This window comes from Cervus elaphus, chromosome 5 (assembly GCF_910594005.1).
Source record: "Cervus elaphus chromosome 5, mCerEla1.1, whole genome shotgun sequence".
NCBI classification, from domain to species: domain Eukaryota; kingdom Metazoa; phylum Chordata; class Mammalia; order Artiodactyla; family Cervidae; genus Cervus; species Cervus elaphus.
The window spans coordinates 3946289-4067607 of NC_057819.1; the positions used below are offsets into that span (position 1 = coordinate 3946289).

The 121319-nt window shown below is 43.9% G+C and overlaps 1 protein-coding gene across 1 annotated transcript; it reads right to left on the reverse strand.

Moving 5' to 3' along the window:
* Positions 1–35765: 35765 nt before the first annotated feature.
* Positions 35766–96777, reverse strand: HORMAD2 (HORMA domain containing 2). Its single transcript, XM_043901383.1, has 11 exons — positions 96668–96777; positions 88739–88826; positions 83333–83474; positions 81427–81490; positions 80843–80879; positions 77937–77957; positions 77176–77202; positions 70756–70823; positions 67660–67811; positions 67238–67491; positions 35766–36587 (listed from the first exon to the last, which is right to left on the reverse strand). Exons 2-11 carry the CDS (start codon positions 88787–88789, stop codon positions 36483–36485), a joined length of 921 nt encoding a protein of 306 aa, XP_043757318.1. The 5' UTR covers positions 88790–88826; positions 96668–96777; the 3' UTR covers positions 35766–36482.
* Positions 96778–121319: the final 24542 nt, after the last annotated feature.

Sequence of the window (121319 nt, forward strand, 5' to 3'; positions counted from 1 at the left end):
TGTTCCAGGGCTTGAGGAGGACCAGTCAGTGAGCAAGACCACAGGAGCCCTACCCCAGGGAAGCCAGAAATTAAAGGATTACTATGAAGTGAGCAAATGTTCTGTAAATCCGGCGGCCCCAGCCTTTTTGGCACCAGGGACCGGTTTCGTGGAAGACAATTTGTACTCGGGGTGGGGGGAAGGACGGTTTCGGGATGATTCAGGTACATTACATTTACCGCGCACTTTATTTCTGTTGTCATGACATCAGCCCCACCCCAGTTCATCCTGGAGGCTGGGGACCCCTGCTATAAACGATCACTCTGCTCGTAGCCCTTCTCTGTCTGCAGTAAAATCTAATGGCTCACGGGGGAAGTACCTCCTGCTTTGCCTCCATCTAGTGATGCGATCTGGGCACATCCCTCAACTGTGAAAGCCTCTGAGTCTTCATTTATGAACTGGGTTTTGAGGAGGGCATGAACGACCCCTTCCTCACCACCCTGGTGGAAGAATGAAGTGAGTTCATGCGTGTGAGGGTTTAAGCACCACGGGAGACACAGCTGAGCTCTCGCCGGAGGGAGGTTATCGACCTTGCCACCTGGCCCTGGGCCGGCACCTGGGGTTAGTGAGATGCGTGTATCCTTCAAAGGGAGAGAGACCAGGAGTGTGGTGGGCGCCCTTCCCATCACAGACTGACTTTTGTTAAACTGACATCCATGATTGTACAGGAACAGAAGTAGGTCTGAAATATTCCAGAGGCTGGGGTGAGGACGTTTGCCTTTTACTTTAAAAACATTTTTAAAAAATTTTAATTCATTTACTTATTTGGCTGAGCCAGGTCTTAGTTTCAGCACTCAGGATCTTCAGTCTCTGTTGTAGCAGGCAGACTTCTAGTTGCAGCATGTGGGATCTAGTTCCCTGACGAGGGATCGAACCCAGGCCTCCTGCACTGGGAGCTCGGAGTCTTAGCCAACAGGGAAGTCTCTACTTTTTTTACTTTTCTGTATCGTTTGAATAATAGATTATTTTTGCTTTTGTGACAAAATATACAAAATATAAACTTTTATGGTTTTAGTCATTTTTAAGTGTGTGTTCACTTAAAAATGAACATACACAGTATCAGTACATCAGATTTGTTTTGCAACCATCAATACCATCCATCTCCAGAACACTTTCCACCTTACCTAACTCAAACTCTGCACCTTTAAAGCACAAAGTCTGGTGCCTTCTCTTCTTGATCCCATCAACCTTTACTCTAACTTCTGTCCTGAAGATTTTGACTATTCTAGGAACCTCACATACATGGACTCATAGAATTTGTCCTTTCGCAGCCGGCTTATTCATTTAGCATAGTGCCCTAAAGGTTCATCCCTGCTGTAGCATAGGTCAGTATTTCATTCCCTTTTAAGGCTGAATAACAGTCAATAGATTACTTTTGCAATTGGAAAAATAAAGATCGACCCAAAACAACAATAAGAAAAAGAATGACTGTATGAAAGACTGAAGAAGGGATGGTAGGTGAATATGCTGGGGGCCTCGGACTAGGGGGGCAGCAGGGTGATAAGCTGGTGAGTCAGCCCTGGGTGTCCCTTCTCCTAAGAGGAGGGAGTTGGACCCCGCTGTCCCCTGGCCGAGAGGACAATGAAGGTACTCAGCCCGCCAGCCAAGGGCTGTGACTCATAGGCTGTGAGGCAGGGCCCCCACGCGCGTGGCCCCCCGATGCTGGGGCCATTCAACCGGGGCAGTGAGCAGCTTGGAGTTCCCGGTCCCCTTCTGATACCGGCCCTGCTCCCGGTCTCTGGGGACAGCCCAATTGGCCTGGTGAGTAAGGAGGCTCTGGACAATTCCTCCTTTCATAAACCTCCACCGCTGACTAATGCCTCCCAGTCACGCTGGGCCCTGCCACCCCAAAGCCAGTCCCTGCCCCAGAGCCGGCCCTGTGGGGTTTGGAGGGAGCCTCCCTCATCCCCACCGGTGCTCCCTCATGCCCTGTCCTGCCAGCCTCTGGGCGCCCCCAGTCAGCCTTTTCTCCCCCAGGCCACTTCCCCTGCCCCTCCAAGCCCTTGCCCCTGGGGCCCAGGTTGGTCCTACCATGATCAAACCTTTGTATATCCTCTCTCTGCCCATCCCTGGCCTTTCCTGCTAAAAAGGCTGGGGTCAGCAGCGGATGACTCCAGTGGGGGGGTTTCAGGCAAGCCAGAGGGAACTACTTCTGAGCACGGGAAGAGCGTCTTGAGATGCCTCCAGCTCCTTTGGGGCACATGGAGGGGTGCTACAGAAAGAGATGGGCTTGAGTGTCAGACCAGAGTTCAAATTCTGACTCTGCTCCTCACTAGCTGAGTGACCATGGGCAGGTAACTTAACCTCTCTGAGCCTGGATTTCCACATCTATTAAAAAAAAAAATGGGGAGGGGGAGTTCCCTGGTGGTCCAGTGGTCAGTGCTTTCACTGCCAAGGGCCCAGGTTTGACCCCTGGTAGGGGAACTAAGGGGCTTCCCAGGTGGCGCTAGTGGTAAAGAATCCACCTGCCAATGCAGGAGACGCAAGGAATGGGAGTTCCATCCCGAGTGGGAAGAGTCCCTGGAGGAGGGCATAGCAACTCACTCCAGTATTCCTGCCTGGAGAATCCCATGGACAGAGGAGCCCAGCAGGCAATGGTCCGTAGGGTCGCAGAGTTGACTGACTGAAGCAACTCCGCCTGCAAGCAGGGGACGAAGATCCCATAAACCATGTAGCGCCAGTCAGTTCAGTCGCTCAGTCGTGTCCGACTCTTTGCGACCCCACCGACTGCAGCACGCCAGGCCTCCCTGTCCATCACCAACTCCTGGAGCCTACTCAAACTCACGTCCATCGAGCTGGTGATGCCATCCAACCATCTCATCCTCTGTTGTCCCCTTCTCCTCCCGCCTTCAATTTTTCCCAGCATCAGGGTCTTTCCCAAGGAGTCAGTTATTCACATCAGGTGGCCAAAGTATTGGAGTTTCAGCTTTAGCATCAGTGTCTTTCCCAAGGAGTCAGTTATTCACATCAGGTGGCCAAAGTATTGGAGTTTCAGCTTTAGCATCAGTCCTTCCAATGAATATTCAGGACCGATTTCCTCTAGGACTGACTGGTTGGATCTCCTTGCAGTCCAAGGGACTCTCAAGAGCCTTCTCCAACACCACAGTTCAAAAGTATCAATTCTTCGGCGCTCAGCTTTCTTTATAGTCCAACTCTCATATCCGTACATGACTACTGGAAGTGTGGCCGTAAATAAAAAAAGGACTGGAGGTAGGAATAATCCTCCCTTCCAGAATGGATCTGGCTCACCTTCCAGAGAGACTCTCGGCTTGGGTGGAGGTGAGCGGCCAGGAAATGGGGTTGGGACTCCTTGGGGAGCACCTGCCTTCCAAGGAGAGGCCTTGGCCAAGGAGCACACAGCTTGTAAGAGCCGAGCACAGTCTCTCTGATGTCTTGGCCCTCAAGGTGGCTTGATTCCCAGCTGAGAAACGGCCTCCTATGCTCAAGGTTGGCAGGAGGGTGAATTCTTTTATGACACCATGTGAGGTCAAGGAGCTGCAGCCCTGGAGTGCAGCCTGGCACGGGCACTCCCAGACATCAGATGACAAGCAAAACCATCCTGGCTCTGTTCTGGAAGAGCATCTCCTTCCTTTTTCGAGAGGTGGTGGGAGGGGAATGAGAAAGGACCACAGCCAGCTTTTCTTACTAATGAGGCCTAAACCAGGCCAGCGTGGGAACGACTTGGCGGGATCCGAGAGGCAGCTTGGAGAACCGGGAAAAGCTCTGGCCTGGGAAGGGAGAGCTGCGCTCCCAGCTGCCCAGCCCCCACCCCCACCCCGCACGCCGTGTGGCCTTGAGTGAGTCACGGCCTCTCAAGTGACACGGCTCTTATCTGCGAAAGAAGGAGGTGAGATGTGAGGTCTCTCAGACCCTTTCCAGCTCTGAGATTCTCTAGCCTTGCAGCCATCTCTTTAAAGACGAGAAGCAGAGATGTTGAGCTGAAACAGATGTGGAGGATAAAGCCAAGATAATCAGCCTAGCGGTTTCTCTCTCTCCAGTACCCTGCGTCAGCAAGGGCCTGGGTGAATTCTGGCATTTGTTCCTTGCGATAGGTAATCGAGGCAACATCCGTGGGCCCGAACTTCCGGAGGAGAGGCTGATCAGTCAGATTTTTTGCCCTCAACCCTTCCTCTCTCCTAACCAGCCTGTGTGTGTGATGTGGCCTTTCTGAGTCCAGTGGGGCTCCCGGGCTGACTTCCGGCATGGAGGGTTTCCTGAACATGGTTTCTTTGCTCACAGCCCCTCTTCCTCCTGTCCTTCCTACAGTCAGCTGGAGCGTGGGGGTGCCCATCCTCTAAAGAATTATTCTTTATGTGTCTCCCCAGTGCCTGGCTTCGAAATCAAAGGGATCTGGGCCTCGTGTGTTAGACGGAATTCCCATGAGTCTCGAGTGTGCGATACAACCAGGCTTCCTGGCCCCCGAGGGGCTCACCAGGCAGGCAGAGAGTTCAGCAGGTGACCCAGGATCCACCGGCAAAGTGACAGGCAGGTCACAAGGGCTCTGGGTGGCTGACATGAGTTAAGGCCTCAGACACACGTGACAAATGTAGGCAGCCCGCAGCCCTGGAGGGTTAGATTTCATTTTAAAGGAGCCGCCTGCCCATTTGCACCCTGCACCTGGTTTGTCTCCTTCTTCACCTGATCCCATTCTGTAATTACACGCTCACACGTTTCTTCTCCCAACCTTCCTCTAGAAAGCAAGCTGGAGAGGGAAGGGCTGCGGCCGCCTTCTCCCCCACCTTAACGCGCGCCGAGAAGGTGCTGAAAAGCCCGCGTCAAGGCCTGTGAGCAGGTAGGCGACAAACTCCAAGTCGTATATTTGGGGACGGTGGCGTTGAAGGGCCGAGTCAGACTTGGGCAGAGCTCGAACATTCAGTCTTTCGAGAAGCCGGGATGTGTTGGGTTTTTTTTTTTTTACTTTTTGCTTCCTAATCAGTGGCTTCTTGCCCTTCGCCGGAGCCCGGGGCGCGGAGCATCCGGGCCTGGAACGCGGACGTGCGTGGGAGGGACGTGAAACTGTGGTTGCAGCCCCGCGGGACAGAATCGGTCTTTGCCCTCCTGTTCGCGTGCACCTGTTGTCCCAAGCCCTTGACAAACACTGTGTCATTCACCTTCCCAACCTGGGGGCGGGGCGGGGCGGGGCGGGGGCACGCGGGAGCCCAGGGAGCCGCATTCCGCGCATTCCAGCCCCCTGACAGCTCCTGGTACCGCGGCTGTGAGCCCGGGGTGTCCAAAAATTCCAGCTGACTCATCCGTGGGTGAGCGAGGCCAACACGAGGGGACGGGGGGAATCTCCTGGGGTCTGCCTCTGACCAGCTCCGCCCCCCCAATTCAGAAGGGAAAGTGGGCCGGGGGTGGGGATGGGGAGAGGTGATGGCCCGGATTCAGGCGTTTTTTTTTTTTTTTTGGCTTAAGGGATGCTCAGGTGTCCCTCCAGGCGCCAGGAAATAGTGAAACAGGTGCAGCGCGATGTCGTGGCCGGGAACGTGGGCCGGGACCTCGGCTACCTCAGGATTTGAGTTCTGGCTCCATCGTTATCACTTTGGGAGACCTCATCAAACCTCTCTGGGTCTCAGCGTCCTGGAGTGGGAATGGGATGGGGGTGGGAGGGCAGTGCTGGTTCCACCTCCACCGCCTGGTGGTGAGGATGAAGCAAGAATGTGGGTAAGACGCTGATCACAGTCGCGGCACGGAATTGCTTAACAATGGTGACTTGTGCTAGGATCACCCCCCTCCCCCACCTTCGAGGCAATGACGTGAGATTGTTTCCAGGCGAGCAGGCAAGTGTGTAAGGCGGCCCGGCTTGGTCCTCCAGGACAAAGGCTGCGAGACAGGTGGGGAGAGTGTCCCTGCCTGGCCTGGGATCATGGGTAGGGCCACCACTCTCTGACTCTCCCCGGCCCCTGCAGAGCCTCTGGGAGCAGAGGGCTGTGCAGACACTCAGGAATGAGCCCACACCGGCCCCGCAGAGGCTTTTCTGGTACTCACGTCGGCCTCCAGATGGCTTCTAACCAGATCCTGCCAAATTCCTCTTACCTCCACCCCCCAGGACTTGTCTGACGCCAGAGCATTTCTCAAAAGGGGGAAGCAGTCCCATCCTCACCACCTCATCACCACACCATTACAGCCCTGGCGCCCCTGCCTTCCAGCTGTCTTCCCCAGGGATGTCTCTGAAGGTTTTTCCCCAGCTCCTTCTGGGGGCTGCTGGGGAGAGTGAAGTCCGGGAATGAGGATGGGATGCGCAGGACGAGACCTTGGGCCAGTCCCTGGCCCTTTCCACTTTCCCCATTGTCTGTGAAACAAGGAGGCTGGCTGAGGTCATCCATTTCCGGTGGCTCAGTCCCAGGGTTTCCTGGCTCCTGTGGGCGGGGGAGAGCTGGCCAGATGAACACTTGTTCCTCTTTGGCAGGAGAACATGGAGGTTAGGTGACAAGTGGCTCACCCTGTCCCCCGCCAGCTCTGTGATCTTTGGCAAGGTGGACACCCTCTCTGAGCAGTTAGCCTACCTGTAAAAATGGGCATACTAACAACCACCAGATGACGCGTGTGTATAACACAGCGAGGTGCCTGGCGCTCACGACATTACAGTTTTTTCCCCAGAAGTAAGGGCTTGGTTGCCGTCCCTGAGCTTCTCGCCTTAGAGACTGAGACCCTGAGGCCAGGTGGTGTTGGTTGGTGGGAAGAGAATTCAGAGCACGTTTCGGTGTTTCAGCCTCTGCACCCAGGCCGGCTTCAGAGAGGAGCTCCAGCTCCCGGGGCGGCTCTTGGCGCCCCTGCCAGGAGGTGGCTTGGCGCTGGGCTGTCTTCCTCATGCCCGTTCCCGTATTTCCAGATGCTTCAGGCAGCAGCCGTGGAGCTCTTTCAGGTTCCGTTCCTTTGGACCCTCTTTCCTGCAGCTTCTCTTTCCTCCAACTGGCCAGACTTCACAAAGGGAGGGCCCCCGGTGGTATAGCCAGATTCCTCATAAAATGCCCCCTTTTACCAGCAACAACATGACCTGCTTTCAGTACCAGGATTTCATTGGTTCTCCCCTGGATGTGCTGGAGGCCCGGGGAAGCAGCAGCAAAGGATGGGTGTGTGCACATGAGGGTGAGTGTGCGTCCAGGTGTGAAGGTGTGTTTTCTTTGTTTTTGTTAACTTGTTTCATGCTTTATTAGTTTCTTCTTCCTTTTTCTTTTTAAACTTTTTATTCTGTATTGGAGAATAGCGGATTAACAGGCTTCCCAGGTTGCTCAGTGGTAAAGAATCCACCTGCCAATGCAGGAGACATGGATATGATCCTTGGATAGGAAAGATCCCCTGGAGAAGGGCATGGCAACCCACTCCAGTATTCTTGCCTGGGAAGTCCCATGGACAGAGGAGCCTGGTGGGCTACAGTCCATAGGGTCACAAAGTGGCACAGGGGTGAGTGACTGAGCATGCGTGCATAATTAACCGCATTGTGATCGTTTCAGGTGCACCACAGAGGGACTCAGCCATACATACCCATGTGTCCATTCCTCCCCAAACTCCCCTCCCATCCAGCTGCCTCGTGACGTTGAGCAGAGTTCTCTGTGCTGTACATTAGAGGATGTGTGTTTATATTGGGGGGGGATGCGCATATGGGTGCGCACCTTTGCTGCGTGTGAGGACACGTTGTGGTATGAAAATGTGTACCCCCATGTGTGATTCTGTGTAAAGGTGCACTTATGTGGGAGTGTGTGTGCACATACAAGCATGCATACATGCATGAGGGTGGAGGGCCTGTGTATGTGTGTGCACACTGGATGTTTGTGGATGCAGGTATGTGTGAGAATACACCGCATGGTGAGGCCACGTGGGCCTTGTGTTCAAAGGTGTGCGTGCACACGTTTGTATATGACGGTGCACATGTGTGTCCTGTGTGAGGGTGGGTGTGTGTACACGGGTGTGGGTGTATATGCATCTCTGTGTGAAGGCATGCGTCTGTATGTGTGAGGAGGTGTGTGGGGAATGTGTGTGGCAGGTGAAACAGGGTGAATGCTGGCGCGGTGGTGTGTGCGCCCCTGTGTACGCATGCATACACGTGAGGACGTCTGCGCGTGCGTGGAAAGCTGGGCGCGGATGGACAGTGTGGGGCGGAGCGCTGTAATGGCGACCAGATGGTTTCCTTGTTTTGCGTGACCTCCTTGGTGTTTTGTACCAGGCGCTTCCTAGCACCGAGGACAGATCTTTTTTTTTTTCTTCTCCTTTTTTAAAAAAAATGTATTTATCTTCTCACGTGGTCAAAAGGCAGCATTCAGGCAAAGAGGGGGTTTCTCTTCCTGGAGGGCTGGGCCCGCCCACCCTGGGCATCGCAGAGGAAGGTTTACCTTGGCCAGCGGCTGGACTCTGTGGGCCCAGCTTCCTGGGCCCGCCATGCCCGGGCCGGGGCTCCCGCTCCACCCCGGGCGTGGCTCTCCTATCTTAGCGCAGATTAACTTCCCTGGCACCGGCTTTGTTTAGGCTTATTATGGAGGAGCAGCCGTAGAGAGTGCAGGCCTCTCCCTTCCACCCCGGGGCCCTGGTTTTGCTGAAAAACACTTGATTTAGAGCTTCTCGCTCTACTCCTCGGGTCTGGGAGTCCCGGCAGGAGGGGAAGCAGCCAGGGCCCGGGCTGTTTTGTCTGCTGAGAGTGGGGAGACGGTTCCGTTTCCCCGCCGCGGAGCTCTGGCAGCCCTGGTGGCTTTGAGCTGTTTGTTGAGTGTCTGTCTGCTCTTTAGGGTCGGTGGGGAGAGGAGCCTCCGGCTTGTCAGATAAAAGCCCTCCTCTGCCTGATGGTGTGAGGGAACCTGCTTCTCTGCACGTGTTCCACCAGGGAAAACCACTCTGGGCTCATTGAAACCCTTTAAAATGTTTCCTTCAATCATTCTGCCCCTGCGCTCCAGGCTCCAAACCTCCAATTTCCTCTCTATTTCGCCTCTCAGGGATCATAAAGACTGCAGTGCCTTAGCTCTGAGGGGATGCGGTGGTCCACACCCTCTCTACAGAGAACGTCCTGGGTAACACCCTCAGCATCTGCCCACCCAGGTGGCCTGGACCGTTTTGGAGTTGCTGGTCGGTAAGCCTACTGAGAGCAAGACCTGTCGCTGCCCCTGACGTCTGGCCAGGAGCCTGCTGCCTGGCTGCATACTGGGCCTTGGTACACGTTTATCGGGTGAGTGAAGGATATGGTAACCCACGGCTGGGTAGACAGCCCTTGGTAGATGGCCTTCATCCAGAGATCATTGGGATATTTGAGTAAAATTCTATTAAGCCAAAATGTGTTTCCCTCTGAATCAGTACAGATTAGGTGTACCACAAAAGCCATAGCTAAGTGAAGACAAACATACTGTTGTTGAGTTGCTGAGTCCGGCTCTTTGTGACCCCATGGACTGCAGCACACCAGGCTCCTCTGTCCTCCACTGTCTCCTGGAGCTTGCTCAAACTCAAGTCCACTGAGTCGGTGATGCCAGCCGACCATCTCATCCTCTGTGGCCCTCTTTTCCTTTTGCGTTCAATCTTCCCCAGCATCAGGGTCTTTCCAGTGAGTCGGCTCTTTGCATCAGGTGGCCAGAGTATTGGAGTTTCAGCTTCGATCCTTCCAGTGAATATTCAGGGTTGATTTCTTTTAGGATTGATTGGTTTGATCCCAAACATTTACTCTTTTATTTTTTTTTTTTTAAATTTTTGTTGGAGTGCAGTTGATTTATAATGTTAGTTTCAAGTGTTCAGCAAAGTGAATCAGTTATACGTGTACATATATACACTCTTTTTAACATTCTTTTCCCATATAGTCATTAGAGAGTGTTGGGTAGAGTTCCCTGTGTTATATAGTAGGTTCTTACAACTTACCTACTATATCGGTAGTAGTAATCCCAATTTCCCAATTTATTCCCCCCCCCACCTGTTACCCTTTGGCAACCATAAATTTTCTACATCTGTAATTCTATCTGTTCTTTAGATAAGTTCATTTCTACTGTTTTAAAAAATCACACATATAAGCAATATCATATGATATTTGTCTTTGACTTAGTGTGATAATTTCTAGGTCCATCCATGTTGCTGCTAATGGCATTAATCATTCTTTTCATGACTGTGTAATATTCCATTATATACCACATATTCTGTATCCATTCCTCTGTCAATGGACATTTAGGTTACTTTCATGTCCTGGCTATTGTAAATAATGCTGCAATGAACATTGGGGTGCCTATATCTTTTCAAATTATGGTTTTCTAGACATGTACTCTTCTTAATGCTTCCTGGATCTAAACTGAATATAGATCCCATGACTGCTCCTCATATCACACAAATGTAAGCAGTTTTTACACTGGACATCTTAAAATATGGCTCATGAGCTGGACCCAGATCTAGGTGTAGCCTGATCAGAGACCAGCACGCTGGATGTTGTGGGAGGTTAAAGTCCTAACCCCTGGCACTAAGTGTGACCTTGTAGGGGTTTTGCAGATGTCATCCAGTCAAGATGACCATGTTGGAGTAGTGTTAGTCACTCAGTTGGGTCCAACTCTTTGTGACCCCATGGACTGTAGCCCACCACGCTCCTCTGTCCATGGGATTCTCCAGGCAAGAATACTGGGGTGGGTTGCCATGCCCTTCTCCAGGGGATCTTCCCAACCCAGGGATTGAACCTGGGTCTCCTGCATTGCAAGTGAATTCTTTACTGTCTGAGCCACCAGGGAAGCCCATACTGGGGTAGGGTGGGCCCCAGATTCAGTGACTGGCAGACTTACAAAGAGATTTGGAGATGTGCAGATGCACTCATGGGGAAGAAGGCCTTGTGAAGACAGGAGAGGCTCTTCCTCCCCCCGCCCCCCACCCCCCCGAAAGAGCTGGAAAGGGGGAGAGGCAGGGAGGGTGAAATCTATGCATATCTGCTGACCATTGCTGCATTTCCTTGGCTAGTTCTATCCCTCACTGTGTTCTCAGAGATGGGGTTTTGTAATCACCAGGACATCTTTTTCTCAACCCAGTTGTTTGAATTTCCAGACCTAAATTAGGTTGGGGAAGCACCCAGAATCTGCAGACTCAGTTGTCTCTGTTTCATCAGAAGTTTGCTGAGCCTCTTTGATGTGCCAGGCCCTGAGCATGGAAGGTTGGCAGCAGATCATGATGTATGCCTTACATGGGATGGAGTCTCACTGCCCACTGAGGAAGCTGGGGCGTGGACTCGCCAAGGAAGGATGCAGCCAGGCAGCCAAGTGCCACCGAACATAGCTTGGTGTTTCCCACCTCATCATGTAAGAATGACCAGATGTGTTACAAACACAGTCGTTTTTATTGAGTGTGAAGGAGTAACTTCGAATGTGAAATTATGCTCGCGGGCATTTCCAGAAGAACTTTTTTTTTTTTTTTTGCCATGGTTGATGGTCACAGGGGATGCCAGATCCCCGATGGGGTGAAGCCAGGGTGAGGACCACAGAAGCGCCAGTGCCTGAGTAAGAGGGAAGTTGTGCAAGGCGTGTGGCTGACTGTGGGCCCGTGCAGGGAGGCCGCGCGGGGGCTGGTCGCGGTCAGTGGATGGTCAACCTGGATGCACCTTACAGTGACCTGGGGAGCTTAAAAAAAAAAAATCTGCCTCCAGATCCCAGCACTGCCTGATTAAATCAGAGTCTCCAGGGGAGACGCTCAGGCTCTGCAGGCGACACCAAGGTGAAAGCCAGTGAGGGAACAGACCTGGGCCAGGAGGGAGGTGGCTCCTTCTTGCTTAATTGCACTTGACGTGGTACAGTGAAAACACACCCACATACAAGTATATAGACATGTGAAAATCCTGTCATTTTGAACAAACAAAATCTAGGAAATATGTTGTCAGGTAGCATTGTGACTCTTGGGAACATGCTGATGAAGTTGGGGGGCAGAAGACAATTACAATGGAATGGCAACCTTAGGCTATTCCCTAGGGCGTATGCCCATAGCCTGTGAGTTTTTTCTTTTTTCTTTTTCTCTCTCCCTTCTTTCCTCCCTCCCTCCTTCCCATGAACAATTTCTTTTTGGATGTATAGGGGAAAAAAAGATTCTGGAAATACAGAACCAAGTAAATTAGGGCTTTGGGTCAGCGTTCCTACCAATCACCCATCATGATCCTGATCTGGTTTCCTTTGAAAGTAGTGAACCCTTTCTTTCTTTGAGGGTCTCTCTTGGCCGGTCTCTTGGTCAGGGGGCATCAGCAGAAGGTTAAGAGGGTTCCTTTAATGCTCTTTGGAGAATTTGCCTAGAGAGTGTGCAGAGATGGGGAACCCCCAAAGGCTTTTTCTAGAAGTTTCTATCTTAGGGATTTGCTCCAGTGGAAGATGGGATCATGGTTCTGAATGAGGCATCTTCTTGTGAATGCCAGAGTCCTAGCCCCATGACCCCAGTGTGAGCTGGTCACCAGGTGGTGTAGCTTAAGACAAAAAAACAAACCTAAAAAGGTTTGGGGATGCGGCTTCCCTCTCTCTGTGTAGAAGAAGCCAACCGAGGTTGAGATCAGGATTAAAGAAACTGAAAAGAAAAAAAAAAGAAACTGAAAAGAGAAAAATCCAGCCCTTTTCAGAAGACCCCACCCTTCTGCGTTCTCGGTGGGCCCTTGGCCCATCTCCCAGTGTCCCCTTCACGGAGAAGCCTGCCTCAAACTGGTCCTCTGGTCCTAAGAAAACCCGACTCTGAGAAGGAACTTGGGTGCAGCTGCTCCCATGGAAGGAGCGAGGGATGACAAGACAGGCCTCTGTGAAAATCTTCCAAGGAGGTAAGGAGAAAAAAAAAGATTCTTCATTTGCATCAAGAGTAAACTTCCTGTCCCATTAAACAATGAGGCATTCAAACTCCGCCTGAGTAAAAGTCCCCTGATGCAATGCGAGGGTGAGCAATTTCATGTCAGGCTGTTGTTATGGGATTTATACATGTCCTAGCTAGGGCTTGAGGTGAACATCGGAGCCAAAAACAATAGCCCTAAACCCCACATGCACAGAAACCTCATTCCAGCGGAGTTTCCTTAAGAGAGGCGCACAGCAGACTTTTCACAAACAAAGTGACTTCAAAGGCAGGCTTGCATCACCAGCCTCCCTCCCTCTCCTGACACTTCCCTTTAGGCCAGACCTGGCCCTTCTGTTCTTGGCTTACTTTATGAGGCTCTCTCTCTCACACACACACACACATCGCAAAGCAATTATCCGAGCTCACAGGCCAACAGGAAAGTAATTGTAACTGAGTATTTCCTTTGCCACTGCAGTGGGGATGGGACCCAGTGACTGGGCAGCAGCTGCTCCCGAGGCTCCCAGACTGGACTCCCCCCCACCTCCCCCGGGGAGGAGGATGCCAGGGGGATGGGGGAATGGGGGGGAATTTTCTTACATCACTTGACGCGCTTGCTTTCACTACCCAAACCCTGAGTCACGACTGAAGCCGGATTGCCTCGGGTCTCTCTGGCTGAAACCAGAGGTTCTAGATTTGGAAACCTGACTCCCATCAGCTGACTCTTGTTCAGTTCATCAGAGGAAACGTGTCTTGTCTTACTTGCCCCCTCTTCGAGCTGAAGTGCCTTCTCATAAGGGGATTACATGAGGAAAAGGCGCTGTGTAGTGGCTTAGTAAGCCAATGCTGGGCGAGTGAACAATATTTGACGTTGGGTGAGTTTACAAAGAGGGCAGTCTCTCTGTTTGTTTAAACCGAGATTAAGCGAAAGGAAAAGTTTTTCTTTCCCATCCCGGGACAAATGGGAAACATATGTTTTGCCTTTGGACTTTGTAGTACAAGGCACAAATGGTGCTCCCCGCCCCCCTCCGCTGTGAGTCTTCGAGCATTGCAGAATGTTTCCTCTCTTTGGTGGCCAAAGCCAATATGAGCCTTTAGATTCCCAGACAGCGGAGCTAATGGTGATGACCCAGTTGATTCCAGGTAATTGTGTAGGGGGGTGTAACCAGGCCATTTATGAGTAGGCAGGATGTGATCCTGGGCGCTGAGTTTAAGTCCTAGCTCTGCCTTGGTCCAGGTGACCTCACGTAAGCCTCAGTTTCCTCACCTGCAAAATGAGATTGATTGAACTTGAAATGTCTCAGGTCGTTTCCAACTCTGGAAAAACTGTTGGTTTAGGTTGGTTCCTCCTGTCTGTGGGAGACTTTCCTAGCTGAGGGTCCCCTCCGCGTGGGCTCGGGGCAGTGTGGGAGACCTCGGGTGATGAGCCTGCCCTACCACCGTGCCCGTGACTCACCATGGCCTTGGACAACTCACTGGCCCTCTTTGTGAGTCCTTCTCCTTATCTGAGAGAGGGGGTTTGATGGTCTTGCCCCTGACACAGCAGCTCAGATATGTGACAAGCCTGAATGAGACAAGTGTGTAAAGTACTTTGAGTTCCTTGGGCTTAATGGATCATTCATCTCTGAAGATAAGTTAAAAAAAAAAAATGCTAGTCCCAAATATTTTTTGGATTATCTCAAGAATAAAGTCATGAAAATCTGAATTCTTCACCCTTGGCTTTCCTTAAATGGTTACTGGTTCAGCGAGTGCAAGCATCAAGTGACCAGTGTGGGTTGTGAAATTCAGTGATGCCAGAATCAGTCCTGTAAACACCTCCTCACAGGTGGGCAGCCGGTCCCTGCTGGGACACAGTGGCAGGAGAAACCTCGGATCCTGAAGCCATCTGGCCTTTCCCGAATCATCCCTGATCATTAGGAACGTCTCCCCTCCGTTGATTCAGAATCTGCCTCGTCGAGTAAATCCAAACCGCCCATCGCCCCTGTAGGAGTTACACCATTTCAGCTTCATTCCTCTTTCACAGTGCTTGAAGACGTGCCACCCCTGAGAAACCTCTTTTCCAAACTAAACAACTGTGGCATCTTAAAAAGGTTTTCGTTGACTTGCCTTTTGGACTCCTAAATGTTGTTGTGCTTTACGTGCTTCAGATGGTCAGTGTCTCTTAAGGGAAAAAAGTGAGACTTTGAACCAAATGCAGTGTTCTAAATGTGTACCTCCTATGTTTCTGTAATAGGTCAGGTCAGAGACGTGACAGTAACTCAGTGACTTAAAGAATATAGGATGTTTTTTCTCTGTCTGGGTGAGGTGAGTGATCCAGGTTATCGGCAAGTGGCCCGGTTCTCTGCAGTCATTCAGGGACCCAGGCCCCTTCCAGCTGGGGCGCCGCTGTTCCATGGGGTCCAGGCTGCCTGGCTACCAGGTCCCAGATGCAACCAGGAAGAAACGCAGAGAGTGAGGAGGTGTGTCCACCTCTTAAGGGCCCCGGCTCCCAACATAGACCACCTCTTAGCATCTCACTGCTGAGAACTCAGCCCAAGGTCCTCAGCTGCAAGGGAGGCTGGGAAAGGTGGTACCATCACCATGGAGGAATGGGAGAATGGACGTTGGCAGACACGCATATGGACAAGCCTCACCGGGCTTTCAGTCTGGGAAGACAGCAGGCTCCTTCCGTGGTCACGGCCAGTGCACTCCTTGTCCTGCCCGGAATGTTCCGTCTCCCTGTCTGCTCTTCCCCTCCATATGGTCTTGGCCTCACTGCCACCTTCCCAGAGAGGCCTGGCCTGGCCACCCCAGGAAAAGTACATCCCTCATCACACTCTTTCCAACCCTCGTTTGTGTCCTCCTAGGCCCCGTCACAAGTTTCAGCAAATCTGTGTGTGTGTGTTTGCTTCTTTGCCCGAGAAGACTGCAGGCCATTCGAGGGTAGGCACTCCACCTTTCTGGTTATCTGGCGTATTCACTGCCCAACTCAGCGCCTGAGACACAGACTGCATGGCTACGTGAGGATTTGCTGAGTCAGAGAATATAGACACTGCGTGCTTAGTCGTTCAGTGGTGTCCGACTCTTGGCAACCCTTTGGACTGTAGCCCACCAGGCTCCTCTGTCCTTGGGAGTTTTCAGGCAAGAATATTGAATGCCTTGCCCATTTCCTCCTCCAGGGGGTCTGCCCCATGCAGGGATCGAACCCGCATCTCATGTGTGTCCTGCATTGCAGACAGATTCTTTACCAGCCGCGCCATCAGGGTAGCCCCATGTAGACACTGGATGCTTCCTGAATATAGTCTTTTCTTCCAAGCACATCACACTGGTTTCACTTGCCGTGAACTAAAAGCCCCATGTCTCTTTTTGCAGCAACTCTTCCTAAGACATTTCTCCATCTGCTTCTTAAGAAGTTGACTTTTTGGCCACAGATCCAGCATTTTATGCTGAATACCTATTGTATTTCTGCTGCTTGTTTTAGACATTGCTCTAGTCCCCAAAGACCTTTCTTTGATATATCAGTGAATACATTTATTTTTCCTGATAGATCAGCCTGTGTATTTCTTTATTGCCATTGGCAGACATTGATGGAGATGGGGGTAAAGGGTCAAGTGTGAAGCTGCTGTTCACACTGCAGCCTGGCCTCCATCCAGCCATCAGTCCGGCACCAGCTGCCTTTGGGAATGAATGTTTTCTCATGCAAACCCCACTCTTGATAAGCATCTCACTCAGCCCGGCTGTCAGGTGCCCTGCTGAAATGAGATACACATTAGAACTCTGGGCCTCCTGTTCCACTCCTGCCCGGGACGATAGAAACTTCCAGCCAATGGCAAGAATTCCCTTGACAACACCCTCTAGTTTACCAGTCTGGTAATCCTATAAAAAACAGGAAATGACTCGTTCTTAGTGAATCCATGCTTAGTGATTCCTAACAATTACTGTTCTCTCATAAGTGTTTGCAAACCTTTACTTCTTAATTTCTTCTGTAACGTTTCCAGGATCTAACCTTCCTGGAAACCCTGCCACATGGATCCATTATCTGTCCTCGCGTGTAACACCTCTATCCTCACACCTCTGTAGGAAAGGTTTTTCTTGTCCGGCTCCGAGTGTCTAAACCCTGACCTCCTTTCCAGATCTAACTGGAAAGGGGCCCCCTCTGCATTCCAGGTCTCTCTATGCTCTGGGTCCTCATGGAATTCGTTAACCACATCCCTCCTTGGGGCTTGTTGCTGCCACCTGGGCAGACTTTCGGATCTTCCTCTCATGACGCTCAGCCTGGCCTCACACCAAGCCCTCTCACAACAAGGCGTATGGGTTGAGTTGACCACTGAAAACCAGCTTCCACTTATGCCCACCAGTTAGCCCTTTATTGGAACTTCAGCCTAAGCTGTGTTCTAGAGCCAGGTGGTGTGGTCTTCCAGGGCATTTGAAAAAAAAAATTTTTTTAGAATAAAAATGTAGTATCTTGTAAAATCCCAAGGAAGCTATAGATTTACTGGATCATCAACTAAGGGAAACCAACCTGGTTGATGTAACAGTCTGGGAAATCAAGATTAGGTCGTGACAGATGGTCCAAATACAACACTTACAACATTCTGAATGTTGCACAGGCAAAGGAGATGAATCAAAAATCAGAGCCACATGCGAAATATTTTCCGCCTTTCAGAAACAGATTTACAAAAAGATTTCCAGTAGGGTTTCTTGAACTACCTTTGTAGATCTAAAACAATTTAATTTCCATATAACTTTGGAAGAAAAAGCCGGTGTTATAAAATGAAATCCTCCTGTTTAACCTGCACCCCGCCCCCAGCCCCCTGCAGCAGCAGCATCAGAGGGGAACCTCCCGGGTGGTCCAGTGGCTAAGAGTCTGTGTTCCCAACACAGGGGCCCAGGTTTGATCCGTGGTTGGGGAACTAGATCCCACATGCCTCAACCAAGAGTTTGCATCGTGCAGCTAAGACGCCACACAGCCAAATAGATAGAAATAAATAATAAAAAAAGAATCTGGTGAAGCTGCTGATGCCACATCACACCATATTTGGGGACTAGGTTGGGATGAGGGGGAGTTAGATGTTTTAGATCTTTGAGTCCACTCCCTCTCAACTGCAGTGGAACACCTTGTGCCCTTCAGGGGAGGGGGCTTAGAAGGGAGCAATCCTGCCCCTCAAGTCACAAAAGGAGCCCTCCCTTGTCCCAGTCCCTTGAGACAGCCAACTCCCTCAGACCAGAGAAAAATTTTCCTTTCTATCGAAATGAGGACTCTGATTATCAAACCCTTTCTGCTGCTTGCTTTCTGACCTTAATAAATCTGGGATTAGTATGAAAACCACCCAGGCACTGACTCCACATTTCCCAACCGGCTGTCTGGAGGTGGCTTCTCCTTCATGAGTAACTTCCCCAAATATTTGGGACATTGCCTGAGGCTTACGACCACCATGTGAACTCCGGGCAGAGAGAGAAAACTCACCCCAGGGTCAGCCCCGACCTCTCCCCTCTTTCCCCCTCCTACCTCGCTCTCTTTTCTTGCTCAAGGCAATTTACATCCCTTTTTTCCACTAAGAATGGAATTTGGGTTCCCAGCTATCAACAAGGACTTATGTGGATATCCAGCTTTGCCCACCCACCCTCCCTTAAAAGAATTTTATTTATTTATTTTAGCTGTGTTGGGTCTTCATTGCTGCATGGGCTTTTCTGTAGTTGTGCACAGGCTTTTCCTCGCGGTGACTTCTCTTGTTGCAGAGCGTGGGCTCTGGGGTGCGTGGGCTCAGGAGTTGGGGCTCCCGGGCCCCAGGCGTACAGGCTTATGAGCTGTGACTCATGGGCTTAGTTGCTCCACAGCACGTGGGATCTTCCCCAGTCAGGGATCGAACCCGTGTCTCCTGCAGAGCTGGGCAGATTCTTTTACCGCTGAGCCATCAAGGAAGACCTGGCCTTTCTTACAACTTCTCTGTGATTGGAACTTCCGAGATCAGGAGGAAGCCGTGTTCAGGGATCTTCACTCCTGGCTTCACCGTCTTCATCCATATTCCTAGGACACTGCAATGCCACAGCAGTTCTCAGCGAAAGGACCCACTTAGTTTCCCATCTTGATGCTTTTCCCTGGCTTATCGCTTCGTGTGAGTTCAAGACCACTGTCACCATTTCTGGAGTTTTTTTCCAGCCTCCACTCTTCCCTTCCTTGTTTCACAAGATCCTGTGAGCCTTCAGGACCCCAGGGCCGTTACTGCCCCCTGAGCAGGTGTTAGGCTGAGGCGAGGGCTGGTGCCAACGCAGAGCTTCATGGCAGCATCCAGAGTCGGCAGCGTGAGAGGGGACCGCTCTGGGGGTAGCTGAAGGCACAGTTAAAGCAGTTGGGTGACCTTCAATCCAGAACCTATATCCAGGAGCCAGCTGATTTTTTTTTTTTGCCCTTAATCAAAACTTTATTGAAAACCTGATACCAAAATAGGAGAACGTTGTTGCATGCCATATAGAATGAAAGATAATTACATTGTCTTGGTAGATTAACTGGAATTACTGAACTGATAAGGCTTTCTGTGATAGAACGTACATTCAGGAAGCTGTGTGGATCGTCAGTGTTGCTTCTTTCTAACGAACAGCCTTCTATGAGTCTGGCCTTTCCTCCTGTTGGCCCAGAAGCCAGCTGACTTGTCAATGTGTGTCTCCCCATCCACAAAATGTAACGTCTTACAGAAAAATGAGAATGAACTTTTGGGCTCACCCAAAAGTGAAATCTGCTTGCAGGACAGAGAAAATTTTGATTCCTTTTTTTTTTTTTTTTTAAATTGTGGTAAAATTGTACAGAACCTTAAATTTTACTCTCTTGACCATTTTTGAGAATACGGTTCTGTGGCAGTAAGTACATTCACAACTGTCACGTGGCCAACACCAGCTCCCATCTCCAGAACTTTTCTTCCCCAACTGAAACCATACCCAGTAAAGCAATGACTTCCATCCTCTCTCCCGCAGCCCCTGAAAATTACCATCTGCCTCTAATTACTTTCTGCCTCTATGGTTTTTACAGCCCTGAGTACCTCGTGTGAATGGAATCATACAGTGTACATCCTTTTGTGATTGACTTATTTCACTTAGCATAGTGTTCTTAAGGTTTGTCCCTGCTGTAGCGCATGTCAGAATTTCTTTCCTTCTTAAGGCTGAATGATACTCCGCTGTATGTATAGACCACATTTTGTTTAGCCCTTCATTGTCATTGATTCTGTTTTTTTTAAAGTAGTGAGGTTTGTTATTTTTAACAAATGAAGAGTTGAAGTGGCATGTGGTGGGGAAAGCCGTGACCTGGACGTCAGGGAACCTGGGTCTCCGTTCCGGCCCTGCAGCTAGTGACCCGGGCCCAGTGGCTCCTGCGAAAGGGTGTTGGAGGAGCTCCTGTGTCAGAACTGGCTGGGCTTCCTGGGAAGATCTCAGACTCCTTGCATCTGGTCTCTGGGAGTGGAGCCTGAGAATTCCTTCCCAAGCTCTGTCTGTAAGCCTGGGGTTCCACCCCTGCACAAATAAAACAAACTCTCCTCCTTTTTTCCCTTCTTCTTTCTTTTTTTTTCTTATTTGCTTAAGCAAACTGAGGATGGTTTCTGCCACTTGCAGTTGCAGAATGATAACTAAAATATCCTGTAACAGATGAATCCAATCCACAGGAGTTTTTAAAGAATAAACTGAGATATTTGTGTGAATACGCCATAGAAGTGCGTACTCAGTCACTCAGTTGTATCTGACTCTCTGCGACCCCATGGACTGTAGCCTGCCAGGCTTTTCTGTCCATGGGATTTTCTAGGCAAGAACACTGGCGTGGGCTGCCATCTCCTACTTCAGGGGATCTTCCTGACCCAAGGATTGAACCTGCGTCTCCTGCGTCGGCAGGCAGATTCTTTACCACTGCACCACTCCTATGAAGCTCACGCATAGAAGTATTAATCCTAATTTACCTTACGATATTGTTATTATATGAGGCCCCCCCTCCCTTTAGAATAAAAGTACTATATTCACTGACTAGACTTAATATTCCAAAGCTACTCTTTTATGTGGCATAAGGCATTGAAGGCTGAGGGCGTTCAAAGGAAAGGGTGGGCATTTTGAAATGCAAATATTTTCAAGAAAGAGTAGAATACTTTTAAAAGAAATCGCATGCTTCAGGAAAGTTTCCAGGATGAATATCCTTCACTGCTCTCTTGTTTGTTCTGGGTCAGGAGAAGGGCTGGGGGCCCCCCAGACACCTAAGAGCAAGCAAGGGGTGAGCAGCCAGGCGGTGACAGTGTGTTCCAGATGCCGGGATGGGGAGACAGACAGGACGAGAGGGGAGGTATCAGAGTCCACTCAGGGAGACTTCCTCGAGGAAATGATGCTTAAACTAAAAAAGGATTAGGAATGAGAGAGGCCACGGGGAGAGTGTCGTAGGCCAACAGCCTGCTCAGAGCCCTGGAGGCAGAGGAGCGCATGGTACCTGCTGGGCGCTGAGCACGGGATGCTGGTGAGGGGAACACGGGCCAAGGCTGCAGGCGCGTGGGCCGAGCTGGGAGCCCGGACTTGACTCTCGGGCCCTGGGGTGCCGCTGGGGGTTTTCGGAAGGGTAAATCTGTTCATACTTATTCTCTGGCAGGATTGCCTCAGCCAGGGTGGAGAATGCGTGGTGGGGCCTTGTCTGGAAGCGGAGAGACAGGTCAGAGGACGCCTACAGTGATCTGGGTGAGAGAGGGCGGTGCTCTGAGATTCGCTTTAGGAGGGAAAGATGGGTTGAGGGTAAGAGAAGGAATTCCATTGACTCGTGATTTCACTCGATCCTCAGTTGTAAAGAACGAGTATCTCCATTTTGCAGGTGACATCCGGGGGGAAGGGGGTGCCCGTTGAGTTGCTGGTCTGAGCACACACAGCCAGCAGGGGTTTGGGGCATCAGAATGTTTCTTTTTAGTTGGGATACAGTTGCCTTGCAATGCTCGATTAGTCTCTGCTATACAACAAAGTGAATCAGCCGTATGTGTACATGTGTCCCCTCCCTCTTGGACCACGCCAGCCCTCTAGGTCATCACAGAGTACCGAGCTGAGCTCCCCACGCTATAGAGACGCTTCTCGCTAGCTACCTGTTTTACACATGTAGTGTATATTTGTCAGTCCCAACCTCCCAGTGGGGTGTTAAGACGTTATAGTCTCTTAGCACAGGTTGCCCCCTTCATGGGACTTGGAGAGATGAGACTCAGAGTGAGTGGGTTTAATCATGGGAGAAAGCTGATGGCCCAAGTGGTTGTCCATGATGGGGGTCCATCTGACCAAGCAGACAGAGGGTGGGGGGAGCAAGGCCAGTGCAGGCCCCGCAGCCCCCAGACCCAGGTCCTGGGTGAATGCTGTGATCCAGGCCAGCCAACACAACCTCTCCAGGCTGCAGGCGATGTCATTCCCCACCCCGAGATAGTTCACGGAACTTCGAAGAACCAGTGTATGTTAGAGGTACTCTGTAAATCCTATGAGAAGGCACGTTCTGTGTGGTCCTGAGCTGTGGTTTGGTTATTTTATCTGCCCAGGTCCTCTCCAGGGACAGGTTGTTAGTCTGGTCCTCACCTCTCACTTCTCCCAGATCAACCCCTTCCTGAAGGAGGCTCTATGGAATCCGGGAGAAGTGGGAACCCTCCATCCTTCCCAGGCTGATGGTTAGAAGAGTTGGTTAGTTTCCTGTCCCAGTGCCTTGTCATTCCCCTGGGATGGGAAGACTCAGACCGAGAGAAGTAGAACTAGTTTTCAAAACACTTGCAACGGAGAGGAAGAGGAAACAGATCTGACCTGAATTTTAAGGTCAAAGAAAAATTTCATTTTCTCCCTTTGGCTGCTTGGTATTGCACCTTACATTTCAGACAGCTCCTGCCTTTTTAGCTCCAGGCGGACCTAGGACCAATGACTATGGGTAAAATGTCTTTTAAAAGAAAGACAGGGCAGTGGATTTAGGGGCCCAAGTTCGTGAGATCTAGTTTCCAGAAAAAGTCAAGTTTAACCTAGCCGTCGAGATGCTTACCTGATTTTCTGGTTGCACAACTCAAGTTAGAACATTGGACAGGAAGCTCCGAAGTGTTTAACTCCTTTGTGTGCAAGCTCCAGAAGGTGCTTATTGGGGAAATTTATGTGCATGCGAGAGTAATTCCCAGCGAGGGCCCTCTGAAAATCCTGGCCCCGGCCCCCCGCCCCTCCCCCGCTCTCAGCGGCCTCATCTGTAGGTGGGTAAATCAGCTCAGGCAAAGAGCGAGGGTGGGTGCCGCTGCGTTCCTAACGACTCCGTGACTCGGCTTTTTCAGAAACAGGGGTCATTCTTTGACTTCCCCTTTAGAATATTGTTTTCTGTTTCTGCCGTTGTAATTAGAGCTAGAAATTCAATTAACGAGGGGGAAAAAGAGAAACGGTCTTTTCAAGCCAGTTTCCGTGTGCTCCCGAGAGGTTTTGAGGTTAGGTCAGCCCCGTCGCTGTGCTGTTTACTTCTCTGGCTGTTGACGGGCTGGCACGTGACTTGGCCAAACGCTGGCACCGTGTCCTAGGAGTGACCACGACCGCCTTGGCTTCCGAGGCTGCCCTTCAGTGTCTTGGTATATGATGCCAGTTTTTAATAACAGCTCTGTTTACCAGGCAAATGGTTCTTTCGAGCATTTATTATTATTTTTGCAACACCTGTCAAAGAAAAGAGAAAGCTGCCAGGCCGGGCTGTGATCAGAGGCCGCTGTGCTGTACTGGGGACTTCGGGTTTCCTGTTGACTAGCCTACATTTTTCTGTGCACCCAGGCTCTCTCCCCCTGCCCCGCCCCTGAGGAAACTGAACAATGTGAAGTGGACACAACACGAAACGCTTTGAAGGGGAAAGTCACGCTATGTTTCCAGACACAACACCTTTTTTTTTTTTTTTTTTCAGGTCACTTAAAACGAACCACGCTGAGTCCATTTTCAGAGAAGTTCTTTTGGTTTGGGGAAACAAGGCCTCTTCTAAACCAGCTGCCCCCGACCTCCCCCTCCCCTAGTCATATGTGTGGGTGCGCTCCGTTGCTCAGTCTTGTCCGTCTCTTTGCGACTCCCTGGACTGTAGCCCGCCAGGCTCCTCTGTCCATAGAATTTTGCAGGCAAGGATACTGGAGTGCCATCGCCTTCTCCAGGCGATCTTCCTGACCCAGGGATCAAACCCTCTTCTCTTGCATCTCCTGCCTTGGCAGGTGGATTCTTCACCACTAGTGCCAGTGGGTAGCTCCCCGCCCCCCACCCACCTCCAAACATAAGTGCTTCCAAAGTTGACTGGGTGGGTATTTACAAAGTAGACTCAGGAAATTGAATGTTCAATCAAATTAATATCTTTCCATGGGAGAAAATATTCATAAGATACAGAAAATTGTAAGAGGAGAGTTGATGAGAAATTCCACTAAGTTAAATGCTTTTGTACACACACACACACACACACACAGGAAATACTCTAAAATGGGTGGTGAGACTAGGAGTAATTGTTCTCTTCTTCATGTTTTTCTTATCTTTCTAAACTCTTTACAGTAAGCAGGGATTTATACCCATAGCAGAGCATGGTGAGTGAAAGCACAGACTTTGGAGCCAGACTGTCTGGTTTGAGTCCTGGCCCTCCCACTTCCTGTGGTGATGGTCAGTGAATTACTTGATTTCTCTGTGCCTCATTTTCCTCATCTGTAAAGTGGGGGTAAGGATTGTACCTATTATATAAGGTGGTTATAGGAATTAAAGAGTTTATGTGTGTAAAGTGCTTAGAACATGTCTAGCATGTTCGATGAAGAAAATAACTTTTACTTTCTTTTAAATTTTAATTGGCGTATGACTGCTTTACAATGTTGCGTTCGCTTCTGCCGTACAACAGCGTGAATCCGCCGTAATACATGCATGGACCCACTCCCTCCTGAGCCTCCCTCCCTCCCCACGCTCCCCTCCTAGGTCATCGCAGAGCATCGGGCTGAGCTCCCCGCGGTGCAGAGCGGCTTCGCGCTGGCCATCTGTTCCACACGTGGTACTGTGTTTATACCCTCCCTACGCGGCCCACCGTCTCCACCCCCCGTCTGTTCTCTATGTCTGCGTCTCCATCGCTGCCCTCAAATAGGTGCATCAGTGTTTTCATCAGTACCGTTTTTCTAATTTATCGAATGGTGGCTGATGTTCTCTGGAATGCTCTCGGCCATGGGGTTCATGCTTTATGACGCGCACTGCTGGAGAGAGGGTGCATGGACCCCTAGGCCCGTGTCTGCCCTCAACTAACACAGTCAGGGCGGGCACGTGGCGTTGGCTGGGTGGCTAAAACTCTCAAAGCTTTCTGCCAGGTCGTGACAAAGAGCAGGGATTTCCCAAGGGTATACTGTGACCTCCGCCCGCTCCCCACCACGGCCGCCCCTTTGGTCAGAGCCGAGTGACGGCAAGCCTAATTGTCCCCCAAACCGCAGGTTATACTATCACAGTTCGGCTGGTGACGTCCGCAGAGCTGGAAGGATCCTTGCCCTTTGGTAAACGGCGCCCCCTCGCCCAGATTGAAATGCCCTGGGCCAACCTGTGTGTGCAGCGGTACGTGCTTCACTTCCTCACGTAGGCCTGGGAGGAGCAGAGGGAAATGGGAGCCGGCTTTGTGGCAGATAGTCAAGTAATTGTGAAACTGTTCATGAACTGATAGGAGAAGGTGAAGGAGCTAATGACGAGGCAGAATGAGCTCGGGAGATCTTTTCCCAGCACTCAGAAGAGGATCCACCCAAAAGTACATCTGTGACCATTCACTTGTTTTGCAGACCACGGACTTGAGTGGTGGAGCTCATTTTTCATTTCTTCATAATAATAATAATAATATATGTGTGTGTATGTTTGTGAACTGTAGCCTAAGAATTGACAGAAAGAAAGAAAAAAAAAAAAAAAAGGAAATCCATGAAACAGGGGAATCCTCCTGCTCGGAGGATGGGGACAGGATGGCACTAAAAACCACACTGAAGCTGTTTCCTTTCAGCCAAGGGGAAAATATTCTAGAAAAAGGAAACTCCAAAATGCTTGTTTACCCAGCTGTCTGTACAAAGTGAATTATTCATGATTAAATGTGAATAATAAACCTATGCAAATATTTGTTATATTCTCAGTTTTGAGGAGGTTGGGGGAGCAGCAGGAAATGAAGTCACTTTAAGGTGATTTTGTTAACTATTTTCTTTAGAAATATATAAAGAATATAGATTTTGATTTTTATTTATATACAGTCTTCTAAAAAAAAAAACAAACCCATCAGGTTGTGTTTTCTGTAGGAGGTTGTGTCCTATTGGAAATGACAATTTAAAACTTTTCCTCTTAGTTATTATGACTTTTATATAATTTCCTTAGAAACTAATTGTGAAAGTTTTTTTTTTTTTCCCTCTGACATTAGAGGGTTAAAAAGCTTACAGCAGAATCTCTTCTCTAATGGGAAATCTTAACTGACAAGTTTCCAAGTACCTGCTGCTTACTGTAAATTCTTACCTATAAATTTCAGTTATAGGTTTTTGATAAAGGGAATATTACAATAATACTGATACCTGGCAGTTTGAAGCTGTTTGTCTTTTTTTGCAGAACTGGTTTAACAGTTTCCATCAGAACTGTTAGACTTTTAGCTGGAACTTGGTTAGGTTTTATGTAGCTTGCCCATTCTAAGAAACACTTAAAAATCCAAGCAATTGCCAGACAGTGTTTAATCATCTTGTAACTTTTCAAAGTCACTTAACACAGTGTGTAACCATGATCTGCTAAAGAGTTTAAAGCATGCAAATGACCATTCTCTGTGTTGTAACTGTAAATGAGTTTCATTCATAATAATAATTAAAAAAAAACCACCCTTTCCCCTGGGCTCCATCGTTATGGCTGAGTTCATTCCAAGTAAAGCCTATGTTGCAGCTGACCATAGACTGGGTTCAGATAAATCTCACTTTGCTCAACAGTAACCTCAGTCTGTTACTAGGAGGGGCCAGAGGACTGGTGTGGTCCCTTCTGACTCGTGAGGATCAGGCTTTCTCTAGTTGTTGTTCAGTCGCCAAGTCGTGTCCAACTCTGCGACCCCATGGACGGCAGCACACCAGGCTTCTCTGTCCTTCACTATCTCCTGGAGTTTGCTCAGACTTATGTCCATTGAGTAGATGATGCCATCCAACCATCTCGTCCTCTGCCTCCCTCTTCTCCTGATGCCCGCAATCCTTCGGGCTGGGCTCCCGAGAGAGCTCGCCTCCCTTCCCCGCAAACTACCCCAGAGCCCGACTGAGGACTTCCATCCAGGCCCCAGGCTGCATTGAGAGTGGACTGTTGCCACCCCTTGCTCCTGCCTCTTGGTGGCTCAAATCCCCGGGTGGTCGCTGTCTGCTTTTTGCTGCGAATGGAACATAAAAAGAGAGGAAATAAAGGCCTTGTCCAGAAATAAAGGGAGAACCAAGGTTACGACTAAAACCGACTTTGACAGGATCTCTAGTCAATTCTGCACATCATGCTTCCCTGCCCCTGCCCCCCCCCCCCCAGTTTACCTAGAAACCAACCAGTTTGTGGCTCATCAGTACCTATAGTTAACCTGCCGTTATCTCTTTCTTCTGCTGTTGTCATTTCTGGAGATTTGGACTGTGTGACACAGGCCACACAGAGGAATCAGAGACCAGAAAGTCATCTAATCTACTCCCCAGGCTTTAGGCTGCATTGAAACCAATCTAGACTTCCAGAGAGGGTAATTCTACCACTTTCTCTTGAGTTTGAATGAAACATAATCCATCCTAAGTCCCTTATTTTTCTTTTTTTAAATTAAACTTTTTATTTTGCATTGGAGCATAGCTGAATATCAATGTTGTGATAGTTTCAGGTGGACAGCCAAGGGACTCAGCCGTACATACACATGCATCCATTCTCCCAATCCTAGGTCCACTATCACTTATTCTATGTTAAGTGGAGAAAACTGAGTTTTTAAAAAATATTTATTTTTAGTTATTTGGCTGTGCCGGGTCTTAGTCACAGCATGTGGGATCTAGTTCCCTGACCAGGGATTGAACCTGTGTCCCCTGAATTGGGAGTGGGTAACCCTAGCCGCTAAACCACCCGAGGAGTCCCAAGAACTATTTTCCTATTAAAAAGAAAACACATTAAAATTGCATTGTAAGGTTAATTGGCAATATTCATAAGTGGCAAACACAGGTCTCAAATAAGAGGAGGTAATAAAGAACTAGAAATTTTTAGAAAAATATGATCTATATTTAATGAAACCCCATCAGTGAGTGAAGGCTTCCCAGGTGACACTAGCGGTAAAGAACTTGCCTGCCAGTGCAGGAGACGTGAGACTCCGGTTCGATCCCTGGTTTGGGAAGATCTCCTAGAGGAGGGAATGGTTACCCACTCTAGTATTCTTGCCTGGAGAATCCCAAGGACAGAGGAAACTGGCAGGCTATAGTCCATATGGTCACAAAGAATTGGACACAGTTGAAGCAGCTTAGCACACTTACATCAGTGAGTGAACATTGGTTTCATTGTTAACATTTTCACTGTCCTGTTTCTCCCAGAATCTGCAGTTATCTGAGCAAATTTGCCTCTCCCTTTATAGGAACTGGTCTCAGGATTGAGATCGGTGGTTTCTTTCTCAGACTGTTTCAGCTGGGGAGCCATTTCATTATGTGCCAGGAAGTTTCTGAACCTGCGGTGTAATTAATTCCTTTAATAGGCTCCTCTCTAGGGAAGGCCCATTAGCAGACATCATTATGAATTAATGTCTTAGTCCAGGAGAAAAGCCCTTGGAGGCAACAGTGAAACAGATCAATCTTTGTTGAGAGATGTGACCGGGGGGACTTAACCACATTCCTTGTGGTTTCAGAATGACATGCATGTTCTTGGACCTGTAGATAGTCAGAGATAGTTGTCTTCTCAGTAATACCCTGACCACACCAGCTCTTTAACATTAAGAGAGAGTTCTTAATGTTGTAATTTCTTAGAAGAGAGCGGCGTGGTGAACGTGCACACTGCCTGCAGACTGACTGATGCCTGTGAAGAAAGCCACGAGCCACTTTAAGTACACTTGAGGCTGCTGGACAAATCCATTCTAGAGTAACATAAAATTCAGGCGTCCCCCCAGTCCAACCCGCCTTGATCTTGTTAAATAGTAGTGAAATCTTTCTTGGGACTTCCCTGGTGGTCCGCTGGCTAAGACTCCATGCTCCCAACACAGCAGGCCCCAGGTTTGATCTCCTGGTCAGGGAACTGGATCCCACATGCTGCAACTATGACCTGGAGCAGCCAAATACATAAATATTAAAAAAAAAATAGTAATGAAGTCTTTCTGCTGGAGTCTGAGTGTTTTCTTGATTATTTTCACATTGCTTTGGGTTCAGAAAAGACCCTGATGCTGGAAAAGATTGAGGGCAGGAGGTGAAGGGGGCAACCGAGGCTAAGATGGTTGGATAGCATCATCGACTCAACGGACATGAGTTTGAGCAAACTCTAGGAGATCGTGAAGGACAGGGAAGCCTGGCGTCTGTAGTCCATGTGGGTGCAGAGTGGGACGCGAGACTGAACAACAAAACCTGTGTGACCTTGGGCAAGTGGTTTCGCTTCTGTGTCTTAGACATCTCGTCTGAAATCGAGATGACAGCAGGACCTGCCTCCTTTGGTTGTGGGGGGGATTAAATGAATGAGCACGAGTGGGTGGGTGCTCAGCAGAACGCCCAGCCCAGAGCAAGCCCCACCGATACTGACTAATACCGCGATTAGCTCTGCCGAGTGGAGGGCGCTCTGCTGCACGCGGGCCTGAGACAGAAGCCGAAAAACTCTGACAGAGCAGAGGATGGGTGTGTGGGTCCAGGGTGGGGCCCAGCCACAAAGGGACATGAAGGAACTTCTGGGGGTGACAGAAATGCTCTGTATCTTGATTGTGGCAGCGGTTACCCTGGTGTAAACTTAAAAAATAACTCACTCAGACCATTCTTTCCCTGATCACTCCCTTCCATATATCAGCCCAGGCCGTGTAACCACTCGATGTCGGGTTAATGCAGCATTTGCCTAGTTGATTTTGTGTCTCTGAGCCATTTCTCCTCTAGTGCCCCTTTGTGTGCGCATGTTCACCCTCACTTCCGTGACCATGTCAATAAATACACCTGGAACGGCGTATGTGGCCGTTTGTTTAAAAAGGAGGGAAAGAAACAGACGTGCATATGCTAGTAGGTTTACCTGTTTAGGCCCTAAAATAGCTCTAGAAAGACATATGAGAAAGTGGTTATCTTAGTACCGGTGGGGAGGGGACCTCGGGACGGGGCAGGAGGGATATGTCTCATTCTATAGCCTTTTGTTCCTTTTGAATGTTCAATCCCGTGAATGAATTACCTAATCAAAAAAATAAATAAATAAAACGTAGGCAATGACAAGAACCCTGCCGAGTTCGTCAGTTCGTTCAACAAATATTTACCGGGCACCCACCACTTGCCAGGCAGGCAGCAGGGTTAAGGTGTCCAGGGCTGTGTCTCTGCCGCGCGATCCTTCACAAATGGTGCGTCAGGGGCCCTGCGTGCTCGTTCAGCCTGAAAGCTTGCTTACAGGAGATGCAAAGGGCCTGGGTTAATTACAGTGGCCGGGGCTGGCATGTGATTTAGGGAAAACACAAGGTCAGGGGCAATTATGGTATAAGGGACTTCCTTCCACATACTGAAAAGACGCAGAAAGCTGCACCGGGGCAAGGGTGTCGGATAATACCTCATCCCGAATGTGTCTGAAGCGTGAACTCTCTTTGTGCCAGGCATTCTTCTAAGTGCTTTACTTGAATCAGTTCACTCAGTTTTCACGGTAACTCCGAAGGGAGACCCTATCATGGCCCCCACTTTTACACATGGGGAAATTGAAGCGCAGAGAGAGCAGCCAGCTTGCCCAGAGTCACACGGCTCGGAAATAGGACGACCAGGGTTTGAACCCAGGCAGTGTCTAAACTCCAGAACCCTCAACTTTTTTTTTAAATTAATTAATTTATTTTAATTGGAGGCTAATTACTTTGCAATATTGTTGTGGTTTTTGCCGTCCATTGACGTGAATCAGCCACGGGTGTACATGTGTCCCCCGTCCCGAACCCCCCTCCCACCTCCCTCCCACCCCATCCCTCTGGGTCGTCCCAGCACACCAGCTTGAGTGCCCTGCGTCCTGCATCAAACTTGGACTGGTCATCTAGTTCACCTGTGGGAATATACATGTTTCAGTGCTGTTCTCTCAAATCATCCCACCCTCGCCTTCTCCCACAGAGTCCAAATGTCTGTTCTTTACATCTGTGTCTCCTTTGCTTTCTCACACATAGGGTCATTGTTACCATCTTTCTAAATTCCATATATATGTGTTAATATACTGTATTGGTGTTTTTCTTTCTGACTTACTTCACTCTGCATAATAGGCTCCAGTTTCATCCACCACATTAGAACAGACACAAATGCATTCTTTTTAATGGCTGAGTAATATTCCATTGTGTATATGTACCACAACTTTCTTACCCATTCATCTGCCGATGGACATCTAGGTTGCTTCCACATCCTGGCTATTGTAAACAGTGCTGCAGTGAACATTGGGATACACATGTCTCTTTTAATTCTGGCTTCCTTGGTGTGTATGCCCAGCAATGGGATTGCTGGGTCATATAGCAGCAGAACCCTCAGCTTTAACCACTTCAATATACTGTCTTTTGGGAAAAGGACTTAGAAAATGTTCCTTGCTCCATCTCTGTTGAAATTCTACCTTTAATAACAATGTCATAGAACTTTACAGCTAGGAGAGCCCTCAATATTCTATTTACTTGATTCTTCTTTTTTAAAAAAATTATTTTTATTTATTTGGTTGCACCAGGCCATAGTTGTGGCATGTGGGATCTTCAGTCTTCATTGTGTGGGAGCTTTAGTTGCAGCATGTGGGATCTAGTTTCCTGACCAGGGGCCCCTGCATTGGGAGCACAGAGTCTTAGCCATTGGACCACTAGGGAAGTCCCCTCATTTGACTTGATTCTTATCCAAAGAGCAACTTCCTGGTCAACTCAACTTGAACACTTCTAGTGATGGGGAACTCGTTACAGCCAGAAAGAGTCATGGGCTGACAGTTTTAATAATGGAAACATTACATCCTTGTGCCAGGCACCGTTCTAGGGCATGAAGGAGAAAGTCCTCCAGCTGTGGAGCCCAAACCTGCCTCCCTGCAGCCTCTTCCTACTGGATCTGTGTTCTGTCTTTGGAACAACCCAGACTGGGTCTGTGCTTCCCTCATCTGACTTGGCCTCGCAGTTTGCAGGCAGCTGTGAAGTTCTCCTTAGACATTCTTCTCCCCTGTTTACTCAGTCTCCCCTCATTTCGCATTCCCAATGTGAGATTCGCTTTTCTTACAAACACGCTTCCATTTTAAAATGCAGATGTGGGGAGGGCAGCCCACTGAACTTCATCTGAAGCGTCGCTCCCATCAGACTGTCTTGAGGGAAAGTGAGTCTGGATTTGGGAAAGGAGAGGGGAGAAACAGTCGGGAGCGTGGCTTGGGTGTCGATGCAGGATCTCGGGGGCAGGCAAAGAGCAGCACTGGGACCCTGAACTCCTGACATGAAGGAGCGGGACAGGCCAAGAGCGAAATATAGGACAAGCGACGAACACCTGTTGAGCACCAGCTGTATACATGCTGGGCACTTAGCTTGAGCTGCCTGGCTTAATCCTCACAAGGGTGTCAGTAGGTAGGCGCCTGAAGTACTGTTATCCTGAGTAACCCGAGCTGGAGCCGGGAAATAGCCTGTCTAAGAAATGCCAGCCAGGTTCGGCAGCCATACCCTAGCCTTTACCTTAACAACCTTGCTCAAAGAAAGATGAAAACCTAAATTTGCCTGCTTACCCTGGAGCTGATCAATAATTATTCAGACGGAACCCAGATGCCCCAGACTTCTCCAGCCTTCAGCAGTCCTGCGGTACCCAGTGAGGAACCTCGGTCTTAGACCAGCTTTCTGCCCCACCAGTCTGTCCTGGCTGTTTCTGGCTCTCTGGATCTGCCTGCCTCACCACTCCTGTCTCAGGGAAACCTTTTACAGCTGAACCTCATGGCACAGTTAGGACCGGATGAAAGTGTTTAGGGAGGCTTGTCCCCCGGGGGGTCCTATTGAGCAGATCTCATGTCCAACTTCCGGCTGGGTTGTAGGGGTCAGTAGACCCTCTGCCTCCCCTACAGTCGGCTACTGGTAGCCGTGAGTCTGCCACCTCCAAGAGTCAGTCTCGACGACTTTGACACTCCCTGTTTGTAGAGATGTAGTCACCCAGGGGAAGTGATGTGAGTCGATTAGCACCTCAGGTCTTTCCATTTCTGGGTAGGATTTTGGCTTTACCATTGCCTAACCAAAGAGCCCACTAATTAAGGCCCTCGTCCTAGCGGAAACTGCAAACTAACATAGCAAGTCTCAGCCAGGGCCTCATTACACAAACACACAACCACATTGAAAATATTCTTTTAAAAATACATATATATATATATGCGCTAATAATTTCTGAAGAGGATACATTTGGAACAAACAGAGGCATCTCGTTTGTACAGAATCTCAGACTCATGCCATGGGAGAGCTGCTCGGTGCCTTGTACAGTGCGGGTCTCATTTTATCATCTGGGTCTTCCTTCTGATTGAGAATGATTGCCACTAAGAATTATTTTTACTATAAATCCGGAAACTTACTGGGAATCTCTAAAGACCCAGTACTACTGGGTTTGAAACCATGAACTGACAATGTTAAGACACCCTGAGAACTGGCTCTAATAGTGTTTTTTTTTTTTTTTAATGTATATTAACACATATATATGGAATCTAGAAAAACAGTACTGATAAACCTATTTGCAGGGCAGGAATAGAGATTCAGACATAGAGAACAGACTTACGGACACAGCAGGGACAGAAGAAGGTGCGATGAATTGAGAGAGTAGCATTGAAATATATCTACATTACCATGTGGAAAACAGCTAGCTAGTGGGAAGTTGCTATTTATCACAGGGAGCTCAGCCTGGTGCTCTGCAGCAAGCTAGAGGGGTGGGATGGGGTGGAAAGGAGGTTCAAGAGGGAGGGGACGTATGTGTACCTGTGGCTGATTCATGTTGATGTGAATTATCCTCCCGTTAAAAATAAATAAAAAGAACAAAACGTGCACCACTTTGAACTTGTGTGAGTGTCACTTTGACACTGGTGAATCTTTCCAGTCTCTTCCTGGTAGAGGTGAGCTGGAGAATGAAAGGACCCTGACACCAGAGGGACCTTCGAGAAGGGAAATGAAGGTGTGGTTTCGGTGCCTGGCTTCAAAGGCTGGTGGCAGTCGTGAGCTACACCAGCCCTCTTTCCAGCTAGACCAATTTTCTGTAAAGACAGAAAAACCGCAGGCAGCCCAAGTCAAATTTCCCCTGCATAGATTTCAGTTTAACGACATCCCAGTTTCCAGGCGACCTGCAGCAGATCTTTGCGAGCACCGGCGCTGCTGGGGTGAGGGAATGGCTAGAGCACTGCGGTTTAGGCTCCCCAGCTGGGGTCTGGGTTGTCCTTCTTTTCACTGAAATTCTAGCTTCTTGATGAACTTGTGGTTATTCATTCCGTTATTATTAAGGGCAGAAATGAATAGGCTAGAAAAAGGATTTTTTTTTTTTCTCTCCCCATCCCAATAAATCATGCAGTAAATAGAATTGAACACCCTCCCATCTTGATAGCTGGCTGAACTTCTGAGCTCTGCTGTGTCAAATCAGCGAGTTCATGTCTTCATGGTTCTCGGATCCTCTTGACAACGCGTCTCCTTCTTGATGTGCCCAGGCAGGGCACGGGTCCAGCACCTTCTCTCTGCTGCTGAGACACACACACACAGAAACACACACACTCTCTCTGTCTCTCTCCATCAGACACACACATCCTGCCTGTTGGCATCCATTGCGGGAGGAGAGGGGTGTTAACAGAGACAATAAAAGCACTAAAAGACCATCTAGACAGATTCAGACTCTAGACTTTGACTTAAAGGATCTCCCACCTTAGGCTAAATTTATCAAAATTATAGACTGAGAGCTAAATTCCTCTTTTAAACAAAACGGTTCTCTCTGAAATCCAGATTGACTAATTACTGCCTATAACCCGTCTGCTCCGAGAGTCAGAGCCTCCTGGGGTATTGATGAAGCTGCTTGGTGTTCAGACACCTGAGGCTCCGAGGCAGGCTCACTGCCTCACAGGGTTCGCCCTGTCAGATTTCTGACACCCTGTGGAGTAAGTTCCTCCTGACACGGAGCGTGAGTGACCTCCTATAGCTTTCGCCAGTCTGCTCTGAGCTCTGTGCTCTGAGAGACACAAAACAAGCCTAATCCCTCCACTAGACAGCTAATCTCTTCATAGGATTCTCTCAAAAGAAGTTCTGGTGACTCAGGCTCCGGTTCTCCCAAGGATATAATAAGCCCGTACCTTCCCCCTCCTGCTCCTCTTGGCGGCGGGGCGAGCTCATGGGAGGACACGCCACGTGCTGGGGAAAGGGAACTCGCTCCTCCCTGGCAGGCCTCGGGGCTACAGCCCAACTCAGGACCCCAGCTGGGGGGCTGCCTGTGGGCAATCGGAAGTTGGAGAGCCTCCTGAAGGGGAGTGTGACGACCACAGGCTGCCGCTGGCTTGAGTGCACGTCTGGCCCCTGAGAGTCTCCTCTCAGCCCGGATCAGAGGTCTGCCCTGGGTTCTGAGTCTTTCCTGTGCATCAGAACCCAGGGAGTTCTCCAGAGGGCCCACCGCCTGGGGTTCTGATGAATAGAAATGAGGCGGGCCTAGCAGTCTGCGGTTTAACAAGCACTCCAGATCCTGATGTCCTCACTACACTGATCTGAATGAAGAAAACTAGACGAGCCAAAAAATACCTTGTGTTTTGATTTTATTTAACCAGAAAACACACACACTTACAACATTTAACTTGTTGGTCCTATCCATTTAAATTAAGTTATTAAATTTCATGGTATATAAATAATTCACACAACACTGACATTTATTATTCATCTGATGTTAATCATTAAGTCTATTAGAATTCTTCCAGAAGGACAGGAGGACTGGGGGCCTCATCTGCAGGTTACAGACTGATGAGCTGAAGTTTGGGGTGGGGGAAGTGTGCCACAGGGCCTCTCGGAAGGGAACCAGGCTCCTGCGTTGCAGCCGGTTCCTGTCTCGGGCTGGCCAGCAGAAGGCGGCGCAGGGCCGGCTTCGGGGAACTCTACAGGGAGACTACACTTTGGTCCAACACTTAGCTGATTAACCTCGTGATTGAAGTTAACACAGGAATCACACAGGATCAGCACCGCCACACACACGCTATGCGATTCTGTGGGAATTCTAATGAACTGCAGAGGGATTCCAGCACACAGGTTACAACAAGTTAAAACCTTTTGCGGTCGTCTGAGCACCTGGGGAGTTGAATTATGCAAAGAAAACCCTCTTTCCTTTGAGAAGGACAGCTTGTTTCTCTTCCAAAGAGCTGCTGTGGTTCTTTTCCAGCTATAAAGGGTGTCTCATCTCTAACTCTGCCTCAAAGCAATGCTGGCCCCAAGCAGTCCTGGTGACCTCGTTTCCTTGTGGCCAAGTGAACCCATGTCCTACCTGGTCATTCAGCACTTAGTGAATTAACACAGAAAGTTGAGCAATACATTTAGTAAAGGGTTTTGGTGATAGAAACTTACTTTCCTACTAAGACACTTCATGCACACTTGTTGCAAAATGGACTTATTTTAGAATAAAAGTAGCAAAGGCAGCCAAGTTTCACTTTCTGTCAGGGATGAAGACTTTCACTGGTTCGCTGACCTTCCTCTTCTTTCTGGATCTCTCAGAACTTTGCTGACTGCACATGAAATTCATTCTTTGAATCTGTGAGAATCACCAGAGAGAGGCAGCGTTCAGCAGAGATTCTGGTATCTGCACAAGGCACACAGGACAGACCAAGCCTTAACCCCCCGAGTGGCGAGCGGATCCAAACCTGCCTTCCTGCGGGCCGGGCTAGCTCTGCTCCGAGGCCCTGCGGCCAGAGCGGAGCCTGGCATTCCGGCTTTCAGGAGCTGAGGCCCCTGGAGGCAGCCAGGTTCAGGGACAGTTTCTTGGCTCTCTTTAGCGAATTCAGCACATCCAGCTCTTGAAAAAAAGAGCTGTCAAGAGGTGGGGCCAACTAGGAGCCATTAAGGGTCAGGAGAGATCTAGGGCACTGATAGCTTTAGAGGCAAATATAATTCAAGTCACCTTTTCAGTGAGCAGAATCATGCAGTCTTACCTTTTTTAAACTATAGGTTCAGATTAACAAGGTGGGACCATGACCTTCTTTCTGCTTGATGAGAATTATGTTACTGACTAAAGAGAATTCGGTTAGTGAATCATCATGGGCATATATTTCTCCATTGGGCTCAGCTTCGGTAAAGATTTTAGAATTTTATTTAACCGAGCGAACAACTCGATGTCAGACAATCCCTAATGCCTGGAATTCCAAGACAGGCATGGAGGACATTTTTATAGTTTCCAGCCACTAGATGGGAGAAAAGGTTTTTCCATGTTCTCTGTTCTTTCTTTGGAGGAAAATGGAATAAGATACATATTTTTAAGCAAGACTTGTCAGAATATCTAGTAGAAGTTCCAACATTATTCTTTTCTTTTGTTATAGGTACAGGTTGTTATTGTTGACATGCTTTTACTACAAAATAATGGAAGTATCAGTAAAGCAGCTAAGTACCATTTGGAGCCAAAGATTGGTTCTATAAACACCTAATTTCATCACCAGTTTTGCATTTTAGAAAGTAGTTGAATTTCTGATCTCAGAAACCACAAATTCCCTTTGGCTTAAACCAAGACATTGGCTATATGGAACACTAAAACTCTGAGAAAATAATTAGAGCTGCTCATTAAGTAACTGGTTTGCTTAGATATACAAAAGTTTGAAAGGTCTGCTGTAAAGTAAGGAAATAGCAACATAAAAACCCAAAGCACAAAAGCCAACTTCTTTATCTGGGAGGTGAATTTGTTTCAGTGTAGCTGTAAGAAAAAGTACTGGGTAAAATTCTAGCTTTTCTAAAAATGTGTTTGGGTATGCTTTCCATTCAAATGAAATTATCCCCACTTCTATCAAGTCAGGTTACACTGGGAAGAAGAGAAGATGGGTGTACAGGTTGGTCTGATGGTTTGATAGTTTTGTTCTCTTTTTCTTCTTTGCTAGAGTCAACCAGAGTTTTGTTACAAGCTTCAGAGCTTTAATTTTATTGCAGTGAGTTCACTGAAACATCTTCATAATGTATACAAGGCAACTAGTGAGGTCTGGGAAGTTCACTGGTTTATAGAAAACTAGTGGGTTTGAAAGCAAGTATGTGATCAGTTGGGGTGCTTCCTAACATAGATAAATAGTCTGTGTTCTGAACTGTATAAGCCCACAAATTTATCCATACAAAGCAACATTTGAGAAACATTTTTCAGGTGTGCTCCAACTCGCTGAGTTTGCATCGTTGATGCCAAAGCCACCCAGGCAAGCATTCCACTGGAGGTGTCCAAGTTAAAAACCTGGGATTCATCCATGGCTACTCCATCATCCTCACCCTAACGTCTAACTACTTACTAATTCCGGTTGAGCCTACCTCCTTAATATCTTTGAGATCCATCCATTTTTCTCTCTTCTCCTGCCTCTGGTTTACCGTAGGCCAGTATCATCTCTCCCAACTCCTGGACTCAAACTGCCACGCTTCCTACCTCTCCAATCCACTCTCCCACTCCGGAGACCAAGTAGTCTCTGTTAAATCTGACTACATGGCTCTCCTGATTCATCACCCATGTTAGTGACTTCCCCTTGTTCTCAGGACAAAGCCCACACTCTCCATGGCCCTGGCCCATCTCTGCAGCTCCATCTTGCCCAGACTTCCTTGGCCGATTGCAGCTCTCACATGGCCCCTGCTCGCCCCACTCTGGACCTGGCCTCTGGTGTCCACTCCCACGCTCTGCTCCTGCCCTGTCACTGGGTGCAGGGAATTATTGGCCGAATGAATGAATGTGTCCTGTGCTGGCACTAATACCGTGTCTCTGGTAATGTGAAAGTGCATAAGACACAGTTGTTTTCAAGGATTGAATCTTGTAAGGGAGAGACATGAAGCACATGATTGCAAAATAAGGCAGCACAACATAATAGAAATCCATTCACTCAGCAATTATTAATGGAGGGCCAGTGCTGCGCGTGGTATTGTTCTGGGTGCTTGGCGCACATCAGTGAACAAACGGGATAAAAATCCTTGCCCTGTAGATTTTACAGTCCGGCCATGTTACTTTTTGGCTTAATGATTTCCTATGGCATCTCACCACTTTTAGGCAAAGTCCAAAGTGCCTCCCTTGGCTTTTCGTACACCATCGGTGGTTCTGGGAAAGGGAGGGGCCTTTGTGGGGGCCGCTACCGTCTGAACACCCCCCAGTTCGAGTCGCCGCCTGCCAGGGCCTGGCTGTGCCCAGCAGTGTCCGCCGCCTCTCCCCCATTCTATCTCTCACTCTGCCCGCTGTTTTCTCAGCCCCCACGAATGGCAAATGGCCCATCATGGTGGATGCGTGTGTGTGTGTGTGTGTGTGTGTGTGTGTGTGTGTGTGTGTGTGTGTGTGTGTGTGTGTGTGTGTGTGTGTGTGTGTGTGTGTGTGTGTGTGTGTGTGTGTGTGTGTGTGTGTGTGTGTGTGTGTGTGTGTGTGTGTGTACAGGAGCATCTTCCTAAGGAATGAGCGCAGAGCTGCCATCACGGTCTTAGAGCCCCTCTGTGCGCTGTTAATGGGGTCCCAGGAGGTTAGGCACTTGCCTGTCTTGGTCACAACTTGCATATAGTACGGCCTGAATTCATTTTCTTCCTATGAATGAATGAATGAATGAATCTGTCCTCAAACAACGCTCTGCCTGCTGTATAGAAAGGTGTGTGGAGGCAGCAAGTGGATGCAGGCTGGTGAGTCATGCTACTGGAGTGGTCAGGTGATAACCTTGGGTGCCCGTGCAGGAGAGACGGCAACAGTGATAGAAGTATCGAGAAGGTAGAGGCAGTAGGATGACCAACTGGACACGGTGGTCAAGGAGAGGTGGGTAGGCCAACAATGACTCCCAGTTTCTGGCTCAGCCAACCTCAGGGATGGAGGACTGTTCCCTCAGGCAGAGAACAATGAGCGTTTTGAACCTACTGTGTTGGGAGTACTTGAGAAACCCCGGGTAGAGACAGGGGATCGGCAGCAATGTACGGAAGTCTGGAGCTCGGGGTGGCAGCCTGGGTTGGACAGGTGATTGTGAGAGTCGTCAGCATATGGAGGCTAGTTAGTGCCGCAGGTGTGGAAGAGTCTGCTTACTGAGAGAAGAGAGCGTGAGAAGGGAAAGGAGGCCAGGACACAGCCACAAGGAACTCCAGCACTTAGAGATCAGGCGAAAGAGCCGACGAAGGAGGGTGCGAGAGACAGAGAAGTCTAGATTGTCCTACAAAGAAAGCCAAGGCAGAGAGGTTTAAGAAGAGGGAATAGAGAAAATAAAAGCGATGAAGGCTTTTTTTCCCCTGTAGTGTCAGGGGTTGCTGAGAAGTCAAGGATGATAAGGACTGAAATATGTCTACTTGATTTAGACAGGGAAGTTACTAGCTGCATTGGAGTTTGCGGGGCAGATGTCACCCTGAAGTCAGTTGAAGAATGCATAAAAAACTAAAGACATTGAGACAGCAAGTATGCAAAGCTTTATAAAAAGTCAAGAGGGAGTAACCAGCTCAACCTGGGGAATTTAGAGAAGGCCCCTAAGCCTAAGAGAAACATTGAGATGGGTCTTAAAGTATGGGTTCACTGCATTGGAGATGGGGAAAGTGGGTAAGAGAGGTCATTCTAGGTGGAAGGTTCATTCAGCATGCCTGAAGCACTAAGGTATGAAAAGACATGGAAGGTACATGCAACAGAGAGAAATGTCCCTTTATTAGATTGGCCCTTAGGGTGAGGCGTTACATATCAACACTCTCCTGTTAAAAATGTAAATTCCCCTGTAATTATTACTCAGTATGATATTAGTGTAAATTAACTTAGCAAATGGTCTTCTCACAGGCTTTGGGAAGCAGACAGATAAGTATCAGCACAGAAGAGCAGTCAGGGCACCGTGCTTTGCATTAGGAGGTTGATCTGTCTGGGGAACAGAGCGGGTGGGCAGCCCCAGACAACCAGGAAATACCGTGAGAACTTTTTGTGCCTGGGGTGACAGTGCAGAGAATTTTATTACTTCAAAACTGTCTGCCAGGTCAGATCTGGCAAAATGTTTTCTGTTTAGAAAGCCAGTCCTTGCCAGCATAGATGTATATATAATCAAGTGTTAAGTATGGAATCTCTGGACTTAGAAGTTGCCAGATCAAGGACATTTATGGTTCAGAGAGGGTTTGTGCGCTTATAACTAAGTTATAGCCCTGATGTTAGTTTCAAATCCTCTCCCTTAAAATGTATCTTTTCTGCACAATGAAAGGTAGATCAACAGTGATTATCCAATAAATGCTATTAGCATGAATGGAGCTAGTTGTTAACATTGTGATGAATGAGTGGTTAAGAAACCAAACGCTTAAAGGGAATGCTGACCTCCAGCTCCAGTGGAGCTGTGAGCTCTCTGGTGTGCTGGGAAGTGTCTCTCACATTTTCCTGGGATTTATGAAGAGTTTGCCCACTGACTTAGGGTTCTGGACCATGTTTATCTCTATTTGGGAGGTAAATATGTAGTCTCCTTAGAAATCACATATTTCCATTAATCTCTAAAGTTTATTCTATCAGTTCTTCCTTCCTGCACATTTTCTAATGCATCATGTGGCTTTAAAAGTTCCATAATTAATTCATTTACTCAGCCAATGTTTGGGGCATCTTCTCTGTGTCAGATATTGTGCTGAGCACGAAAGACATGAAGCTGATCAAGACATACTTCATGTCCTCCAAGAGATTATGGTGGGGAAACAAACCGGCTACAGATGAAATGGGAGTCATGTGTAGGGTACGGTGAAGCTTCCAAAAAGATCTTATCAGCTCTTCCTGGGGAGGCCTGGCAAGGCTTCAAAGAGGATGTGAAACCTGAACTAAGAACGGCGAGATGAGCAGACATTCACCAGGCAGATGGCATTAGAGAGAACATTCTAGACAAAAGAAGCACAGGGATGGGACAGAAAGCAGAATACCCCTGGAGGACTGGGACTCGTTCAGCGGGACTAACAGGAAGGGCACAGGGTGGTAGGCTGGGTCAGACAAGGTCGTTCTCCCAAGTTTGGATTTTCTGTGCTGTCATGGAGTGCCTCCACAGAGTTCCCAGAGCAGGTGTGCTGTGGAAAGGTCCTGACGGCAGCAGTTAAGGGGTGAACCGCGGACAGTGAGACAAGGAGAGTAAGGTTATTTCAGGAGGACTGATCCAAGGGAGAACAAGGGCCGCAGTGAGGGCAGACCAGGGCGGGCGATGGGGGAGAGGGCGGGGGGGGGTCTGAACCTGGACCCTGATACATCCTTGCCATTCACTGCGATGGGCACAGAGATGGCAGAGGAAAGAAAGGAGTGAAACCAAATGACAAGATGGTCAATGGTGCCACTGATCAAGACGGGAAGCAGAGGAAGCTGAGGGGGTGGGAGGTAGAAACAAGGTGGGGAGGGTGGACGGAGCAGCAACTGACTCTGGTTTCGAGATTCTGCGTTGGAGGTGGGCTCTCCAAATGCAGATGTCCCCCAGGGCCCGGGCTGGGTGATCTGGAGGCCAGGAGGAGGGAGGGCACTGTGCTAGGAGCACAGAGAGAGGGTGTATTCACTTCACATCAAAGACGGGCCGTTACCCGAGCTCTGGCAGGAAGGTGGTTGACGTGGCTGTAGATACAGGTACCTCTTTAAACAGGGGGGCAGGAAGTTGAATGATTCGTTCCTGATGGGCTTAGTTATTCCTATAAAGTAGAGTTCAGGTCATCTGTTTAGAAAGGGGAGTCAATTGTCATGGGTGGCATTGAAGACACTTACATGGTGTAAGCATGCAGAGTGGAAAGGAGCCACTGATGGACTTTCAAAACTAATAGTTATTGCTTAGGGTCCAGGTAACTTTAAGACACAGTACCTTCAAATGAAAAAATGTAACTCTTGACATATTAAACATTTTGCTCTTCTTTTTACAACCATTTGAATGCTTACAATAGACTTGCTAAGAACATCACAAATGTTATCTCATTTATTCCTTGAGACAACTATGTGAGGACAAGAGAGGGGCTTTTTATTCCTCTCACAGATGTAAAAACTGAAGCTCAGAGAAATGAAATGACTTGTCTACTTCACATATTTAGTAAGTGGAAGTCTTGAACACAGGTCTCCTGACTTCAAATTCAGTGCTTTTTATAATCTGCTTTCAACCCAAAGGAGAAACAAAGATAGGAGAACCCAGCCATCAGAACTCTGGGTAGGGTTCCTGCCCTGGGCTTCTGTCTGAGGCTGACCACTGTTGGGCACAGCCTGCTGGGACCGCAAATGATAAGCCAAAGCTGAGTTCATTAATCTTCCTTTGTGACCAATTTTTCCTCCTGACTTTTCAATTTCTGTTAATCACCATTTCCCAGTCATCAAAGGTGGAAAACACAGTCACCCTAGATTCCTCTCTCACTTCCTAATGCCTACACAGCGCTCTTGTAATGAGTACGTGAAACAGCACAGATGGAGCACCTGGTCCATCTCCCACATGCAAGTCATTCAGCGCCTGGGGGCTCCTGTCATTCCTACTCCTGAGAAGGGAGTAGGAATGACAGGCCTGAGAAGGGCCACCGAAAGATGTCCATGTCCTAGTCCCTGGAGCCTGTGAATATTACCTTATATGGCAAAAAAGACATGGCGGGGGGCGGTCTCTGCAGGGTGCCTGAGTGTCTTGAGATGAAGAGGTTATCCTGGACTATCCAGGTGACCCTACCCATGAGCATGTGTATCCTTACAAGAGGGAAGAAGAGGGGGACCAGAACACTGACAGATGAGGAAGAGACCGTGTGACCCCTGAGGCAGAAACTGGAGTGATGTGGCCATAAGCCAAGGAATGCCAGGGCTACCAGAGGCTGGAGAAAGCAGAGGACCAATTCTCCCCTATGTCATTTAGAGACGTATGGCTTGCTTTCGGCCCAGTGACTGAGTTTTGGATTTCTGGCCTCTAGTGAGAGAATACATTTCTGATGTTTTAAGCCATGAGATTTGTGGTCATTTGTTACAGCAGCCCTAGGAATCTAACACAGTTATTCCCCCAAAACACCTCATTCTTTCCCCTCTTCTCTATTTCTTCCACGTTTCAGAAGACAGAAATCTACTATTATTAATACTTACTGTCTTAGGTTTTGAATAATTCTTTCAAGGTCAATCTCTAAAAGTATTTCATCCACAAAGTCTTTCCTATTTCCTTAATCTGATATGAATATTCTTTCTTGAGCGAATACCCACAGCACATTTTTTGTAATTATGTTTTCCTGACAGCATTAATATTTGTAAACAATTTGTCCATTACCAAAACAGGGTTTTAAGTTCTTTGGGAATTAATTTGTATTAATGTGATTTTTAGACTCCCTGCAATGCTTTACATGGTGTCTTTTACACACATCAGTAATTCTTTGCTGTCTATCTGAACTACCTACACAAGTATTCACTTACACAGTTATTCACACATCCTAAACCTGCACTGTCAATATGGCAGCCATCAGCCATGCGTGACCACTTAAATTTAGTCAGAATTAATTAAAATTTAGCATTCAGTTCCTCAGTTGCCTTAGTCACATTTCAAGTGTTCAGAAGCCACCTGTGGGTGCTCAATTCAAGTGCAGAATAACCACATATCAGACATCAGAGATATAGAACACTGTCATCGTCACTGAAGTTCTCCCGCACGGAACTGCTTCACGGAGGCAATCTGTGACTAATCCAAGCAGACGTTTCCTAGGGACCGTGGTGACAGTAGAGAAATTAGAAATAAATTTTCCTCAAAAACGCAAAGACCCATTACTGTAAAAAATTCACAATTTTCCAAGATTACTTTATCAAATCAATGCAATCCCAATCAATATCCCATTAATATGTCTTTTGGAACTGAAGATGATTCTAAGAGTTGTCTAGAAGTGAAAATATACAGAAAAATCTTTAAAATACTGAAAAAGAAGAACTATGAAGGGGGAAAAGAGTTGTTTTTCCAGACTGCAAACACAGAGTAATTAAAACACAATAGCAATAAGAATAGACATATGAATCAATACAGTAAAATACAATAGCAGGTCTAAAAACAAACTATCTAGGATTTTTAATTTATGATAGAAATAGCATTCAGATTAGCAGGGAAAGGGTAGCAATTCAACACCAACACAATGGGAGGACTCTCTCACACCAGGAAAACAAAATCCAGCTAGCTTAGGGAGCCAAAAGTAAAAACTAAAATTAGTTTATTAGAAGAAAATGTATCAATAGGAAAACTTCTTAGAAGAAAATATGGAAAAACATGTTTATAGCTTTAGCATTGCAGAGACCTTTTTTTTTTTTAAATGTTTATTTATTTGGCCGTGCCAGGTCTTAGCTGCAGCACGTGGGATCTAGTTCCCTGATGGGGGATTGAACCTGGGCCCCTTAAGGGGCGCAGAGTCTCAGCCACTGGACCACCAGGGAAGTTCATGCAAAGACCTTTTTAAGCAAGATAGAAAATGGAAAACCATGGAAAGTTATCCCATGTTCCTAAATTGGAAGACCTAATGTTGTTAAGCTGTCAATACTACCCAAAGAAATCTACGGATTCAATATAATCCCTGTCAAAGTCCTAGTGACTTTTTTTTTTTTTCAGAAATAGAAAACTTCATTCTAGAATTCATATGAAATCTCAAGGGACCCTGAATTGCCAAAACAACCTTGAAAAAGAAGAACAAAGGTATAGGCCTCACACTTTTGATTTCAAAACAACTACAAAGCTACAGTGATCAAAATATTGTATTGGCCTAAAGACAGACATACAGACCAAGAAATATAAGACAGTCCAGAAATGAACCCTCACATATATAGTCAAATGATTTTTGACAAGGATATCCAGAAGGGATGCCCAATGGAGAGTGATTTTTGACAGAGGAGATGCCCAGTGGGGAAAGGAAAGTCTTTTCAGGAAATGATATTGGTAGACCTGGATATCCATGTGCAAAGCATACATACAAATATTAACTCAAAATGAACTGAAGACCTAAACATAAGAGCTAAAACCATAAATCTCATAGAAGAAAATGAAGGGGGAAGCCTCACGACATTGGATTGGGCAAGATTTTCTTGGACATGACACCAAAAACACAAGCAACAAAAGAAAAAACAGATAAATTTAACTTCATCACAATTAAAAACTTTAGTGCGCCACAGGACACTACCAAGAGATGGACTACATAACCCATGGAATAAGAGGAAATATTTGCAAGTCATATCTTGTAAGATATTAGCGTCCATAATATATAAAAAACTACAATTGCAACAAAACAATCTGATTAAAAAGTGGGCAAAAAAGAAAATATACAAGTGGCACAAAAGCAAATGAAAAAGATTCTCAGCATCACTAATCATTCAGTTCAGTTCAGTTCAGTCACTCAGTCGTGTCCAACTCTTTGCGACCCCGTGAAACGCAGCACGCCAGGCCTCCCTATCCATCACCAACTCCCGGAGTTTACTCAAACTCATGCCCATCGAGTCGGTGATGCCATCCAGCCATCTCATCCTCTGTCATCCCCTTCTCCTCCTGCCCCCAATCCCTCCCAGCATCAGGGTCTTTTCCAATGAGTCAACTCTTCACATGAGGTGGCCAAAGTATTGGAGTTTCAGCTTCAGCATCAGTCCTTCCAATGAACACCCAGGACTGATCTCCTTTAGGATGGACTGGTTGGATCTCCTTGCACTAATCATTAGGGAAATGCAAATCAAAACCACAGTGAAATATCACTTCATACTCATTAGGATGGCTATTAGTAAAAAAATAAGAAAATAACAAGTATTGGGGACAATGTGGAGAAATTGGAACCCTTGTGCATTGCTACTGGGAATGTAAAATAGTGCAGCTGCTATGGAAAACAGTGTGGCAATTCCTCATGTAATCAAAAATGTAATCACCATACGATTCCAACAATTTCACTTCTAGGTATATGCCCGAAAGAACTCAAAGTGTGAACTTGAATAGATATTTCTACACTCGTGTTAACAGCAGCATAATTTACAATAGCCAAAAAGCGGAAGCAATCTCAATGTCCAGAGATGGATGAATGGGTAAACAAAATGCAGTGTATACATACAATGGAATATTGTTTAGTCTTAAAAAGGATGGAAATTCTGACACATGCTACAACATGGATGAACCTTGAAGACATTATGCAAGTGAAATAAGCCAGTCACAAAAGGACAACTAGTGTATGATTCCACTTATATGGGTTTTCTAAATATACTAACAAGGAAAAATCTCTAAGACATGTGTTAAGTGAAGAAAGCAAGTTTCAGGAAAAGATGCCATTATCCCATTTATGCTTTTAAAACATCCACAAATATATGCATATATGTTTGTATATATGTGTATGTATATATACCATATATGCATACATTCCTATACATGTATATAGTGCTATCCAGTAGAAACAGATGCAAAACACCATTACAAGCCACATATAAAATTTAAAATTTTCTAGTAGGCACACTGTAAAAAGTAAAAGGAAACAGATGAAATTAAATTTTAACAATTATTTGATCCAGTATATAAAAATATTATTTCAATATATACTCAATATAAAATTGAGATATTTTGCATTTTTATACTATGTCTTTACAATCTGGTATGTATTTTCCATTTACAGAACATTTCAACTCAAGTTAGCCACATTTCAAGTGGTTTACAGCCACATGTGACTACTGGCTACCATGCTGGACAGCACATCTTGTGTGTATGTTTCAAATTCAAAGTCAATGATATGGACTATCCTTATTGGTGGTTTTTGAATTATCTGTGAGAATGTATTCATGTGTAAATTGTATTGGGTTGACCAAAAGAGTTCATTTGAGTTTTTTGAAACATCTTACAGAAAAGCCCAAACAAACTTTTTGGCCAACCCAATATAATTAGTTACATTAAAAATTTGAAGTTCCATATTTGTTTATTCTGTTAAAACTGTATCTTTTATTAATTGCTATGTTTATAATCAACAATCTTTATCTCTTTGTTTTCCTTTATTTCAATGTTATGAAAGTTTTATTACATTATTTTAATTCGTAAACTGGGAAAGTCATAAAAGAACATTAAAAGCCTTAAAATTTGTGTGGTTTACCTTTTACAATTACAAAATATTCTAAACTATTATTACATACTTTTCAATAGAAAAATGTCAGCTACTTTCCTACTTCCACATGCCTGAGTAATTAACTATTAATTCTGTGGTAACTAAAGTAGAAATATAAAACACATATAAACACATTCAAGCACATACTTGAAGTAATTATAAAAATGAAAAAGTTGTTTTCAGTTTGTGGCATGTAGGAGGAAACGTACAGGCAATGACATGATGATGTTATTAGATGTACTAAACTTGACATAGGTTTGCTGATTCTTCAAAAAAGAGATGAACAGATAATAGATACAGAATTGGAAATGATACCCAGCTTCTCATAGACTTGCTATGTAGGTCATTTGCTTGAGTCTGAGTCTCTGAAAAGCGCTTCAGCAGGTGTGGAAAGAAACACAGTATAACTGTAAGTACAGAAATGACTCTATAGAGATAGGCCCCGTAAAACAGACAGAAAAGGACCACTCTGGTATGAGGACTGTCTGAGGGAGAAGATCTCTTATCGGTGTGATGTCCAGACCTTGGGTCATGACGGCCTGCTCCTGCTGGCAGGAAAGACAGGGCGAAGCTAACAACACTTAGGAGCTTTGGCACCCCCGAAACAGTGCTTGCATACAAGGTGGAGGCAGAATGGCAAAGATCCATTCACTGAAAAGTCAGATTTTCACTTTAAACTGGCCCTAAGTTCACTTGAAGAAACAAAGGAAAAAAAAAACTAAAAAGAAGTAGTTGAGTGTTTAGAGTGTGGATAGGTTTTATATGAGGGACAGACACCTAACTTTAAGTTGTATTTTGCTTTTTCAGCAAACAGTGAAACATTTTCCAAGTTTTAAACAGAAAATGAAAATAATCATACCTCTCTTTCTGATCTACTTTTATTTGCTAATATATTTGAATCCTTTCCTATAATTAACAGAACTTTCCATGGCATCAGTTCAGTTCACATCTAGTTATTTAACTGCCTGATTCCTTTTTCTGGATTTTATTTATCTATTGCAATAACTAGTACAGCCACATGGTATGAAATTCAAAATGTAAAATAAAGGTGTACAGTGAGATTCTCCCTGCCACTCCATGCCCTGTCTAGAAGGCAGCCTCTTGTACCTCCTCCCAGAAACTGTTCTGTTTCCATTTTGAAATTAACTGTACAGGTGGCGCTAGTGGTAAAGAACCTGCCTGCCAATGCAGGAACCACAGGAGATGCGGGTTCCATCCCTGGGCTGGGAAGATCCCCTGGAGGAGGGCATGGCACCCTACTCCAGTATTGTTGCCTGGAAAATCCCATGGACAGAGGAGCCTGATGGGCTACAGTCCATGGGGTCACTAAGAGCTGGACATGACTGAAGCAACTTAGCATGCATGTACTGCTAAAAAAACTTAAACTGCTAGAAAAAAGTTCACAGTATCATCCTCTTTGAGTTGTTTCACTAGAGCTGGATCAGGCCTGGACCGATGAGGAGGTGAAGGGTTGTGACCAAGTCACCAACCTGGTTGCAGGGTCACGCCCGGTCTCATAGCACACGAAGGTGGGGTTTCTTCCCGCTGCCTGCAGTTATCAGTTATCTTCCCCATCTGGAGACCCCATGTTTTCCTCCTGACTAAAGGAAGTGAGAGAGAACCAGACTGTAGGAGGGTAAAAATGAGGGTCGGGCAAGATTCAGGTACCAGGCTGAGTACCAGATTCAGGTGCCAGGTATTCAGGTGGTGATGGGGCAGCAGGATGACGTGGCAGGCATGGGTGGCAGAGCGTTTCAAGGTAGTGAGGAACACAGATGTGGGACAATGAGCTCTAACCAGTATCTCCCACAGGCAGGATGAAGTGAGGGCTAAATCAAGATGCAAGCAGGATGCTGTAGGTACACAGAGGGAGAAAGAGGATGGGGGGAGGGGCGTCATCAATCAGTCCAGGGCTGCTTGAGCATGTCTGATGAGCTTCTCAAAACAGCACACGTTTTCCCTGACTCATGAAAACCGAGAGCTGGGAGAATGCCAGACCCGTGTGCTGAAGCTCAGTCAGTAGGGAAGCCTTTAAAAACCAATATGAGGAGGAAGCACTCAGAACTTGCACACGCACAAAAATGTAGAGATTAATAATAAGTCCCCCAGCAGCTTATGACTGGTCTGTGTTGTGAATCTCAGAAACAAAACAAAACACACATTTTCAAAAGCTTTACTAATTAATGAAAATCGAGGCTGCCAGGCGTTGCTCGCCTCCAGGGGGCGCCATTCACATTGCTGCCCGTGACTTTGGTGGCCCCTGGAATTGTGCAATATCCTCGACATAATCCTTCATGGCAACCCTATGTGGGCAATCACCACTTTTTGGGCGACCACTTCCTAAGTTTCCCCATCACTAAATTTTTACTTGGGATACAAGATTTTCCTTTGGGCTAATATTTTCTATGATAAAAAGAAATCAGATATTTAGAAATATGAATATGCTTTCTTAAAACTGCAAGTTTGTTGAGTATAAACTGCAGTGTAGCTACGCTACAGAATGTGGCTAGATTATACACCTAAAATATGACATAGTGTGCATATTTTCCAACGTATAAAGATTTTCCATGATGGGGTAGGGCTGCTTGGTCTCAAATATTATTTATTCAGAAATGTAAGGCTATTTCAAATCAAGTCGGCCAGAGAGCAGGGTGGAACAGTATTATTGTTGCAGGGCATCTGGCACATACATTGTCACTCTGAGGCTTTCAGATTTTATGATTCAAAGTTGAAAGTTTCAGAAGAAGAGTTTTCCTGATTCCCGCCCCCCCCCGCCCCCCCCCCCCATGTCTGTTTTCATTGCCATTGTCAAATTCAGCAGGTTAAAGACATCTATCCATTTGGAAAACAATATGATGGTGGGTCACATGAGAGAATAAAACAACAACGTGAACGAAGTCTGTGCATGTTTACAGTTAGGTCAGCATGCTTCATAATTCCTGGTTCGAATCTTCCTGGTTAGGAAGCATCTAGCCAAGTGAAATCAAGAAATATTTGTCATCGTTAGATACAGTTGTGTTCTGTTCTTTGTGTTTTGCATTAATTGGTGAATATGCAGGCACTGATCTTTTTTAAGTTGTTGGGGCTGGGTTTTTTTTGTTTTTGTTTTTGGTGGGTAGGTATTGAGCTAGTTCCTAATGGTTTTTAGAGTTTACCCACATTTTCCCTTTTTGTGGAAATATTTACGCTGGGGATTTCCACTAAGGGAATTTGAGTTAATAGAGCTCTTTGGGGGGTGTATGTGTGTTGGGGGGATGATGGAAGGGATATAGCAGCTGAGGCCATATTTCTATTAGTGCCTTTTTATTCTTGCCCCACTCAGAGTGTTTCCATACACATAAGACTTAATCTAACAGGTTCTCATGGAATATTATATATGTAAAATAAGATCATGGATTTGAAATTGTTTGGCACAGTATCTGGTACATGTTAATCACTCAATACAAATTGATTGTGTCTAGTTGCCTGATTTTGCCTGATTTTGGTGAATTTGTGGTTGCTGTAGATGAAATGTGCCCTAAACTGGCATACGAATTTTTTAAAAAATCTACCTTCTCTTGGGGTATGAGAAGTATACAGGATCTCTGAGTGATAACTGAAATTATATATTTAATAATAGTCCTCCACTTCAAATTTCAGCTGCAAACCTGTAGTGTTCCTATAAGGGCAACAGTGGCACTGAAAACTGAAAAGCATACAAACGGGGACATCCTCTCAAATCCCACCCAAGAAGCCATGAATAAGCTTCAGAACTTATTCATCTGGTTATTTTCACAGTATAGTGCAAAGGCTGAGAACTAGGGGGCTGGGTTCCATCACTGACTTGCAAGTTTCCATCACAGTAAAAAAAAAAAGAAAAAAGGGAGGGGGTCATATTTGCCATGGACCAAACAGCAGTGCTTTGAGGATTAATGACATAATGTCTGTAAAGAGGCTGGAGCTCCTTGGAAAAAAGACACTACATAAATATAAAGTAGTATTAATATTTAGGCTTAGTCCACAATGTGAGACCTGCTTTCTCTGGCTCATGAGGTCACCAGCAGTTTGGTAACGTGTGCTCAGACACCCACAGAGAAGCCTTGTTAACGTCCTCGTAAGTGGACCATAGAGCTAATCTGGACCCACCTGGTGGGAGCACCCATGGAGGCCGCGCCCCCTCCTCATGGCCTCTGAGCGGGTACAGACGGAGCGAGCTGACTGCCTGGAGGAATGAGACACGGCCGAAGGAGCACTTCGGCAGCATGCAGGGCTTCCCAAGAATGCAGTGGGAGTTTGGGAATGTTTTGGCTTAGAATTAAACAAAAGTCCAGTCATATTGTATCTTGATTTAGAAGAAGGGCTAAATTTGCCTTTCTCAGACAAAGAAAATTGGGATTAAGAGTAGGAATGAGAAAGCTGCTTCTTGGAATGGTTAGTTTACGTCTTTAAAGGATTTGGAGGCAGACTTGGGTATTTCTGTCCTGGGAAAGCTGTGGTCTCCAGGGACCGTCTGCAGCCTCTTTGATGACTACTTGCTGTCTCCTCTCAGTGCTTCATCTCTGTGAACTGGTTATCAGGGGTGATCTTGCAGAGGTCTAACTGAATGACATAAGGTGACGAAACACATTCATTTCTCAGTTTTAAAAGATAAAGTTAATTTTGCACCTCAGGCATCAGAAACCACCATCTTCAAAATGTAAGGTTCATGAATTTACCAAAAGCACTAGGCACTTGATAGCTATTCTCAGGCTGTGGCCATAACATCGAAATATTTCAACAAGAGGTGGAGGATATGAAGAAATATTTCTTTTTTCAAAAGCTGGATGTTTTGTTTCTACATTGATGTAGGTTGCATATTCTTTTAGAAATGATCTGGCTTCTTGTCCACTGCTTTCTGTGGTACTTCAGACTGACTGATATTGACAATAGGTGCTTTTTTAGGAGGAAGGAAACAGAAATATTATTGCCTTCTAAACTGGGCAGTAAAATCTACACGAATTGGAAAGCTTTTTCTAAATAAAATATTGACCCTAGTGGTTCTTTCTCGATGAGCAGTTCAGTCCTCATGCCAGACAGGCATGCACATGGGCGGTGTCAGGGCGTGGGCAGGGTGTGGAGGGTGTCCCCATGGAGGACAGGCCTGGCGCGAGGAGTCAGAGGCTGAGTGAAGCGGGGAGGGCTCACAGGTATGGGAGACTCTTGGGGCGTCAGAGGCCGAGCAGGGTGACATGGATACCTATACGGGTGTGAGGAAGATGGCGAGGATGGGAGCTTAGTTACATTCGAGGGGATGGATACCATAAGAAATATGTTAAGTATAATGGGGGCCAGGTTTCTCACTGATGGAGAAAGAAGTTACAAATACGGAAAGAGATAAAACCAGAATTTCTATGGGATTAGATGGGAACTGGTCGTAGAGGTGTGCATTCACGGATTCATGATAGGAAAATAATTGTGTCTTGGACAGTGGAGGAGGAGTGGGGATGAAGGCCTGATTACCACGGCATGCAAAGAGAAGAGAAAGGGAAGTGGGCACAGCAAGCGCAGGCAACTCTCTTGCAAGGTGGATATGATTTAGGTCACTAGAAAGAAGAAAGGCATTCCAGGCCAGAGAAGATTATTTGTTAACTTATGGAGGCAGAAACGAACCTGGCTTGTTCTCGTGACAGTGAGAAAACTGCCTCAAGGGAGGGGGAACGGGTTGGGTAACAGTGGGAAATAAGACAGGTAACGTGGAGGCAGATCGGGAGCAGCCTGAAAGCCAGGTAGAGGTGTTTAGACTTGATGCAGTAGGAAATGGGAATCATGAGATATTTTGATTAAGGAAGTGATATGATGAGAGTTGCATTTAAAGAAGACGTGGGACGGAGCAGGAGGTGGTGGGAGAGCTTGGAGGCTATGGCAGCAATTCAGGTGCAAGGGGATGAAGGCCTGGACTCGAGTTCTGGCAGTAAGAACAGACTGGAAAAGGAAAACTTGGGGGAATTTTGATACCCGACTAAATAAATGATCTCAAGATTCTGTACCTAAGAGGATGAAGGTGATGCTGAGAGGCAGGGAAATTGGATAAAGAAAGCTGTTTTGGGTGTGGGAAGGAGAGGGCAGTGAGGAATAAAAAGACGAGCATCCTGGATTTGACACGATAGTGGAACATCAAGGTGGAAATGCCCAACGAAGATTAAAGATACAGAACTGAAGCTCTGTTCAGTTCTCATGGTCAGGGCACAAGATGAGACATTGGGAGCCAACAGCACACATGTGATGATCAAAGCCCCGAGGATGGATGAATCCTCTGAAGTAAAGTACGTAGACATCGAAGAGTATAGAGTCAGGACCTTGGAGAGGTTGGGCTTTGCCCAGAATTAGAGGCAGGCTGCTGCTGCTGCTAAGTCACTTCAGTCGTATCTGACTCTGAGCGACCCATAGACAGCAGCCCACCAGGCTCCTCTGTCCACAGGATTCTCTAGGCAAGAACACTGGAGTGGGTTGGCATTTCCTTCTCCCTTAGAGGCGGGAGAAGGAACAAAAGTAACAGAGAGAAACGGATGACAGCTCAGGAGGGTGGAAGAGAGTGAGAACAGTGTAACGTCATAGGAATAAGAAGGAACATTTAAAAGAGAATATACAGTCAACATCATAAAACAGATCAAGAAGAATGAAAACTAAAAGAGTAAAGACTGTGAGATCTCTTATTGGAAAAGTCATTATTAGAAAAAGTGAAGGAAGGTGAAGATGAGGGAGAAAGCCCACTTTCTGATTCAAAGAGCAGGTGAGAAGGGGTGAGTAAATGGACAGGATCTTGTGAAAAATTGCGTATGGAAAGAGCACAGTTAACTAGAAGGATAATCAGGATCACGTGAAGCCTTCTTCTACCTAGTCTGAACAACTTCATCCAAATTTTCCTCCTCACCTTCTACTGTGAGAATGTCAAAGTCTGGCTTTTGAACAGAGTCAGGATTGTGACACAATGCTCCCAAAACCAAGTGGAAGAATTTATCTCTGCGTATTCTTCTAAGTTAATAGGAAAGTATCTTGCTGGACTTTCAAACTATCTTTTAATAATATTTTTTTCCCCTAAATTGAGACTATGGATGTTCTGGCAAGAAGCTCCAAAAAGACAGAGTATGCATGACAAATTTAAAACATGCAAATATTTTCAGATAATATCATTATTATATTCAGTGGCCTTCTACACATCTGAAATATTTATTTCCAAGTGGGAGACTATGAGCTAATATTCTCTTCTTAAGACCATTCAGACTTAAATACTTTAAATGTGATTTTATAGTATCTTTATAGTATTATGAAATATTTTTAATGTTAAAATTGTTAAGCAATATTTCACCAATTCTGAGAAGTCCTGTCTAAAGCAAGTTCGACCAAACCTTTATTCTTCAAACCAAAATGCTTAGAGAAAAAAAATGCATTGCTGGTCCTAAAAATTAATTCTTGAAATATTTATTTTTTGAAGAGTACATTTACTGATTTCTGGGTGAAATGGTACATTGACATACCATCAATATTTATTTAGTTTCCTCCCCAAACCTCACTAGAGTGACAGTAAAGAGATTTAAGAGTAGAAACCCCAAAGGACTGGAGGAATAAGAGAGAAAACAACAGCAATGAGAGTTTGGAATCTGGAAAGCAGACAGATAAGAGGGAACTAATGTCGCTGGCAACGTAAACCAGCAGTGGGGCAAACCGAGAACCAGCCACATGTCCAGGGATCTAGAGAATTTCCAGCATCAGGTACTATTGGAATAAGGAATGAGAAGGGTGGGTAGTGAAAGTGAAAGTGTTAGTTGCTCAGTGGTGTCTGACTTTTTGAGACCCCATGGACTGTAGCCTGCCAGGCTCCCGTGTCCATGGGGATTCTCCAGGCAAAAATACTGGAATGAGTTGCCATGCCCTCCTCCAGGGGATCTTCCCGACCCAGGGATCAAACCCGCATCCCTTTTGTCTCCCGCATTGGCAGGCGGGTTCTTTACCACTAGTGCCATCTGGAGCTAACTAAAGAAAGTGAAAGTTGCTCAGTCGTGTCCGACTCTTTGCGACCCCATGGACTAGTCCATGGAATTCTCCAGGCCAGAATACTGGAGTGAGTAGTCTTTCCCTTCTCCAGGGGATCTTCCCAACTCAGGGATCAAACCCAGGTCTCCCACATTGCAGGCGGATTCTTTACCAACTGAGCTATGAAGGAAGCCTGGAGCTAACTAAAAACCTAGTAAAAGACATTTATGAAGCAGTTGGAATCCTCAGACCCCTTCTTCAAATTTGCAAAACCAAACAGTTGCCCACCCAGGGGTAAAACTGGAACTTCCCTGGAGAAGGTGGTAGAAGGTGGTGAGATCTACATCACAGCTGAGGCAGGGTTGTGGTGCCGGAAACGGGGGGATTACGTGAAAGTATGCACACTGAATGTAGAGCCTCAGCCCTCTATCTCTGTTTGGCTCCCAAAACACTGGTGACCAACAGAGATTGGGCAAAGTGACCAAGAGGAAGCATTTAAAAATACAGATGTTGAGCATTCCCCCAGAGGCCTGATCATGTCACTCTACAATGAAGGCCCACGAGCTCAGAGCTTTCTAGTCCTTGCACTTTTATGTATGAGCAGCCAACCAAGGACCGCCAGCCATCTTTGACCTCTGAGGAGAGAGAGGTCGGGAAGGTGAATGAGGGTGGAGGAGGAAACAGCAAAAAAATAGAAGAAACAAAGACATACAGAGGGAAGAAATGTATCTATAGAGTATCAATATCCTCTGAGATAAGAGACCATTCTGTGAGCATGAACAAGAGCTGGATGCTGTAACTAAAAAGGAACACCCAGAGAACAACAACAAAAGGCTCTTGGAAACAGAAACACAATAGCACAAATAAAGACTCAACAGAAGAATAGGATCATGTTAACATGTTAAGAGTTATCCCTGAGAGCACAAAATGAAAGCACAAGGATACGGAAAATGGTAGAGAAAAGATTTTTTAAAGTACGTTAACTGTATACAGGAGGTCTGCTATCTAAATACCATACTAGGAGATCCAGAAAGAAAGAGTAGAGAGTTTTGAGCAGACATAATTTTCATCAAGGAAATAATTCAAGAGAATTTCCCAGAACCGAAGGAGCACCCAAGTTACCAGACTCAAACTGACCAGAGTGACAAACATAAATAATTAATTAAAATAATTAATAAAATTTCAGAAATCTGAGGAAGCAGCTTTCAGACAGGAAAAAAAAAATAGACAAAAGCTCAAAATCAGAATGACTTGGAAATTCTTAACAGAAACACCAGAAACTATAATATTTTGAGGAACAATGCCTCAGAATTCTCATGAAAAATAATTGTCCTCCTAGATCTTTATTTCTGGACAAACAAATATAACAGTAAAATAATATTTTTAGAGCTTGAAGGATCTCAAAACCTTATCACCCATCACCCTCTCTAAGGAAGTTATTAAAGGACAGGCTCCACAGAAACGAGGGAGAAAACCAAATCAGGAAGCAAAAGGTCTAACACAGGAGAGGCAGAGAATTCCCCAGAAGCTGTGGAAGGGAGATTTCAGTAGGAGAGGAGGGCACCAGGCAGAGGAGGCATGCAGATTTGGTCAAAGGTGAAAAGCTCCAGGAAAAATTTCTCAGTGAGGACGAAGTTATTGCATCTGAGTATCTGAGAGGGGTCTTAGAGCAGCACTGTCCGTAGATCTTTCTGTGACGATGGAAATGTTCTGGATTTGTACTGTCCAACACAGTAGTCACTAGCCAGAGCACTGGAAGTGTGTGACTGAGTAGCTAAACTTATTTAATTAAAATTTCAATAGCCACATGTGGTGAGCGGCTACCATTTTGGACAGTGCAGGTCTAGATAATCTGCAGAAAGTTTGGAATTGAATTAGGAATAAGTAGAGAAAAAGCTAAGCAAATGAACAATTATTAATTGCAGGAAAAGCAAAAATTTATACAAGAAAGGAAAAGCAATCATGACTTACTGCATAACTCAGCTCTTTATAGAATTATATAGATGAAAGAATCTACTGAAAATTATTGACATAACCCAAATTATGTTGGGAAAGTATTAGGTAACTTGTTTTATCTGACCTTCACTTATGAAAAAAAGGTACAAATACTTTTTCCAGATCAATAATTTTACTTCTCTGCATTTGTGCTAAGTCGCTTCAGTTGTTGTCTGACTTTTTGTGACCCTATGGATCATAACCTGCCAAGCTGCTCAGTCAGTGGGATTCTCTAGGCAAGAATACTAGAGTGGGTTGCCATGCCCTCCTCCAGGAGATTTTCCTGACCGAGGGATCGAACCTGCATCTCTTATGTCTCCTGCATTGTCAGGTGGGTTCTTTACCACTAGCACTAGCTGGGAAGCCCTTTACTTCTCTACTATGTTCTTAATGGCTATATAGCACCTCATTTAATTGGTCTACCAAAACTTATTGAACCAATCTTTCATTGAGGGACACAGGTTGTTTCCAATTTGTAACAGTAACCAATAGGGCTTTAATGTTAATAATTAATACCATGGATCACTGCTTTTTAAAATTTAACTGTAATGAGGCAAACTTTATATACTATTATATATACTGTTGATCCCCTGGAGAAGGAAATAGCAACCCACTCCAGTATTTTTGCCTGGAGAATCCCATGGGCAGAGAAACCTGGAGAGATATAGTCCATAGGGTCACAAGGAGTTGGACATGACTGAAATGACTTAGCACAGATATACTGTTGCATCTATTTTAAGTATATTATACATTTCTAGGAGCCTTGTAAATGTATATATCCTTGTAACCACACTACAATCAAAGTAGAGAACATTTCATCACCTTGAAGTTTCTTTATGCTGCTTTGCACTAAATCCCCATCCAACCCCCACACCTAGGGAAACATCAGTTTGTTTCCTCTCATTTTAGATTAGTTTTGCATCTAGAATTACATGCAAATGAAATCATATAGTATGTACTCTTATCTGACTTAAAAATTCATTCATGGTTTTGCACAGTTGTTTATTCTTTATTCTTATTATTGCTACTACTAATCCTTTGTGCTGAGACACTACAGTTTGCTGACCCCTTGGCCGGCTGTTGGGTGTCTGGGTGGTTTCCAGTTAGGAGCTATTATGAACAAAGCTGCTGTGAACACTTGTGTTCCAGTATTCCTGTGAGTCCCTGGTGGCTTCCCTGGAGGCTCAGACGGTAAAGCGTCTGTCTGCAGTGCTGGAGACCCGGGTTCGATCCCTGGGTCGGGAAGATCCCCTGGAGAAGGAAATGGCAACCCACTCCAGTACTCTTGCCTGGAGAATCTCATGAACAGAGGAGCCTGGTAGGCTACAGTCCATGGGGCCACAGAGTCGGACACGACTGAGCAACTTTACTTTATTCTTGTGATTATATGTTTTCATTTCTCTTGGATAACTAGGAGTGAGATTGCTGTACCACATAGTAAGCATATATTTAACTTCATAGGAAACTGACAAAATGTTCTCCAAAGTGGTTGTACCATTTAACATACCCACGAGCAAGATATGAAAATTCCAAAAGATCTACATCCTTGACAACACTTGGTGTTCTCATTTTTAATTTTAGTCCTTCTAGTGAATGTAGACTAGTATCACATTTTGGTTTTAAAATTGCATTTCCCAGATGACTAATGGCATAAAGTATCTTTTTATGTCTTATTTGGCTATTGGTACATATTTTTTGGTAAAGTGTCTGTTCATATTCTTGGGCATTTTTTAAAAATGGGGTTGGTCTTCTTGAGTTGAAAATAATCTGTATAAATAAATCTGTACATATAAAAATCATATATTCTGAATACAAGTTCTTTGACAGATTTATGTAGTAAGGCTATTTTCACTCAGTTTTTAGCTTACCTTTTCATTTTCTCAGCAATATCTTTCTGGAAGAGAAGTTTTAAATTTTGATAAAGTTCAATATATCAGTATTTTTCCTTTTATTGTTAGTGTTTTTAGGGAACTGCTTAAAAACCTTTTGTTGGACATTTTGTTTCCTCCTGTAAGTTTTATAGTTTTAGCTCTGACCACAGTGGTATAAAATTAGAAATAAAGAACAGAATAAAATTGGGAAACTCACAAATATGTGAAAATTAAACAACATACTCCTAAATAACCAATAGGTCAAAGAAGAAATCAAAAGAGAAGTCAGAAGATTATTTGAGATGAATAAAAAAGAAGATACACCTGTTTTTTGATTGGGTTGTTTGTTTTTTTGATACTGAGCTTCATGAGCTGTTTGTATACTTTGGAGATGAATCCCTTGTCATTTGCTTCGTTTGCAAATATTTTCTCCCATTCTGGAGACTGTCTTTTCGTCTTGTTTATGGTTTTCTCTGCTGTGCAAAAGCTTTTAAGTTTAATTAGGTCCTATTTGTATACTTTCATTTTTATTTTCATTACTCTAGGATTTGGGTCAAAAAAGATTGTGCTGTAGAAATCAGAAAGAGAAAAACAAGTATCATATATTAATGAATATGTGGAATCTAGAAAAATGGTACAGATAAACCTATGTGCAGGGCAGGAACAGAGATGCAGATGTGGAGAACAGATGTGTGGCCCTGGGCTGCAGGGGAAGAGGCGGGATGAACTGGGAGACTGGGATTGACGTGTGTGCACTGCCGTGTGTAAGCAGACAGCTAGTCTGTAGAGCTCGGGAGCTCAGTTCTGCCCTCTGTGGGGACCAAGATGGGTGGAGTGTGGGTAGGATGGGAGGAAGGAAAAAAGAGAGGGGATATATATATACATATAGCTAATTCACTTTGTTCCACAACATTGTAGAGCAACCATGTGCTGCACTGTGCTTAGTCGCTGAAGATACAACAGAACAAAAATACTGCTAAAGCAGTGCTTAGAGGGAAATTTATAGGTATAAATGCCTCAAAGAAACTAAATTTCCAACTTAGGACACTGGAAAAGTGCAAACTAAACCTGAAAACAAGCAGAAGAAAGGAGATAAAGACTATATTGGAAATTTGTGAAATGGAGAATACAAAAACAAATATAGAGAAAACTGATGAATCCATAAACTGCTTCTGTGAAAGATCAACAATATCAACAAACCTATAGCCAAGAAAACGAGAGAAGACTCAAATTATGGGATTCTCCAGGCGGGAATGCTGAAGTGGGGAGCCACTTCTCTCTCCAGGGGATCTTCCTGACCCAGGGATCGAACCTAGGTCTCCTGCATTGCAGGCAGATTCTTTATCATCTGACCCACCAGGGAAGCCATCAAATTAGAACAGCAAAAATTACTACTGACTTCACAAAAATATAAGAAAGCATTATAAAGAGGTACTGTATAAATCCCTTGTCATTTGCTGTGTATGTCCATTGAGATAACATAAATGAAATAATAAATTCCTAGAAAGACACAAACTACCAAAACTGGCTCAAGAAGTAATAGAAAATCTAAATAGAGCTATACCAACTGAAGAAACTGAATTAATAAGTTTAAAATTACCCACAAAGAAAAGCCTAGACCCAGATGGCTTACTTTAATTCAAAGAAAAATTAATGTCGACTCTTCATAAACTTTCCCAAACAGTAGAAGATTGCTCCTAACCTAATATTACACTGGTTTTAGTATAATGATAACGTTGTATTCCTTCAGGTTATTACAGGCACTTTTTTTAAACCAAACAACACTCTCAGTCTTACTCCTTTAAAAACAACAACAGCAAAAAAACTTGCTTCTTTTAGGCTAGGGTTTAATAATAGTAAAATCCAAAGTGTTACTACCTAAGATTACTCACTATGCTTTTCTTTCTGCTATTGTGTATACACACACACGCACACACACACATACACACACACCTATATATATATATGGACTTCCTAGGTGGCTCAGTGGTAAAGAATCCGCCTGCCAATGCAGGAGCTGGTTCAATCCCTGGGTTGGGAAGATTCCCTAGAGAAAAAAATGGCAACCCACTCTACTATTATTGTCTAGGAAATCCCATGGACAAAACAGCCTGGCATGCAACAGTCCATAGGGTCTCAAAAGAGTCAGACATGACTTAGAGACTAAACAACAGCATTATATTGTTTTTTTCTTTATGTAAAAGTGATACATACACATCCTACTCACAATAGGAAGAAAATAATTCTCTGATATGTTAAAGAGTGATTCATATATGAAAAAAAGATGAGCTATATGACTGATGGGAAAGTCAACCAACTTTCATTCCTTTTCATGGTAAACAGTGGATAACAATTATATTCTGTAATGCAGACCAGAAAAATTAGTTGAAAAAAAATGTCCTATTAGACAAAAAGAAACTTTGTGAAAAGGACTATAGCCCTGTGATAAAGAGAATGATGTGTGGTTTTGAAGTCTGAATATTTTCTGTAGATAATGAGCCTCCTCCAACGTTTTCAATAATCAACTCCATTTCCAAGAATCTAAGATATTCTTGCCAACACTACATTGTATTAGACAAGGCATATATGCTTCATGAGATGTAATGATATGAAAATCACCAGCCTATACCTCAAAAATTCAAAACTTCAGAGTTTAGTGGGAGAAAATAGGGTTTTGAGTGAAAAGACTCTCGTTTTAATCCACTGACTAGAATACATAGCAATTCTAAGGAATTTCAGAAAATATCTTTCTAGTCCACACTTAAATGGTACCATTTACTTCGGCACTAATATACTTTACACTCTAATTTCTCAAAAACAAATCATTTATACTTAAATCCAATGTTAGCACAAAAGGTAAGAAATGGCCTTCACACAGGGAAAAAAATGCATTCAGGTAAGCCATATATTGCTATGTGTATTCTTTTGTGGAATTCATCAAGAAGAAAAAGCAACCCTTTCTAAGGGTACAAAGACTCATACAGAGCTCACAAAATTAGAAAATTACCGCCTGTGGATCCCCACTTAAAAGCTGATAAAAATACAAATTCCCAAAAAGCTTTCTTTTTTAAATTATTTATTTTTGGCTGTGCTGGGGCTTCATTGCTGCTGGGGCTTTTCTCAAGTTGAGGCGAGCAGGGGCTTCCCTCTAGTCACGGTGCACAGACTTCTCATTGCGGTGACTTCTCTTGCTGCAGAGCACAGGTTCCAGAGTGGGCTTCAGCAGTTGCGGCGTGCAGGCTCAGTAGTTGTATCTCCTGGGCTCTAGGGCACAGGTTCAGTAGTTGCGGCATGCAAGCTTAGTTGCTCCACAGCATGTGGAATCTTCCCAGACCAGGAATGGAGCCTGTGTATCCTGCATTGGCAGGTGGATTCTTTACCACTGAGCCACCAGTGTTAGTCACTCAGTCACGTCTGACTCTTTTCGACCCCATGGACTGTAGACCGCCAGGCTCCTTTGTCCATGGGATTCTCCACGCAAGAATACTGGAGTGAGTTGCCATTCCCTTCCTAGGAATTGAACCAGGTCTCCTGCATTGCAGGCAGATTCTTTACCATCTGAGTCACCAGGGAAGCCCCCCCAAAGCTTTAATGGCTTAATAAACTAAGAACATCAGTCTCTACGACATGGTACATTAGCTGGCCATCTTTTTATAGCTGTCTGGGTGTGTTAATAATTACTAGAGTCATTTAAGAAGCCTGGGTTAACAACCTGTATTAGAAAGAAGTAATTTTCCCTCAGGATTTAAACTTAGCATAACATTTTTTAAAAATTCTATATCCATAGGTTATCGTCACCATATATATTTCTTTAAAGAAGAAGCTTGTCCAAGAGTCTCTCTAGGCTACATGACGGTTGCTATCCACCCAGCTGACCGCAACAGAGAAAACAGGCCCCACCTCACAGAGTACTGTGAGCTGTCACTGTGGCGTGCTCCTTACTACCTAAGCCCTAAAGCTGAAAACACCCTATAGGGAAGGAAGCCCTGTCCCGAAGATGTGGCCAAAGCAGATGAAATGATAAAGACACATTTAGGATAGGATTTTTCAGACAGTGCTACATAAACCTGTTTTGTCCTGGAATTCCTTGGTCTCTTGAGTTCTGTGTCCTGTTTTTCAAGTGGAGTTTGGTTTTAAGAGTTCTTATCATTTAAGAATGTTTAAATTTCAAGTTTGTCTCTTTTCATCATTTCTGATCCATGACCAAATTGTGGTCTGAAGTATTTCAGATACAAAACAGAAATGGTAACCAAAAGGATGTGAGAAGTGAGAAGAAAATAGGAGCTGAACACATTCCTGATCAGGCTGTTTGGTAAAGATTTAATGCAATACAAAGATAAGGAACCTGGAAGGAGGAAGAGCATGTTTGGTTAGAAGTTGAAATTCCATTTAATGCTGAATTTGAGGTACTTGTGTACGTATTGATGGAGAGGTCAGTTTGGAATAGGGAGACAAAACCAAACCAGAGAAATAGAAGAAGACAAAGATGAAAGCAAAACATGAGCAAAATAGAAAAACAAAGCCATAGAGGAGATCAGCACCACCAAAAGACGACTTTGAAGAGAGAAGTAAAAAATTACTGACTTGGGCCAGTATAACCCAAGGAAAACAAATGGGGCACAAATAAATACCAGATATAAAAATAGGGAAATAACTACAAAAGCAGAGTGATTTTTAAAATTATTAGACCTCCATGAATAATATCATACCAAAATACAAATACTTGAAGACAGAGGAGAGAAAGATCAGTTATTTATATTTTTGGTGTGATGTTATTCATGGAGGTATCTTGTAATTTTAAAATTCACCTCTGTTTCTGTAGCTATTTCTCCTCATTAGAGGGAAAATATAGAGTACATCTCTGTAAATTTTAGAGTGGAAAAAATTTTTTAAATAAAAACTGCCAAAGATAGCTGAAAGGACTGATAAGTTGAACTAAGCTAAAATTAATATACTATTCATCACAACACACCATTAACAGAGTAAAAAGGCAACTCATAAAGTTGAAGAGATATTCACAATACATGTATCTGACAAAGGACTTATGTAGAATATATATTCAGAACTCCTACAAATTCATAAGAATGAAAGACAAACCCAACAGAACCCAATAGAAAAATGACAAAAGACTTAAAGAAATTTTCACAAAAGAGGACATCCAACATGGCCAAGAAACATATGAAAAGGTGCTCATCTTCCTTAGTCATCAGGAAACTGCAAATTAAAACCACAGTGACATACCACTACACCCACCAGAATGGCTAAAATTAAAAAGATGGAAAATGCCAATGGCTGGTGAGGATGTGGAGCAACCAAAACCTGCTGATGGAAGTGTGAGTTGACACAAGCACTTTGGAAGCTGTTTTGTAGTATCTATTAAAGCTAAATGTACTCATATCCTGTGACCCAGCAATTCTACTCCTAGCAAATCTCCTACCAGAAATGTGCATATTTTACTAAAAACATGTTCCGAATACTTGAAGAAGTGAAAAAATGTTTCACACTCCTTGATTCCACATCTATAAGATAAAAACACAAGAGAAACTAATCTGTTGTAATAGAAGCCAGGATAGAGAACTGCTGTGGAACAGAAAAGTGACTGTAAAGCCGGACTGAGTTTTCTCAGAGCACTGGCACTATTGTGCTTCTTGACCTGGGTGCTGATTTCACATGTGTATTCAGCAGGGCTGAATAGGGTGAGGCAAGCAAGATACCTAGGGAGCAGTCCTGAGGGAGGCACTCTCTCTTCCCTCCCATCCCAGTCTTTGGGTTCAGTTTGTGAACATTTTTTGAGCTGTATCATTATGATGTATGGGCTTCCCTGGTGGCACTAGTGGCAAAGAATGTGTCTGCCAATGCAGGAGACATAAAGAAATGCAGCTTCAATCCCTGGGTCGGGAAGATCCCCTGGAGGAGGGCATGGCAACCCACTCCAGTATTTTTGCCTGGAGAATCCCATGGACAGAGGAGCCTGGTGGGCTACAGCCCATGGGGTTGCAAAGAGTCAGACATGACTGAGCATGTGTGCAAGATACATATTATGATGTATGTTGTTTTCTGTATGTGTATTATACTTGGATTTTAAAATGTAAAAGGAGTGTGGTCTACCTTACCCCACAAATAAAAATTAACTCCAAGTGGAATAAAAATTTAACTGTAAAAAGAAAAACCTTAAACTTTTATAACAAAAGAAAGGAAAGTATCATAAATGACCTCAGATAAGGAAGGATTTCTTAAGAATATCCAAAAGCACATGTTAGAGGAAAAGTTTGACTACATTAAAATTAAGAACTTCTCTTTAGCAAAAAGCATCTTAAAAAAAGTGAAGAGACAAGCCACAAACCTAAAAAAAAAAAATACTGTAACATAAATAATGGAAACAAGTTATTATTTAGGATATATTTTTTAAATCAATGAGGAAAAGATAAATAACCCAATAGAAAAATGCATAAAAGACTTGAATAGTTACTTTATATACATAAAAAACCAGAACAGCCAATACACATGAAAAGATGCTTAAGCTCACTAATAATCAGGGAAATGCAAATCAAAATCAAATCATGAGGCATTACCATTTACATCCAGTGGTTAGGCAGAAACCATAAACATGGGTAATACTAAGTGTTGTCAAGGATGGTGAGCACCCCCTCCACTGGTGCTGGAGCACAAGCTGGTACAACCATTTTGGAAAGCAGTTTTTCACTACCTAATAAAGTTGAAAATGTGCAAGCCCTAGGACTCTTGGGAATAGTCCTCAGAGACACTCTTGCATATGTGTACAAGAAGGTGTATACATGAATGTTTATAACAATTACAAAGAGAAAGAATGTCTATCAAGAGTAGAATATTCTACAGCAGTGAAAAATGAATGCACTCTAACAGGGTTATCCATAACACTTCTACCCTGGTCATCAAGAACTTAATTATACTTCCAGTGAGTATGAATAAACAGAATATTTAAAAATGTTTAATATACTCTTTTAAGTTAAAGAAAATCCCAAATTTCCTAAATTCATGGGTACCTTTTGTAAAAAGAAGTATATTATTGGGTTGGCCAGAAAGTTCGTTTGGGTTTTGCATAAGGGGCTATGGAAAAACCCAAACAAAATCTTTGGCCAACCCAACAGAAAGTCTATTGTTTCCTCCTAGACATGGACAATTTCATTTAACAACGTATATTTCCTTCTTGAAGAGAGTGGTTTTTTAGAATAAAGACTCAAGGTCAGGGGCTAGTTTTGTTTTCATTTTTATACCCAGCACACTCCACTGGATGGTTATACTGTGACGGGAGCTGAAACACGTCAGCGGGGTTTAACCGAAGCAGGAGGGGGGCACTGTGGCTTTGCCTTACGTCACTGTTGCATTCCTCCTCCTCCTCATCGCAGTCGAGGCCCTGATGGGCTATCTCGGTCGTGTCGCTCTCCTGGAAGGGATTGTTCTCCAGATCAGACGCTCTGGCGGCTTCGGTTGTGACTTTTACTTTCATGCTATGAAAGCCAGTGGAGACCATTCCCACCTGCAGGTTTACAGGCTCCCCTTCAAACAGCAGGAAGTGTGAGTTTACTCCTTCTTTAAAACCAGGGGGCTGGTAATCATTTGGGGTCACTGCAAAATGGAAAGGGCAGAAAACCAAGAAAACTCTGAGTTTCAGGAGAACAACTCAGACCAGTCTTTCATGTGTAACAACAGCCATCTCTCTCAAAGGCTTGCCAAAATCCTTCTGTTTATCCAAAACACTACTTCAGCATGATTTGACTAGAGGTCTCCACCTACCTGCATTGTAGTAGTGGAGTGTCATAGTCAGTATAACATCGTTAGGAAGGGGTCCAAGGTTCTGCATCAGTATGTACAGTTTACGGATCAGCAGGACACTGGCTTTCTTAATATCTTCACTGTTTGTCACACTTTCGAAGCTTGTGTTACTGCTATTATCACATAAGAAAACAGCACACTTTTCAATCACATATAATATTGAAAATCTATTTCAAAAAGAACAAAAATTTTTACTGTGTGAGCAGATAAATATAAACTAAACGCAGGACACTCTTGAAACTATTTTAGAATGTAAATTAAAGGAGTTATTGTACTTTTTGCAATGTATATACAAAGGGGTTCTTAAGTAGCAAGTTCCCTTAAGGCATTTTAAATGTGACCTGATTTTTTTAAATTTGATTTATAAATGACCACATAATTTAATACTGAGAACAATGGACTTGACATTTAATATTGGCTCTGTTGCTAACTAGCTGAATGGCTCAGGTCAAGTCACTTAGACACACTAGGTCAGTTAGCTCCTTTGTGAGATAAGCTTACACATGTTTCTATACCTCTCCAAATTAAATCAGTCGTCATCTCTGGCCATTGTACCATCTGGGTATCTCTCAGAGGCATCCCCTTCTCACTCTTGCATGGATTATCACCATGACTGACTATTCTTCCTGTTTTCCTTCTTGTTCACACTGCAAAACGTTCTCCACACCACTCCTAATATATATTCCTAATGGGAAAATCCACTCATGTCACTCTCCTAAGTTTCTTATATTGTATCTATTACTTTTCAGTGAAATTCGAGAACAGTGTATGTACAATGGCCTTTCACCAGCCGCACCCTCACCTCCACCTTCATGTGTAACTGATTCCTTCTTACTCCTATGCATTTGTGTATGCTGTTCACTCTGCTTATACTGAGCTTTTCCCACTTGTCTTCCTGACACTCATGTGTCATCTCCTCAGGGAAGTCTTCTCTGGTCATCCCTATGCCTCACCCCTATGTATAACTATATGTCCCCTCTAGACTGAATGGCTGTATTTTTCATCTCCACAGTACTAAGTTTGGTGCCCTACCCCAGTAAGTACTCAATAAACATTTGTTGTATTAATGAGTGAATGAACAAATTAGGCTAAATTACCTTCCACCTCTAAACATTTTTTATTTCTCTCCCAAAATTTTCCCCCGATTAGTCTCACATTTGAGTAGTTTCCAGGAAGGGCTGTGACTGCAATATATTTGTACAATGCCTTTCACGTAGTAAGTACGCAATACTGAAAAATAATCCTTAGTAACTGAACTACTAGAGGTAGTGTGAATTCATAAAACAAACATTATTAAGTAAACACATTTGCTCCTTTTTCAGTTTCGAACAACTTAAAGTTTTGTCTGCCAGGATCCAGCCAGTTTGAAATAAGTAACCAGAGGGAAGGGTATAACCATGAAGGCATGGGACCCTTTAGTAAACATCGTAGTCATGGAATCATTTTACGTAAAATCATATTCAAGACTTCCTTGTACTGTTTTTTAAAAGGAAAATCATCTTTAATATGTAAGAGGTGATAAGGTAATTTTGTATAAACAGTCACCTGAACAAAGGCCCAGCTTGGTCTAGTATGCATTACCTTCTCTTCCCCTGAGTAGCAGAACGATTTGGCCATTTCTGTTATACTGCTCACCTCTAGATATATGCGCCTTCACGACAAAAAAGATTAATCTGGTTGTCAGTGGTACTTAGATTTGAATTTTAGAGAGCAAAAGGCAGCTGTTCTATGTAAGAGAATATATATGAAAAGCTCTGAATACTCTGTGAAGTATTATACAGATGTTAGCTAATGATGTTTAGTACCTTAATTCTTATTCCTAGAACTTACTTCCTCTTCACATCCTAGTGCTGTCTGGAAATTTTACAAGGGAGAGGATTATAACGGTATGAATCTTGGAGAGAAATTGTAAAACTTGTAGTAAATGATGAGACAGAGCTCATCGTATGGAAAATTGAGAATGAGGCCACATTTCTCTTCAGAGTCATTCCTTTCAGAGAGACTCATGCCTCTGAGGTGGAGCTGTCAACCACCCAGGACTTTTCTCCATCCTCCACCCGCCCCATTTCTATTCCATCTCATTAGGAATACTCAGCTCCATCTGAATCCAAAAGCTGGGAGGGGAATAAAACATTTTCATATGTACTGAGGACCTTCTGAAGCAACTGTCCTTGTCCTTGCTATTTAACCCATTAGTATATCTAAAACTTAAAATTTTAGGCTTGATAGGAAAATGCAGTGCTTTCCAGTTTTTTTCATACAAGGATACAATATAGATGGTTATATTCGTATGACATACGGGGGTAAGCAGATGAGAATATTTGTGTCTATAGGTAAATAGAGCAGGGGCTTCACCTATCCCAGTCCCCATCTGGCTGTACTGAGGGTAGAAAGGATTGCTATTTGGCATAGCAATTCAGAAGCTTTGGGTTAGTGGTTAGATAAAGCCTCATAGAGTTCTTCAATCAACACCTTGTGCACAACCCCATCAATATAATTTCTACTGCTGTGCTACCCACCAGCCACCATAAAGATCACCACCATCACCACCATGACCACCAGGTACCATTTACTGTGTGCTGCTTACCTGCCAGGGATGGGCAAAGCTTTACCTCTGCGTTATAATTTAGCAATCACAGCAACCATATGAAGTAGATATTATTAATTCCACTGTGCGGATGAGAATGCTAACATCTGGGGAGGCTGAATATTCTGTCCAAAATTATATGACCAGAAATAGTCAGAGCTGGGGATCCATGCTAGATCTTTCTGCCTTAAGAATTAGGGCTCTCAACCACTAAACTTAACTGCCTTTAGACCTACTGATATCACCTACAAGGAGAAGAGGGAAAGAAGCAAAGGAAGCCTCTTCTCCCACCACCTTCATCCATGGATTTCAGAAATTTAAACATTACATTCCCTTTGTATAATAGCAGGTTTCTTGTAAGATTATTGGGGAAGTTACAAGGAAGTATAAGGCCTATAACTGGCCTCAAGAGGCATACATTTACCTCGATCCTATGTATTTCTTATGTTCATTAAACAATTAGATTCTACCTGTCAAAATCCATAGTGGCTCCTTCTTTTGTGTATTTGAATTTGAACTGGTATATCTCAGTCACTTTCTAGAAATATCAAAGGGAAGAAAGAAAGAAATCACTTTCAGAAAATCTCTGGATTTTCTTATCTAGTAACAGGTGTTACTTATCAGGTGTTACAGGTGTTTTCTTATCTAGTAACAGTATACACCTTCACTGTATGCCTTCTATACCTCCTACATACCTGTTTGTTTTATAGCATGACATTATTCAGGAGTGATATCTCCAGATAAAAAGATAACAGTTTTTCTCCTCCAAGCCAAGAATGAGTTAGATGACATAGTCTATTGTTACTGCTTTAAAGCTGGAGAAACTAAAGCCCAGAGTCAAGTGTCTGACCTGGCTTTGGTCAGTAACAGTGGAACCAGCTAAGAAACCTATTCATTCATGGAACGGATATTTATTGAATGTCTACTTTGGGCCAAGCATTGGAGTCACTGTGGTTAACATGACAGAAAAAGCCCCTGTTTTTCCGGAGTATACAGCCTGGTGGGAGAAATGGCCAGTAAATAAGTAAACAAATAACATAATTTCAGGTAGTAATAAGTGCTGTGGACAATATGGAGCACAGCCTGTGACAGAGGACAGAAGGGAGAGGTACTGATTGGGTTGGGAAGGGCCAGGAAGCCCTCGCTAATGAGGTGATGTTTGAGCTGAGCCTCCTTGACAAGGGTCAGTCCTGTGCAGATGTGGGGGAAGGCGGGGCACCCCAGGCAGAAGAAACAGCAAGGTTAATGCTCTAAAGGAGGAAAGGAAGCCTCCTACAGGATTACAGAGGAGGCCAAGTGGCTGATGATGAGTGAGCAAAGGGGAGAGTGTAGGAGATGAGGTTGTAGAGGAAGTTGTGGTGCCTTGTAACTAAGAGGCTTGGACTTTATTCCAAGTAAACAGGAAGTGAATGGTGAGTGGCATTAAGCATGGGAGTGATTTGCATTTTTTAAAGATCACCTTGGCTATTTTAAGAGTTCAGAGAAGTGGGAACCATGAGAGTAATTAAGATGGTAGTAACTCAGGGAAGACTACAATGGCAGCAGGTAAACTAGAAAAAGTTCGAAAAAGAACCAGAGTCTGTGGTATCAGATCTTTTTTTTTTTACTTTCGTGATCTTGCACTAAAAACTAGACACCACTGCTATCTGCTAGCTATAAATAGAGACAAACATAAATAAATAAGCTAGAAATAGAGAGGGACAGATTTCCTCATGAGAGATGTAGTCCATTTAAAATAAAATGATCGCCTAGCAGTTGAAGCTAACATTTGACCCAGATACACATACAGTTGACTCTTGAACAACACAGGTTTGAACCATGCAGGCCCACTTAAACATGGATTTTTTTCCCCAATAGTAGATACTATAGCTGTATGTGATACGTGATTGTCGAATCCAGAGGATGCAGAACCAAGGATACGGAGGAACTGTGTACATGGAGGACCTACCATAAATTATACATGACCTTCCACTGCATGGGGTCAACACCCCAACCCCTCTGTTGTTAAAGAGTCAGCAGTAATCTATCCACAGAGCCGGAGAAGGTGCTGAAGACAGACAGGCAAAGGGTGTGAGTTTAAGTCAGAACACAAGACGTACTTTTCCTTCATCGTTTCAGTGTTTTGTTCCTTGACAGTGTGGGCATGGGAATGTTAGATTGATGAGGAAAAAATCACAACATTCTTGTTACCTGTGTTTATCTGAGATTTGGTGTCCCGTTAATCACAGTGAGCCGGTCCTGGGCATACTGGCTCATGCTGCTTACATTCTTAAAAGACTGGTTCGTAATGGAGTTAATTTTAAGAGAAAAAAAATTTTCTAGCAAAATAATCTACGTGAGAAATCAAACCAAAATCTGAAGGCTGCTTTGTGAGTCCAACAGGAGAGATGTATGAGACTGGCAGCGCCTACAGCAGCAGGCTTCCTCCAGACAGGCTAGACACACAACACCCTTCTTGGTGGATGAGGGTGTAGCTGCCCTGTCAGATAAACAATGCCTGTTCTTCCTGCCCGCCCATGTTTCCCAACCAGCTCTAGCTTTTTGATGTTCCAAGCTATCTTTTATTTTAATTGTATCAAGAGTAGATCTTGTAGTGGTTGATAAAAAATTGACACTTTCTTATTTGGTCTGGAGGGCGACTGATAAAAGAGTCGTGTTTGTAATCGTTTTACACTGTGTGTGTTGTGTCTGATTCTTTGTGACCCCAGGGACCGAAGCCCACTAGGCTCCTCTAGCTCCATGGAATTCTCCAGGCAAGAATACTGGAGTGGGTAGCCATTCCCTTCTCCAGGGGATCTTCCTGACCCAGGGATTGAACCCAGGTCTCGGGTATCGCAGGCAGACTCTTTATCATCTGAGCCACCAGGGAAGCCCATTTGTTTTACAGAAGATGCTCATCTTTAATAACTTCAATCTGTGTCTGATTGATCAAAGAAGGTATATTTACAGCAGGCACTGGTCTCTTCTTAACACCTCATAAAACATTCTCCTGCTTTTCAGATTAATGTGTTGCCTAATAAAGATGAGCCGTTAAGCTGCTCACCAATGGTCTCTATTAATCATACTGAATGTATCCACATGGACCAGAGCAACGGCAACATATATAGCCTTTCATTCTCCCTCCATGTTCCAACCCACTGGCAAGACTTTTCAGGCCTGTCTCCAAAGCGCATCCCCAGGCCATCTGGTTCTCTTCACCCCGTCCAAGCCAAGACCAGCTCTTTCCATCTGATCTGCTTGCTTCCAAACTATTCCTCCTCCTGCAAATTCATTCTCTGTTCTATGGCCAAAAAAAGTTTGGAAAATGCAAATCAGACCTTGTTGCTCCTTTGTTAATGATTTCCCACTGCCCTCAGGATAAAATCCGTTTTACCTTGGTCCCCTGGCCTGACTCATCTGTGCCCTGCCAACCTCTCTGACCTTCTCTCTTGCCTTTCCTTCCACCCCACTCACTCAGCTCCAGGCCCAGGGCAGCCTCTCTGTCCAAGAACATACAAGATGCCTTCCTGCCTTCAGGCCTTCACATAACTGCCCTCTGGGGTATGTTGTCTCCAGTTGATGACAGTAATCATGATACTTGGGCACTTCCCTAAATGTTCCACATCTGTTCATTCTTACGTAGCCAGACTGGGAGCAGGTACTACACCATTACAGATGAAGCTAGTGAGCAGTACGCGGGGTCTGACTCTGACATCCGCAGTGTTAACTCCCGTATTGTTATGCCAGTCCCATGCTGTTGCCTTTCACAGGCCTGCACAGGGCGGCGCTTCTGGCCACTCAGTCTCATTTCAAACAGTGGCCCCTCAGGGAGACCTTCCAGGCACAGTCCTCCAATTTTTCTTCCTCCATTCCCACTTGGCACTCTCCAGCATACCACCTTCTTTTATTTTCATAGCTTTATGATGTATCTGAAACTTGCCACCTTTTGTTTACTTGTTTATTGTTTATCCTCCTTCATAAGCTTAATGTAAGCTTCCAGACAGCAGGGACCTTGTCTATCCCATTAATTCCTGTGTGTCAGACACATAAGCGGAACCTAATTAATACTTGCTGAATGAATAAATATTCAGCCAGAATAGAGTTCACATTCAATTGGATTTCATTTACAGAATTTAAAAAAAGTCTCCAAAAGTATATTGTGGCTAGAAACAGGGACCATCTCTAGTTCAGCTCCTGAAATGATCTATTGAAAGTGGTGTTGACCACCTCGAATAGTCACAAAGAAAACCAGATGTTGAGACGGTAAGATTCGTGGTGTTGTGTCAGTCGTGTCCGACGCTTTGCAACTCTATGGACTGCAGCACACCATGCTTTCCTATCCTTCACTATCTCCTGGAGTTTGCTCAGATTTATGTCCATTGAGGTGGTGATGCCATCCAACCATCTCATCCTCTGTCACCCTCTTCTCCTCCTGCCCTCAATCTTTCCCAGCATCAGGGTCTGTTCCAACAAGCCGGCTCTTCACATCAGGTGGCCAGAGTATTGGAGCTTCAGCTTCAGCATCAGTCCTTCTAATGAACATTCAGGGTTGATTTCGTTTAAGATTGACTGGTTGGATCTCCGTGCAGTCCAAGGGACTCTCAAGAGCCTTCTCCAACACCACAATCTAAAGCATCAGTTCTTTGGTGCTCAATCTTCTTTATGGCCCAACTCTCACATCCATACATGACTACTGGAAAAACCACAGCTTTGACCATATGGACCTTTGTTGACAAAGTGATGTCTCTGCTTTTTATACTCTGTCTAGGTTTGTCAGAGCTTTTCTTCCAAGGAACAAGCATCTTTTATTCAAATATAGTAATTCTTTATGGGTCTATCATGTGTTAGGCTACACATCTTATTAGTACCCTCCACCCATTCTGTAGCATGCATCTGCAGAAGAGCTACACTGTCCCTCTGCACTGCTTTAGTTACTTCTGTTGGTTCATCTTTCTTGAGATGGAGCAACCAGAAGAAAACCTCAGGTGCAGAAGCACCAGAGCTCTGTGCAATGCCCCAAACTCTGCTGGTCTCTGGACAGAATAAGCACACTTGTTTAAGCCAGAGGTTCTCAACTGGTGTACCCTAACAGAGTCTTCACAAGAGCGCTGCAAATTTTAGTCCATGTGTATGTAACATGCTTTTTTTGCTTCAGGTAAATATTAGTGTTGTTATTGTTTGTACCATTTTGCTTAGGGGAGGCTATGCTTCTACCAATATGAGTTAAGAAACATGGTACCATATTAGGTAAGACTGTTTATGTGAGAATGTTGTTTTGAGAGTATATAAAAGAGTGAGATCAAAGAGGTAAATAGTTCTCTCAGTGACTTGACGCTAAAGAGCACTCATGAAACAGTGTAACCCATGGATACTCTCAGGCTATGAGCATTGCTGTGCCATAGTTATACCATAATTATTGCTGAGATGTGTGGAGTCTTTTCAAGTCTTTTAATACTCTTAAACATGCCACCAAATTAGCTAGTAATTAAAAGTGTTCCATGAACACATAGGTTAGGGATCATTGCTACAGGAAACAATATGTAAGAGTTCAGAATATTTTTTCTGAGTCATAAATGATGGCTCAGAACTTATAATAAGCTGATTTTGCTTTCTAACTTTATTATATATATTGCCTACATCAAATTTCATTTAACAGTTTTCTTCCCACTCTGTAATATTTTTCCGTAGATAAGCCCAATTTCGTAAGCATCACACTACCTCAAAAAGTCTCAAAAAATTTCAGACTAGGAGTTTCACATGCAGAAGAAAACCATAGTAATTTATTGCATGAAGGAAATAACTGATTTATTAACAATTTACTGGAGATCTTACTTTGGGAAACTTCTCTTCAAATGTACTGGAAAAAAAAAAAACAAACCTGAAAACTAAACTAGAGATAGAGATAAACAGAGGTAGCTTGGGCACTGAGGAATTGTTACCCACCTGTTACCCACCTGTATGCACCAGCTTTCTTTGGCCTTGCTCAAACAGCTATTTATAATCTTGCCAAGGAGTAGATAGTAAAGGCTAAAAAAATGCCCAGCTTGGCTGTGAAGGTCACCACTTACGCTAAACTCAAAGGCTTAGGGAAAGCAAACTGAAAGCAAGGAAAGGGGAAGAGGAAAGAAAGCTGGGAGGAAAGCAGAGGTCAGAACGAGAAGCAAGCAAGAAGGGCGTCTCCCTCCATCCCTGTGCCGCGACCTCCGCAGCTGTTCAAAGCAGCACAGGTAACCGCCGTGCACCCAGTACGATGACAGTCACTCTGGGGGGTGAAAAGGAGACGAGACCCTTGTCCTCAAGAATTCACAGTCTGGCTAGGAAGATAAAGTAATCTATAGGAATCAAGAGTGTTGAATTGTGAGGTCCTGCTAGAAAAGGGAATTCAGAGAAGGAAGAACTTAGGGTGAACAAAATAATCAAAGAGGCTCTCATGGAAGTTTCAAACACAAGTTGGCGCTGAGGATGAGTAGGATTCAATAAGCAGAGGGAAGAAATTTACAGAGAGAAGGAAAAAGGTAAAGCTTGGAAATCTATGAGAAGGTCAGAAGGGGGAGAATTTAGTTAGCCATTAAAAAAAAAAAGTTTAGCATTTTTATGCCCCAAAGACAAATAGAAAGGATTTAGCATCAGTCAAAATGAAAAGGAAATGCGGTCTTCATAAATCAGATTCTCACTGTTAAGATGTTAGGAAATAGGCTTCAGTTCCACTCAATGTTTTTTTCCCAGTACTGCTAGGTAGTTCTTTTAAATCTCATAATAAAGAATTGGTGACATTTATAATAAAACACACAGAAAGAGCTCACTATGAGTTACTTTACTCATTTGGTAGTCTAGTGACATAATCTATGGCCTCAACTCAGGTAAACATATTTAAATATACATACACTGCCCATCTCTATATGTGTTCTTACCTCAGGCTCCTTAGGATTTGTGTAAAGCTATTTAAGGAAAAATAAACAGCATTTAATTTCTGAAACTAGATTACTCCTCACAGAATACATTTGCTATGTGTAGAGTTCAATTTATGCTATATTAATTGAGTACTGAAATACATATATGCATAGATTATATATACCTTGAGATATATATATTTCAAGCTAGAGGTGGGATAAGCTCTAATTTTGTGAACATAGAGAGTCTTTAGAGTATTCCATGGACACTGACTATAAGGAAACTGATAGCCAGGTATTTATAATTACTGTGAGCTACAAATAAATTCTAAATAATTAGTTATGGTTTTAAAGTTTTAAAATAATTTATATATCTAAGACTCTCAGTAGTATCACCTCATTTTCTTTCTGTTCTTAATGACATATACCATGCTATACCCAGCATACTTTTTAAACTTCAAAAAAGTCTGCAAAACTTCAAAAACAAGGAACTTTGAGTCTGTAAAGTAACTCAGAAAATAAAATCCTGATAAGCCAGTAGATGGAACAGATAGTATATTCTATATATTTCCTCAGTTATTGTAATATGCCAAAGAAATATATAGACTGTGACATTTTAGTAAAAGTTTTGATAGAGGTTTTTTTTTTTTTTTTAATTCCAAAATGTCATAGGACAGACAATGAAATTCAGGAAGGATGGGAGAGAGTATACTGTTTACACTTTCACTTGCCAAAAAACAATGAAGCAGAGACAAAGGCTTGGTCTTTAAATGTGTACTTACTGTAAGTACTGCCATGTGTAGCTTTAAGAGAAAAGAAAACTATCGTTACTACACACTTGCACCTGTGTTATTGTTTTTTTCAATAAAGTCTAGTTAAACTATGACTTCAGAGAGGTTCCAAAAATTTGGGTAGAAAAAATATTCAGAAGGTCAGAGAAATGGATACTAATTATCCATTCATCCAAGTGAGTGTCTATTATATACCCAAGATTCTGCTGGGGAGGGGAAAGATGAAAAAAAAAAAAAACAACTATACTTACTCTCTATAAGTTACATTATAGTTTGGGAGTCAGAAGATACACAAAATAATTCATTATAAGAGTTAAATATGCCATAAGCATCTCTAAAACATTTTGCCCTTTGAAAGGAATCTACTAGAGTAAAAAATCTGAAGTCTGATACGAGTTCTACAAAACCCCTGTCCTCCCTACGTATACATTACAGATAAGATTCTCTCTGTTTGAAAGAATAACAGAATACATAGATACACAGAGACAGAATCAAGTCTATCACAAACTTTTAAACACTATGATACAGAAGAGAAAATTTTCAGGACCACAACTTCGTATCAAATTATTCACCTATTTCACCCAAAGGACTAAAACTTTAGTGACGCTGTGTGGCCATTTTGGTTACTGCATACAATTGATTTTAAGACTACCCAGTGAAACTCTAACTTACATTATTTAATTAATAGCTCATTCATTCATTCAAAAGTAGTAATGGCCCCTGATCTCTGGGAACATGCAGACCAGAAGGAGAGGACAAAGAAAAACACACACAGATAGGTACATCATCATAAGTGTGTTAATTGCTATGAAGCAGTTGGGTTGTGAACATTACACAGATGGACAATCTCAGCTGGGAGAAGGGTGGCAGGGGGCGGGGGCTTGTCAAGGAAAGCCTCTCAGAGGAAGTAAATATTTAGGCTGGGACATGAAGGATAAATTGCAATTAGCCAGATAAAGAGTGTGGGGTAGGGAAGAAACTTTTGCAGGCAAAAGTAACAATATGTACAACAGTAAAAGGCACTCAGCATGTTCTAGAATCCTTGTGTGGCTTGAACTTAGTGAACAGTGGTGAAAGTGATGCTTTAGGAAGTGTGATCCCTAGGCCAGCAGTCTTCAGCATCACTTGGAACTTGTGTGAAATGAAAATTCTCACACCAGAAATTTGGGGGTGGAACCTGGCAATGTGTGTTTTACCAGGCCCTCCAGGTGACGCTGATGCAAGCTAACATTTGAAAACTGCTGCCTTGGATTATTAATTCATTTAATTCTCAAACAACCCTGAGGTAGGTTCTAATATTACTGCAAATATAAAGAAACCCTAAGTGGTAGGTTACATGCCAAGACACAGGAATTAAGTGGCAGAACTAACATTCACTTCAGACTGGCTTTTTCCAAACCTTGAGCTCTTAACTACATTGCACTGCCCCTCAATGATGGACACTCAAGAAATGTTGCTCAATGAATGGACAGGAGAATGAATGAGTGCTGTTTGGTGTACTGGTGGTGGCCTTCTACCCCTCTCAACCCGTCTAAATCCTAAGGGCCTTCAAATCTCAGGAGTCATTTTCTCAAGAGTTCCCTCATGCCTCTCACTGGCTATAATCCCACCTTTTCCATACCTCCTTTGCACATAATCAATATCTTGCCTTTGGCATTGCATCACTTTCTAATGAATGATTATTTATACTTGTGATAAAGATGATTTTTTAAATAAAAATATCAAACTGATATGAAAAAACTCAAAATTTAATAGCCCAACCTGGCACAGGTAGAGACCAATCAGAAAAGGTGCCAACTTAGCCTTAGGCTGGGTTCCTGGAAGCTCCCCCTGAGCCAGCTGTCAGCCCTTTAGTTGCTAGATTATGGAGTAGTCTGGGGAGATCCCAGCCTCCCCCGAGACTGGTGGGGTGAGAGGGAGGACATGGTGGGAGTCATGCAGGGCCTCAGAGAAGCATTTATGTAGCACTGGATATAGAGTACTTCAGTATTTTAACAACAGGTACAGCTACACCAGCGTTCACTAGCTGATCATCACTTGTGCATGTGAATGTCATGCATCTTCTGCCTTGGTCTATAAGCTCTTTGTGTGCACGATCTTATATCTGTTTTATTTTTGTATTCCTCAACCTCCTGGTCAGTGCTGAATAACTCATAAGTAATAACTGTTCAATAAAAAGGAAATGTATCAGTGCAACTAAGTAATCCAATGTAAGGCTTACTCACCTTAGGTTTTCTTAAAGGAATAGGAATTGAGAAGGGGTAAAAAGACACAGATGGGGAAAAGGAGGAAGCAGTGGCACAAAGTTCATTTATTAAATTATCTCTTCCACTAGACTTGAGCTTCTAATTTTTATACCCTTTGCAGCTGTCTTGGGCAGTGAGAAAAATCTAATGCACTTAAAATTCAGGCTGCATTTAAAAAAATTCAAGCTATAATACTAGCTATTTTGAGGGAACAGGTTATATACATGTGCCAAACATAGATAATGAAATAACTAACATAGAATAAAAATTGAGTATTCAATTCCATTTTTTCCTTTCATATCTGTACATTGCATCGCCACTATTTTGAAAAACCTCAATGTGCTAAATGCCAGATTCTTGTCTCCCCTGTCCCACATCCTGTGGATCTCTTCCAGTGACTTCAGAGGAAATTCTGTGGTCAAAAAGATATGAGTATGTGAAAGAGAAAACTGAGGGTGTCAATTCTAACTGATGTAAACGAGACATCAACAGGACAACAGAGACACAAAGTAAAAAGAAACTGGTTCATGAAGGCATACATAGGAACTGGTGTACTGTTAAAACACAACAACAAAATAAAGGCTAAAATTTTTTTTTAAAGGGATAAAGGGCGAGTCTTTGATCCTGGTATAAATTTAAAGACGTTCTTACGTATCTCTTTTCCAAGGCATCAAAACAACCTTGAATCCTGTCAAGAAATAAATGCTTGATGTCAATTTGGATCAGATGCAAAGCCAGAAAGAATCCCAAGTACAAAACTAATTTACTTTTTTTGCTTTGAAATACTTTGATAACCATCTCACCTTTCACCCATTTAATAATTTTCTAGAAACTCTAAGTATGTTTTAATGTATTAACAGTACTTATAATAAATAATAGGTAAGCAATTTTGAGGTAGGGAACCACATCTTATTTTTCTTTTTGCATCCTGTAATGTTTAGCACACTGACATGTATTTGATAAGTAATCAAATTTTGATTGATATTTTTCTTCCTTGTATAAAGAAAGTCTGTATTCTTAAAAAAAAAAAAAAAAACTAAATCAGTACCTTAAAATAATACTGGATAATTGTTACGCATTTCTAGGAAGTAGTAAAAAAAAAAAAAAATACATGAAAAGAAAGAAAAGAAGAAGGCAATAGTTTTAAGGAAATGATCTTACCAAATAAAGTCTTATGGGTAATTTCAGCCATAATAAAAATGTTGTTCAACTTTGGTGGAATTTCAGTTACTTACCACTTGATAATATGCAGTGACCCAGGACATTTTTTATCTTCTCGCAGGATTTTTAAACTGAGGTCTACAAAAATAGAAACATAGTCTGCTGTACTAAAATTGTCCATGCTAAATAAGGGTATTTCCTTTCATGATTTTATTTATACAACTTACTTAGTTTTATAGCTTATAAAAACATTTTGAATCTCTAAATGTCTAATTTTAAAACAAATCCTATGTTGATAATTGGCTTAGTTCCCATTTTTATTATAGATTAGCAGTCTCCTCTTCTACAACATACACAACTGAGTTGGCTGTGAAATCAATTTGTGTCACTTCTTTGCGTCTGCTGAATTCTAAGTTATCATAAGGTAGTACTGAGACCAGCTATATCAAGCAATTTAAAATATACACCTCAATCTCAAATCACTTCTCTGGTATTTCTCTCTCAATGGAGGGGAAAAAAGGATAAGATATGTTTTCATGGGTTATTCTTAGATATTAATTTCCATCTGATATTCAACCACCTTACTATAGGAAGGAAGAATAAGAAAATCATTAAAAGTTTTGGTTTAGATTAGTCTAAAATCAATTACTGATTCATGTATGACTTTGTATAAATCACTTCACCTTTTCACAGTATTTTCCTATTCTAAAATTGATGTTACCTCTGTTGCTGTTGAGGGACATGAAAATTATTACTGGGCATTTTTATGTCATGTGCTACTTTAAGTACAAACACTGAGAGGAAGATATATAACTTCCATTAAAACTATCACAAAAAATAAAGCTGTAAACAATGGTATTGCCCTCCATGCATAGGTTAGTGACTGGCGCACAGTAAGTGCTTAATTAATTACCCCAAACGTGTCTTTCTCCAATTCTATATTCCAAACAAGAGGAGAAACGGCAACTATATGTGGCATATAAACATTTTTACTACTATAGATTTCTATCCTGACCAGAAGAACATAACGCAAATGAGGCTGTCACAGTTGCAAATGTGCTTTTGTGTTTATAGCACACATGGATTTCATTGATGCTCATGTAGAGAAGCAAATGGTGTTTAAGAAAAAATAAATTGGAATGAGTGAGGCCTAAGTTATCATTAAATACAGATGTAAAAAACAAAGTAAAAATAGATTTTGAAAAATAACATCTTACAAGGAAACTTGTAACCCTCTATATTTATTTTCCAAATGATACTTTCCTACTTTGGTGACAAATCAGCAAAATTTTCTGAATGGTTATCACAATCCAGCTTTTTTAAAAAATTAAAAGATTTTTGAAAAACTGAAGAGTGGTAGGTACATTATTCTTAATACAAGAGAAGGAAAGGAGACAGAAACTGCTTGTAATACAAGGAAATGAGATCATAAATTTAAGGACATAAGGAATAAAAGGAAGAAAACTAGAAAAGAGAAAATTGAGAAAAGAACTGATTGGAATAGTAATTGTCGACATCTCCATGTTAATCAATAGATGGGTTTGGGATGGGTATGCATTTTTTTCGAGCTTATTCCTATATGTTAACAGAAAGAATTTTTAAAAACTTCTCAATTAAAGTTCCTCATTGTGGAAGTCTGTCTCAAAGTTGAGACACAAAATAGTGCAAATGTACAGCACCCACATAGATCTCAACCTGGCTGCTGCTTTGGTGGGTGCAGTTTAGAATTACTGGGCTTGTCCATACAGATTTCTTTTTTCTTCAGCCTGTCATTTGGTATCTAGCCAGGAACTAATAGTTCCTACAAGTAAAACCACTACACAAAGTGAAATTAAAATGGAAAATGAATTAGCAAATTGATCCTGACAAACAGGCCCATGACCTGGAATTAGCACACTCCATGAGAAATTAAAGTTTTACTCCTGCCAAATAGAGGGAAAGGGCTCCACCAGCCAAAGTAACCATTTAGTTAGACTTTACCATCCAAATGGCGTTCTCCGTAAGAGCTCTCTGGAAATAGGCCGCGTAGATACGTTATACATGAGATAGAAGTAGCAAAAAGTTTCTTCACCATTATCAGTGACTCATGCTCATTAGTGATTTGAGATGGGAAAACTGTTTTCTAGGAGGGAGGAAAAAATGTAAAAGATTAGTATTCTTTAACACATTCAGCCCATCATATCATTACCACAAGCAAAATGGAAAGACTTTTCAAGACCTCGTCTGATACCTTTTGAGATAATCAAAAGGAAACAAGGCTTTGAATATTGCTTTAAATGAGATCTTCACTGGCAAGGCAGAGAAGAATGGTAGAGACAGGTATTCAAGTAATTCAAGACTAATATGATTTATTTTACAATGATCTGAGGATTTGGGGCAAAACTGGGAGTTTTACTGTGATGATGTGATCTCCCCTTTCACACACTCCTCAGAAGGCGCTACAATCTGCCCTTCACCCCCTCCACTCTGTGCTGTTCTCTCCAGCCACCAAGTACATCCTATCATTAGCCTCATCTCGGTCCTCATACTGTCACTCCACTGCAATGTCTGACACTTTTGCCCACACTGTCTTTCTCAGCTTCCGTAACACTATTTTCTTTTTTTCCCCCATCAATCCTCCATAGCTATTTCAGTCTCTTTTTCTTCTTCCATTTTTCTGCCTTTTCTGGGTGTTGCTCCCACCCCAGAATTCTGTCTCCAGTCTTTTCTCTTTCCATAGCTCTCTCTTCTTGAATCATTTCGTCTCATTGCTTCACCTGCAGCCAGTACAGAGAAAACGTCCTCATTTCTGTTCTGAGCTTGACTCCCATGTGTCTACTTTCCGAACATCTATGCCCAGACCACTTTGTAGACCTCTCAAACTCAGTTTCTCTCTCTCACCCTGACTGAAACCTGATCCCAAATTTCAATCTCAAACAAATGAATCCATGTCCACTTCAGTCAAATCATCCAAGCCAGACGTAGAGTCTCACCTTTAGCTTCTCGCCCCGCTCCATACTCCATACCCAATCACACAGTACTCTTCCTTCTCTCTAGAAGAGACTCGCTTTCTCCTTTCTCTTCTCGCTGACTTGGCTCAGGACATGCTCATTTCTCCCCTTTATTACTGCAGTAGCCTCTGACCTCCCTGCCATTTGTTCTTTTCATTCAATCTGTCCTTCATGTTGCCGTCATCATTAACTTTAAAGAACACAAATCTTATCATGACACTCCCAGTGTTCATACAGGATAGAGTTCAAGTGTGGCATTTGAGAACTGTCAAAACCTTATCTTTGCCCAGTTTTCTTGCCTCATCTCCCAGCCCTCCCCTCCTCCTTCATCCTCTCCCGTGCACCCTACTCTTTAGCCACATGGAACTACTCTTCATCGACTATTCTGCTACCACGAATTTTCACCTTTTGTGCTTTGCTTAAGCAAAAGTTCTACAATATAAGTGACTCTCACACATGAAGCTGAGCACAGGAAACCTGGTATAAATGAGTACTACTGTATGATTGCTCTTATATAAAGTACAAAAGCAGGTGAGATGAATCCATGTTATTAGAAGTCAGGATGGTAAAGCTCCAATAACCTTGTTCAAATTCAGAGGTCTTTAAACTATGGTATGCTGTTTCAACTGTTCAGTTTTAATAATTCTGTTACTTGGAGACAGGTACTACCCACGAATATGCCTTTAGATGAAAGAGAACTCCCCAAAAGCTTTTCTATATCTAGATCTGGTTCTAGAATGTCTTCTGGACATTCTGGACATGATTTTGCAATTTAAGCTGCTTCTTGGGTACACTATATAGTGAAAATGAATTATCAGTTCATCCTTTTGGTCAAACTACATTATATTCAGTTTTTAAAAATATATAATTATTACTCTTGCATGTATGAGAGGAATTTGGGGGGGAAAATTAATAAGAGATCTTAAAACCAGCCTAAAGCTTTTTATTCTGTAACTAGTGGAAAAGCAGCAGGTTTGATCGGGTCAGTAGAATAATTGTTTTAGGAATATAAAGCCAAAGCAGAAGTAGGAAAGATTACAGTTTAAAGGGAATTTGGTATGGAATGTACATGTGTCTGCATATAAGTGTGTAAAATTTTACAGAAAATTGCTTTTTGTATCCATAGATTCTGAGAAATTAAGGTTCTTTGGGGTTAATTGGGTAATAGCTGGAATGACATGTATATATAATAACTTACTGAAAAGATGCCAAAAGTTAGAGACAATACTTAAGTAATAACCATCTGTAAAATTAAATAATCTAAAAATATAAAGACATTTATTTTAAATATGGAATCAAAAGGGCCATTTGCAGTAATGAAGATCAATGATTGGAAAAGGCCTCTAGAATTGTTATTTTTCTACACTCCGGGAATTTTTTTCTCAGCTCAACTGGTCCAATATTTTAAGAGGTATCATGCACATTTTTATAAATGTCTAGTACATGAAAACACTGTTATAAGTTATTTTAATAAGAAAGTGTGCTAACGACGTAAGTAATGTTTGACAGCTCAACTGTCAAGCTACGTGTCTGTGAGTCGCTCAGTCGTGTCCGACTCTCTGTGACCCCATGGACTCTAGAGCTCAGCTGTCAAGCTACATGCGTGTGTGTGAGTCGCTCAGTCATGTCTGACTCTTTGCAACCACGTAGACTGTGGCCCACCAGTCTCCTCTGTCCGTGGGATTCTCCAGGCAAGAACACTGGAGTGGGCTGCCATTTCCTTCTCCAGGGGACCTTCCCGACCCGGGGCTGAAGCCAGGTCTCCCACATCGCAGGCAGGTTCTGTACCATCTGAGCCACGAGGGGAGCCCTGTGGCAAGTTATAGCACTTCTCTGAGCTTCGGTTTTCTCCTTATTTCAAGGCTTAATTGAAATAATAATACCAATCCCTTGGCACAGTGCCCAGCACATAATTATTGTTGTTTTCAATAAAAAAAAAATAGCAAAATCATACAGTCACTTGAAATTTTCTGGGAGAAGTAGTTCATGCAGTCCAAACTACAAAGATCTGTTTGTATCAAAAGGTCAATTTGTTAATTGACAGCGCGAAAAATAACTGCCAAACTGATTGCAATTCATCTACCCAGCTAAGCATTTCCACCCCAGGAAGGAAGCACACTTAGGAAATCCGATGAGATCAGGAGTCTGCTTGTTGAATATATTGAATACAAGCCAGAAAGATGACGGCTTTCTCTCTGCCCCAATTCTCCTTCAACTTCAAACCTTCCTACCTCTGCTACAGCTTAATATTTTTAAAACAGTAATTTATTCAACTGTCCTGGTAAAACTGCTGACTTTCCATTGATTGCAGAATAAAGCATAAGTTCTTTAGCCTGGCTTTTAAGATCCACACTAATTTGTCCCCAAAGTTCCTATTCAATTAATTTTCCTACTTCTGTCCAACATGATGAAGCTCCACTCCAGTAAGGATGGGTTCTTTGTTACTCTCTGAAACATGCCATGCTCATTACTTATTTGAGCAAGGCATATGCTAGTTTTTCCTCATGGAATTCTCCTCTCTCTCCTCCATCCTAATCCTTTTCGTTATTTAAGGCCCACCTTAAATCTTGTCTCCTTCCTAAGGAATATACAAACCATTCCAATCTATACAAAAATCTCTAAATTTCTATCATTTGTATTGCTTTACTCTTTTTTAAAAATTTTTAAATTTTTTTTCCTTTATTAGTTGGAGGCTAATTACTTTACAATATTGTAGTGGTTTTTGCCATACATTGACATGAATCAGCCATGGATTTACATGTGTTCCCCATCCTGAACCCCCCTCCCGCCTCCCTCCCCATCCCATCCCTCTGGGTCATCCCAGTGCACCAGCCCTGAGCACCCGTCTCATGCATCCAACCTGGACTGGCGATCTGTTTCACACTTGATAACATCCATGTTTCAATCCTATTCTCTCAGATCAGCCCACCCTCGCCTTCTCCCACAGAGTCCAAGTCTGTTCTGTACATCTGTGTTGCTTTACTCTTGTCACAAATATTTAATGCATATACTGCATTGTATATTGACTTACCTCCTGTAAGTCATTTCCCCAACCAGATTATAAACTTCTGGAACATGAAGATTCTTTTTTTAATTCTCTCAAAAAAGAACATAGTGTTACATATATGTTATGTAATACTGAGCTCTCAATGAATAAATGAATGATTCATTACTGTCTGTCATGGGACAAGATAAACTTGCCCAGGTGAACCCAGCAAGGTCGCCTGGCCCCGGCATGCTCCCCTAGATCCTAGTTTCTGTCAGCGCCCTCTCCTTCAGCTCTTGTAACTGCGTCACGGTGTGTATCAGAAGTGAGTGTCTAACAAGGAACCCTTCTCTTTAAATATCTTTTTTTGTTTCTGATTTCTTTTACTCTCGTTGTTGTTTAGTCACTCAGTGTCTGACTCTTTGCATCCCCATGGACTGCAGCACGCCAGGCTTCCCTGTCCTTCACCATCTCCTGGAGCTTGCTCAAACTCATGTCCACTGAGTCAGTGATGCCATCCAACCATCTTGTCCTCTGTCTTTCCTTTCTCCTCCTGCCTTCAATCTTTCCCAGAATCAGGGTCCTTTCCAATGAGTCAGATCTTCACATCAGGTGGCCAAAGCACTGGAGCTTCAGCTTAGGCATCAGTCCTTTTAATGAATATTCAGGATTGATTTCCTTTAGGATTGACTGGTTTGATCTCCTTGAAATCCAAGGGACTCTCAGGAGGCTTCTCCAACACCACAGCTCAAAAGCACCAATTCTTTGGCACTCAGCCTTCTTTATGGTCCAACTGTCACATCTATACACGACTACTGGAAAAATGGTAGCTTTGACTATACAGACCTTTGTTGGCAAAGTAATGTCTCTGCTTATTAATACTCTGTCTAGGTTTGTCACAGCTTTTCTTCCAAGGAGCAAGCGTCCTTTAATTTTGTGGCTGCAGCCACCATCTGCAGTGATTTTGGTGCCTGAGAAAATAATGTCTGTCATGGTTCCCACTGTTTCCCCATCTATTTGCCATGATGGGACCAGAGGCCATGATCTTCATTTTTTGAATGTCTCATGAGATGAACCTTCATCTGAAGATGCTTCGAGCCTGACGTCTAGAACTCTTCCCTCAACTGGTAGTTCTCTGGACTCGAAACTTCACAAAACTCTTTTACTCTAGAAAGTCTAAACATATAAACATGAAACAAGCACCCAGGAAGTTACTTCATAGGAATCTATTCTAATTTCCTGAACATCCTCAGTCCACTAGCCAGTTAAAATGTAGACATACTCTGCCAGGATATTATGTGCCAATTAACTGATAAAGCTGCTGTTTTAAAAAACACCAAAGATTAAAGCCATGATTCTGAATTAACTCACTAAATAGTCATTGATTTTCTTTTAATTCTTAATAAATACCTTAGATGTCTTGTGAATTCTGATAGAGCGAGAGAGCTGAACAGTGGCCATGATAGTAATGTATCAGGATTCTTTTAACAAATCTAACCTGTAGAAAAAAAAATTAATTAGAGACCTTGCCTAACATAATCCTTTTATTGCGAATCTTCCAAAGAACTATATAATTAGCATTTGATTGTATTCTTTGGAAAATTAGTTTAATAAACATCTCCACAACCAATTTTCTATAAATTAGAGTAAGATATCTGGATTAGTTTTTCCAACCACCCAAGGAAAATATAAGTTGACTTCCTCATTCCCAAATACATTTGGAGGAAAATAATAAATTACAAATCCCCTAAAGGTTTGACAATGTATTTTACTCATCCTTGTTATTCCCTCAGAGTGTTAAAAGTGCTCTCTATATAACAGGGGCTTAAAAATTATTTCTTGAGTTAATTTCATGTATAATTGATTTTCAAAGTCAACTCAAAAATTAAAGTTTACATTTCATACCCATTAGGACGGCTATTCAAAAAGATGGAAAATAACAAGTGTAGGTGAAGATGTGGCAACACTGGAATCCTTGTACACTGCTGGTAGGAATGTAAAGTGGTGCAGCTGCTGGAGAAAACAGTATGGCAGTTCCTCAAAAAGTTCAATAGGTTTACCATACTATCCAGCACTTCCACTTCTAAACTCAGAAGTATCAAAAAGTGTTAGTTGCTCAGTTGTATCCAACTCTTTGTGACCCCATGAACTGCAGCCCACCAGGCTCCCGTCCATTGGATTTCCCAGGCAAGAATACTAGAGTGGGTTGCCATGTCCTTCTCCAGGGGGTCTTCCCCACCCAGGGATCAAACCCATGTCTCCTGTGTTGCAGGCAGATTCTTTACCATCTGAGCCACCAGGGAAGCCCAAAATGTATTGAAAGGAGGGATTCAAACAGATACACACCAATGTTCATAGCACTGTTATTTATAACAGCCAAAAGACAGAAACAACCCAGAGGTCCAAGAACAGTTGAATGGACTTTTAAAATACGGTAAATACAATGGAATATTATTCAGTATTAAAAAGTAATGAAATTATGATATATGTTGCAACATGGATAAATTTGAAAATATTATGCTAAAAAATTATGCTAAATGAAATAAACCAGACACAAAAGGATGCCTATCACATGATTCCACTTAAATGAATAGAGATAGCTAAAGTAGTCAGATTCATAGTGACAGAGAATAGAACAGAGGTCACTAGGGGCTGGAGGGTGGAAGGAATGGGGTGTTCAATTGGTACAGAGTTTCACTCGGGCTGATGTAAAATTTTTAGAAATGGGTAGTGGTAATGGTTGTACAACATTGAATGCACTTAGTGCCACTCAGTTACCTACTCAAAGATGGTTGGGATGATGAATTTTATGTACATTTTACCACAATAAATAAGCATTAATGTTTAAAAATACATACAGTTTTCACTATCTCACTTCACTAACAAAAAAGAAGTAAATTTCCTTTTTTCTTTTTAAAGGACTTAATTTATATTGTTTCAAGATTTTATGGAGTTCTGACCAAAATATTAGTAAAATAATCCACTTAAAGAAATTCTGGATCACCTAGGATAGCCTGTGACTTGATTTTGTGTATAAATTAATGCAAAATTCTGGACGATTTTGCAAATAAAAGAGGGCAGAATTATTTAAGGACACTGCCACAAGGTGGTGATAGAGATTATAAACAGGTAATAATTTCTCTCAATTTACTTCTTCAGAGCAGCACTAGGGGACACTCTTTTACAAGATTTAAATGAGACTGACAACCACCTGATAGTCCTTTGGTCCTTAAAGATTCCAAGGTGTCTTTTGTTGACTTCAGATTATAACCTTCATTTTTGAGCGTAACCTTCAAAAGTGACTCAACATGATCACTGTCTCCTTTACAACTTCAAAAAATAAAATGGGAAAAATAAGTAACTATAAGAGTTTACACTCCAGTTCTGACCCAGTAAACCAAGATAAACTACCACATATGGGGTAGTTATTAGAGACAATAAATAATAGGGAATGATTTCAAGTGGGTGGTTTTTCATATTGGTGGGTTTTTAAATAATTTCTCTATGATCTCAAGGTATTCTGATGGCATTTCTAGAAAATCAAGCTCTGAAAATAGTATCAGGCTATTAGAACACAATGCATTTTACTACATCCATGTATTTGGAATATATGAATAACCTGGGTTTAATTTATATTATCGCTGAAAGCTCAACCCTCCAGGATACTTGCTTTTGAGAGGGATTCAAAGCTAGTCACTATTAAGCATTTGGTACATATCTGGGGAATTAACATTTATAAGATTAGTGAAGTTAAATTTTCCATACACACATGTATGTATACAGAGAAAATTAACTGCACTGCTAATGCAGTCTGGGAGAAAGTCTTTGTAGTTAAGGAACCTGGGTTCAAATTCTGCTCAACTACCTAGCAACTCTATGTTTTGGTCAAATTACTTAGTCTTGCTGGGCCTCAGTATCCTTTTCGTAAAATAAAGACAGTAAATCCAGCTTTTCAGGGCTCTTAAGAGTGTTTATCAGGACATGTATTTATCTGGAGAGGAAACACAGCATAGTGGTTAAGCACATGAACTTCTGCGGAGCCAAATTGCCTAGGATCGAATCCCAGTCTGCAGTCCAATTGCCATATTATTTCATGCACATGTTTGCCTCAGTTTCCCCATCTGTAACATACAGTCAGTAATGGTATCTACATCCCAGGCTTGTTGTGAGGACTAAATAAGCCATTATTGGTAAGGCATCAAAACACTGTCTGACACACATTTCATTATATGCATGTTTAGTTTTAAAAATCTTATATTAGTATCTGAACTCCTTGTTTTCTTCAGCTTCCCAGTTGTTCCTTCTGTCATCTTCAGGCTTTTTTCCCTGCCCCTTTTTAAGTTTTTGGTGCTCTTCAGGATTCTGTCCCAGGAGTTTTTTTCTTTTTAAAATTTTAAACACACCCCCTGGGTGAAAAAATACATTTTCACTGTTTCAATTACTATTTCTATTCTAACAACTCTTCTATGTTTACCCCAACCTAGGTTTTGCTGGGGAGTTGCAGATCTGTACCTTTGACTATGAACCAGTTTCAGCTGGGTTTTCCCAATATATCCAAATGTGAATCCTTTTGCCCTAAACCTATTTCTGTACCTTAGCTGAGTGAATGACAGCATCAAATACCTAAATTGCTCAAGCCTAAAAACTATGACTCAACTCTGTTCCCTCCCTCATTCCTACATCCAGTCTCCTAATATTTCTTAAGCGTCCACTCCTCACTTTATGCACATGGTGTCATCTCTGCTTTAGATCAGATCAGCTTCATCTTTTGCCTGGATTTCTTCAACCACCAGTCTGTCATTGGCCTTACCCATCTCCAGTCTGTTCTTGGTATTGCAGCCAGCGTATTCTTCTTAGATTACCAATGGGACTCTGTAATTTCCTGGACTAAAATGCTTCAGTGGGCCCCCAGTGCCCTCAGGATGAAATTCAAACTTCTCAAGATCAGTCTCAATCTTCCTTAGCCACATCTCTAACCATTTTCCCTTATACTTTTATGCATCAGCTATTCTTATCTACTTTTTAAATTTTTAATTAATTTATTTATTTTTGGCTGCTCTGGATCTTCGCTGCTGCCTGAGCAGGCTACTCTCTAGGTGCAGTGTGTGGGCTTCTCACTGTGGTAGCTTCTCTTGTTGCAAAGCATGGGCTCGAGGTGTGCTGGCATCAGCAATTGCAGCTGACAGGCTGTAAACATGGGCTCAGTAGTTGTGGCACATGGACTTGGTTGCTCTGCGGCATGTGGCATCTTCCCGGACCAGAGATCAAACCCACGTCCCCTGCATTGGCAGGCGGATTCTTCCCAAACAGGGAAGTCCCTTGTCTACTTGAAAGTGTTAGTCACTCAGTTCAGGACTGAACCCGGGTCTTCAGCATTGCAGGCAGATTCTTTACCACTGAGCCATCAGGGAAGCCCAAAACAAGTGTTAATTGCTTGGTTGTGTCTGACTCCTTGCAACCCCATGAACTTTATCTTCTTTAATTAACCTATATTCTCTCAGCTTTCAGGTTTTTGTAATGTTCCTTCTGCCTGAAACATCCTTTCTTTCCATTTCCCACTCACCTTCTAGACATGGGGTTAGTATCAGTTTCTCAAGGAATTATTCCCTGGTTCACCATCAAGTCCACTTATGTGCACATTGTAATATATACTGTGTCATTTTGCATTTATGTATCCACCCCACCCTGCTGTGAGATAACATGAGGGCAAAGTTGTATCTGCCTAGTTCCTTCTTTATTTTTTAGTTGTTTTGTTTAAGGTATACTTCAGTAGGTTTTCACATATTCATGAAGTTTTGCAACCATCACTACTATCTAATTTCAGAAGATTTTCGTTACCCTAAAAGAAACCCCATTTCCACTAGCAATCACTCCTCATTTTTCCCTCCCCTGACTCCTTGCAACCATTAATAGACTTTTCATCAATATCAGTTTGCCCATTCTGGACATTTATTTCATATAAATGGAATCATATTATAAACTTTTGTGTCTAGTTTAGATCATTCTGGAGTCGTTAGCACCATGCAGTACTGGAATAAAGTGGGTTGTTTTTCAGTTGCTAAGTTGTGTCTGACTCTTTGCGACCCCCCCCCCCCCATGGACTGTAGCACACCAGGTTCCTTTGTCCTCCACTATCTCCTGGAGTTTACTCAAACTCATGTCCACTGAGTTGATTATGTTATCTAACCATTTTATCCTCTGCTGCCCCCTTCTCCTTTTGCCTCCAATCTCTCCCAGGATCAGGCTCATTTCCGAGTCAGATCTTTGCATTAGGGGGCCAAAGTATTGGAGCATCACCATCAGTCCTTCCAATGAATATTCAGGGTTGATTTCCTTTAGGATTGACTGATTTGCTCTCCTTGCAGTCCAAGGGACTCAAGAGTCTTCTCCAGCACCACAGTTTGAAAGCATCCATTCTTCGGCACTCAGCATTCTTTATGGTCCAACTGTCTCTCTGTACATGACTACTGGAAAAACCACAGCTTTGACTATGCAGATCTTTGTCGGCAAAGTGATGTCTCTGCTTTTTAATACGCTGTCTGGGTTTGTCATAGCTTTCCTTCCAACGAGCAAGCATCTTTTAATTTCATGGCTGCAGTTACCATTGGCAATGATTTGCACCATGCAGTTCTGGAATAAAGTAGGTAGGTGCTCCAAAAATATATGCTGAATCAATAGAGAAGTAATACAGGGACAAGGAAGAATTAAGGGTCTAGAAAAAAAAATTATAGAACTTCAGAGGTAGAAGGAACTTTAAATGATCTAGTCCAAACATTTATTTTTCCAGATGAAAAAAATCAAGGTCCAGAGAAGTCAACTGATTTATTCAAGGTCAACCAACCACTTAGTGGCAGAACTGAGAATAAAAATCAAGAAAATAAATAAATAAATAAAACTTTTAAAAAATCAAGAAAATTTGACTCATAATTTAGGGGTTTTCCTACAGTGACTCAGCACCATGAAATTCCCTTGCTTTCACTGCATCCAAAATAATGCACTACCAACACCTTCCTAGTTGCTGGACTTTCTTGCTGGTTTCTAAACATGGTAGTGTCTCTTTTCGGTGTTCTAAAATAAGCTGGCTTCAGGAAGGCAAAAAAGATCTAAATAATTGTTTTAAATAGCCAGTTTCCTTTCAACTTCTAACTATTCTGTTGCAACTGTTGTTTTCCCTTTGAGCAGGTGTATTGTGGAGGTCTCCTATTCAAGTACAAACTGCTTAATTTTGAAAGCTTACAAGATGACAGCCCCAGGAGGCTGTGACTCTGTAGATCATGTATTCTCAGAGAATTATTCTGATTTTTTTTATCACCTTGTTCTGACTCATTATCTAAAAACCTAAGATTTCAAAACCGTAAGTTTTAAGAACAGAACTCTAACTTTCAAATGTCTTTGACATTTGTCTTACACTTTGTGTACTGGATTCACACACATCTGAAACTTCACAGGTCCTCAATACCATTCATTCTTATGCCTGATGTGTCTACCCTGAGGAGGACTGCGATCTTGAGAAAGGCAAAATTTCTGTGTTTTCTCAGATAAAGACTAACTCTGGGCTTACCTCTTGACCTACATGTCAATTGCCCTATTTAAAATGAAAACACAATTACTACTTTACCCTTTCATGTGTGAACCCAAGATTCAGATATAGATTAACCAGCTATTGTTTAGTTTCTAAAGGCTTAAGCCTCCTTGGAAGGTTGGGGGCGGAGGGGGGTGGGCAGTGTGTGGAAGGGGGAGGTGTTATTCTGAGTGACACACACAAAAAAAGTTTCATTACATGTGCCCAAAGACAGTAACAGTTGATTTCCTAATGCTTTCCATCCATCTTTCCCAATCTTCCAAAACCATTTTTTTTTTTAAACAAGAAACTCCATTTTCTAGCAAAGGAATAATATCCAATAGCTGGATTCTAAAATGCAGCTAGATGACCTTCCTTACATGTATATGATATGAAGGATGGCTTTACTCAAAGGAAGTACATGTCAACATAAATGGGCTTGCATCATAAAGTTAGGAGGAGGAGGAAACATCCTCTGCAACTAACTGGATCCCTTCAGGTTTAAAGAAAAGGAAGTGGAGGAAGGATGGTCTTTTTAACAAATAGTGCTAGAACAACAGGACATCCATAGACCAAAAAACACCCAAACCCCTCAACCTAAATCTGACATCATATACTAATATTAATTAAAAATGGATCATTGATTTAAATGTAAATATAAAACTACAAAGACTAGGAAAGTCCAGCAAGAGGACTTTGTTTGTCAAAATTCACCCTGTTACTCAGAGGTTTCACAGAGTTTGATCCCATAAATTATTATTCTCTATTTTAACAAATCCCATTTGGCCCTGGTAATTCCCCTACTCCCTACTCACTCAGAGTAAATGGTTTCCACCGTATTAACTGGGTATTTGTTCATGCTCTTTTGGTTTTTTAATATCTTCTTCATGCTACTTCAATTATTCATTCTATTCAACATTTACTGGGCGACTACCATGTACAAGTCTTTGAGTAGGCTTACAAAGATGTAAAATACTGTTCCCATCTCAAGAGATTTATGGCCCAGTGGAGGAGAAATCAGATTATCCTAATTAGATTAAAACTCCTTTACTTTTTCTTCGATTTCATCAGCCAAGCCACACCATGTCCAGTGCTCTGCACAACTGAGCACATTTTGGTGATTGGCTAATCTTGAGTTTCAAGACACACTCTGCACTGTTTGGGGAACTAAAGTCCAGGAGATTAAATGGCAAATCCTGGATAAGGCGAAAGAGGAGCTGAGGTCAGCCCGTGGGGACTCACACCCTCCTCGCTCCCCTCTTGGTCTGCGCCAGCCATTGATTCTGGCAAAATGCCTCCACAGCTGGAGAAAACCTGATCGAGAAGATAATCCCCCAAAGCTCCCCATCCGACTGCATGTTGCAACACGCAAATATCGGTCTGTTTTGGGGGCCGATTACCCACCACTGCCCTCCGACCAGAACTGATTCCTTCTTTTCCACCGATATCTCATTTAAAAGCTACTTTGATAGTGGAAATGTGTTTCCAGTACAGTTCTTTCCACCCCCTCACCCCCCGCCCCGACCCCTCAGTAAATGTGACATTTTTCATCATCAAGTGTTTGGGGTACAATGGAACCTGGGGGGTTCCCTCTGTCCTTCGCCTCGGCCCCGGCTTTCTCGCTACTCCTCAGAGTACTTCAGGCCTCAAAAGAAATACTTTCAACTCAAACTTAAAGCCTCAGGTAAAAAGAAACGAAAAAAAGAAAAACTAAGAGAACTAACAACATTCAAAGCGCCCGTTTTTCTCCGTATTCCTCGCGTTTGGGTAGCTCTCACCTCAGCCGGTTGACGCCTTCCAGTGACTGGGACTCAACCGCCTTTTCTGGCTGAAACTCGCCTTCGGCGCTTGTGAATAATCAACAAGGCCTTCCTGGGCGGGGCGAGACGAGACGCTTCGTGAATAATTCATTAATTCTCGCGCTCTTCTGAGCGACCTGCCTCGAGCGCCGGCTCTTGCGTATGCAAATGAGGGCGCGAGGTGACTGGCACGCCCCCAGCGAGCCCCGCCCCCCACGCCGGGTCCGCGTGCCCCGCGGGGCGGTGGTTCGCAGTCCACAATTCCGGCCGCCGGCGCGGCGTCGGTTCTGCGGCGTTGCTGGCTTTTCTGAGGGCTCGCTCGGGCCTGAGGGACCCGCGCCGAGCTCGAGGCGCCGCACACGGACCTCGACGGGACCCTCGGCTCGCGGCCGCTCCGCGAGGTAAACCTTACGTCGAGGAGATGCCTGCTGGCTGAAGTGAGAGAGCGGCGGCGAGCATCTCGCGGGCAGCGAGGGGCCTGGGCTGGAGCCTGAGGGACCATGGAGTTCATGTTGGCCAAGTCCGGGAGTGAGAGGTCCCGGAGAGGCCAGGGGGCCCGCGCGGGGGCGGCGCAGGGTGCCGGAGGCAAGTGCCCGAGGGAGCGGGTTGACGACGAAGAGCTGTGGAGACCCAGGCCACAGAGGTTTCGCGCCTGAAGGCATTTCCAGTTCTTCCCTGTGTGGACCCCGTTTTGCGTTATTTTTAATATGCGTTGGTAATTTTGGAAATAAAGCACTTAATATGTACTCCTCTTACACTGCCCCTAACCTCGTCCCTTGCGCAGAGGTGACTCCAGTGAGTAGTGGGGTGCGTCCCCTCAGGCCCCGTTCCCACGGGTTCAGCTGCACACGTAGAATCTTGAGTTCCTCAGCTGGTCGCAGAGCCCCTCGAACCTCTGCAGTGGGGTTTCCTGAGAGAGTGGATGAAGCGGCGGGTCACTTAAAATCTTTTTTTTTTCATTTATCTTTGGCTGTGTCTGGTCTTAGTTTGCACGTGGCATCTTCATTGTGGCATCTTTTGTTGAGGTCGGCAGGCTTAACAGCCCCGCAGCATGTGGGATTCTAGTTCACCAGAGCTCGAACCTGTGTCACTGGCATTAGAAGGCAGATTCTTAACCACTGGGCTGCCAGGGACGTCCCCTTGAAACCTATTTTTGTTCCACAGTTAAAAAAAAAAAAAAAAAAAAGATTCAAGTTGGCAAAACCGTGGGGGTTTATAACATAACAACTAAAACCCATCTTTGGGCAGTTAATTCCTTTAGTGCAGGTTTTCTCAGTCTCAGCAGTAGTACCCGCCCGGCTCAAATCCAAATCGTTTGACAACTCAGAATGTTTTCAGACATTGTCAGATGTCTCCTGGGCGGCAAAATCACCCTTAGTTGAGAACTACCGTTGATCCTTGAACAACTAGGGTGTGTCGGGGTGCTGACAGCCCTCACAGTCAAAAATCCGAGTGTAAATTTGTAGTCGGCTGCCCTCACCTGAGATTCGCATCTGAAGCTTCAGCCAGCTGTGGATCGTAGAGTTACTACAGTGTTTATTGGCAACAGTCAGCGTGTAGATGGACCCATGCAGTTCAAACCCGTGTCGTTCAAGGTCAGCTGTACCGCTTTAATTCTACGTTTTCCAAAAGTAACTGCTCTTTGAGCCGACCATGCAGATGGTGTCTCTGCTCTAGCCCTTTCCAGTCCCAGCATTTTCCTGCTTCCCTCTAGCTGGACCGCGAGCCCCTCTGCTGGCTGTGCTCCTTCTCGCCTGCCTTCAGGTCTCAGTCAGCTGATCACCACCGTCTCAAAGAGCCCTCCCTGTGCTGATGAGGTCCGCACCACAGACACACGCCGTTATCCTCTCTCATTATCACTGTTTTCTTCCTAGGACTAAGCACAATCTGGATTTCATGTATGTGTTAACCTGTTTTTCTTTCTTCATCACCGAGAATGCAAGGAAGCTTCCTTAGAGGTGTCATCTCTTCAGGTCCCCCCAGGATCGCCAGTGCCCAGCACAGTGGCTCACACACAGTAATCACTCAATAAATTTGACGGACTGAAGTGATAAGTTACCCTCTTTTCCTCCCAAGAGCTTCTGTGGAGTTTCTCCTACTCCTTTCCATTTGCTGTCCCTCCTGCGCTCCTTGGTGACCTTTGTTTAGAGCTGAAATGGATAAATGAGCACCTAGCAGCTGTGGGTGAAGCCTTCGCTTTCCTCACTGACGTAACCACTCTTTGGGGACAGAAACTGTCCTTTATTGTATTTACTGAAGGTATTCAAAAAGTATTCATATTGTTGGATGAACTGATAGATGACTTAAGGAACAACATTAGACAATTAAAAATGGATCATGCTAGGCTTCCCAGGTGGCACAGTGGTGAAGAATCTGCCTGCCAGTGCAAGAGACGAAAGAGAGACAGGTTAGATCTCTGGGTCAGGAAGATCCCCCGGAGAAGGAAGGAAATGACACCCCACTCCCATATTCTTGCCTGGAAAATTACACGGACAGAGGCACCTGGTGGGCTGTAGTCTGTGGGGTCGCAAAGAGTCGGACAGGACTGAGCAGGCGTGTATGTATGCATCCCTGGGGGTCCAGTGACTAAGACTCCCCAGTGCAGGGGGCCTGGGTCCCATCTCTGGTCAGGGAGCTAGATCCTGCATGCCACAACAAAAGGTTCGCATGCTGCGACTAAGACCTGGTGCAGCCAAATAAATAAAAAATATTTTGTTTTAATATTGAAAAAAATTGATCGTGCTGCAAGGGGCTTTAGAAATTATGAAGGAACTTTACAGATGAGATTTTGGGTAATTTGCTCAAGGTTGCCAGGGTTTTTGAGAGACCAAGTCACAGCTACAACCCATGGTATCACACCTCTCACTTCAAGGCTTTTTCTTATTTCCAGCCAGCCTAGTTTCTGATTACTTTTCTGAGAACCTGGCTTACAGCTTAAACACAAAAATCCCAAGATGTGCTTCTTGTCAGCTAAGCTTTTGAGCTTATACTCTTCATCTTTTGATTAAATCCAGCCCTTGGGATAATGGCCTAATAAACTCAAAAGTGCTATATGGTATTTCAAACAATTTTCCATCTTCTTTTATGCCTTTCAGTGCTAAGAGATTGGAAATTGTCCCTGTCAAAGCAAAGTATCTTGTTTGTTTTGGAAGGAAAAAACGTTTGTTGTACAAGAAAGTGATCATTGTTTAGAAATTTCCAAATAACCACTTGTTAAAGTTTTGCCAAATCCTGTGTCCAATAGTAAAATAACATGTGAAACAGATGAAAATGGAGGGGGGAAAATCTTTTTGGAGATGACTTTTCATTGCCTAAAGTTGACCTTTCTCTCTTTAGACACGTGTGTCTCCTTTTACTCTGTGTACCTGAAACAGTTGTCACTCATTAGTGTCTAGGTAGACTTCTGCCTTTGAGAACCAAAGACTATTCAGGGCTCCTCCTTCCTTCTTGGCAATTTTTGTAGGTAACACCTGGGAGGGTCTTGTGGAGTCCTCTCAGCTTTTAGTATTTTCCCATTTTTTTTCCTGGTGTGTGACAGCACACTGCCGTCACAGAAAGTAGAGATGCCTTTTGTCTGATTGACTGAAACTTTTCCCCACCAAATTCAGTTTAACACTGGAAATTTTTCCAAAAGACAGTTTTTACTTGAGCATTATCAAAACAGACATGTTGAATATAAAATGTAATCTTTCTCCCTCTTCAGTGCACATAATCATGATGCCAAATGCAGAGAAAAAAGAGAGTGAGGTGGGGGAGCAACTGCTCTTAACATCATCATAACTTCTAGCCATCATAAATCTGACACCACCATATTTATTCATCAAACATTTATTTTGCTCCTACCATTTATAAAGAACTCTGCTTGGCCTTGTGGGGACCAGAGACATAATGACTTGGTCCCTGAGCTGTGGAACTTTTCAGAGAGAGGGGGTTTGGTAAGAGAGGGAGACCTGTAAACACATTACTCATATAGAAAATAGTTTGCAAACATTAATGGAGGTATAAATTATATTATAGCCTGTAAAGAAGGGAGCTCTGCATTCTGAATGGGGAATCAAGACAGCTTCACAAAGGAGGTGGCATTTTAGGAAGAGAATGTGTATATATAATTTGCTTTGCACACTTTATGGCAGTGGTTTTGTCCACTTCAAAACAATAAAAGCAGACGTTTTGCCCAGGACTTCAGAACCAGGAAAGAAGGGGGATGTAAGAGCCTGTTTTTGCACCCCTGTCAGTGACAAGCTTCTGAAAGCTCAGTGTTGCCCTCGCAGTCCCAGGTGCCTCACTCAGGGTTAAGAGGAGTACGCCGGCTATGTTATATTGAGCTCTTTCATTTCTGCATTAGGGTGTTATCCTCATTTCCATTGGGGCATTCAGTAGCCATGTGATATTTTTGGGGGGAGGGGATCAGTGGTGATTATAAAAGTGTTTGTGAATGTGTCTCTGAAATCTTAGAATTTTAAGTATCACTGAGAAAGAAAGAGAGACAAATGATTGAAGTTTTTCATCAAGCCTGTGTGTGTAAATTGGCTGTATCCTTACTTATTTATTGTATTTTTTTAGAGAGGAAGGCAAAGATAAAAAATTGCCAACTTGGCTTTAGATTTTGAACTTGATCCATTCATTGGCAGCCACAGAGAAGCCAGTCAGTATGAAAGAAACCCCGAATATAAGATCTAAACTTATGCTCTTGCTGCTTTTGCTCACACGCTACCAACTTAAAACACAATTCCATGTGTAGGCAGCAATTTATTATGGTGTTCATACCCACTCTAGAGTGGCGTATCAATTTCTGCATCCTTTGAACTGATCTTTTCTGACTGGCAGAAGAATCTCCATGTGGGTTGTGTGTCTCCGGGGAAAGCCTAGGGTGTAATGAATTGGAACAGGAAATGACGGGCTGAATGGTGACAGCTGCTGCCTGCTTGAGTGCGCTAAGAAATGACGTCAGGGGAGGTATTGAATGCTTCAACATTATAGAAATGTTCTGTTTGGCTACTTAGTTCTGTTTCCTGCTATGAACTTTGTTGACTGTAAAATGATTTTATTCTTCGTAATGTTTATCACTTAATAGAAAAGATTGCAAATGAATAGATTTTAAGCTGCCTTTCTGTGATTGCACCTTGGTACATCTGTACATGGATCTGAGAGCTGATTTGCCTCACTACTGACAGTCCATATTTTGAGGCCCTTTCTACACATTTTGATGCTTGGAAAATGACAGTTACCAAAATTGGTTTAGAAGTGCTATGAGAACATAGTCCAACTCAGCCCCATGAGAGGCTTTTTTCCCCTTCCTTTAGTTCATACTGTGGTGAAAAGTCACTCAGTCATGTCTGACTCTTTGCAACCCCATGGACTGTAGCCTACCAGGCTCTTCCTCCATGGGATTTTCCAGGCAAAAATACTGGGGTGGGTTGCCATTTCCTTCTCCAGGAAATCTTCCCAACCCAGGGATTGAACCTGGGTCTCCTGCATTGTAGGCTTTACCGCTTTACCGTCTAACCTAATGCAAATATGTAAGTACTAATAACCTGTGACTGAGAAGATCCCCAATTTAAGATTCAGGATACTTACAATCTTAGCATGAACTGAATACAATAATACAAGACATCTGAGGCAGGCCTTTCTAACATCTCTCCTCATTAAACAAACAAAAAGCAACTGCTTCCTGCCAAGAGAAAGGTTAAACAACTGGAAAGTGAGTAAGACATTACACAGTAAATTGCCAACAGAGTTTTAAAAATGAAAGGGAGAGAGAATTGCAAGAAGGCATCATTCAGAGGTTTGCTGCAACATACACCTAGAAAAGCTGTACCAGAAGGCCAGATTTCTCTGAAGTCATATTCTCATATTTGCCAGGGGCTATGTTAACCTCCTCTCGGCCGCCACCCCTGACTGGAAAAGGTCAGTTTTCATTCCAATCCCTAAGAAAGGCAATCCCAAAGATTGCTCAAACTACCGCACAATTGCACTCATCTCACACGCTAGTAAGGTAATGCTCAAAATTCTCCAAGCCAGGCTTCAGCAATACGTGAACCGAGAACTTCCAGATGTTCAAGCTGGTTTTAGAAAAGGCAGAGGAACCAGAGATCAAATTGCCAATATCCGCTGGATCATCGAAAAAGCAAGAGAGTTCCAGAAAAACATCTATTTCTGCTTTATTGACTACACCAAAGCTTTCGACTGTGTGGATCACAATAAACTGTGGAAAATTCTGAAAGAGATGGGAATACCAGACCACCTGACCTGCCTCTTGAGAAACCTGTATGCAGGTCAGGAAGCAACAGTTAGAACTGGACATGGAACAACAGGCTGGTTCCAAATAGGAAAAGGAGTACGTCAAGGCTGTATATTGTCACCCTGCTTATTTAACTTATATGCAGAGTGCATCATGAGAAACGTTGGGCTGGAAGAAGCACAAGCTGGAATCAAGATTGCCGGGAGAAATATCAATAACCTCAGATATGCAGATGACACCACCCTTATGGCAGAGAGTGAAGGGGAACTAAAAAGCCTCTTGATGAAAGTGAAAGAGGAGAGTGAAAAAGTTGGCTTAAAGCTTAACATTCAGAAAACTAAGATCATAGCATCTGGTCCCATCACCTCATGGGAAATAGATGGGGAGACAGTGGAAACAGTGTCAGACTTTATTTTGGGGGGCTCCAAAATCACTGCAGTTGGTGACTGCAGCCATGAAATTAAAAGACGCTTACTCCTTGGAAGGAAAGTTGTGACCAACCTAGATAGCATATTAAAAAGCAGAGACATTACTTTGCCAACAAAGGTCCATCTAGTCAAGGCTATGGTTTGTCCAGTGGTCATGTATGGATGTGAGAGTTGGACTGTGAAGAAAGCTGAGCACCGAAAAATTGATGCTTTTGAACTATGGTGTTGGAGAAGACTCTTGAGAGTCCCTTGGACTGCAAGGAGATCCAACCAGTCCATCCTGAAGGAGATCAGTCCTGGGTGTTCATTGGAAGGACTGATGCTGAAGCTGAAACTCCAATACTCTGGCCACCTCATGTGAAGAGTTGACTCACTGGAAAAGACCCTGATGCTGGGAGGGGCTGGGTGCAGCAGGAGAAGGGGACGACAGAGGATGAGATGGCTGGATGGCATCACCGACTCAATGGGCATGAGTTTGAGTAAACTCCGGGAGTTTGTGATGGACAGGGAGGTCTGGCGTGCTGCGATTCATGGGGTCACAAAGAGTTGGACACGATTGAGCAACTGAACTGAACTGATGAGGACCTCGGTCACCTCGGCACAGCACAGAAAGACTATAGTTAAGAGGCATTGAGAAAATTCAAAGTGTGACTTCATCAATAAGCTGTGGATATTCCCCCCACCAATCTTTATTTGTTGAAAAGGGACTAGATACAGGATTTAACCAGTAAACACATTGAGTGAATGCACATATGTTATTGTAAGAATCCCAAATATCCAAGTGATTAACTGGGATACTTTCAAATTATGCTTGCCTTATTAGAGTGAGTTTGGAAGATTTCCTTCCTCTGCAATTTTTTGAAATAGTTTGGGAAGGATTGGTATTAACTCTTCCTGAATGTTTGGTAGAATTCACCTGTGAAGCCATCTAGTCCTGGACTTTTGTTTGTTTGGATTTTTTTTTATTACTAATTCAGTTTAATTACTGGTAAATTTTTAATGTTTTCTGTTTCTTCCTGGTTGAATCTTGGGAGACTGTACATTTCTAGGAATCTGTTCATTTCTTCTAGGTTGTCCATTTTGTTGACAAATAGTTGTTCATAGTAATCTTATCCTTTGTACTTACATGGTGTTGATTGTGGCGTCTCTTTTTTTTACTGATTTTATTGATTTGGACCCTCTTTTTCTTGATGAGTTTAGCTAAAGGTTTATCCATTTTGTTTATCTTATCAAAGAGCCAGCTCTTAGTTTCACTGATCTTTTCTATCATCTCTATTTCATTTATTTCTGCTCTTTATGATCTCTTTCCTTCTACTAACTTTGGGTTTTGTTTGTTCTCCTTTTTTAAATTCTATTCAGTGTAAGGTTCAGTTGCTTATTTGAGATTTTATTGTTTCCTGAGGTAGGCTTGTATAAATATAAATTTCCCTCTTAGAACTGCTTCTGCTACATCTCACAGATTTTGGATTGTTGTATTCTCGTTTTCATTCATCTCCAGGTGTTTTTTAAATTTCTTCTCTGATTTCTTCAGTGGTTGTTTAGTAGCATATTGTTTGTTGTTCAGCCATCAAATTGTGTCCAACTCTTTGCAACCCTATGGAATGTAGCATGCCAGGCTTCTCTGTCCCAGAGTTTGCTCAGATCATGTCCACTGAGTTAGTGATGCTATCTGACCGTCTCATCCCTGCCGAGCCCTTCTCCCTTAGCCTTCAGTCTTTCCCAGCATCGGTCTTTTCCAGTGAGTTAGCTCTTTGCATCAGGTGGGCAGAGTGTTGGAGCTTCAGCATCAGTCCTTCCAATGAATATTCAGGACTGATTTCCTTTAGGATTGACTGGTTTGATCTCCTTGCAGTCCAAGGTACTCAAGAGTCTTCTCCAGCACCACAGTTCAAAAGCATCAGTTCTTTTGTGCTCAGCCTTCTTTATGGTCCGGCTCTCACATCCTTACATGACTGCTGGGAAAACCACAGCTTTTACTATATGGACCTTTGTTATATATTTCTCGCATATTGTTTACCCTCCACATGTTTGCTTTTTTTTGCAGTTTTTTCTTGTAGTTGATTTCTAGTCTTTTAGCATTGTGGTTGGAAAGATGCTTGATGCAGTTTCAGTTTTCTTGAATTTACTGACACTTGTTGTCTAGCATGTGGTCTCTCATGAAGAATGTTTTGTATGTACTTGAAAAGAATGTGTACTCTCCTGCTTTTGGATGGAATGTTTTATATATATATATTGCATTTGGTCTAGTACGTCATCTAAGGCAGTTTCCTTATTGATTTTCTGTCTGGATGATCTGTTCATTGATGTAAGTGGGGGCCCTATGATTATTGTGTTACTGTCAACCTCTCCCTTTATGCCACTTATTATTTGCTGTATGTATTTAGGTGTTCCTGTCTTGGGTGCATATGTACTTGCAATTACTACATTTTCTTCTTGGATTGATCCCTTCTTTGTTTCTTATTACAATCTTTGAAAGTCTGTTTTGTCTGCTGTAAGTATTGCTACCTCAGCTTTCTTTTGATTTCCAGTTTCATGGAGTACCTTTTTCCATCCCCTCCCTTTCAGTCTGTGTGTCTTCAGATCCGAAGTGAGTCTCTTGGGGGCAACATATGTGTATATGGGTCTTGTTTTTTTATCCGTGCAACTGCTATGTCTTTTTATTAGAATTGTCTGTCCATTTACATTTAAAGTGGTTATTGATAGATGTGTACTTGCTGCCACTATGAATTGTTTTGTTGAAGTTGTAGTTCATTTTTGTTCCTTTCTTCTTTAGTTCTCTTGCCTTGTGATTTGATGACTATCGTTTATGATTTGATGTTTGAATTCCTTTATCTTTTCTGTGCATGTATCTATTATTTTTGGGTCTGTGGCTACCATGAAGTTTGTATGTAACAACATGTGTGTATACATGATCATTTTAAGTTGTTGATCTCTTAATTTAAAATGCATTTTAATGACCCCTCCTTAACATCCCCCTTCCCCCATGATTACTGGTTTTGACATATTTTACATCTTTCTGTTTTGCATACCCATTAAATACTTATTGTGGATATAGATTGGTTTTACTGCTTATCTTTTAACCTTCCTGTTAGCTTGTATGTGATTTATTTACTACCTTTTCTGTATGTTTCCTGTTATCAGTGAGCTTTTGATTTCTTAATTTTCATATTTTTAGTTGTGGCCTTTTGTTTTTTGCTTAGAGAGGTCCCTTTAACATTTCTTGTAAAGCTAGTTTGGAGGTGAACTCTTTTAGTCTTTGCTTGTCTATAAAACTTTTGTTTTCTCTATCAAGTCTGAATGAAAACTTTGCTGAATAGAGTTTTCTTGGTTATAGGTTTTTCCTTTTCATCACTTTAAATATGTAGTGCCACTCCTTTCTGGACTTCAGAGTTTCCGCTGACAGTTCAGCTGGCAGACTTCATGGGATTTCCTTTGTGCATAACTTGTTGCTTTCCTTTTGATGCTCTTCAGTTCAGTTCAGTCGCTCAGTCGTTTCGGACTCTTTGCGACCCCATGAATCGCAGCACGCCAGACCTCCCTGTCCATCACAAACTCCCGGAGTTTACTCAAACTCATGCCCATCGAGTTGGTGATGCCATCCAGCCATCTCATCCTCTGTCGTCCCCTTCTCCTGCTGCACCCAGTCCCTCCCAGCATCAGGGTCTCTTCCAGTGAGTCAACTCTTCACATGAGGTGGCCAGAGTATTGGAGTTTCAGCTTCAGCATCAGTCCTTCCAATGAACACCCAGGACTGATCTCCTTCAGGATGGACTGGTTGGATCTCCTTGCAGTCCAAGGGACTCTCAAGAGTCTTCTCCAACACCATAGTTCAAAAGCATCAATTTTTCGGTGCTCAGCTTTCTTCACAGTCCAACTCTCACATCCATACATGACCACTGGACAAACCATAGCCTTGACTAGATGGACCTTTGTTGGCAAAGTAATGTCTCTGCTTTTTAATATGCTATCTAGGTTGGTCACAACTTTCCTTCCAAGGAGTAAGCGTCTTTTAATTTCATGGCTGCAGTCACCAACTGCAGTGATTTTGGAGCCCCCCAAAATAAAGTCTGACACTGTTTCCACTGTCTCCCCATCTATTTCCCATGAGGTGATGGGACCAGATGCTATGATCTTAGTTTTCTGAATGTTAAGCTTTAAGCCAACTTTTTCACTCTCCTCTTTCACTTTCATCAAGAGGCTTTTTAGTTCCCCTTCACTCTCTGCCATAAGGGTGGTGTCATCTGCATATCTGAGGTTATTGATATTTCTCCCGGCAATCTTGATTCCAGCTTGTGCTTCTTCCAGCCCAGCGTTTCTCATGATGCACTCTGCATATAAGTTAAATAAGCAGGGTGACAATATACAGCCTTGACGTACTCCTTTTCCTATTTGGAACCAGCCTGTTGTTCCATGTCCAGTTCTAACTGTTGCTTCCTGACCTGCATACAGGTTTCTCAAGAGGCAGGTCAGGTGGTCTGGTATTCCCATCTCTTTCAGAATTTTCCACAGTTTATTGTGATCCACACAGTCGAAAGCTTTGGTGTAGTCAATAAAGCAGAAATAGATGTTTTTCTGGAACTCTCTTGCTTTTTCGATGATCCAGCGGATATTGGCAATTTGATCTCTGGTTCCTCTGCCTTTTCTAAAACCAGCTTGAACATCTGGAAGTTCTCGGTTCACGTATTGCTGAAGCCTGGCTTGGAGAATTTTGAGCATTACCTTACTAGCGTGTGAGATGAGTGCAATTGTGCGGTAGTTTGAGCAATCTTTGGGATTGCCTTTCTTAGGGATTGGAATGAAAACTGACCTTTTCCAGTCCTGTGGCCACTGCTGAGTTTTCCAAATTTGCTGGCATATTGAGTGCAGCACTTTCACAGCATTATCTTTCAGGATTTGAAATAGCTCAATTGGAATTCCATCACATCCACTAGCTTTGGTCATAGTGATGCTTCCTAAGGCCCATTTGACTTCACATTCCAGGATGTCTGGCTCTAGGTGAGTGATCACACCATTGTGATTATCTGGGTCGTGAAGATCTTTTTTGTACAGTTCTTCTGTGTATTCTTGCCACCTCTTCTTAATATCTTCTGCTTCTGTTAGGTCCATACCATTTCTGTCCTTTATTGAGCCCATTTTTGCATGAAATGTTCCCTTGGTATCTCTAATTTTCTTGAAGAGATCTTTAGTCTTTCCCATTCTGTTGTTTTCCTCTATTTCTTTGCATTGATCACTGAGGAAGGCTTTCTTATCTCTCCTGGCTATTCTTTGGAACTCTGTATTCAAATGGGAATATCTTTCCTTTTTTCCTTTGCTTTTCACTTCTCTTCATTTCACAGCTATTTGTAAGGCCTCCTCAGACAGCCATTTTGCCTTTTTGCATTTCTTTTCCATAGGGATGGTCTTGATCCCTGTCTCCTGTACAGTGTCACGAACCTCCATCCATAGTTCATCAGGCTCTCTATCAGATCTAGTCTCTTAAATCTATTTCTCACTTCCACTGTATAGTTATAAGGGATTTGATTTAGGTCATACATGAATGGTCTAGTGGTTATCTCTACTTTCTTCAGTTTAAGTCTGAATTTGGCAATAAGGAGTTCATGATCTGAGCCACAGTCAGCTCCCAGTAATGTTTTTGCTGACTGTATAGAGCTTCTCCATCTTTGGCTGCAAAGAATATAGTCAATCTGATTTCGGTGTTGACCGCCTGGTGGTGTCCATGTGTAGAGTCTCCTCTTGTGTTGTTGGAAGAGGGTGTTTGCTATGACCAGTGCATTCCCTTGGCAGAACTCTATTAGCCTTTGCCCTGCTTCATTCTGTACTCCAAGGCCAAAGTTGCTTGTTACTCCAGGTGCTTCCTGACTTCCTACTTTTGCAGTCCAGTCCCCTATAATGATGCTCTTAATAGTATCTTTATCTTTCATCTTTGCCTTTTTAATTGCAGTGTGTTTTGGTGTGATCTCCTTTCAGTTTATCCTGTTTGGGACTCTCTGTATTTCTTGGACCTGGATGTCTGTTTCCTTTCCTGGGTTAGGGAAATTTTTAGCTCTTATATCTTCAGATATATTCTCCACCCCTTTCTTCTCCTTCTGGGATCTCTATAATGCAAATATTAGTATGCTTGACATTGTCCCAGAGGACTCTCAAACTGTCCTCATTTCTTTTTGATCTTTTCTCTGTTCAGCTTCAGTGATCTCAACTGATCCATTCTTCAGTATCTTCCAGTCTATTGATTCCTTCTAATGTATTTTAAATTTCAATTATTGTGTTCTTCGGCTCTATTTGGTTCTTCTTTATAGCTTTTAACTCTGTTCTACTTCTCCATGTGTTCATCCATTCTTCTTCTGAGTTCTTTGACCATCTTTATGATCATTACTTTGAACTCTGAATCATGTAGATTGCCTGTGCCTCCATTTCACTTAGTTCTTCTGGGCTTTATCCTCTTCCTTTGTTTGGGACGTGTTCCTCTGTTGCCTCATTTTGCTGAATTTGCTATTTTTATTTCTGTGTCTCTAGTGAGTTGGTTCTGTTTCCCAGGTTTGGAGAGTGGCCTTCTGTGGGAGACGTCCTCTATGTCCCAGCACTGCGCCCCACTCTGGTCGCCAGGCCACATGCTCTCAGGGTGCCCCGTGGAGGCTGCATAGGTCCTTCTGTTACGGTGGGCGGCATGGTGGACGTGGCAGGTCCTCGGACCGGTCAGGTTGCCAGGCCCTGCCGGGGGAGGAGGCTGCTGGCCTCTGGTTGGCAGGGCCTGGCGGGTCTTGGGGTTAGTGCTGGCCCACTGACAGCCGGGTTCTGGGACAGTAGGTGGTGGGGCCAGGGTTTTTGGATCTAGTGTTGGCCCGCTGGTAGGTGGGGTCAGTTCCTACGTGGCTGGTTCTGGGACTATGGTGAGCGGGCCGGATCCGGCATAGCCAATTCAGGAGACTGAGGCCCTGTGGAGGTGGTATTGGCCTGCTGGGGGTGCGGATGGATTCCAGGACTGCTGGCTGAGGGGCCCAAGGCGTCCCAGAGCTGACCTGCTGGTGGGCAGGGCTGGGTGCAGGGGGTCTGAGGTGGGGGTCCTGGAGCTGCAGCTGGTGTGTTGGCTGGGTCCTGACAAGGCAGCCGTGGGGCTGTGGTTGTTCTGGGGCTGGTGTCCACCTGCTGGTGGGCGAGGTCAGGGCCCAGGGTAGCTGTGCCGGAGCCTCCCCTCAGCGGGTGAAGTTGGGTCCTGGGCCTGGGGTCTGCACACTGGCAGGTGGCGCTAGGTCCTGTGGTCTCTGACTGCAAGGCCCAGGGGTTCCAGAACTGGTGTTGAACCGCTGGGGGGTGTAGCCAAGGGCCTGGGGTTCCTGGGGCTCTTGCTGGCTCACTGGTGGGCAGATCCAGTTCCCAGAGTTCTGGCTGCAGGGCCCTGGGGATCCTGGAGCTCGTGTGGGTCTGCTGGTAGACAGGGCCATTTCCTGACACAGCTAGCTATGGGATCTGGGGTGTCCCAAGCCTTGTGTTGGCCCACAGGCAGGGGGACCAGACCCCAGGTGGCTGGCCGATAGGCCCACAGTGTCTCAGAGCTGGTGGCGGCCCGCGGGTGGGCAGCAGGGCCAGGTGGGCCAGGGCCCGTCCTGGCCTGTTGGTAGGTGGGCTAGGTCCCGCCATGGCAGGCTGCAGGGCTGCGCTGGTCCTGAGGCTGGTGTTCACCCGCTAGTGCCTCTGCCCTGGGTCCTGGAGCGTGTGAGATTTTGTGTGCACCCTGGAAGAGTGGGGTTTCTCTTTCCCACAGTCCTCTGGGACTGGAGTCCCCAAACTAAGCCCTGTTGGCCTTCAGAGCCGAACGTTCTGGGGTTCATCTTCCTGGGGCAGGAGCCCAGGGTGGGGCCCAGACCCATCGCTCCCTGGTGAGAGCTTCTGCAGCAGTGCTTATCTTCCAGTGTGTGGCCCCACTCGGAGGTGCGGCTCTTGGCTGCACTGCCCGACCCCTCCTGCCCATCTCGCCACATGGTTCCTGCTTTGTATCTGGGTCCTGGTCTTCCTCAACAGTAGTTGCTCTGTAAATAGTTGTGATTTTGGCATGCCCATGAGAGGAGGTGAGCTCAGGTCTTCCTGCTCTGCCATCTTGGCCTGAACTCCCACCATCCTCCTTTTTAAATGTAATTTTTATTTATATATACATACAACTCACCACTTTAAAGCATACAAATTGGTAGGTTTTAGCATAATCATAAAGTTGTGCAGCCATCACCACTAATTCCAAAACATGTTTGTCACCCCAGAAAGAAACTGCGTGCTTGTTAGCAGTCATTCACCATTTATCCCTCCCCTGTCCTCTGCCAGCCATTAATCTATTGCCTCCATGGATTTGACTGTTACCATAAATGGAATCGTACAATATATAGCCTTTGGTGTCTGACAGCTTTCATTTAGTGAAACAAAGTTTGATAGTCGTCCATGTTGTACCATATGCCAGGACTTCATTCCTTTTTATGGCTAAATACAGTATTCCATTGCATGGGTATACCGCATTTTGCTATTCATCTGTCAGTGGACATTTGGGTTACCACCTTTTTGCTATTAAAAATAATCCCGATATGAGCTTTTTGATTACCTGCCAAACTCTTTTCACACCAGCTGCACCATTTTATATTCCCAACAACAGTATATGAGGGTTCTGATTTCTACACATCTTTGCCTTGTCCATTCCATCTCCCCAAGCATTTTTTGTTTCAAGCTTCCCTAGCAGATGTGAAATGATAGCTCACTGTGATTTTGATTTGCACTTCCCTATTGACTAAAGGTGAGCATCTTTTCATGTGCTTTTTGGCCATTTGTATCTCTTGGGGGAATGTCTGTCCTAACCCTAAGCCCATTTCAAAACTGGGCTGTCTTCTTATGGTAGTTGTAAGCCTTCTTTATATATTCTGGATACAAGTCCTGTAAAAGACACATGATATTCAGATGTTTTCTCCCGTTCTGTGGATTGTGTCGATGGTGCCCTTCAAATCACAAGGCTTTCATTTTGATGAAATACAACCTGTCTTTTCTCTGTTGCTTGTGTTTTTGCTCTCCTATCTAAGAAATCATTGCCAATTCAAGGTGATAACGATGTATGAGTGTGGTTTTTCACTAAAAATTTTATACTTACATGTGGATCTTCAGTCCATTTTGAGTTAACTTTGATATATTGTGTGAGGTAGGGACCCAACTTCATTCTTTTGCATGTGACTATCCACTTACCCAAGAACAAAAGTGTTGAAAAGACTGTTTCTCCCATTGAATTGTCATGTTACCTTTGTCAAAAGTCAGTTAACCAAAACTGTGAGGGTTTATTTATAGACTCACGTTTCTATTCTATATACATGTGCACACATGTATTTGTATATATATATCCTTTTGTCACTGTCACATTGCCTTGATTACTGTACCCTTTATTAAGTTCTGAGATCAGAGAAGTGTGCATCTTCCAATTTTGTTCTTTTTCAAGATTGTTTTGGCAGTTCTGGGTCCTGTGCATTCATTTTAAAAATTTATTTACTTAGTTTTGACTGTACTGGGTCTTCACTGCATTGAGCAGGGCGGTGGCTTTTCTTGTGGTGGAGCTCGGGCTCTAGGGCATGCGGGCTTCCGAAGCTGTGGTGTGTGGGCTCAGCAGGTGCCGTGCCCAGGCTCTAGAGCGCAGGCTCAGTAGGTGCGGTGCTGGGCGTACTTGCCCTGCGGCATGGGCGATCTTCCCAGATCAGAGATGGGACCCTTGTCTCTTGCATTAGCAGGCAGATTTTGTACAACTGAGCCACCAGGGAAGCCCCTCCCTTGCATTAATTTTAGGATTAATTTGTCAGTTCCTGCAGAAGAGGCACCTAGGATTTTGATAGGAATTGCACTGAACATGCAGGTTGGGGAGTATTGTTGTTCAGTAACTAAGTCGTGTCCAACTCTCCGCAACCTCACACTGCAGCACGCCAGGATTCCCTGTCCTTCACTGTCTCCCGGCGTTTGCTTAGACTCATGTCCATTAAGGCGGTGATGCCATCCAACCATCTCATCCTCTGTCATTCCCTTCTCCTGCCTTCGATCTTTCCCAGCACTAGGGTCTTTTCAAACGAGTCAGCTTTTTGCTTTAGGTAACCGAAGTATTGGAGCTTCAGCATCAGTCCTTCCAATGAATATTCAGGGTTGATTTCCTTTAGGATTGACTGGTTTGCTCTCTTTGCAGTCCAAGGGACTCTCAAGAGTCTTTTCCAACATCACAGTTCGAAAGCATCAATTCTTCAGCGCTCAGCCTGCCTTATGGTCCATCTCACACCCATACATGACTGCTGGAAAAACCATAGCTTTGACTATATGGCAAAGTGATGTCTCTGTTTTTTTAATGTGTTGTTTAGGTTTGTCATAGTTTTTCTTCCAAGGAGCAAGAGTCTTTTAATTTTATGGCTGCAGTCACTGTCCACAGTGATTTTGGAGCCCACGAAAATAAAATCTGCCACTGTCTTCACTTTTTCCCCATCTATTTGCATGAAGTGATGGTACTGGATGCCATGATCTTAGTTTTTTGAATGTTGAGTTTTAAGCCAGCTTTTTCACTCTCTTCTTTCACCCTCATCAAGAGATTCTTTAGTTCCTCTTCACTTTCTGCCAGTTGAGTGGTATCATCTGCATATCTGAGGTTGTTGATATTTCTCCTGGCAGTCTTGGTTCCAGCTTGAGATTAATCCAGCCCAGCATTTTGCATGATGTACTCTGCATAGAGGTTAAATAAGCAGGGTGACAATATACAACCTTGATGTACTCCTTTCCCAATTTTGAACCAGCCAGTTGTCCCATGTCTGGTTCTAACTTGCTTCTTGACCTGCATACAGGTTTTTAAGGAGGCAAGTAAGGTGGTCTTATTCCCATCTCTTTAAGAATTTTCCACAGTTTGTTGTGATCCGCACAGTCTAAGGCTTTAGCATAGTCAATGAAGCAGATATTTCCTGGAATTTCCTTGATTTTTCTATGCTCTGGTTCCTCCGTGAAGCTATGAGCTGCGCAGGCCACCAAAGATGGATGGGCCATGATGGAGATCTGACAAAGCAGTCCACTGGAGAAGGGGATGGCAAACCACTCCAGTATTCTCGCCTTGAGAACCCCATGAACAGTATGAAAAGGCAACAAGATATGACACCAGAAGATGAGCCCCCCAGGTCGGTACATGTCCAATATGCTGTTGGAGAAGAGCAGAGAAATAGCTCCAGAAAGAATTAAGAGGCTGGGCCAAGGCAGAAACGACGTTCACTTGTGGATGTGTCTGGTGGTGAGAGTAAAGTCTGATGCTGTAAAGAACAATATTGCATACAGACCTGGAATGTTAGGTCCATGAATCAAGGTAGATCAGGTGTGGGGAGTATTGCCATCTTTTTAAAAAAACTATGTATTTCTTTTTGGCTGTGCTGGGTCTTCACTGCTGTGCAGGCTGTTCTCTAGCTGTGGGAAGCGGGGCTTCCTCTTGGGTGCAGTGCACAGGCTTCTGTCGCGGTGGCTTCTCTTGTTGCGGAGCACAGGCGCTAAGGCGCGTGGGCTCAACCGTTGCAGTCGGTTCCCGGGCTCCAGAGCACAGGCTGAGTAGCTGTGGTGCGCAGGCTTAGTTGCTCCATGGCATGTGGGATCCTCCCGGACCAGCGAGGGAACCCTGGTCTCCTGCGTTGTGAGCAGTCTTAGCCACTAGACCATCAGGGAAGGCCCTCCTTTTGCATTGTTGTTTTTAATGAGTTCATGGATTCTCATTTATATGTGTTTGGTAGATTTCAACAGTGAAGCTGTCTGGCTCTGGGCTTTTTCTTGTGGGAAGTGTTTTGATTACTGATTCAATTCTTTTCCTTTACAGGCCTGTTCAGGCTTTCTTTTTCTTCTTAATTCCATTTCAGTGGTTTGTGTGTTCATAGAAATATTCTCATTTCACCTAGGTTATCTGTTAGCTTACATTTGTTCATAAAATCCTCTTATTTTTTTTTATTTCTGTAAGAATGGCTATCATGTCTCTCTCTCATTCCATCTTTTAATAATTTGACTCTCTTCTCTTTTCCCTTGGCCTTTCCAACGGATGGTTTGTCAAGTTTGTTGGTCTTTCCAAAGAATCAACTTATTTCATTGATTTTTTTTCCTATTGTTTTTCTGTTCTCTATTTCATTTATTTCTGCTAGAATGTGTCTTGTTCCCTCTTGGTTGCTTTAGGTTTATTTTGCGCATCTTTTTTAGTTTCTTAAGGTATATGTGCTTAGTATATAGAAAGTGTTAGTCGCTAAGTTGTGTCCAACCCTTTGCGACCCCGTGGTCTGTAGCCCGCCAGGCTCCTCTGTCATGGAATTCTCCAGGCAAGAATACTAGAGTGAGTAGCCATTCTCTTCTCCAGGGGATCTTCCTGATTCAGGGATCAAACCCAGGTCTCCCGCATTGGAGGTAGATTCTTCACCATCTGAGCCACCAGGGAAGCCCAAGAAAACTGGAGTGGGCAGCCTGTCCCTTCTCCAGGGGCTCTTCCTGACCCAGGAGTCGAACTGGAGTCTCCTGCACTACAGGCGGATTCTTAACCAGCTGAGCTACCAAGGAAGCCTCTTAAGGTATATGGTTAATAATTAGAGGTTTTTTCTTAGGATAACATTTATAACCATAACTTTCCATCTAAGCGTTAGCTGCATTGAGTAACTTGATATACTCTGTTCTTGTTTTCATTTACCTCAAAGAATTTCCCAATTTTCCTTGAATTTCCTAATTTTCTTCTTTAACCTCTTGGTTGTTTTGGTGTGTGTTGTATGATTTCCACATAAATGTGATTTTCCCACATTACCTCCTGTTATTGATTTCTTTTAAAAAAATTTATTGAAGTATAGTTAATTTATAATGTGTTAATTTCTGCTGTGCAGCAGAGTGATTCATATATATATTCTTTCTCATTGTTTTCAATTATAGCTTATTGCAGGATATTGAATACAGTTCCCTATGTTATACAGTAAGACCTTGTTTTTTTAACCATCCTATATATATATATAATAGTTCGCATCTGCTAATCCCAAACTCCCAATACCTCCCTCCCTCCTCCACCCCCTAAACAACCACAATCTGTTCTCTGTGTATGTGTCTGTTTTGCAGATATATTCATTTGTACTCTATTTTAGATTCCACATATAAGTGATGTCACATGGTATTTGTCTTTCTGACTTATTTCACTTAGTAGGGTAATCTCTAGGCCCATCCTTGTTGCCACAAATGGCATTACCTCAATTCTTTTTAATGGCTGAGTAATATTCCATCACACACACACACACTGAGTAATATTCCATTACACACACACACACTGAGTAATTTTCCATCACACACACACACACACTGAGTAATATTCCACTACACACACACGCACACACACACACACCACATCTTTCGTGCCCATTCACCTGTCAGTGCACATTCAGGCTGCTTCCGTCACTTGGCTATTGTAAATAGTGCTGCTATGAACACAGATGTGCATGTATCTTTTCAGATTATAGTTTTGTCCGGGTATACGCCCAAGAGTAGGATTGCTATATCATATGGCAACTCTTATTTTTAGTTTTTTAAGGAACCTCCATACTGTTCTCCATAGTGGCTGTCAATTTACACTCCCACCAACAGTGTGGGAGGGTTTCTTTTTCATCACACCCTCTCCAGCATTTCTTATTTGTTGAGTTTTTAACAATGTCCATTCTGGCCAGTGTGAGGTGGTAACCTCATTACAGTTATGATTTACATTTCTCTAATAATTAGTGGTCATGAGCACCTTTTTATGTGGCTGTTGGCCATCTATATGTCTTCTTTGGAGAAATGTCTATTTAGATCTTCTGACCATTTTCTGATTGGGTTGTGTTTTTGATAGTGAGCTTCTTGAGCTGTTTGTAAATTTTGGAGATTAATCCCTTGGTTGGTTGCTCTGTTTGCAAACATTTTCTTCCATTCTGTGGGTCTTCTTTTCATTTCAGTTTTGGTTTCATTTGCTATACAAAAGCTTTTAAGTTTAATTAGGTCCCATTTGTTTCCATTTTTATGTTATTTTAAATTATGAAACAGAAGAACTGATCTTCAAGTTGCAGGTGTTCGATACACGCTTTTTATTTCCATAACACTAAGCTGCATGGATCTAAGAAAACTGTATTTAATGAGCAAAACTTTCAAAGGAAAGAAAAAGCAGGTCACTCATTCCTATACAGCAATAGTCCAGTGAAGGCAAAGCTTTCAGTGTATTGTGCAAGGTGAAAAGGAAGCTCTCAGGCTTCCGAATCGCAGGATCTTCTTAAAGCCCCGGGACAAAACACCTGGCTGGCTTTTAGGGCGTCTTTCTAGACAGTCTCATTCAACATCTGCACTCCAGGCAGAGCAGGTCAGAGCCTTTCAGAGCCAGGAAAACACTTCCTGCAGTGCTTAATCATACACAGCTCAAGGCCTGTGGATAAAACTCCGTATCAAAAGGAGGCTTGGGTCCCAAACAGGTATTGAGTGGGTCACTTATCTGTCAACCAAAATGATTTCTTTAGTGCATGAACAACTCTGCTGAGATTTATTAAGTCCTTGTATAGACTTACTCCTGTGGAGGATGCAAGGATGAAAAACACGATTCTCAACTTCTAGGGGTTTTATGTTCTAGGGGGTAACCGGGTAGAGGAGAATTCCAGTTAAGAGGTTGTGTGTGCTGGAGAGGGAACATTTGGAAGAGGGAAACTGAACTAGGCTTTGACAGACTGTAAGATTCTTTTTTTTTTTTTTTACAAATGTGGATAAGAGCAAGCAATTTTTCATACTGCAACCCGAGTGATCTTTCTGAAGCACAAATCTAATCATGACAGTCCTCTAGCTAAAGCCCTTCATTGATGAGAAATATCAACACTGACTTTGTTTTATGAGATAATAGTGCCCAGCACACAGTGAACCGGGAAACAGGCCCAGGAGGGGCCGTGTCACCCCCAAAGTCAGGTACTTAATGGCAGAACCAACCTGGGACTTAGTGCCCCAGGAACACTCCTCTCCTTAGGCACCTCCACAGCCATTTTAGGCTAAAGAAAATAAATGAGCATCCTCGGACACAAGTACATCCACAGGCTGTGGAGGACGATCCAGCCGCGCAAACCTGCGGGCAGGTCTGCGTGTATCCACCCAGAAGGACACTCAAGATGGCTGCTGGCCAAGTGAGGAGAGGTGCAGAGACTGTATGTAGTGGAATCCTGTTTGCACATAACTCACCATGTTGGTGAGTGGCAGCAAGAGGTCTGGAATAACACCAAAGGAGGGGCATTTGGCAGAATGCTCTTCGAGCCCAGACTTCGCTTATCTGAGCCGAGCCCGCCTCCCTATGTGCCCCCTGCACTTCAGCCCCACTGGCCTTAGAGTGCCTCCCCTCAAAGGGCCTTGCTTCCGGGCCCACTGCCCTGCTGGCCTGGCCTCAGTGTTCCCTCCTCGCAGCCTCTCCTGCCCCCTGGTTGGTGCCTGGTTACCACCTCTTTCTTTCCACAGAAATCACACTCCTCAGGGAAACCCTTCCTGATGCCCAGACCAGAGCCACGCCCTGATGGTTTACCATGCCTCCTCAGGGTTTACCATGAAGGTCTGCGGAACCCATGGACTCACCAGGTGGAAAGCTCGGGCTGGGGACCAGGCTTATTTCCCTCCCTCCATGTCCCCCAGGTGGAGCAAGGACAGGCACTCAGTAATAGAAATGTGGAAGTTGAGGGAGAGGAGACAGATGAGAAGAGTTAAGGGGAGACGGTCCAAGGGGTGAAGAACAGCTGAGTATGCCTGGGAGGCCAGCTGCCATCAGAGCAAGGAATCTGGCTTGTAGTTTGTGAACTGAAGGAGGTCAGCCACGCTCCCGGGGCGGGACCGCTGAATTACATGGATCAGCTCGACAGAGGGTAACAGGATGACCAAGTACATTCCAGAAGGCCGTCCACAGCCAGTCTGGATTGATACCGGCTGTGTCTCTGAGAAGAGGAACTTGGGGGTGGACTTTCTCTCCTGCGTGCTCATCCCGTCTCTCGTGTTACTGCTCTGGGGGAGTGACTCAGCGGTCCTGGTGCTTCATCTGTTAGCCCATCAGGACAGGCAGGCCCACCAGCGGAACCTTTCTGTACCTTTCCTGAGCAGAGTCCAACACTTTTTGAATTCATTTTTTCTTTTAAACAGGTGTTTACTAGAGTAAGCAGCGACCTGCAGCTGTCTGGAGCCTGAGTGGCAGACTCATCCAATTTATTGGGCACAAGGGTGGGTTACACCCCAAAAGCTGCTGCTGCAGGATGCCCAGGCAACACGTGGACCTCCTCCACACCTGAGAGCCGAAGGGACCTCAGGTAAGCTCAGTGCCTAGGCTTGTGAGAAACACTGTTTAACTGGAGGTGAGGCCTTGACAGCAGTGTCTGCTTGGGGAGCCAGGCTGGGATCACCAGCTGCTGGCTTACACTTAAGCAGACCTCCTTCCCTACCTGTGACTGCGGGTGCAGAGCAACCCAGATGCGCCTCCACACTAGGCTATAAAGAAACAATTAACCACGGTTAATGGCCCATAATTTGTTATTTCTGTATTCTATTCCCAAGGTTCCCTCCTAAGTTATTACCCATGAAGAAACATAAAACTGCACATAAAACTGTATTTCATAGAAACAAAGTAAGTGAGCTCTTTGTTGTTTTATTTCCTTCTGCTTTAAAACAGTGGGCCTTCCTAACTAGAAATGAGGTTCACTCCCACAGCTGGGAAAGGCTGCCTGCCACTCAGGGTCTCACATCATTACAATCCAGGGACAGGACAGCTAGTGTCAGGGCCTAATCCAAAATGAAAACATGGGCCCCTTGTTCTATACAGTAGGAATATATTTGGAACTGCAGCAGAAGCGCATTAGACCGAGGCAAGGCTCTTCTGAGCCCTGTGACTGCGGAGGCTGTGCACACAGAATGTTCTGGGTCCTGGTGGCGGGGGAGGGGTGGGGGAGGACTCCGCCCTGAGGAGTTCAGCACACAAGCAGCTCCTCCCCTGGCAGAGCCTCTGCAGCGGAGGGGGCGTCAGGAGAGGCCTGAACCAAGCCCGGGGGTACCGGCGGCAGATAGGGTGGCCAAGGACAGCATCCTCCTGGGGGGCCTTGCAGCTCTGCCCTGCCTGAGGTGAGGTCTTAGGAGGCTGGAGGATCAGAAGAGAACTGGGTGCCTGAGGACGCCGGGAGGAGGGGCGGGAATGGGTGTAGAGAACACTGGGATTGAGGCACGAGAGGGAGTTTCTAGGCATGGGATGATCCCGGTTTTATTTTCATTACTGAAGTAGAATATATCAAATGATGTTTTTTGCCTCTCTAACCCTCTGCCCTCCCCCTCCTTCTCCAGCAGGATGCTGTCCGTCCCGCCGATGGAGGCGGAGCCTGCAGCACGCCTGGCCCCTCTGCCTTAGCAGTGCTCGCTGGTCCTGCCGTTTCCCTGCCGGGTCCCTGCTGGGCCTGCACATCTGCTTCTCTCTGGATCCACCAAGGCGACCGCCACCTCTGGCCTTGTCTGTGACGGCAGCCGCCTCATTGCCTGGCTTTTGGATCATCAGACTGGAGTTGAAGTTCTCATTCTGCGGCAGGTTAGCTGAACGACCTTGGATAGGGCTCTTCACCTTGGTTAGCCTCAGCTGCTTCATCTGTAAAATGGGGATGATAACACCTATCTTAAACAATGGTAGTCTGGACAAAGGGGGCTTAGCACACAGTACATGCTCAACAAATTGGCTTCTTGTCTCCCTCTCCATCCCTCAGGCCCTAGTTTACACATTACCTCCCTAGGGACCCCTCTCCTGACTTGCTGCGGGTCCTCCCAGACGGCTCCGCAGCGTTCTCACGCTTGCCATCGTCTGTCACCAGTCCTCCCCGTGAAGGCAGGGTTCTGGCTTTCCCTGCCTCATCTACTGAGGCGCCTGACAGGAAGTGGGGTTTGTATTTTGCTACTTGACTGCTACCCCTGTACATAATCA

What these genes read in the sequence shown, in the direction of transcription:
- HORMAD2 (XM_043901383.1), bottom strand. Translation starts at nt 88,789, where the DNA reads ATGGCCACTGTTCAGCTCTCTCGCTCTATCAGAATTCACAAGACATCT. An exon ending in ATGCCTTGGAAAAGAGATAC is followed by an intron (nt 77,958 to 80,842) that starts GTAAGAACGTCT and finishes TTTCTCTTAAAG; the next exon opens with CTACACATGGCAGTACTTAC. An exon ending in GCCACTATGGATTTTGACAG is followed by an intron (nt 67,812 to 70,755) that starts GTAGAATCTAAT and finishes ATGTGATAATAG; the next exon opens with CAGTAACACAAGCTTCGAAA.